General features: G+C 52.4%; 3 protein-coding genes, 2 long non-coding RNA genes, 1 other non-coding gene and 1 pseudogene across 7 annotated transcripts; 5 read left to right on the forward strand and 2 right to left on the reverse strand.

Annotated features, from left to right (window-relative positions):
• Positions 1-4,034: 4,034 nt before the first annotated feature.
• On the forward strand, positions 4,035-4,137 carry LOC126002122 (U6 spliceosomal RNA). The gene has a single exon (XR_007492898.1). It is a non-coding gene; the product is annotated as a U6 spliceosomal RNA (small nuclear RNA).
• A 3,443-nt stretch (positions 4,138-7,580) lies between these two features.
• Positions 7,581-48,986, forward strand: MYO1H (myosin IH). Its single transcript, XM_049768194.1, is given in 36 exon segments — positions 7,581-7,605; positions 8,451-8,533; positions 8,806-8,927; positions 8,929-8,969; positions 10,402-10,441; positions 10,443-10,496; positions 12,308-12,506; positions 14,491-14,571; positions 17,295-17,474; positions 17,901-17,999; positions 19,297-19,410; positions 20,656-20,727; positions 21,430-21,549; positions 24,452-24,519; positions 24,977-25,082; positions 25,617-25,697; positions 26,550-26,641; positions 30,223-30,317; positions 31,122-31,168; positions 32,176-32,256; positions 32,855-32,960; positions 34,269-34,285; positions 34,287-34,405; positions 37,784-37,897; positions 38,712-38,761; positions 38,764-38,787; positions 41,065-41,133; positions 42,352-42,436; positions 43,655-43,814; positions 44,689-44,772; positions 45,495-45,588; positions 45,840-45,895; positions 46,656-46,791; positions 47,201-47,271; positions 47,365-47,462; positions 48,788-48,986. Coding segments are annotated over 36 exon segments (3,282 nt in total).
• A 2,942-nt stretch (positions 48,987-51,928) lies between these two features.
• On the reverse strand, positions 51,929-53,344 carry LOC126000764 (uncharacterized). The gene is made up of 2 exons (XR_007492857.1): positions 53,069-53,344; positions 51,929-53,001 (listed from the first exon to the last, which is right to left on the reverse strand). It is a non-coding gene; the product is annotated as an uncharacterized LOC126000764 (long non-coding RNA).
• Positions 53,345-53,355: 11 nt separating this feature from the next.
• On the reverse strand, positions 53,356-68,827 carry KCTD10 (potassium channel tetramerization domain containing 10). 2 transcript variants are annotated; one of them, XM_049767864.1, is made up of 7 exons: positions 68,765-68,827; positions 63,079-63,292; positions 59,261-59,430; positions 56,380-56,466; positions 56,043-56,095; positions 54,972-55,167; positions 53,356-54,398 (listed from the first exon to the last, which is right to left on the reverse strand). In XM_049767864.1, the coding sequence occupies exons 1-7, from the start codon at positions 68,765-68,767 to the stop codon at positions 54,162-54,164; spliced, it is 960 nt and encodes a 319-aa protein (XP_049623821.1). In that variant the 5' UTR covers positions 68,768-68,827; the 3' UTR covers positions 53,356-54,161. The 2 variants fall into 2 exon arrangements, with proteins under 2 accessions (XP_049623821.1, XP_049623820.1); XM_049767863.1 differs by having other exon boundaries at positions 56,380-56,469.
• A 5,935-nt stretch (positions 68,828-74,762) lies between these two features.
• UBE3B (ubiquitin protein ligase E3B) lies at positions 74,763-109,959 on the forward strand. Its single transcript, XM_049767753.1, has 26 exons — positions 74,763-74,943; positions 75,475-75,595; positions 76,257-76,316; positions 76,670-76,774; positions 77,972-78,068; positions 79,707-79,792; positions 81,373-81,455; positions 84,828-84,933; positions 85,416-85,536; positions 87,305-87,482; positions 88,743-88,909; positions 91,401-91,568; positions 94,256-94,427; positions 95,466-95,584; positions 96,620-96,734; positions 97,652-97,751; positions 100,711-100,830; positions 103,336-103,512; positions 103,619-103,729; positions 104,196-104,333; positions 104,472-104,537; positions 105,175-105,233; positions 107,491-107,673; positions 107,881-107,992; positions 108,467-108,559; positions 108,796-109,959. Exons 1-26 carry the CDS (start codon positions 74,783-74,785, stop codon positions 108,985-108,987), a joined length of 3,210 nt encoding a protein of 1,069 aa, XP_049623710.1. The 5' UTR covers positions 74,763-74,782; the 3' UTR covers positions 108,988-109,959.
• Positions 106,238-106,880, forward strand: LOC126000765 (uncharacterized). The gene is made up of 2 exons (XR_007492858.1): positions 106,238-106,667; positions 106,720-106,880. It is a non-coding gene; the product is annotated as an uncharacterized LOC126000765 (long non-coding RNA).
• Positions 109,960-116,504: 6,545 nt separating the features above from the next.
• On the forward strand, positions 116,505-120,627 carry LOC126001025 (DNA-directed RNA polymerase II subunit RPB7-like; annotated as a pseudogene).
• Positions 120,628-139,826: the final 19,199 nt, after the last annotated feature.

The following is a 139,826-nucleotide window of genomic DNA, read 5'->3' on the forward strand; positions in this document are numbered from 1 at the left end:
GAGAGGAGACAGGAGACTATTTCTTAGAACTGAACAAGAGGGTCCCGGATCTAGGGGAGGGTGGTGTTAGACAGACACGCTGGCACCTTCTCTTGCCTGAATTTTCTTTCCTTTCCCCACACCTCCCATGAGCCTGGATGTCATCCCTTTTTTGGGTCGACTGCAGGCTTCCCAGTGGGGTTTGACTGAGGAAAATGCGGTTGGTGGCTGTTGGGGCATCTTTGAGGAATGAGGCTGGTGGGTCTATGGCCCAGCTCTGAGGGGGTTTTAATGGAACTCTCTGAGCTCCCCTTTCAGAATCAACATGGTGCCAGAATCATAGGTCAGCGGGAAGGACACAAGTTGGCCAACCCAGGCTCAATCCCCGGCCTTCCACACGGTCCCCTAAGCACAGCCAGGAGGAGCCCCAGAGCACAGAGCCAGGAGGAACCCCCGAGTATCGCTGGATATAACCCCAAAACTAGCCAACCAACCAAACCAACCTACAACAAAGACCCCCCCCCCCCACTAGAATCTGTGTTTTGTAGACACTGGCCGTAGCAAGACTCTTTTCTCCCTGTGTCAGGGAGCAGGAAAGACAAAGTTGAACAGATTCAGTTTCTCAGTTTTTATAACGGACCGAGCTTTCTTCAGCTTTCAGTCTCACCCCTTTACCTTTGAGGAGCGGAAGGGAGAGGGAGATGTGTTTGCTCCCGGGGAAAAGTCTCTCTCTCTCTCTCTCTCTGGTCCTGGCCCTGGTGTGGGAACTCTAGCTAGAAGCGTTTGCCACCTGGCCTTTCTCCAGGGGAGGACAAACACTGAAGACAGCATCAGATATGGGCTGAGGGAGAGACTCACCCCCTCCTAGGGTTTTAAGCACCAGGCAGGATGGGGGAGAAAGCAGCAGAGAAGCACACTTGTAAAAGGTAGGTCGAGGGCCACAGAGTTGGTCTAGGGGTTAAGGTACGGTCTGGCAGGCGGCCAATCCAGATTTGGTTTCTAACATGCTACATAACCCCAGAGCACAGAGCCTAGGATTAAGTCGTGAGCACTGCCAGAATGACTAGAAAAACAAAAACAAAAACGAAACAGAAACAAAACAAAATAGCAATTGAATAAAGGGATTTCAGAGTGGCGGCTGGATTTCCTTTGCAATGCAGATGGTAAGCCTTTATTTACTTATTTCGTTCGTTGTTTGTTTTGGGACCACACCCAGTGGCTCTCCAGGGGTTCCTCCTGGCTCTGCATTCAGGATCACTCCTGGTGGTGCTCAGAGACCATATGGGATGCTGGGGATCAAATCTATAACAGCTGCTTCTAAGGCAAGTGCTTTCTCTGCTGCACTGTCACTCCAGCTGTTTTATTACATTATCGTGCTGGAAGTCACCCACGTCTCTGACTGCTTTTATTCATGAAGCTATAAATCAATTCCATCATTTCAGAATATGATAGAACATTCTAGTTGATGGAGACGCTGACTCATTTCCACTTTGGATGACTTAAAATGCTTTAAAATGTAAGGTTTATGGGCCGGAGAGATAGCATGGAGGTAAGGCGTTTGCCTTGCATGAAGAAGGATGGTGGTTCGAATCCCAGCATCCCTTATGGTCCTCCAAGCCTGCCAGGAGCGATTTCTGGGCGTAGAGCCAGGAGGAACCCCTGAGCGCTGCCGAGTGTGACCCCCCCCCAAAAAAAAAGTAAGGTTTACTCTATAGCCTAGGCTCTGTTTAATTTTTTTTAATTTTTTTATTTTTTGGGCCACACTCAGTAACGCTCAGGGGATACTCCTGGCTATGCGCTCAGAAATTGCTCCTGGCTTGGGGGACCATATGGGATGCCTGGGATTGAACCACAATCCGTCCTAGGCTAGTGCTTGCAAGGCAGACACCTTACCTCTAGCGCCACTGCTCCAGACCCCTGGTCAATTTTTGTTGTTTTATTTTGTTTTGGGACTACATCTGGTTCTACTTAAGACTTATCCCTGGTGATGCTTAGCTTAGAAAGCACTCCTAGGGCACAGCTCAAGGAACCACATGTGATGCCAAGGATTGAACCCCAGTTGGCCGCTTGTCTTACCCACTGTACTATCTCTCAGGCCCCTGTATCTGTGGATCTTTTTTTGTTTGTTTGTTTGTTTGTTTTGGGGCACACCTGGCAGTGCTCAGGTAATACTCCTGGCTCTGCGTTCAGGAATCACTCTTGGCAGGCTCTTGGGACCATATGGAATGCCAGAGATGGAACCCGGGGTCATCATTTGCAAGGCAAATGTCCTCCCACTGTGCTAACGCTTCAGCCCTCCATCCTTTTTTTTTTTTTTTTTTGGTTTTTGGGTCACACCCGGCGGTGCTCAGGGGTTACTCCTGGCCGTCTGCTCAGAAATAGCTCCTGGCAGGCACGGGGGACCCTATAGGACACCGGGATTCGAACCAACCACCTTTGGTCCTGGATCGGCTGCTTGCAAGGCAAACACCGCTATGCTATCGCTCCGGGCCCCCTTCCATACTTTTTCAACCTCATTAGGACACCAATTGCTCTACTTTTTAGTAAGAGGTTGGTGAACACGTGTTGCTTGGAGGAGAGGTGTCTTGAGAGCTCTGTCCTTACTTATGTTTGCCCTTTGCATCTCTTCCAGCTGTAAGCTCCCACATCAGATCCTTTTTATAATAAACCTATAACCTAGTAACAGATGAAAAGAAAAAGAGCTAAATGAAAAGCAACAGTGATATTAGAATGGATAGCACAGACAGAACGGACCAAACAAACTGCCAGTCTGAAACAACTCATGCTATGGAACAAGGTTGAACTCTTTCACTCACCAGCTCCTTTTATTTCTTCTTCTTATTATTTTTTTATTTTACTTTTTGGGTCACATCCGGCAATGCTCAGGGGTTCCTCCTGGCTCTGTGCTCAGAAATTGTTCCTGGCAGGCTCGGGGGGACAATATGGGATGCTGGGATTTGAACCACCATCCTTCCTGGAATCGGCTGCTTGCCCTACAGCTGTGCTATCTCTTGGGCCCGCACCAGCTCTTATTATATCTCTTCTCTGTGGCATTTTTCATGCCAGGCAGGCACGCTGCATTTCATCTTTTCTGCTTTAGAGAAAAAAAGACCAGGAGCCAGAGCGATAGCATAGTGGGTAGGGGCGTTTGCCTTGCACGTGGCTGATCTGGGCTTGATCCATGGCATCCCATAGAGTCCCCTGAGCCTATCAGGAGTAACACCTAAGTGCTCCCCCCCAAAAAAAAAACTAAAAAAAAAAAAGGAAAAGGAAACAGTTCAGACTGTACTCCTGTCGGTGTGTGGGTTCAGCTCCAGACATTATTTCAGGACTCCCTCGAGAGTTCCTAACCGGTGGGGATTTTTAATTAAGCTAAATTAAATTAAAATTTTGCTTTGTGGCGTTCAGATTTCTAAGGATCGTTCCGTTGATGCCAAGGAGGACCGACGCCCCGGCACTGACCTTGCGCTTGGCTCTGTTCCAAGCGCTTCCCCAGGGCTCTGTTCAAACCAGCTGCCCTGGGAAGCGGGGATGGGGACTAGTCCGTGTTCCAGACGAGCTCACACAGGGCTGGGGAGAGATTAGGAGCGTCCCCAGGGGTGGGTGCAGCCAGGCAGACCTGAATCTGGACCGTGCACCCCGTGTTTGCTCAATGCAGCTCGGCCTCTTGGCGCAACGGAAAACCGTCTTGCGTGGTGCTTAGGGCACGGCTTTCCAACCCAACTGGTCCGGTTGGCATGGCTAGGGGAGGGGGACACCTGGTGGTTGGAAGCTTTTTAGCTTTTTATTATTTATTACTGGTATATTATATATTTTATATAATAATGCATTTATATAATATATTCGTATAAATTGGGGGCCACGGAGACAGCACAGTGGAAAGGGTGTTTGCCTTGTAAACAGCTGGCCTGGGTTTGATCCCCAGCATCTCATAAGGTCTTCTTGAGCCTGCCAGGAGTGATTCCTGAGCACAGAGCCAGGAGTAGCCCCTGAGACACGCTGGGTCTAGCCCCCAAACCAAAATGTAAAAACCAAAACCAAAAACAGAAACAAGTGCTTGCTTCGGCAGCACTTGGAACTTTTGGAACGATACAGAGAAGATTAGCATGGCCCCTGCGCAAGGATGACACGCAAATTCGTGAAACGTTCCATATTAAAACAAAACAAAACAAAACAAAAAAACAGAAAACCCCCACATAAAACATAAAACAAAAGTTGCTACCAGTTGATGGTCTCTATCTCTCCCCTGACAGTTTGCTGATCTCTTGTTGTTTTTTGTTTTGGGCTCTCACATGGTGGTAATCAGGAGTTGCTCCTGGCTCAGTGCTCAGGGACCTGGGTGGTGTCAAGAAAACGAACCCAGGACTCCTGCTCGCAAAGTCCTTTGACCTTAGTCCCTTAAACCATCTCCCTGACTCTCTTGCTAAAGGGAACATTTGCCTATAGAGGAATAAATAAAAAAAATCTTAGCGGTGTATCTAGGCAATAGAACCATGTCTGAGACGCACAGCCCTGGAGCATTACTCTAGAAATGCCCTTCACATGAAATACCCCAATACCCCACTACCCCACTACTCTCTCTCCCTCTCTTTCCCTCCCTCCCTCTCTCTCTCCCGCCCTCCCCCCACCCACACACACCACAGATAACCAAGCACTGATTGTTCCTATTCTTCATTTTGCTTGTCCTAGAATTTCATAGACGTGGACTCATATGGCCTGCGCTCTTTTGTGCTAAGCTCCGTCCCTCTGCCCCTTGTCTGCGGGCATCATCATGTCCTTGAACATAAAATCACCCCACACGCTGTATCTCCAACTCCAGGTGAACGAGTCTGAATCAGGGGGTCATGCCCAGTGGTGCTTGGGGCTACTCCCAGCTCTGTGCTCAGAGGTTGCTCCTTGGTGGTGTTCACAGAACCACAGACGATGCTGGGGATTGAACCCAGACTTTGCTCATTCAAAACACATATTCCAGCCCTGTGAGATAGATCTCTGCCTAGTTTTTCTTGTGTCCTAAGAAAACTATGCTTTCCTCTGGATATAAATATGTACTTTTCTTTTCTTTTTGTTTTTTCGGGCCACACCCGTTTGATGCTCAGGGGTTACTCCTGGCTAAGCGCTCAGAAATTGCCCGTGGCTTGGGGGGACCATATGGGACGCCAGGGGATCGAACCTCGGTCCTTCCTTGGCTAGCGCTTGCAAGGCCGACACCTTGCCTCTAGCACCACCTCGCCGGCCCCATAAATATATATTTTTATTGGATTTTTATAGTATTTGCATTCATATTAGATCTAAAATCTATCTTAAGTTTACTTAGATACATATACTTTACATATCACATAATATTTTAATATTTACTTAACATATTACTTTTGTTTATTTGTTTTGGGGCCACACCCAGTGCCACTCAGGGGTTACTACTGGCTCTGCTCCCAGAAATCGCTCCTGACAGGCTTGGGGGACCCTATGGGATGCTGGGGATTGAACCTGGGCCCTTCCCAAGTTGGCTACATTCAAGGCAAATGCTCTACCGCTGTGATATCTCTCCAGCCCCAATATATTACATATTTTAACACTTATTACAATAGCTGAATATAACAATATTAAATCCATTTCATGTATTTGAATATAAAATTGAATGTGTGTTTATATTATATGGCTATGTATGTATAGAATATATATGTGGAATAAGATAAGTGTTGGAAATTTTTTTTTCTATAGATATCTAAATTTTCCTTCACCATCAATGAAAATATTTGCCTCTTCTGCACTCAATTCTTTTATTTTTTTTTCCTTTGGTTTCACTCCCTGAAAGTGCTCAGAGGCCAGAGAAATAGCATGGGGAGGGCATTTGCCTTGCATGCAGAAGGGTGGTGGTTTGAATCTCGGCATCCCATATGGTCCCCCGAGCCTGCCAGGAGCAATTTCTGAGTGTAGAGCCAGGAGTAATCCCTGAGCGCTGCTGGGTGTGACCCAAAAACCAAAAAAAAAAAAAAAAAAAAAAGTGCTCAGAACTTACTCCTGGTGGGCTCAGGGGATCCCATGGGATGCTGGGGATCAAACCTGGTTTGGCCACTTTCAAGTGAATGCCCATCCTGCTGTACTATCTCTTGAGCCCTCTGCACTCTGCACTATTTTGGTACCTTTGTCAGAAATCTTGAGTACATAAAATTGTGCCATCTTGTATCTTAGCTTTTTTTCTCAAGGTGGTTTCAGCCAGTCTTGGGCTTTTCCTTACCCGTTCACCAAGTCACCAACGTGTCTATCAGAGTCAAATTCACCTACTTACTCTGTCCTTTTGATCTGGGTTTCTTAAACCTTTCTGCAGAAGTGAGTGTGATGCCACTTTGTCGCTTAGAGAGCGCTAAAGGAGCATTTCTGACTCCTTTGGCTCTGTTGGTCTGTTTGTTTGTTTATTTATTTTTTTTTGGGGTCACACCCAGCAGTACCCAGGGGTTACTCCTGGCTCTGAGCTCAGAAATCACCCTTGGTAAGCACGGGGAACCATATGGGATGCCGGGATTCGAACCACTGTCCTCTGTATGCAAGGCGAATGCCCTACCTCCATGCTATCTCTCCGGCCCGAGTATGGGACTTTCTCTGTCCCTCCTGACTTGTTATTCATTGGGGAAGCACACAGTGCTTATGAGTATATTTCTGAGTAGACAACATGTCAGGGTCCTAATTGACACCCGAGTCGGCACTGAGAGTCAGAGAGACCACCTTCGATAATGCAAGGCACAAAAGGGAGTTTATTCTGCTAGCTGAGATCCAAGTCTCATCCAACCAGGGAGTCTTGACAAGGGTCCTGAAGCAAATTCTTAGCCAGGTTATGTAGAAATCCCAAGCATTGACAGCACACACATTTTATTGGTTAATACAAACAGTCCAAACTTCACAGCATACATGATTGGCCCATTTCCATTTGTGCCCAAATCACGTCATTTCTCAACATCGATGTTTCCACTTATCTCTGACTCATTGGACTCAACTTTGGTTGTCCAGGGGGCCTTATCTGGTGGAACATTCCGGACCCAGCTAGTTCCTCTATCTCAACAGAATAGGGAGGGTCCTGACATCACTGCATTCCTTTGGAGGGGTTCAGTCTGTGGTTTTCTTTTTGAGTTAGCCTCCCTCTGCCTTCACTCAGATGGAAAAGTACCTAAACTTTTTTTTTGGGGGGGGGTTTACATCCGGCAGCATTCAGAGGTTATTCCTGGCTCTGCACTCAGAAATTGCTCCTGGATGGCATGGGGGACCATATGGGATGCCAGAATTTGAACTACCATCTGTCCTGGATTACCAGTGTGCAAGACAAACGCCCTACCTCCATGCTATCTCTCTGGCCCAAACCATGGTTGTTTTATTGTGTTTGGTTCTGGTCTGGGAGGCATAATGTTCAGGGGTCACTCCTGACAGAGCTTGGGGGACCTCACAGGGTGCTGGAATTGAACGCTATGTGCCAGGCAAGTGCCCTACCCACCTAGCTCTCTCTGGCCCCAAGAGCAGGCAGTGTTAACAGATGCCTTGCTGGGCTAGTCATTGCCAAGTGTACCCCCATCCAACCCTACCCCAAACTGACTAACAAACTCATGGAGGCCCTCATGGAGGTGTCTGTCCTAATTCATGGTAACTAACTTCCCTAGAGTTTTGAGACTTTCCTCCCCAGCTCACTCCAACGGGTAGTGGGGGGCAAGCTTAGTTCAGTTCTAGAGAACAGAGGGGCGACACCAGTTTGTTTTAATTATGGTGATGCTCACTCTGGGAATTCTCCTGGGGAGCCAAGAAGTATCGGGGGCTGTGAAATGGGGTGTTTTGTGCTCTGGCACTGATGTTCCCTCACACTTGATCCTTCATCTCAGGAGCTCCTCTAGCAACACCACAGATTGTTTGCAGAGGTTCTGGGGCCATGCAGTGCAGGAGATTGAAGTTGGCTAAGCAGACCTTTGAGCTCTCCCCCGCCGGCTGGCTTTCTTGGCCATGTTTGACCCACAGTTCTGTATTCACTTTCCTGATTGGGGAATAGACGCGAGTACTGACTTGATAAGAAGCAGAATGAGAAAAACCTAAAGATGTATCATATTTTTTTGCTCTATAAGATGCACCTGACCTATGCACATAGTTTTAGGTGAGGAAAACCAGAAAAACATATTCTAAAGCAAATGGTGCAACACAGGACGCCATCAGGAACACCAGCCTGCCAGGCCAAAGTATATTTACAATACGCCGGTCCACAGCTGTGTAAACACATTTACTGAGGTTTTGTCGTTTGCATCAGAAAATAGAAAAACGTCTTTAAATACTTTTTTGTCAAACATAAAAAAAAGAAACGTCACAGCAGCGATCAAGTAGTCTTAACGAACACTCTAAGTGAAGGTGGAACGAACATTAACCTGATTGCTCATACTATGTGGCAAGTCTGCAGTAAAAGGGGCGCCACAGTGGTTAGTCTCTGCTCTCTCCCCTACACTCAGGTTTCCGGGCCAGCGTGGCATCACTTCATAAGACGCACAAGACATTTACCTCCATCTTTTTTGCAGGGAAAGTGCGTTTTATGGTACGAAAACAATTGGTAGTTCCGCCAAAGCCTCAGAGTATGGCAGGCAGGAAGCTACTCTGGTTCCTGTGGACCTTGAGGCCACACTGAGTATTTTTCTGATGGACATTAATTTATATTCCGTCATCCGACGGCAGACATCCTAAGCCGGGGTCTTGAAGCTTCGTATCTTCACTCTCCCAGAACCCTAGAGTCTGGCTGCTTTCAATCTAGACTGGGAAAGAAATGGTGGGATAGAGGACTCGCTGAGCACTGTTTCTGTCTTCCCGTAGAAAGAAGAAGTGAGGAGGAAGCACATTCGCCCTCCACATGGAAGAGGGCGCTGACAGCCCCGGGACAGGGTCGGGGTGCAGGATTTTGTGCTCCTGGACGCATACACCAGTGAAGCTGCTTTTGGACAATCTGCGCAAGCGTTTCAGTGGAAAACCTCATTTATGTAATGTAACCCCTTGTTCAAGCTAGGTTTAGGTTCGTTTTTCTTTTCTTTTTCTTAAACGGGTCCCTGCTTGTCCCTCTGCTTGATGACAGTGAGCAATATTACTACACGCTTTAGCTCATACATACATTCAACTACATTAAATCATTCAGGGGTAGGAACAGGGAGGCTGTCAGATGCACCATTGGCCCTATTTATTAAGGTCTTTATTGTGGCCCAGAGACAGAGACCACAGAGGATCCTCTAGATTCTTTCAATTTGAATAACAGAAGGGTCCCACATTAACAGAGGCCCTTAAAGCAATCTTTAAGGGTGACATCTTAAAGCCTCTTTCCCACGCCTCTGCTTTGGGTATCAGTTTCCTACTGGGGCAGCCTGGCCTCCTGGCACCAAGTTGGAGGCCATGAGTTGCTGCCTCGAGATAGAGAACAGGCCTACCCTGATGTCAGTGGGCTCTGGCTGGCTCAACTTAGGTCGTGTGCCTTTCCTGCACCAATCCACCGCAGCCATGGAATAGCAGGGTGTTCTGATTGGTAAATTGAGCCCCAAGGTGTGTCCACCCACCCAGGGTTTAAAAAGATCCTGTCATTCTTCAGGGGTCAGGGTCATTCTTCACTGAGCTATTGCCCAATGGCCGAAGGGAGATCTTTGGGGGAACATCATCAGATCATGGTGCTCTCCTCTTGAAGCCCAATCTTTCACATAGCGGTCAGGAGCAGGTATGACAACGTCTAAGTTTCGGCCTTGGGAATAGTGTCCACCAACGGATACCATTTGTCCAGATCTTCCCAGCCCCATTTCTTGTGCAGATCCACTCCCTCTGACGTCAGCACATACCATTCCCCATCACTTTCTTTCCTCACTGGCTTCCAAGATGTCAACCTGCTTCACCTGTTCCCGAATACTAAAACACTCCTTCTTGCTGAATTTTTTTTTCATGTCTTATTTCTCATTCCTAAAGTCTGAGCACAGCTGTCTTCTGAAGGGCAAGAATTCCTAGGCCCTCCTGGCTTGGGGTGGCAATCTTTAGTCCTCTGCCCTTCTGTTATCACAGCCCCCTTCATGAAAGCAGTCTTTCCTTTGGCACTCAGATGTTCCTGGCTCCGCACTCAGGAGTTAAGCCTGGCAGTGCTTAGGAGAACCATATGGGATGCTGGGAATTGAATGGGTTGGTGCATGCAAGGCAAACATCCAACACACTGTATTATCTTCTCCAGCCCTACCACTGAAGCAGTCTTAATCCTTTGGCTGATAGTCCAGCCCCCTCCCTCCACATAAATTTCCTGGCAGCAGAGACCCCACCTGTATTGTCTACCACATTTTGTCTCCCACACTGAAAGGACTTATTTGGTGGGGCCAGTAGACGGTTGTTGGCGTAGCCATTTCTCACATTTAGAATCTCACTACATGTACCCGGTCCATTCCTCTGTAGACAATATTATTGGGACTCTCCTTGTATCTGTGAATCCATACCCAGACTCGAATCTATTCTGTGAGCCAGATGGACTTTACCCAAGGGGTCAATTTTTGAACTGCCACCAACAAGTGTAAGTAACCATTCAGGTCATGGATCCCGGTATGTTTCTTGTTTTCCCTCATTCTCCCTCATTTCGGGCTAATCCCCTACCACCTATCCATTTATCCCATCCATCCAATCAATCGAGCTGTCCATCCATCTACTCATCCTACGCCATCCAATCATCCATCGGTCCATCCTCTAGCCATTAAATGACCCTGCTATTCGTCCTTCCTCTCCACTATTCTACCCAAAGTCTGAATACATGGACAAGTAGATTCTATATTTCATTTAAATTTTCCTGCTCCCAGGGCCGGGCGGTGGCGCTAGAGGTAAGGTACCTGCCTTACCTGCACTAGCCTTGGACGGACCGCGGTTCGATCCCCCGGCATCCCATATGGTCCCCCAAGCCAGGAGCGACTTCTGAGCTCATAGCCAGGAGTAACCCCTGAGCTTCACCTGGTGTGGCCCAAAAACCAAAAAAAAAAAAAATTTTCCTGCTCCCTATAATCTTGGGAGTTAACCCAAGACCTCACACATACGAGGTCTGAGACCTACCGCTGAACTATACCTATGACCCTTCCCCCTCACTTAAATTTCTGCCTTCTTTGCGGTTTCTATTACCTTCCTTGGTGACTCAGCCATTCCACCTCACAATATATCTACATTTTTTTTTTTTGCATTATTACCACCAGTGGGTTCTGAGTATCTGGTTTTCAAACAAGATCATATTGCTAAGGTTATACTCTTGGGAGACCTGCATGCTTACCCATATCTGATCTGGGATGTGAAATTCTCTTATAATTAAATTTTACCTCTTATACTGACGATGTTACTAAAAATTTTAAATCTTTCCTATCCTGTAGACCAGGGGTCCTCAAACTTTTTAAACAGGGGGCCAGTTCACTGTCCCTCAGATCATTGGAAGGTCTGACTCTAGTAAAAACAAAACTTAGGAATGAATTCTTATGCACACTGCATATATCTTATTTTGCAATGAAGAAACAAAACAGATACAAATACAATATGTGGCCCACAGGCCATAGTTTGAGGACCACTGCTAGACATTATTGTTAAATTTGGGGTCGCAACCAATGATGCACAGGGCAACGCCTGGCTCTGTACTCAGCAATTCCTATTAGTGCTGCTGGGGGACTGTATGGGATGCCTGGGACCAAATCTGGATTGGCTACATGCAAGATGGATGTCTTACTCCCTTATATACACTTTTATTATTCTAGGTTTTGAAGGAAACCTAAATTTTATTCTATCAAACCCTTTAACATTTAGACATGATGCCATTTCTATCTACAGTTCCTACAGTATCTTTGGGGTGTAATTTAGAATTTGACTTATTGAGAAATGCTAATAGTTTAAAAAATTAACCTGGTAAGGGGGTCAAAGTGATAGTGTAGTGGGCAGGGTACTTGCTTTGCACGAGGTCAACCCAGGTATGATCTCCAGTACCTGGTGGTCCCCTGAGCCCACCAGAAGTGACTTGAGTGCAGAGCCAGGAGTCATGCCTGAGCACTGCAGGGTATGACACCCCCCCCCAAGACCTCTCAAGATTCATTTGATAGATCCAAACAACTCTCACGATTTCGCAAACTCTTGCTCTGCTTTGGAGTTTTGCTGCCTAATACAATGTATGTGTGACCATGCGTAGGTGGGTCCTCATTCTCTGCTGAGTGTTCTTGTGCCACTGGGTGGACCTGGCGTCCAGGAGGCAGTGTCCTCCCACCCTGGTGGACATCACAGCAGCCCTGGGAAGCACCAGTGAAGCCACTCCCCCTCTCTCCGCTCATGTCTGGTCCTCCTCCAGCTACGCCATCGCCGACAACGCTTACCGTATGATGTGCTCAGAACTCAATAACCACTTTATCCTCATTTCCGGAGAGAGCGGGGCTGGGAAAACGGAAGCCTCCAAGAAGATCCTCCAGTATTTTGCAGTGACCTGCCCCATGACTGAGTCTCTGCAAGTTGCCCGTGACAGACTGTTGCTCTCCAATCCGGTGCTGGAGGTGGGCATTCTTTGGGGTTCCATGGGGGTGAGGGTATGTGTGTGTGTGTGTGTGTGTGTGTGAGTGCCATGGAGGATCCTAGGAAAGCAGGCGTGTTAGTGGGAGGTAAGGAGAGGGGTGTCATGGGAATTCTGGGGTGACAGACGTGACCTGGAGGCCTAGCAGATGTGGGTGCTAATATGGCAGCCAAACAGCAAGTCCTTCTAAGTCTTTCTAGATTCAGGTTCCTGATCTGGATCTGTGGACTGGCTCTATTCCAAGTGCCTACCTCTTAGCAAGTTTCTGAATGTTAAACATGCTATGAAAAGCACACACCAAGAACAGTAAGCAATAACATAATATTTGATTGGTTCTTTTTTTGGCGAGGGGAGGGCCCACACCCAGCAGTGCTCTGGACTTTCTCCTGACTCTGCACTCAGGAATCATTCCCAGTGGGCCACAATGGACCTTATGGAATATTAGGGATGGAACCTAGCTGCTGCATGCAAGACAAGTGCCCTCCCTGCTGTTCTAGCTGGCCTCTCTCTATTGGTTCTTCTTTTTTATTTTAATAAAAGTAATTTTGAGGGGCCAGGCGGTGGCGCTACAGGTAAGGGGCCTGCCTTGCTTGCACTAGCTTAGGATGGACCGCAGTTCAATCCCCCGGCATCCCATATGGTCCCCCAAGCCAGGAGCGATTTCTGAGCGCATAGCCAGGAGTAACCCCTGAGCGTCACCGGGTGTGGCCCAAAAACCAAAAAAAAAAAAAAATTTTTGAGGCATATTTCTTCTGTGGTTTGTGATTCTTTGGTATATTGCTTTCGAACAAGTAATTTTCACCTGTTTTGGCTTGTTTGCAGTAGATGTTTGTGGTTGAAGGCATTTCTCCATTTTGCCCTTTGACTTAAACAGTCAAGTCTGGTATAAGGAGAAACTGGTGTCAGGGGCATAGTATCTTCTTTTTTTTTTTTTTTTTTTTTTTTTTTGGGGGTTTTGGGTCACACCTGGCAGTGCTCAGGGGTTACTCCTGGCTCCATGCTCAGAAATTGCTCCTGGCAGGCACGGGGGACCATATGGGACGCTGGGATTCGAACCAATGACCTCTTGCATGAAAGGCAAACGCCTTACCTCCATGCTATCTCTCCAGCCCCGGCATAGTATCTTCTTTTGTTGTTGTTTATTTTGTTTTATGTTGGGGCCACACTTGGGTCTGCACTCAGGAATTACTCCTGGTGGTGCTCTAGGCACCCTATGAGGGGGTTTGTGTGCCAGGGGTCAAATCCAAGTCAGTTGTGTACAAGGCAAACATCTTCCCACTGCACTACCACTCCAGCCCAATGCAGTCCCTTCTAGAATGGTCAGGGCCTGAGCCTTCATCCCTCTACTTATCCTTTCCCATCTCCTCCTCCATGGGCTTCTGGGGAGGTGATCATTTTCCCCTCTTTATTTTAGCTTCACTTCTCCATGGAGTCTACTGCAGTGATTGGCATCAAACCCACTGTAGTTTTGAGGGCTTTTTTTGGGGAGTCATACCCAGTGGTGCTCCGAGCTCAGGTACTATTCATGTCAATGCTTGACAGCAGAATCATATTGGGTGCAGGAGATTGAACCCAGGTTGGTCACATATAAGACAAACACCCTCCCTGTACTTTCTTTCAGGCCCCAAATTCACTGTATTTAGTAATTTCCTTAGAAGACAGAGTAAGGACCAAGTACCCTCTTCTTCCATTGAAGGAGAGAAGTTAAAGAGCTTGGTGAGCCTAAATGACATGACTGACAGTGGGCTTCAGTTACCCTTTGCCTACTCCCACAACTGGCTTTTGTTTGTTTGGGGGAGAAAGGGGTTGGACTCCAACTAGCTCTGTGTTTGGGGGAGTGCTTCTGGCCAATACTTGAGCATCATATAGTACCGGAGATGGAATGTGGATCGGCCACAAGCAAGGCTTTGTGTCAACGCCTTAACTCCTGTTCTGTTTCTGACTCTTCCCCGACTCTCTGTTCTAAGGCTTTTGGAAATGCCAGGACGCTCCGAAATGACAACTCAAGCAGATTTGGAAAATACATGGACATCCAGTTTGACTTCAAGGTAGACTAAAGTCTCTATGATATCTGTGGAGCCCATGGAGCTTGCCAGTAGTGAGTGCCCATTCCCAATCACCAGAGGGAAGGAGATACATTGCTTTTTATTTTTACTAATAATTTATTTATTTAAACACCCATAGTTACAAAAATGTTTGCAGTTGGGTTTCAGTCATCCAATGTACGTCCCCCCTTCCCTACTACCAATATCCCCCATTTCCCTCCTCCCCACCCCGTGCCTATCTTCAGGACAGACATTCTATTTCTCTCTCACAATCATTGTTATGGTAGTTGTCGGTGCAGTTATTTCTCTAAATGCACTCACCACTCTTTATGGTAAACTTCATATCATGAGCTGGTCTTTCCAGCCCTCATCTCTATTTTCTCTGGGTATTATTACCATACTGTCTTTTTGTTTCTTTCTTTTCTTTTCTTCTTTTTTTTTTTGGCTACACCCGAAGATGCTCAGGGGTTACTCCTGACTATGTGCTCAGAAATCACTCCTGGCTAGGGGGACCATATGGGACACTGGGGATCAAGCCAAGTCTATCCTGGATTGACTGCATGTAAAGCAAAAAAGCCTATGCTGTGTTATCAATCCAGCCTTCTTTCTTTCTTTCTTTCTTTCTTTCTTTCTTTCTTTCTTTCTTTTCTTTCTTTCTTTCTTTCTTTTCTTTCTTTCTTTCTTTCTTTCTTTCTTTCTTTTCTTTCTTTCTTTCTTTCTTTCTTTCTTTCTTTTTTTCTTTCTTTCTTTCTTCTTTCTTTCTTTCTTTCTTTCTTTCTTTCTTTCTTTCTTTCTTTCTTTCTTTCTTCTTTCTTCTTTCTTTCTTTCTTTCGTCTTTTTTTTTAAATCCCACAGATGAGTGAGACTATTTTCTGTCTATCTCTCTTCCTTTTTTTCTTTAGTCTTTTTTTTTAAATCCCACAGATGAGTGAGACTATTTTCTGTCTATCTCTCTTCCTCTGACTCATTTCATTCAGCATAATAATCTCCATGCCCATCCTTTTTTAGGCAAATTTCATGACTTCATTTTTTTTTATTCCTAACAGCTGCATACTCCATTGTGTAAATGTACCAAAGTTTCTTTAGCCACTCATTTGTTGAGGAAGACATATTTCTTTCCTTTTTGTTTTGTTTTTGGGCCACACCCAGAAAGGCTCAGGGGGCCACATGGAATGCTAGGGATCAAACCCAGGTCTGTTCTGGGTTGGCTGCATGCAAAGCAAATGCCCTACCACTATGCTATCACTCCGGTCTATTGTATTTGTTTTTGAGTCAGACCCTGTGATGCTCAGGACTTACCTAGGGTGTCAGGGATCAGATCTGGGCTAGCCACATGCAAGGCAAATCCCTTACCCACTGGAATATCTTGCAGGTCCCTAGAAGGGGATTTCTTGGGTGGGCGGGGAAATATCAGTGCTGCCTCTCACAGGTGCCATTCTTACCTTACTGGGAATGCCAGGCATTGGCAGACATATTCAGCCCAGGGACATTTCCTCATTGTAGTCGTGGTGCAAGGGTCAGGGGAGAGCAGCCTGTTCTTGGGCACTTGGGCTGCTTCCAAATTCTGGCTATTGTGAATAGTGCTGCGATGAACAGGAATGCAGACGGCTTTTCTGCATTGCTTTTTGGGCCCCTAAATATTCTAGAAACTGCATTCCTGGGTAAAACAGAAGCCCAGATTCTAGTCTTTTGAGAATGGTCCATATTATTTTCCAAAAAGGCTGGACCAGTCGACATTCCCCCTAGCAAGTGAACGAGAGTCCCTTTCTCCTCACATCTGTGCCAGCACTGGTTGTTCTTGTTCTCTGGAATATGCACCAGTCTCTGTAGTGTGAGGTGATTCTCACTGTTGTTTTGATTTGCGTCTCTCTGGTGATTAATTTTGATTCAATTATAAAATATAAGATCCACATGTTGGTTGAGGCCTCCTCGGCATGGCACGGTGCCTCTAGGCCCTTCGGCCAGCAGGTCTGAAGACAAAGGATCACGGCAGAGAAATAATTCACAAGCGGTCAACGTTTTATTGGAATCAGCTTGCTTTTATTCCAAGGCCCTGTCCGCCATATGCTTTTTCTCACATGACTTCTGTGCTAAGCTTTTCCCAAGCAGCTTCTTGCTGCTTCTCCTCTGGCTCTCTGCCTTTTTCTCCTTCTCCCTTCCCCTTATCCAGAGTCTCTTATTCTTTATTTAAAATACACCCCCCCCCCCCATCCCAGGTGTGGACCAAGCTGACATGCAGAGGGGATTAACATCTCAACAGAAATCTTAGGGTGTTGGGGGAAGGGATATCTTTTTTTTTTTTTTTTGGTTTTTGGGCCACACCCGGTGATGCTCAGGGGTTACTCCTGGCTATGTGCTCAGAAGTCGCTCCTGGCTTGGGGGACCATATGGGACACCGGGGGATGGAACCGCGGTCCGTCCAAGGCTAGCGCAGGCAAGGCAGGCACCTTACCTCTAGCGCCACCGCCCGGCCCCGGGAAGGGATATCTTATAATGAATGATATAGAGAAATTTTCCATGTACCTATTGGCCACTTGTATTTCTTCTTTGAGGAAATTTTTGTTCATCTCTTCTCATTCTTGGATGGGGTTGAGTGTTGTTTCTTGTTAAATTTTACCGTTGCTTTGTATATATCTTGAATACGAACCCCATAATAACACCCCCCGTGTCCTCCATGTCCAGCGGGTCGTTGTAGCCAATGCGGCTGTTTCTGCTCTGTTCTGAAGGGCGTCCCTGTTGGCGGCCACATCATCAGCTACCTGATAGAAAAGTCCCGGGTCGTCCACCAGAACCAGGGCGAGCGAAATTTCCACATCTTCTACCAGCTGCTGGAGGGCGGGGACCAGGGCCTTCTTGCTCACCTGGGACTGGAGCGAGACCCGCAGCTGTACAAGTACCTCTCCCAGGTGGGGAGGACCGGCAGATGATGCCTGGCCCTATGGGGGGGAGCTGTGGCCCTGGGGCTGCTGTTAAGTCCTGGGTCCCAGTCCCAGGCTGCACTACTGGTTTCCCATCTCTTATTAGAAGCTGGAGAAGCACCTCCTTTTAAACCCAACAAAGAGAGGTGAGCGTGGAAATGGGGTGCCAGTCCCGGCTGAATGGGAATCATCAGAGCAGCTTTGGAGGGGTGTTGAGGCCACATCCGGGGATGATCAGGGGTTACTCCAGGTTCTTGGCTCAGGAATCGCTCCTGGTGGGGCTCAGGGGCCTATCTGGGACGATGCTGGGGATCGAACCTGGGTTGGCTGCATGCAAAGCAAACACCCTCCCTACTGTGCTACGGCTCTGGCCCCAACCAGCTGTCAGTGCGTGACCTGGTTCTATGTCCACAGGGCCATTCTGCCAAACAGTCTTCCATCAATGATAAGGACGCCTGGAAAACAGTGTCCAATGCTTTCTCTGTCATCAATTTTACTGATGCTGACCTGGAGGTAACATTACCAGGAGGGGCATCTGTCGCTGGGATCGTCAGGTTCAGCAAATAAAAAATGTTGGGGACGGGGCTAATGTGATAATGGAATGTGTAGGGCACTTGCGTGCCGCAGATATCCCTGGTATTCCATAGGGTCCCCTGAGCTCCACCAGGAGCGACCCCTGAGCATTGCCAGGTATGTTTCAGATAGCAAACAGAAGTCTTGGGTGCCAGGAATAGGTATTTTGCTTAATTTGGGGGGAGGGTTGGGTCACACCCGGTGATGCTCAGGGGTTATTCTTGGCTATGTGCTCAGAAATTGCTCTTGGCTTGGGGGACCATATGGGATGTCAGGGAATCGAACTATGATCCATCCTAGGCTAGCTCGAGCAAAGCAGATGCCTTACGGCTTGCGCCACCACTCCAGTCCTAATGCTTAATTTTTAAGTTTAGGTAAATGTTTGGACATGCATGGAATAGGCTAAAAGATTAGTCGTTGTGTATTTAAAATGCAAATATTAATTATGTTTTGTATTTTATCTGGACACCCCCAATTTTCTCACTGTTAAATGAAAGGCGCTAATGTTTCTAAAACTCAGTTTTGTTTTTGTTTTTGTTTTTGTTTTTTGGGTGGTTGAGTTACACCTGGAGGCTCAGGAGTTACTCCTGGCTCTGCACTCAGAAGTTACTCCCAGCAGGCTCAGAGGACCACATAGGATGCCGGGGATCGAACCCGGGTCCGCCCGGGTTAGCTACATGTCAGGCAAACGCCCTACCTCTGTTTTATTGCTCCGGCCCTGGCTCGAAGTAATTTCTGAATGCACAGCCAGGAGTAACCTCGCGATGCTAAGTGTGGCCCCAAAACTAACAACAGCAACAACAACAAATAAAAGTGTCCAGGCCAGAGAGTTAGTAGTGTTACAGCATTTGCCTTGCAAGCAGTCAACTTGGAAGAAGGATGAAAAAAACAACAAACTTCTTCAGAGATCCTAAAGTTCCATCTGTGACATTAACTGTGGTTTCCTGAATGCTGAGCCAGGACCTACCCCTGAGGACCTCTAGGTGTGGTCAAGAGTACATTTGAGCCCCCCAAAAACATGTTCTCTGCTGGTGACTGAGGCAGCAGCTTCCCTGCCCTCCTCGGCGGTTCCTCTTTTGCACCCCTTGACATCTGAGGTGCAGGCGAGGCAGGTCCCTGGGCGGGGAGTAAACCCAGGTCTCTGGCTGGGCTGGAGTCTGGAGGAGCCAGGCCCTGCTTCGTGTCCCTGCCAGCTGCCCCACACCCGTCCTCTCTCCTGCCCTTTCTCCGCACCTAGAATCTCTTTGGGATCATCGCCAGCGTCCTGCACTTGGGGAACATCTGCTTTGGGGAGAGTCGTCAGGGCCATGCCACCATTCCCCACACCCACGAGATCAAGTGGATCGCCAAGGTGAGGAGCTGGGTCCAGGGGAGCCAGCAGACCTGGGTGAGGGGTGCAGTGGTCTCTGCGGGTGGGCATCCAGGCTCGGCCTCTCAGCCACTCTGGAGCACGGGGGCAGCCAGGGGGCTTGTGGGTGGAAAATCCTGCTGTGGTCCTTGGTGCATGAAGGCAGCAAGCAGCTAGCACTGCAGGGAGGTCCCCAGACCCCAACAGGAGTAAGTCCTGAGCACACCATGTGTAACCCCTAAATAAATAAATAAATAAATACATACATACATATACATACATAAATACATAAATAAATAAAACACAGGGGCTGGAGTGATAAAACAGAACAGCGGGGAGGGTGTTTATTTTGCATGTGGTCAACCCTGGTTTGATCTCCAGCATGGTCCCCTGTGCCTGCCAGGAGTGATTTCTGAGCACAGAGCCAGGAGTAACCCCTGAGCACCAGTAGGTGTAACCAAAATCAAAACAGGGAGCATTTGCCTTCCACTCAGCCGACCTGGGTATATGGTCCCCTGAGACCACCAGCAATCATTCCTCAACAATTGGGTGTGATTCCTGAGTACAGAGCGAGGAGTAATTCTGTGTGCCACCAGGTTTGGCCCAAAAATTAAAAAAAAAGAAAAGAAAAAGAGGGCTGGAGCAGTGGTGCAAGCTGTACGGTGTTTGCCTTGAACGAACTGACCTAGACAAACTGCAATTTGATCCCCCGGAATCCCATATGGTCCCCCAAGCCAGGAGCCATTTCTGAGCGCAGAGTCAGGATTAACCCCTGAGCGTCACTGGGTATGGCCCAAAAACCAAAAAAAGAAAAGAAAAAAAAAAAGAAAGAAAGAAACTGGGGCCAGAGAGAGCACAGTGGTAGGGCTTTTGCCTTGCACAAAATGGAACCCACGACACACCTGGGTTTGATTCCCAGATCATGTATGGTCCCCTGAGACAACCAGGAGTGATTTCTTAGTGCAGAGCCAATAGTAACCCCTGACTATCTCAGGTGTGACCCAAAAACCAAAAATAAGGGCCGAAGAGATAGCATGGAGGTAAGGTCTTGCATGCAGAAGGATGATGGTTAAAATACCGGCATCCCATATGGTCCCCCGAGCCTGCCAGGAGCGATATCTTAGCATAGAGCCAGGAGTAACTCCTGAGCACAGCCGGGTGTGACCCAAAAAAGCAAAAACAAACACAAAAACAACACACACACCCCAAAAATAAAAGAGGACACTTTGGTCTCCTCCACTCCTGCAGCTCCTCGGGGTGCAGCCATCGATGCTTCTGGAAGCTCTCACCCATAGGAAGATCGAAGCCAAAACAGAGGAGGTGAGACCAGATGGAGGTGATGAAGGGTGACCTGTCCCCTGCGGCTGCAGGTCCGGTGTAATCCAGGCCCTGCCTGATGCTTCTGCCTCAACCTCCCCACCATGCTCACGAATTGCTGTGGCCCCCTCAGCCAGGCTCCCCCCCCCACATGCGGGTTTTCAGACACTCTTCCCTTCACTCCTTCATCTCTCTTGCTTAGCCCCACCCTGCTGAAAACATCTTGGACGGATGATGTCATAGACATTAAATTAAACACCAGTCATGTGTGTTCAGAAACCTTTGGCTGTCACCAGCTATCTGGAGCCTCCATATTCAGAAGGGTTTCTCCGGCTCGAGTGAGAAGCCAGGCCCCGGTTCACTTCACCTTCTTTAATTTCTAGGACCAGAAATGATACCCCTCATCCCACCCTGCCATGGAGCAGATCTGTGGGTCCCTAGGGGATTTTTCACAGTTTAAGGCTCTCTCTTCCCCCCATATTCTCCCCACATCATTGCTTGTCTTGCCAAGCCTGGATCTCCTGGGCCCTGCACATTCTAAAATGTTCTAGAATGTTCTGGAATGTTCTGGACATGCATCTCTGTCCCTGGACACCCTGGACACAGCTTCCTTCTCCAAACCCTCCTTGAGTCTCTTGAGAACTCAGGGCTTCGTGTCCTTGGTTCTATTTGAATTGTCTGTGTTGTTTTCTCTGTCTACCCCAGGTCATCTGCCCACTGACTCTGGAACTCTCTATCTACGCACGCGACGCTCTAGCAAAGGCAGTATATGAACGAACCTTCACATGGCTGGTCAGCAGAATCAACTCCTCCCTCGTTAACAAGGTCTGTCCCCACGAGGTCCCTATGAGCCCCCTGAGGGGAAAGACCCAGGCAGCTCCCCAAGCCAGGAGCCAGCAAGGATGCAAACCCAAGTCTTTTGGCATGTCCCCCTCAAATGTGGGGGACTCTGCATTTGGAGTATGTCAGGCAGCACTTGGGGGTACCCAGGAATTCTTTTTTTTTTTCTTTTTTGTTTTTTCTTTTTTGGGCCACACCCGGCTGTGCTCAGGAGTCACTCCTGGCTATCTGCTCAGAAATAGCTCCTGGCAGGCACGGGGGACCATATGGGACACAGGGATTCAAACCAACCACTTTAGGTCTTGGATCAGCTGCTTGCAAGGCAAACACTTCTGTGCTATCTCTCCAGCCCCTAGGAATTCTTTTTTTTTTTTTTGGGGGGGTGGGTTTTTGGGCCTCACTCGGCGTTGCTCAGGGTTAACTCCTGGCTGTCTGCTCAGAAACAGCTCCTGGCAGGCACGGGGGACCATATGGGACACCGGGATTTGAACCAACCACCTTTGGTCCTGGATCGGCTGCTTGCAAGGCAAACACCGCTGTGCTATCTCTCCGCCCCCCCCCCGGAATTCTTTTTTTTTTTTTTTTTTTTTTGTGGTTTTTGGGTCACACCCGGCAGTGCTCAGACGTTATTCCTGGCTCCAGGCTCAGAAATTGCTCCTGGCAGGCACGGGGGACCATATGGGGCGCCGGGATTCAAACCGATGACCTTCTGCATGAAAGGCAAACGCCTTACCTCCATGCTATCTCTCCAGCCCCCAGGAATTCTTAATAGCAGAGTACTAATAGTTATAGGGAGGAAATACAGCTGCTTTCTTCAAAGATTCCCTCAGGTTACATTTCTTTGACAAATGGGTTTTTTCTCCTGCAGGAAAAAGAGGGGTTAAGGGCCAGAGAGGTAGGACAGGGGTGCAGGCACCTGCCTTGCATGTAACCAACCTGGGTTTGATGGCCAGTATTGCATATAGTTCCCCCAGCCCTGCCAGGAGTAACCCCTGAGCACCCCAGGGATGGCCTCCACCCAAAAGAAATGAAAAGACGGGGCTGGAGAGAGCTTTACCGGCTTGAGAACATTCTCTGCATGCTGGACCCTTGGGTTTGATCCCCAGAACTACGTGTGCCTACAAGCAGAACCAAGATTGTGCCCTGAGCACAGTCCCAGGAGTATTCCTTGAAACATCACTGGGTACTACAGCCCAACCATCATCTCCATCAATAATAATGATAATAATAATAATAATAATAATAATAATAGGGGGCGGAGAGATAGCACGGCAGTAGGGCATTTGCCTCGCACGCAGCTGATCCAGGACGGACAGTGGTTCGAATCCTGGCGTTCCGTAGGTCCCTGGAGCTGTCAGGATTGATTTCTTTCTTTTTTTTTTTTTTTGGTTTTGGGACCACACCGGCGGTGCTCAGGGGTTACTCCTGGCTGTCTGCTCAGAAATAGCTCCTGGCAGGCACGGGGGACCATATGGGACACCGGGATTCAAACCAACCACCTTTGGTCCTGGATCAGCTGCTTGCAAGGCAAACACCACTGTGCTATCTCTCCGGGCCCCAGGATCGATTTCTGAGTGCAGAGCCAGGAGTAACTCCTGAGAGCCACCGGGTGTGACCCAAACACCAAAATAATAAAATAATAACTTTGTGGGAGTAAAGACAGGTTTCATTTTTGGAGTGTCTAAGAAAGGGAGTGGCAAAGTAATAGCACAGCAGGGAGGGTGTTTGAATTGCACGTGGTCAACCTTGAAATGATCCTCAGCATCCAACACCCTCCCCCAAACCTTCAAGGAGTGTTTTCAGAGCCAGAGTGAACGCTGACAGCCGCCAGTTGTGGCCCAAAAACAAAAAGGGGGCTGGAGCCATAGCTCAACAAGCAGGGCATTTGCCTTGCTCTCAGCCGGCCTGGGTTTGATCCCTGGCATCCCATATGGTCCCCTGAGACCATCAGCAATCAGGAGTGATTCCTGAGTGCAGAGCCGGAAATAATGCTGAGTGCCGGTGCATGCAGCCCAAAAATGAGTGAAAGAGAGTGGGGAGAGAGAGAAGACAGAGGGGGGAAGAGAGAGACTTCTTTAAAGGTGAAGGGAGCCCTGGTCCACAGCCCAGCATAAAAATATGGGAGTTCACATTCAGGAGGGGAGGAGGCACATCACATGCCATGCAGGGATCAGGTATGTTCAAACATTCAGGGAGTATCTGTGTGTAGTCATAATTCTTCAGAAGGGAATTTACAGCTGTTAGAAGTGAGCAAATGTGGTGGGAGGAACCCAGGAGAGGCGAGTGTGGAGGAGCCCAGGACGGGCAGTTGTAGGGGACGAGTCTGCGGCCTCAGTCCACTCCACACTGTCTGTAGAATGTTGAAGGAGCCTTGGTGGGAAAAAGCTGACTCTCCACCCACTAGCTTGTCCGAGAGCCTAGATCATACACTTGTGTTTTGTGGGTGGTAGTGGGGCTCACCTAGTGACGCTCACTCAAAGCTCACTCCTGGCTCTGCTCAGGAATCACTCCTGGTCTTGCACGGGGATCATACGGGATGTCGGGGATCAAATCTGGCTTGACCATATGCCAGGCAAGGGCCATCCCCACTGTGATGTCGCTCCAGCCCTCTGGATCCTCCGCCTGGAAGGGATTGCGGATGTCCTGATCTCTCCTGAAGCACGTCTCTGGGCTTGTTTATTGGCTTTGTTCTCTTTTAGGGGGGCTGTGGGCTGGGGTGACCAGGGAGGTGAGCACAAACGTGGACTCTGGAAGGAACTCTGGCTTCTTTAGAAACGCTGCCCACCCCAGAAGTGTAGCTCTGTGGGAGGGACAGGAGCCTGGAGCTCTGGCTCTGTGGCCCAGCTGTGCAGCCAGCCGCTGCTAAGAGCCGGTGTCACCCGTCTAGGATTTCACACAGAAGACGGTGATCGGGCTGGTGGACATCTATGGGTTCGAGGTCTTTGACAAGAACGGGTGAGTCTGGCCTGGCCCAGTGCGACTTCGTTCCCAGCGGGAGTTGCGGCCTCTCCCAATCACTTGGATCCACGTTTCCGTCCCCAGAAATGTTCAGACTGTTACCACCCCTGGTTTCTAGACATTTCTAGAAGTGGAACAGCCACAAAGCAGGTGATTTTTTTTTTTCATTGAACTCTTGTCGCCTCTGGAGTAAGCTCACTGGACTCATCAAAGCCATTGTTTTTAGTCCATACAATGGATAAAAATTGATCTTGTTGGTGGAGGATGGAAACAGGTTAAGACGTTGGCTTTGAAGGCAGCCGACTCAGTTTCAATCCCCGGCACTTCCTATGGTCTCCCTGAGCGGTGCCAGGAGGGATCCAGGGCACAACCGGCTGTGATCCCAAACCCAACCCAAGCCAACCTGAAACTTCAGGTCCCTGGGAGCTCTTGGGTCAGTCTTGCGCATCCGTAGGTTCGAGCAGTTCTGCATCAATTACTGCAACGAGAAGCTGCAGCAGCTGCTGATCGAGAGGACGCTGAAGGCCGAGCAGACAGAGTATGAGCTGGAAGGGATCCAGGTGAGTGACAGGGATCTGGTGATCAGTTAGGGATCCAGTGAGCAGACATGGGTTCGGTGAACAAAAAGGGATCTGGTGAACAAGCAGGATCCAGTGAGCAGACAGTGATCCAGCAAACAAACAGGGATCTAATGAGCAGACAGGGATTCGGTGAACAGACAGAGATCCACTCAGCATACAGAGATCTGGTGAGCAAACAAGATCCAGGTGATCCCTGTCTCTGCTTGATTTCATCAGTTCATGAAAAACACTTATGGCGACCCGTCAGGGCAGTAGAGATATTTTCCCAGATCTGCCTGAGTCAGAGCTAATCATGTCTCCTCTGCTTATTTCCTAGTGGATCATATTTCTATCATGTTGGTCATAAAATTCCTTGGATCTTGTTTCTGCAATTTGGTTATAGAGTTCATATTCCCCCCTCTAAAGTTTATATTTTGCTTGGAAAGCTGTTTGTTTTCTCTAAAAACACATTTAGGAAATCCATTCCCTGCTCCGCTAAAGCCTTCTTGAAGAGTTTTCTGTTTGCCATTGTAGTGGGAACCCATTCAGTACTTCAACAACAAAATCATCTGTGACTTGGTGGAAGAGAGACACAAAGGAATCATTTCTATCCTGGTAAGAAAATGAACTTATAGGCTGTTGACAACAAGCAGAACTTTGGTCTAGGCTGGTGATCGAGAGGGAATCCACTGGGTTAAGATGTTCTTCTTAGGGGCTGAAGTGAAAGCACAGTGGGGAGGGCTTTTTGCCTTGCATGCAGCCAACCTGGACTCACTCCTTGGTATTCTATGTGGTCCCTTGAGCTGCCGTGAGTGATTTCTGATTGTGGAGCCAGGAGAAACCTCTGAACACCACTGGGTATGGCCCAAAAACAAAACAAAAAATATTTTCTTTTTTTTTTTTTTTTTGTGGTTTTTGGGTCACACCCAGCAATGCTCAGGGGTTATTCCTGGCTCCAGGCTCAGAAATTGCTCCTGGTAGGCACGGGGGATCATATGGGACACCTGGATTTGAACGGATGACATTCTGCATGAAAGGCAAACGCCTTACCTCCATGCTATCTCTTCGGCCCCAAAATATTTTCTTCTTATTTGGCGAGGGGGGACGGGACCAAGTAGTTCTCCCAAACAACACTCAAGGGTTTTGGAGCCACTTGTGGTGAGTGCACACTGCCAGAAACACAATCACAAAGTGTGTTAGGAAACCTTTGGAGCGATAGCACAATGAAGATATTTGCCTCCAATATGGTAGACCCAGGTTTGATCTCTGACATCCCAAATGGTCCCCTAGGCCACAAGCAGGGTTTCCTGAGCAAAGAGCAATCCCCGAGCACTGCTGGGTGTCACACATGATTAACATTAACACACACACACACACACCATGGAACGATTGCAGCTTGGATGCATTGCTGCTCTGTCCCGGTGCTCTGAGGGGCTCAGGGCCGGGGTCTCTGCTCTTCTTTCGCAGGACGAAGAATGCATTCGTCCTGGCCCTGCCACGGATTTGAGTTTTCTGGAGAAACTGGAAGAAAAAGTGGGCAGACATGCACACTTCCAGACGTATGTGCTTGCTGGGTGCCCCTTTCAGGAAAGTGGGTTCTTGTAGATGTTATTTCTTAGGGTTGTTCACCCCAAGAACCAGCTCCTTCTATGACAGAGGAAGGGAACTACTCTACTCACATTCATGGAACTCAAACTCATCTTCCCAACTCCAAGTTTTCAAATGCTTTTGGGGGCCTGAGAGATAGCACAGCAGTAGGGCTTTTGCCTTGCACACAGCCAACCTGGGATGGACCCGGGTTAAATTCCCAGCATCCCATATGGTCCCCCTGAGCCTGCCAGGAGTGATTTCTTTTTTTTTTTCAGGCCATACCCATTTGATGCTCAGGGGTTACTCCTGGCTAAGCGCTCAGAAATTGTCCCTGGCTTGGGGGACCATATGGGATGCCAGGGGATTGAACCACGGTCGCGATCTTTCCTTGGCTAGCGCTTGCAAGGCAGACACCTTACCTCTAGCGCCACCTCACCGGCCCCCAGGAGTGATTTCTAAGTGCAGAGCCAGGACTAATTCCTGAGTGCTGACAGGTGTGGCCTCAAAAACAAACAAACAAAAAAACCCACAAAAACAAAACAAAAAATTGGGCCAGAGAGATAGCATGGGGGTAAGGCGTTTGCCTTTCATGCAGAAGGTCATTGGTTCAAATCCCAGCATCCCATATGGTCCCCCAAGCCTGCCAGGAGGGATTTCTTTTTTTTTTTTTATTGTAAGAATTTATTCAAGAGACAAAATTGATTAACATATTGAGGTAAACTGTCATAACATAATATAGTAACATAACATAACATATAATTAATATAATAATACATGTAAGTTAAAGAACATATCTAAATAAACACAATTTTTTATCATAATGACTTACATATCTTTCACAGTAGTATTTTAGGTACATATTAATATTGAATCAGGGGAATATCCATCATCCCCAGTGTTGTCCTCCCTTCATCCCTGTTCCCAAGCATATATCCTTTTCTTCCTCCTTTATCCCCCAGAATGCTAGTTTAACTAAAAGCATATATGTTAACACTAATGTAAACCATTTTTTTTTTGCAGTTCCAGATATTTTTACTAGTGGTTTCTTAAAGGTTTAGAGTCAAAGGAGCACTGTATAAACAATGTTAGAGTGGCAATTATTGTTTGCATGAGTCCACCAAAGTATGGGGGTCATGGAAAGGAAAAACTTTTGGCCTAAGTACAAGGAGACCTTACCCCTGAAGTTTCCTGACATAAGACCATTTCTAGGTTCCAGGCAAACTAGTTTGTCCAATCCTGGTCATTGTCTGTAGGGCCCATACAGTTATATTTTTCACAGTCTCTGTTGTTGGTATCCTGTTTCTATATTGAAGGTCCTGGAATCTGTATATCCTACATTGAAGTCAGGATGGTGCAGAGTGGCGTCTAATTTCAACTCAGAATTCAAGGGCAATGCAGAAAGCCCTGTCCAGTATGCAGGTCGTTGTTGTTATTTAAATCTTCTCAGTGTTAAGGGAAGACTCTTTTGAGTAAATCAAGGTCAGAGCAGCAATAGGGTGTTCCCTGAGGATTGCTTCCAGGTGATGTTATAGACAACTTTGGATGTTTTGTAGATGGCTTCCCTGGTTCAGGGGTGACTGGAAAATGCCCAAACCTCTGAGGCCTGTGCTAGGTCATCATGTCAATGTTCAGGGTGTAAGGTTCCATTGCACCACTAGATTTGTGTGTTCCTATCTCTATTAGATAAGAACTTATTTGTATGTATAGTATTTTCCATTTTAATGTGCCCATGCAAACAAGGAATAATGCCACCTGGCGTTATCAGCGCATAAGGGGCCACAGGAACAAGTCCAACAAACCCCGTGACCTGGTTAAAACATAAGCATTAAACTGAGGGACTCTTTCACCAACATTCCTTATTGAACAGTTTGAAAAGAGGAAAAAAAATTAAAAAAATGGGGAAAATAAGCAATCTAACTTAAGACTAGTGGACACAATTGTCACTGTTTAAGAAAATTTGTGTGTTCCCATCTCTATAAGAACGTATTTGTATATAATTTCCCATTTTAATGTGCCTATGCAAAGGAAGAACAGTATCACATGGCAAGATTGGTGCCTATGGGGATGCTAGAACAAGTCCAACAATCCAATTGACTTGGTTCTTATATAAACATTAAATGGAGGGACACTTCTACAAACTTCCTTATTTAACAAATAACAAAGGGAAGGAAAGATGGAGAGGGACTCTTTCACCAAAATACCGTATTGAACAGTTCACAAAGAGGAGAAAAGATAAAGAGTGGGGAAAATAAACAATCTAGCTTAAGACAGTGGACTCAATTGTCACCGTTTATAGAAACTAATCAGAAACCTAGTATGGTAGCAACCACAGTTACACAATGAAAGAAGGAAGAGGCCAAGAGGCCGTTGAGAGTAAACAAGTAGGTATAGAGTACTGGCCTCTTTCCAGCCTGAGAGTCCATTCTCTCATAGTTATTTTGAAAATATATGGTACCCCCACCCGAAATGGTCTTTCCCCAAACTAAAAGTCCATCCTCCCATTTTATTTTAAATATATATGGTACGCCCCCGCATGGTTTTTGAAATGGAGACCAATGAGAAAAAAAAATACCAGTGAATGTCACCACGTAATGTCCCGACATACACCAGTGCTGCATCGGCCCACCATCCACCCCATGTGTCCTCCACTTAGTGTCGGGAAAGAAAGGGGGAAAGCCTGAGGACCACGATTGAGTCCATCTGGGCTGGCAACCAGGGAAGGCCTGGAGTAGGGGAGGAAATAGGGGAATGGCTGGAGGCCTGCCAAGCCTCCCAGCACCCCCTAAGCTAGGAAAAATGCCTACGGTCTGGGGTGTCCCCTAACCACATACCTGGGAAGAGCCGGCCTCCAGGATCAAAGCACCGAAAGCCAGCTGTCTGCCCGGCCCCTGCCTGGAGGGATTTCTGAGCGTAGAGCCAGGAGTGACTCCTGAGTGCTGCCGGGTATGACCCAAAAGTCAAAACAAAACAAAACAAAACAAAACAAAAAATAAATAAATAAATGCTTTTGGATGTGGCATTTTGGACATGCCTGAACAATTTATTATTACTGCTATTATTATTATATTATTGGTTTTGGGTCACACACATTGCTAGATTCAAGAATGTAATAGAAATGTCATTTTCTTCATTTCTCAAGGCCCCTTGTCTCTGGCTTCTCATGAGAAGAAAAAAAATTAAATTATGGGGAGTAGTTTTGTTTTTGGGTCACACCGACAGTGCTCAGGGGTTCCTCCTGGCTCTGTGTTCAGAATCATTCCGGGTGGGTTCGGTGAACCCTGTGGGATGCCGGAGATCAAACCCAGGTCAGCCATGTGCAAGGCGAACGCCCTCCCCGCTGTGCTGTCGTTCCAGCCCCAAGGGGAGTCATTCTTGAGCCACAAACATGGGTCAAAGAGAGCCAGGTTTCCCCACGGGGCCTTCGGTGGTGGCTGAGCTCCCAGAGCCCTTGCTGTATCCTTGGGGGTGCAGTGTGGGCTAGTGCCCACAACAGTTCAGGTCCATCTGTCTCTGTCTCTCTGTCTCTGTCTCCGTCTCTGTCTCACTGTAGCCGGAAGCTGGCAGGTCCCAAGGGCCGGAAGCGGATTGGCTGGCTGGAGTTCCAGCTCCTCCACTATGCAGGCGAGGTCACGTACTGCACTAAAGGTGAGGGGGTCACAGGTCATGGGTCATCAGCCACCAGCAAACAGTGGCCAGTGGGCCTCTCCTCTCCCTGCTGATGGGGAGGTGCCTCCCCCACAAAGACACTTTGCCGAAGAGCTTCTATCTCTCGCCCCTATTGAGATCAAGACTGCTCTGAGTTTGTCTCATTTAAGTCCATGGAAGAGTTTTCTCACCTCCTTAGCCCCCCAAAACAAACCCCTTCATGCAGGGCTGGAGAGATGATGATACAGGGTTTAAGGCATTTGCCTTGCATACAGCTAACCCTGGTTGAATCCTAGCACCACGTATGTTCCCAAGAACACTGCCCCCAAGCACTGATCTGAGAGTCATCCCCAAATATCCCGAGTGGGACCCTCCACACGAGGGAGCCCAATCTCCGGCATCCCATATAGTCCTCCAAGCCTGCCAGGAGCGATTTCTGAGTGCAGAGCCAGATGACCTCTGAGCACCACCAACCCCCTCCCCAAAAAAAAAACCCAACACAACTGATTTGTTAAATGTGATTTCTCATTCCCAGTTACCCTAGTTTCCCATATTCCAAGTTCATCTCTGTCTGTCTCGGGACATTTGCTTCTCGCAGTGGGGAGCAGCCAGGGTCACCCCAATCCTCCTGCATCCAGGAGACGCCCCCTCTGCCTAGCACTGCCCAGTCCTGAACCTCAGCTATGCCAAGCTGTGAGGCCACCAGGTCCAGGAAAGGACCTGGAGAGATCTGTGGGGTCCCCTCACACTCCATGGAAAGGGTCCAGCCACTGGTCCCCAACTGCTCTTGTTCCTGTTCCACAGGCTTCCTGGAAAAGAATAACGACTTGCTTTACCGGCACTTGAAAGAGGCAAGTGGGCCCCCCCACTCTGGGCTGGGAGAGGGCCATGAGAATGCACCCCTCAGCCTCAGCACCCCAACTTGGCAGCCTCCCACTGCGTTGCATGGCGCCCACGTGACATTGGGTGTCTCTCCAGTTTAGGGGTTCACAGGCTGCATCCTGTGGTAGTGACTAAGCCAAAAGCTGAGCACGGAGTTGGTCTTGGAAAGCTGACAGAAGACTCGGGAATGGGGGAGGCTTGAGGTCACGTCCATGGGGGAGACCATGATGGTCCCCCTTCTCCCATGCCCGCTTTGCCCCTTCCTGTAGCTTTCCCTGGGGCTGAGGTTTGCCATTTGTACCAAGTGGGGTTCATGCTTCCCACTTGCTCCTCCATCCAGTGCTCATCTTTGGGGACTGGAGAGTGAGGCCTCTGGGCCTGGGTTCGAGTCTCAGCCCAACACCTTCCTGGGGGGGGCACGTCGACATGAAGAGCCCAGAGCCAGAGAGAGGTGTGTGTGTTCATGAAAGCCATGAGAGCATGTGTGTAAATATGTAACTGTGTGGGAGAACATGTAATGTGTAAATACGTGCTCTGTGAGAATGTGTAAGCACGTAGTTGTCTGAGGGTATGCGTTTGATTAACGTGGCGAGAGTGTTTCGTGGAGGACGTTTGATTGTGTCAATGGTTGCTTGCGTGAGAACATGAATTTATGTGTTCCGTAGTAAGTATGTGCGAGGGTGGTACGTGTGTGTGTGACTGAATGTATGTGTCTGAGTCGTGTGTGACTGTGACTGCGTGTGTGTGTGTGTGTGTGTGTGTGTGTGTGTGTGTGTGAGTGTTGGGACCATCCCAGGAAAACAGCCCCCCGGGGCCAGGCAGTGGAGGTGCCATGTGGACTCTCCCTCCCACCTTGTTCAGTTCCTATGTTTCCCACTTCCTCCTCTTCGAGTGTTTCTGCCGCCAAGGACCCTGGAATACTGCGCACCCCTGAGCTTTCCACGCAGTCCAAGACAGCCCACCTGTCTCTCCCCAGGTGCTGTGCAGGTCCCAGAACCACATCCTCCAGCAGTGCTTCCTGGTGGCCGAGTTAGAGAACCGCCGGCGGCCTCCCACGGTGAAGGTCACCCCCACGGCCCCTGTCTGGTCCCCTTCTTCCCCGCCCATGTCATCCCTCAAACCCGCTGTGCTCAGTGGCTCGGGGCCTGGATGAATGGCCATTGCATGTAGGTGGGCCAGGGGCCAGGCTGAAAGGGAGGACTCAGGGCCGGAGCGAGAGCACAGTGGGGAGGGTGTTTGCCTTGCACACGGCCGACCCGGGTTCGATCCCCGGCATCCTGTAGGGTCTGCCAAGCCTGCCAGGAGTGATTCCTGAGCACAGGGCCAGGAGGAACCATTGAGCACCGCTGGGTGTAGCCCCAAAACAGAACAAAACAAAACAGAAAACGTTAAAGGAAGAACTTGCAAAACTCAGCACCATAATCTGAGTGTCCCATGAAGGTGGCCTGGTTTGGCCATGGGGGACAACAGGCACCCAGGTTTGTCCCGACTCTTGTCACCTGAGCAGATACAGCCTGGGCTTCCCATTCGGTGGCTCTGAAGTTTTGTTTCAACACTGAAGAGAGTTCATACCACACAGGACTTTTGGGGCCTAGAGTCGGGACCCTGGGCCTGATGCCCTCACCCTTTCTCTCCCCCCACCTCTTGCTCTGCAGGTTGGAACCCAGTTTAAGAACAGTCTGAGCAGCCTCCTGGAAATCCTCATCTCCAAGGAGCCTTCGTACATCCGCTGCATCAAGCCCAACGAGAGGAAGGAACCTAGTGAGTGGGGAAACAAGGTCCTGGAGAGGAAATGAGGGACCCCCATGACTGGGGTGCCAAGATCTGGGAGACCAGCTTGGGGAGATGCTCACAAGATCAGAGCAGGCGCGAGGCCCCGAGTCCGATCCCAGCATAATTGGCTGCCACTCTGGGCCCATCTGCCTAAAGACCACCACAGGCTTGCTCACCAGCAAGTTGATTACAATCTTTTTTTTTTTTTTTTTTTTTTTGGTTTTTGGTTTTTGGGCCACACCCGGCGGTGCTCAGGGGTTACTCCTGGCTGTCTGCTCAGAAATAGCTCCTGGCAGGCACGGGGGACCCTATGGGACACCGGGATTCGAACCAACCACCTTAGGTCCTGGATCGGCTGCTTGCAAAGCAAACACCGCTGTGCTAGCTCTCCGGGCCCTACAATCTTATTTTTATTCATTTTATTTGGGGGGGCTGTTTGAGGCCCCACTCTCTGTGACCTGTTCTCAGAGCTTCCTGTTCTGCACTCACAGGAGTCTCAGGGGTTTGGGGGGTGCTGAGGATCGAACCCCAGGCCGGCTGCTTGTGAGATAAAAACCCTCCCTACTGTACCGCCTCTGCAGCCCTATATCGGGGCCCGTTTCCACGAAACCGGTTAAGTGAACAGAATTCGAGGGGTGGTCCTGGGGGAGTTCTTTTTTGGTAGTGCTGGGGAGCCACGCTCAGCCCCGGTGGGGCCGAGCCTTGGGGCAGACACACTGTCACCTCCTGTGGCAGGAATTCACTCCCAGCATGCTCTGAGGTGGGGTTCGGGGAGCCCCGCGCCCCCAATCTGTAGCCAAAGTCCAGACTGGACGAGCACTCACCCACCTCTTCTGAATGGGTGCACCCTCGCTAGTCGGGTGCTGACACTGGGGTCCTGCGCCAGAGCTATCAGAGTGGGAGGTATTTCAAGAGAACCCAGAAATCTGAATTTTCCAGAGAAATTATCCCATGTCCCCACAAATGTATATTCTCTCTTTGTCTCTCAAACCCCTTTCCCTTCCTCCTCTCTCTCACACCCTTATCTCTTTCTCCTCTTTTTCCTCTTATTTATTTTTTGTTTTGTTTTTAGTTTTTGGTGCTCAGGGATTACTCCTGGTTCTGCGCTCAGAAATCGCTCCTGGCAGGCTTGGGGGGATCTCTCTCTTTTTCCACTCTATCTCTCTCTTCCCTCCCCCCAAAGTCTGTGAACTGCCCCAAAGCCCAAACAGACACCCAGTCACAGCCTCCATGTGTCCTTGGCTGGACGCCTGGCCCACCGCCCTGCCTTGAGCCTCGCCCCTTCTCCCTGCACAGGCAAGTTCGACGATTCCCCTCATCCAACATCAAGTCCAGTACCTGGGGCTCATGGAGCACCTTGCGGGTGAGACGGGCCGGGCTTCGCCCTACCGGCGGAAGTATGAGCATATTTCCTGCAAAGGTACTTTGAGAAGGTTCTGAGAACCCTTCCCCCCACCCCAACCCCTGCGGGCCCTTCATCCTCTCCCTTATCCCACTGACCCAGTCCTGGAGCTTCTGGGGGAGGATCAGCGAGGCCTAGGACACAGCCTGCCATTGGGCGAGCAGGCCTGCCCCTGCAGTGCTGGGTCAGTCTGGAAACTTCTGGGCCTTGGGGGTCGGTAGTGGGAAAAGGTGGAATGCCAATGAGTGGTGGGAGTTGGGGTACGGCTCCTGCTCTTGTCGAACACAGGCATTGGACCGTGGGCTCCTGGAGTGTGTGAATCGGCTTCCAGTGCTCCCCACCTGCCCCCCCACATACTCCCACATGCTCCAGGTTTTCACTCTAGTGAACCCATCCTGGCTGCAGTGGCTCCATGCTGAAATTGCTCTGGTGCTCTGGCCCCAGGTGTTCTGGGCCCAAGAGGTAAAGGGCGAAGTTTTGGAAGTTAAAACAGTGAATAAACCGTCGATTCCCAGATGGCTTTTCTGTGAGGGCTTCTTTTGAAATCACAGGCCTGAGGTTATTTATTGTATATTTTCTTAAACATTTGTTTGTTTGTTTGTTTGTTTGTTTTGGGTTTTGGGGACACACCTGGAGGTGCTCAGGGATTACTCCTGGCACTATGCTCAGAAATCTCTCCCTGGCAGGCCTCAGGGGGACATGTGGGATGCTGGAATTGAACTCGGGGTCTGTCCTGGGTCAAACCACATGCTATCCTTGACTTCTCTGTGCCTGAGGACACGCCTGGCTTATCCCCCTGGTACCTTGGTCCCCGGGTGACATCTCTCTCCCCTGTTAACGCCCATCTTGTCACTCACAATTGATCGACTTCCTGTTCCTGGGCCACTGATAAACAGAAACCAAGTGAAACTCTTAAATAAAACAGGCCTGAGAGATTGGACTGGGCAACAAAGTGCACCCCTGGCCCTTGTTGGCCCCCCGGTTTGATTCATGATACCTCATGGTCCCTGAGCAATGCTGAGTGTAGCCCACCCCAGAGCCCCCCCCCCCAAAAAAAAAACCCTGAGAGGAGAGGTAATTTTAACTATGTTCTACTGAGGTTCCAGTAGGCCACTGTCTTCAGTGATGAGGAGAACCACAATGTTACCCCCAAACACTGACCTCATGGGGGGAGGAGAAGACAGGACTCTTGTCTTGGGAAGGCAGCTGGGCATGCCTTGTCCTGAACTGCAGGCCCAATGGACCTGAAGCTTTTGGGGGGGGGTTCAAGCAAGTTCTTATCTTCAACCCTACTTTCCTCTCTCCTTTACATTTTCTTCCTTCCTTCTGTAACCATTTTGGAATCACACTGCCACACATTTCTGTTTGGTTTTTGGGCCACACCTAGAGGTGCTCAGGAATTACTCCTGGCAACTTCAGGGGGACATATTGGATGCTGGGGATCAAACCTAGGCTATTCTCAGGCAATTCTCAGGCTATTCTCCTCTCTCCCCCTTTCTCTCTCCCTCCCTCTCCCTCCTTTATACTAAAGACTAGAAAAGGATTGGCTTTGCACACGGCTGACCTGAGTTCAATCTCTGGCTTCCCAACATGGCCCCGAGCATCTTTGAGCACAGAGCCAGGAGTAAGCCAAGAGCATCATCAGGTTGGCCCCAAAATAAGATGAGGAACAAAAGGGACACCTTTATTTTTTTCTAGAACACGGTCCTCAAACTACACCTGTGGACCACATGCAGTTCACGGAGGACATTTATCCGGCCCACTGGGTGATTTTGCCGCCACTGCCTGTCCTGCTTAGCGGCTGACTTGTCCCTAGCTGCAGTGCATATGTGGGATGTGCCCCACACTCTCCAACTCCCCTTAGCCTCTTTGTCTCTCAACTCCTCTCATCTCGGGCAGGGTTTCTCAAACTCTGGACTGCCAAAAGCAAGCCCTTAGTTTCCAGTGAAATATTGGTACATTTTTGTATTCAAGTTTGCTTGATCTCATTTCAAATACTATATTTGTTCTCATATGTTTTTGTTTTTGTTTTTGGGCCACAGGGGTTACTCCTGGCTATCTGTTCAGAAATAGCTCCTGGCAGGCACGGGGAATATATAGGACGCTGAGATTCAAACCAACCACGTTAGGTCCTGGGGTCGGCTGCTTTCAAGGCAAACACCGCTGTGCTATCTCTCCGGCCCCAGTACTCATATTTTTTAATTAAAAGTAAGATATGTGCAGTGTACATAGGAATTTGTTCATAGTATTTTTTTTTTTTTTTTTTTTGGTTTTTGGGCCACACCCGTTTGACGCTCAGGGGTTACTCCTGGCTATGTGCTCAGAAATCGCCCCTGGCTTGGGTGGACCATATGGGACGCCGGGGGATCGAACCGAGGTCCTTCCTTGGCTAGCGCTTGCAAGGCAGACACCTTACCTCCAGCGCCACCTACCCGGCCCCGTTCATAGTATTTTTTAAACTATAGTCCAGTCCTCCAGAGGTTTGAGGGACAGTGAACTGGCCCATTTAAAAAGCTTAAGGAGGGCTGGAGAGATTGCACAGCAGGAGGGCCTTTGCCTTGCAAGTGGCCAACCAAGACGGACCCAGGTTCAATCCCTGGCATCCCATATGGCACCCAGAGCCAGGAGCGACTTCTGAGTGCAGAGCCAGGAGTATCCCCTAGGTGTGGCTCCCAAACAAAAAGGGAAACAATTAAAAAAAATTAAAAGCTGAGGAAGTCTGTTCTAGAAATACCAAAAGCACCCACCTCCCTCGGTGCTGTCCTAGGTACCGAAACAGCTCTTCAAGGGACAGGTCTGTCCCAACACAGGATAGGGGCTGCTGGTCAGAGGTGAGGAGCCTGTGAGAGCCACCGGCAGGATCTGAACCCCTGAAGGGGACGGAAGGGGTGGGTTGATGCCTCCTTTATGAGCACTGGCTCAGGAGGGCCCTTCCTGAAAAAGGAATTTTGGTTTGGGGAGCCCCACCCTGTGGCACTCATGGGTTCCTCCGGGCTACACACTCAGGAATCACTCCTGGCAGGCTCAGGGGGCCATGTGGGGTGCTGAGGACCCGAACTAGGTTGGCAGAAGAGAAGGCAAACACCCCTCCCTGCTGTGCTATTATTTGGGGCCCAAGAGCTTAAGGGGTATTTTTTTTTAACACAGACACACAGAGACACATAGAGACAGACACAGAAGCAAAGACACACAGAGACATACAAAGACACACGCAGAGATACACACAGGACACCCCGCACCCCACTGAGAAGGCAGGTCTTTTCCCTCACACTGAGCCCGTAAACTGAATCAAAGGAGCCGCTGGGCTGAGCCAGTGTTGCCCTGAGTGGCTGGTTTGCCACAGAGGCACGAAGCCCACACTCTGGGGCTTCATTCCCTCTCCAGCGTCCCTGCCTCTGCCTCCGCCTAGGTACAAGTGCTTGTGTCCTGACACCTGGCCACACTGGCACGGGCCTCCGTCAGAGGGTGTTGAGCGGCTCATCAAGTATATCGGCTACAGGCCCCAGGAGTACAAACTGGGGAGGTGAGTGGGGGTTCCCAGGGTGTGACTTATTGACAAGCAGATAGTTCCTCCCCCACTGGGCACTGGCTGCACCGACGGTGCCTCCCTCAGGCTCTGCAGTGATGTGGAGCACCCCACCAGCCTTTCTGCCCCATCCTTTCCTGTAACCTGTCTGTCTGTCTGTCTGTCTGTGCAGAGGGAGCCTATGCATGTTACTCCCCCAAGGGGCTCCTTCACAGGACCCTAAAAAGGCCACTTTGATTGGCCACAGGACTAGGCTAGGAAGAGTCTGAGAAGGGCCAGGGTCTCTCTCTCTCTCCTCTCTCCGACCATCACACTAGATGGACCCCAGACTGCGCCCCTTAAGAGGTTGTTCCACGGAGGCGTCATTCAATCATGCCCCCCACATCTGGTGCCACCTCCCCCCTCTGCTCCCTGGGAATAGGAGAGTCCCAACCCCTAAGTCTCAGGATGGAGCCCCCTGGCACCCATCCAGCTCTCTCCTTGGGTCACCCCAAATGTGACCCCCAAATGTCCCCCTTGCTAACAGATGTAGGGAAAAGATGGGTTCTGAACCACAAAAGACATCACATGGCCTCCAGCTGCCCACCTCCCTTCTCCACTCTCCCCCCCCCCCATTGGCTCGGCACCCCCCCAAGGCAGGCCAAACTCATCCCCCACCCCTGGCTTCCATCTGCAGGGGCCTCACTCTGGAATGTGATGGAAGCATTTCATAGTTCTGCATGAACATGAGGGGGACAGTGAGTGTCTGGGGGTCCCCGACCTGCCACAGGGAACAGACCTGCTCACAATGCTTTATTCCTTCCACTCCTAGAACCAAAATATTCATTCGCTTCCCCCGAACTCTGTTTGCCACGGAGGATGCCTTGAGTTTAGTAAACACCAATTAGGTATGGCGATTTTTTAAATATTTTTTTCCTGTCCTAATTTTCATGGCATGGAAGTTGAAGGCAGTTATTTAGCTACAGGTGTCTATACAGAGGAGTGCCCTATGGAGACCTGATTGCATCGGTTGTGGGGAGCTGAGATGTGAGGCTGTGATCCATCATAGTCAGCATTTGGGGTGCACGTTAGAGGCGCATGTGGACCTTCTGGGTTGAGGGTGTGCCCAGGTTCCAAATCCGCCCCGTGGGGCCAATCCCCACTTCAAAGAGGTTGTTGTTGGCAAATATAGTTTCAAAGCCAGGAGGATTCCCCAGGCCTGCCCAGAATGATTCCTGAGCACAGAGCCAGAAGTAACCCCCAAGCGCTGCTGGGTGTGTTCCAAAAACCAAACCAAAACAAAGTCAGTAAACAGAAAGGGCTGCAGGGAGGGGCTGCAAAGGGAGAACAATGGGGAACCAGTTCTAAGGCCTCAGAGACCCTTTCAGTAAAATTACCCCATGTGCTGTATCTCCAAGCCAAGGTGAATGTCTCTGAATCAGGGCCACCCATGAAATAATTCAAACCAGGATGAGTGTGAAACACATGTAGTCTGGCCATCTTCTACCTCATATTTCCCCCAAGCTGCCTGCCAGAACTGCCCTTTTCAGTGAGTACAAGGACCACCTCCAGGTGGGGCAGTAAGGGCAGAGTAAGGGTGGTAAGCTCAGGCTATCCTGAGCCAGTCCCACCCAGGTTTACAAGGAAGACACTCTGTTTTGGGGTAAATCCTATAAAGCAGGGGTCTCACACTCAATTGACCTGGGGGGCCGCAGGAGGCAAAGTCGGGGTGATCCTTGAGTGCAAAGTCAGCAGTAAGCCTTGAACATTGGGGGGTGTGACCCAAACAACTCAAACAAAACAAAACAAAAAAAGATTCCTCTAGGGCAGGGCCACAAAATGTTGTACGGAAGGCTGCAAATGGCCCATGGGCCGCGAGTTTGAGACCCCTGCTATAAAGGTTCGAATTGACACCCAAGTTGGCTCTGAGAGTCAGAGACCACCTCCGATTATGCAGGATGCAAAAGGGAGTTTATTCGGCTAGCCGAGGTCCGAGTCTCATACAACCAAGGGAGTCTTGACAAAACCAAATCTCAACCAGTTTATAGAGGGCTTTAAAAGCTCCAACAACTCAAAGTTTTCATTGGTTAATACAAGCAGTTCATCCATCACCACTTACATGATTGGTCCATTTCCATTTGAACACAAATCACATCATGTCTTAGCATTGATGTCCCGACTCAATTTTGTGTCAAGGGGTCCTTATATGGTGGAATATTTGGACCACCTGGTTCCTCTATTTCAGCAGAATGGGGGGGGTCTTGCCCTTTAGAGGGGACATTTTGCGGTTTTTATCTTTGGGCTAACACCCTTTGCCTATGGGGAAGCTGTAGAGTAGAAAAATTCTATGCGTCTGTACTTTGGGTGCTTGGGACCACCTTGTCCTGGGTTCAGGGAGCTCTGTTTTCACAATCCAAATTGTAAGCAAACATACAAAAGAACCAGGGATGATCTTTGTTTTAGGTAAAGGTCAGGCCAACCCAGGGCCAGTGAGTGCTATGTTAGACAAACACACACACACCCAAGAGCAATGACATGCAGAAAAATCCAGGCACCTGGTTAAAAAAAAAAAAAAAAAAGGGCAGGGTGGGCACATCAGAGCCCCTCAGGGACCCAGAGAAGGGGAGTTCCTGGCTTTGGGGTCATCCTGGGCTTGAGCCACCTCCCAGCCAGCCACCGGGGCCCCAAGCCAGAGCACAGGTTTCTAGAACACGTGGATGCCACTGGTAGAGCTGGGAGTGAGTCAGCAGGTAGGGTATGAAGTCTCGGGTGCACCAGGGGATGGGGTGAGGTGGTGGGCGGGAGTGAGCTCTGATGGCCTGGGGCCTCCTTCCTGCCCAGACACCACTTTGCACCCCACAACCACAGAGAGAAGCAGGTGGTAGTCAGGTCACCCATGTGTGGGTCTCTGATTGCAGTTTCACACAGGAAGTCAGACAGTCATGGAAAAAGGTACATTTTGACCTGGGGTTGTTGAGCAGCTCCTTGAGCCAGCCAAACTTCTCTCTTTTCTGCTGCTTCCCCGACACTTTGGCCAGAGTTTAACATAAATCACCTGAAGGTCAGGGTTGGCGTAATTAAGGGTACTTGTGCTTAATTAACTCAGAAAAGGTGAAAGGAAAAAGTAATTTTTCATGTGCACGAGAACACCAAAGCTCTTTTTTTTTTTTCTTGCTGTCTCTCAGTCGCAAGGATCCAAGCCACGTACCGAGGCTGCTTGGAGAGGAGGGAGTACCTGCGGAAGAGGCAAGCAGGTAAAGCCCGGCCTGAAGTCTCCTGTGGGCTACTTGTGGGTCCGTGGGGAGGGGCCCCTGGATCTTTCTCCTTTTTATTCTGTGTGGCAGAGGTGAGAACCCACCAGAGCGTGTTTAAGCCCTGGACATGTTTTACTGGTTTGTACTGGTACCACTTAAATGTTGCTTCCGTGGACAGCAGGGAGGGCATCTGCCTTGTAGGAATTCAACTTGGGTTTGATCCTCGGCATCCCATAGCATTCCTCCAGCACCGCCAGGAGTGATTCCTGAGCACAGAGCTAGGAGTAAGCCCTGAGCACTGCCAGATGTGGCCCAAAGAACAAACAAGCAAAAAATGAAATAATATTTCTGTGTCTGCAGCGCTGGCGACAAAAGGCCTTACTTGTGCCAGGCAAGTGTGGCACCCCTAAGCCACATCTCCAGAGACTCTGAAGGGGTCAGAACATGTGGGTCCTGGCCACCCTCGCCAGCACTCCCTGCCTACCTCCCAGCACCTCTTTCTCCCTTCTTTCACATTGATGGTATGGGTCACTTGCATCCCTCCTGGCCGAGGATGGGCGACTCACCTAGGGCGCAGCGGAAGCTACAGCTCCCACAGCAGGTCTCGGCACTGGAACCCCTCACAGCTGACCACCTAGTGGCCACAAAATTGTCCAAGGATGGCCTTCCAGGAATGTCTCCTGAGAAGGGAGACATCTGGCTGTGCAGACATCATGCTGTGTAGCCGTCATGCTGTGTGTGAAATTGTATGGTGAAAACCGGCTAATACCAAGACTTGTACATGTTATGCTGTATGAATGGCATGCTGTGTAGACATCAAGCTATGTAGACCTTATGCTGTATAGACATCATGCTGATAGACCTCACAGGCTTGTACTCTGTTGGTTAGGCGATGTTGGTTTTTTAGGGTACTTTTTTGCATTTTGTTTAGAGCCCACCCATGGGTGTGTGCAGTAGCATCCTTGAACATAAGCGACAGTTTGACCTCCACCTGGGCGTGGGTGTGCAGGCTTGTTTTCAGAACAGAAGTAACCTGCCATGAAGACAGAAACACAAGCATGTCCAAGTTAGGAGCCAAGGGGCTGAAGCACCAGCATGGAGGGGAGGATGTCAGCCAGCATGCTGGCCCTGCCAAGACGAGCCTTCGTGTGTCAGTAGGACACAGACACTTTGCCTGGTGCCTGGACGCCTCTGCTAATGCCCCGTGGACTCTTTCAGCCATCAGGCTCGAGGCCCACTGGCGCGGGGTCCTGGCCCGGAAGGAAGCAGACAGAAGGAAGTGGGCTGTGTGGATCATCCAGAAGTAAGTTCCCGCTTGGGGGGGGGGGGTGTGATAGCACAGCAGGGAGGGCATTTGCCTTGCACGCTGCCAACCCGGGATGAACCCGGGTTCTATCCCTGCAATCCCATATGATCCCCCGAGCCTTCCAGGGGTGATTTCTGAACGCAGAGCCAGGAGGAACCCCTGAGTGCTACCGGGTGTGGCTCTCAAAACAAAAACAAGCAAACAAAGTAAGTACGTTCTCACTGGGGCTTTGCTGAGTGTTTTTGAATTTGGGCGCTGCCTTCACCCATCATCATGCTGCCCCCTTCTGAGCTTGAATGTGGCCCAGGTCTCCAGCTCAGTCACAGCACAAGGTCAAATGTCTCTGGAGTTCCACAGATCTGGCCGTAGGGGTTGGGAGGAGATAGTCAGGCAGGGTGAGGACTGTGGCAGATGGAAAAGGCTCAGCGTACCACTGTCCACTGATGGCCCCGTGTCGTTAGCTGGTGGACCCGTTGGAGAAATGTGGGGATTCACCTGCCAAGTCTTTGCCTTTTCCAGGGAATGGCAGGAATCGGGCCTGCACGCAGCAGCCTCTCTTAGGGGCCGTGAATCCAAGTTACTCGAGACCCAACTGAGCCTAGAGGGTGGGTGTCACAGAATGTAATTTTGGGGGACTGACTTAGCCTGTGGACTCTCGGTGATGATCGTCTCTAGTGGTAATCCAGGAGGTAGAGCACTTGCCTTGCATGCGGTCAACTTAGCTTCAATTTCCAGCATCCCGAGCACTGTCAGGAGTGATTCCTGAGCATCGAGCCAGGAGGAAGCCCTGAGCATTACCAGATATAGCCCAAAAGCCAAAATTAAAAAAAAATAAATAAGGGGGGGGGGGGTTTGAAGCAATAGCACAGCATGGAAGGCACTTGCCTTGCACAGAAGCTGGGTTCGATCCCTGGCATCCCATATGCCAAAGCCAGGAGTAACCTGAGCGCTGCCAGGTGTGGTTTAAAAACAAACAAAAAAGCCAACTAAAAGAAACCCAAATGGGGCCCAGAGAGATAGCACAGCGGCGTTTGCCTTGCAAGCAGCCGATCCAGGACCAAAGGTGGTTGGTTCCAATCCCGGTGTCCCATATGGTCCCCCTTGCCTGCCAGGAGCTATTTCTGAGCAGACAGCCAGGAGTAACCCCTGAGCACCGCCGGGTGTGGCCCCCCCCCAAAAAAAGAAACCCAAATAAAGAGAACCCCTTTGTGTCAGGTTCATCAAGGGCTTCATGCACCGTGACAAGCCGCTGTGTCCCGAGGATGAGGAGTTCATGGTGCTCGTGCGCAGGAACTACATCCTGAACCTCCGATACCACGTCCCGAAGAGTGTCCTGGACAAGAGCTGGCTGAGGCCGCCCGGCAACCTGGAGCACGTAAGGCCCTGATGGGACTTTTCAGGCAGAGCTGAGAATGCCACTGCCCCCAGTGAAGACCCCCTGGAGGTGTGTGAGAGCTTGTCAGAGCTCAACTCCCCCCACGTTTTTTTTTTTTTTTTGGGTTTCTGGGTCACACCTGGCAGCACTCAGGGGTCACTCCTAGCTCTACACTCAGAAATTGCCCCGGCAGGCTTGGGGGACCCTATGGGATGCCAGGATTCGAACCACCGTCCTTCTGCATGCAAGGCAAACACCTTACCTCCATGCTATCTCTCTGGCCCTGACTCCCCCTTTTTTGATTATTTGGGTCACACAATTAAAAAATGCCAGGAGTGATTCCTGAATATAGAGCCTGAGCATCACCGAGTGAGGCCCAACAACCAAAAAAAAAAAAAAAAAAAAAAGTGTTAGTTTGGGTTGGGAAGCCAGAGCACCCTAGAGGCCCAGGATTGAATCCTTAGCATGGCTGGAAACACTTTTAGAGCTTGGTTGAGCACGGCCCAAATGCAAACCAAGCCTTGATTCCAGGGCCACACGACCCAATGTCTGTAGGATGAAGCCACCTCAGTTTTGTTTGTTTTGTTTGTTTTTATTTGAGCCACACCTGGTGGCACTCAGGGGTTCCTCCTGGCTCTTCGCTCAGAAATCACTCCTGGCAGGCTCAGAGGACCCTATGGGATGCTGGGAATCAAACCCGGGTCCGTCCTGGGTCGGCTGTGTGCAAGGCAAACGCCCCGCTGCTGTGCTATTGCTCTGGCCCGAAGCCACTCTTGCCCTAGACACAAGGCAGCTGAGACTGCTGCCAGAGCCAGGTGGGAGCATGGGAGCATAGGGGGGGTACCTGGCTAAGGGGGTGTCCTCCTCTAAGCAGGTGTCAGGGCTGCTCCGGACCATGTGCACAAGGAACCTGGTGCGGAAGTACTGCCGGGGGATCACGGCCGAGCAGAGGGTGCTGGTAGGTGCCATGGGTGTGTGGGAGGCCCCGCCCGGGCGGGCATCTGTGTCTGCCTCACCCTGGGGGTATGAGGTGCGGGGTAGGTGGCTCAGCAGGGGCGTGGCTCAGAGTCTGCCGGAATGTAAGGGCATGCAAGGGCCGGGTTGCTTTGCTGGAGATCAGGCGATGCTAGAAGCTTATTATTAATGATAATTAGATATTGGTTTTTGGTCCACACCCAGTGGCACTCATGGGTTAGTTCCTCCTGGCTTTGCGCTCAGAAATCACTTCTGGCTGGCTCAGGGGACCCTATAGGATGCTGGTTTTGAGCCTGGGTCTGACCTGGGTCAGCCACATGCAAGGCAAACGCCATCCCCGCTGTGTTAGCAATCCAGCCTCTTTTGTTGTGGGGGCCACACCCAAGAGTGTTCAGAAGTTACTCCTGGCTCTGCGCTTAGAAATCTCTCCTGGCAGGCTCAGGAGACCCTATGGGATGCCAGGGATTGAACCGGCATTGGCCACATGCCAGGCAAACACCCTCCTTGCTGTGCTGTCGCCCCAGCCCCACCGAGGGCTTATTGTAGAGGGCGATGGGCAAGGGCAGGCTTTGCGAAGCAGGCCTTGCTTGGGTATGACCCACGCACACAGTTGTGGGACAGAGGTCCCAGCTTAGCCAAGAGCCTCAGCCCGAGTGTGGGGGTGCCCGGTCACCGTGTCTGTGCCCAGAATCAATGTGGTTCCAGATGCAGCAAAAGGTGGTGGCGAGCGACGTGTTCAGGGGCAAGAAAGAAGGTTACGCGGAGAGTCTGAACCAACCCTTTGCCCAGAGTAGGATTGGTGAGTTGGCTCTGCAGCCCCAAGGGGGTCAGAGGTGGCCCGAGAGATCAGGCTTGTGCATGCCTTGAATCCAATTGGCTGGGCATCACTGGGAGTGGCTCCCAGATCCACTGCCCCCCCAACCTGTCCCCCCACTTCCTGAGGTCCTCCTGGTCACGAAGGGGCCAGAACTGCAGCTTGTGATGCTGTAAGGGGGGTGACCTGGGTTTTCCTGAGCATTTCGGGGCAGTTAAGTTCCGGTTCCTTCCTAGATAAAGGCGACATTAACCCTAAGGTGCTCCAGCTCCTGGGCAGTGAGCAGATCCAGGTGAGAAGGGGGATTCCTGCTCAAAGGGGCTGGGCTGGTGGGGGCAGGGGAACAGCATCTGTGGGGCCCATCAGAGCAGGGGGACGGTGAGCGCTGTGGGGTAGTCAGCCTAGGAAGCAAGTGTTAGGGAGGAGTTGAGTGTGGGATCTGTAGTGGGCTTCTCAGGTTAGTGATTGGGAGCTGGACAGATATCACGGCAGGGAGGATGTTTGCCTTGCACATAGCCAACCCGGGTTTGATCCCCGGCATCCCAAAGAGTCCCTCGAGCCCGGCCACTAGTAATTTTTTTTTTGTTCGTTTTGTTTTTGGGTCATACCCGGTGATGCTCAGGGGTTACTCCTGGCTCTGTGCTCAGAAATCCTGGCTTGGGGACCATATGGGACGCTGGGGGAATGGAACCTTGGTCAGTCCTAGGGCGAACGCCCTACTGCCTGTACCACCACTCTGGCTTCCAGGAGTGATTTCTGAGTGCAGCCAGGAAGAGCCCCGAGCGCTACCACTGGGTGTGGCCCCCAAACAAGAAACAGATTAGTGACAGGAGAAAGGAGGAGATGGACGGTCCACTCCAGTGGCTGCTCTGAGCCCTCTGGAACTAGGGAGATAGGAGCCTAGGGGAAACGGCTGGGGTACCCAAGTGGGGGCAAACATCTCTGCTGCTCCCTGCCTCCTCAGGCTTAGGGAATCCCCAATGAAAGCCTGTGGGGCTCCCCGGGGTACTTCCTGGGGCTGAGTGACAGGCCCGGTGGGTGCCCTCTTGCAGTACGGGGTCCCAGTGCTCAAGTACGACAGGACTGGCTCCAAGGTGCGGCCGAGGCAGCTGCTCCTCACCCAGGGGGCCGCGTACATGGTGGAGGAGGCCAAAATCAAGCAGAAGATAGAGTACGCGGCGCTTCGGGGTGAGCAGTGGTTGCAGAGGTGTGTGTGTGTGTGTGTGTGAACGCGCACGCGCTTGTGGGACCATATAGGATGCCGGGGATTGAACGGGGTCCATCCTGGGTTGGCCACGTGCAAGGCAAATGCCCTGCCGCTGTGCCATCACTCTGGCTCCAGCATCCTGATTTCTGGGCTGAGTCTCTTCCTGTGCCCAGCTAGGAGACGGGCCTGAGATTTTTTTTTGGAGGGGGGTCATCAATGTCTGTCTTTCTATTTTGGTTTTGGGGGCGACATCGGCATTGTGCTAGGCGGAGCCTGTAGTAGAAACTAAACGTAGTTTCTGTGTGCAAAGCGCAAGCCCAGGCCCCCCTTTACCCTGCCTCGTGTCAAGCTGCACCATTTCCAGGCCCCTGATTTTGAATCTGTCCTAAGGAATCTCGACGAGCAGCCTGAGGGACGGGTTCTTGGTCATCCACGTTTCTCCCGGGAACAGCAAGCAGAAGGTAAGTGGCGGCCAGTCCGTCCCCAGGCTGCTGTGGACTTTACCTGGTGGTGGGCACTCTGGCCCGCACCCCTGAGCTCGCCTCCCCGCCCAGGGTGATGCCATCCTGCAGTGCGAGCACATCTTCGAGGCTGTCGCCAAACTGGTCATGCTGGTTCAGAGAGACAACCTGGTCCATGTGGTGCAGGGCAGGTAGGGGATCTGCTCCTGCTCTGGAAGTTGGTTTGTGGGGGTCGCTTGGCAGGACACTGAGTGGTGGAAGGGGGTGGGGATGGGGAGCGTTCAAAGTACCCCCCCCCGAAAGATGCCCAACGTTCGTGGGGCTGGAGGGAGCACAGCAGGGAAGGCATCTGCCTTACTCGTGGCCGGCCCCTGCCTGATTCCCAGCATCCCACAGGGTCCCCTGAGCCCATCGGAGTGAGACCTGAGCACAGCCCAAAGTGAAGCCCCAATTCCCGGCTTCCTTCCTGCTTTTTTTCTTTCAAATAAGCACAGTGGGGGAGGGGGAGGGAAATTTGGTGGGGCTGGGAGGCCCTTTGCCCCATGTTAGCACAGGAGCCATGTGACTCAGCTTACAGTGCTCTTACCAGCCTACCTGCCCAGGCGTCAGACCTATTTGCTGTGGGTGCCTGTTTGGGACGGAGGTTTGAGCCTGCCGAGAAAGTACTGACAAACCTGTAGGGTGTCCCAAGAAAGCCTGTGGCCCAGGCCTGCCAGCACTCCCACACACACATCCTGAGTGTGAGTCGAGGGTCGAGACTCAGGTGTTTCCATCCTGTGGCCCTGGGCAGGTCACATGGGTCAGTTTTAAGTCCAAGTTCTTCAGATACCCAACGGAAGGCCGGCGGAATGGGACAGTGGGTAAAGTGCTGGTCTTGCACAGAAGGGCTTGTACTGTCCCCAGCACCTCGGCAGGCGTGGCCCCTGAGCACTGCCAGGCATGGCCCCAAAAGCCAGGTCCCCAACCTAGCTACCCAATGAGGGTCAAACGAGGCCAGAAACCTCTCGGACGTTACTGGCACTATCAAAAAAGCAAATAAAGGAGCCTGATTTACATTTGGATCTTAGTACCGCTTTATTTTTTTGGTCACACTCAGCAATGATCAGGGAGTATTCCTGGCTCTGCTCAGAAATCGCTCCTGGCAGGTTTGGGGACCATACGGGATGCCAGGATTCGAACCACTGTCCATCCTGGACTGGCTGCATGCAAAGCAAATGCCCTACTGCTGTGCTATCTCTCTGGCCCCGTTATTTTTATTTTATTTTTATTTTTCTTCGGTTTATGGCCACATCCAGTGACGCTCAGAAGTTACTCTTGGTTTTGCACTCAGAAATCCGTCCTGGTAGGCTTGGGGGGCCATATGGGATGCTGGGGATCGAACCTGGGTCGGCCTTGTGCAAGGCAAATGCCCTGCTGCTGTGGTATTTATTGTTTCTGCCCCAGTACTGCTTTAAGCAGGCTCTTGGGCACACGGAAGGTGGAGAAAAATGTAACATAAGGCTTTGTGCATTTTCAGTTTACAATTTTATATTAGTCCCGGGAGAGAAGGCACCATTGTTTTTGACACTGGACCAGAAGAGCAAATCTATAAAGATAAAAAAGGACAATTAACAGTGGTGAGTGGCTGTGTTGGGGAGAGGGAGTTTGGGGAGAATGCAGGTGAAAACTTCACCCAGGGGACAGGGGAGAGCTTCCTGCCCTTGCCTGCAGAGTAGCTGACAACTGGTCCGTCTCCAGCACCACATGTGGGCCCTTGGTCAATGCTGGAAGTCACTCCTGAGCACAGAGCCAGGAAGGTCCCGAGCACTGTTGGGTGTGGCGCCACAACCTCAAAGAAAATGTTGCTAATGCTGCTGCTCCAAACCCAGAGTGGGGGGGAGAGGCAGAGTTTGCCTGCTGTCTGGACCTGGGACCTGGCTGATCCCCACCTTCAATGAGGAGCCCAACTTTTCATGGGGCCTGAGAGTTGGAAGCCTATGGGCCAGGCAGAGTCCTGCACCCTCATTCACAGGGACTCAGCAGGTTCTAATCCAGACGTGGTGGAAAACCACCTATTAAAAACAAAGTGATTGGGGGCCGGGTAGGTGGCGCTGGAGGTAAGGTGACTGCCTTGCAAGCGCTAGCCAAGGAAGGACCGCGGTTCGATCCCCCGGCGTCCCATATGGTCCCCCCAAGCCAGGGGCGATTTCTGAGCGCATAGCCAGGAGTAACCCCTGAGCGTCAAACGGGTGTGGCCCAAAAACCAAAAAAAAAAAAAAAAAAAAAAAAAAAAACAAAACAAAGTGATTGGGGGCCCGGAGAGATAGCACAGCGGCGTTTGCCTTGCAAGCAGCCGATCCAGGACCCAAGGTGGTTGGTTCGAATCCCGGTGTCCCATAGGGTCCCCCGTGCCTGCCAGGAGCTACTTCTGAGCAGACAGCCAGGAGTAACCCCTGAGCACCGCCGGGTGTGGCCCAAAAACCAAAAACTTAAAAAAAAAAAAAAAAAGTGATTGGGGCCGGAGTGAGAGCACAGTGGGGAGGGTATTTGCCTTGCATCCAGCAGACCTGGGCTTGATCCCCAGGATTCCATAGGGTCCTCGGAGCCTGCCAGGAGTGATCCTGAGCGCAGAGCCAGGAAGAGCCTCTGAGAGCCCCGAAACCAAACCCATCGAAACCAAACATAAACAACAAAAACAAGATAGAATCTTTTCCCTTTTTTTTTTTTTTTTTTTTTTTTTGGTTTTTTGGGTCACACCCGGCGGTGCTCAGGGGTTACTCCTGGCTGTCTGCTCAGAAATAGCTCCTGGCAGGCTCAGGGGACCATATGGGACACCGGGATTCGAACCAAGCACCTTTGGTCCTGGATCGGCTGCTTGCAAGGCAAACACCGCTGTGCTATCTCTCCGGGCCCTTTTCCCTTTTTTTTCTTTTAATGAAGACTTAGAAATATGTGAGGAGAAAGAGGAACATGTTTAGGGGAGGACAGGATTTTTCTGGAGAGAGAAAAGCAAGATAGCATGGTGTGGAGTAGAGGGAAAGCCCGGTGAAAAGCCAGCCGGGCTGGATCTCAGATGCACTTTCTGGGCGGGAATGAGGCTCTGGGTTTACCTGACACTGAGCAGTGGCCCAAGTGCTGGGCTTGTCGGCACAGGACTGTCTTACACTCTCCCGTGGGGGCTTCATCACGTGAAGTATTAGTGCATCTCTCTCCCTGTGCACGCATCAGTCTCATTTCACTAGGACATTTGGCCTTTTGTTGTTTTTTTGTTGTTCTTGGCCACACTCAGAAGCACTCCGGAGTTACCCCTGGCAGGCTCGGGGGACCCTATGGGATGCTGGGGATCCAACCCAGATCGGCTGATTGCAAGTAAAAGCCCTACCCGCTGTGCTACTGTTCCGGCTCCCCGTTATTTTTCCCTTCCGTTTTTGGGCCACACCAGCAATGCTCAGGGGACCATAGAGGGTGCCAAGAATGAACCTGGGCCGGTTACATACAAGGCAAGCACCAATTTACTGGTCCCTAAGGCATTTTGTACATGTAAATAGAACACAGCGGTCGCCTGTAAAATACACCCGAAATACAACAAGTTCTTCAGGCCATCATTAAAATCTTTAAGCAAAGGGCCTTGCACAGCCAACCCATGTTTGAGCCCCAGAGTGCACATGGTCAGTCCCTGAGTTCCACAGTGACTCTGCCACGAGTGATCCCTGAGTCCACGGGTGATGGACCCAAACCAAAGCCAAACCAGAATGTAAGGTCACTTCTGACCTTGAGTACAAGCCAGTTCTCCTGCTTACATGCTGTCCTAAACCAATTTAGTCTTCGTTCTTTGGAAGGCACATCTGGCTGTGCTTGGGGCAGCCTCCTCGATCAGTGCTCAGGGATCATTCCTGGTGGGGGATTGGGGAACCGTAAGGGATGCTGGGATTGAATCTGGGTCAGCCAGCCACCCACTGTGCTGGCCCTTAAGCCCGAGTCTGACCCTGCTATCACCAGTGTCTTCCTGATTACTCTGGCACCACACGCTATTTCTCGGCGTGGCTTGTTTGGTGGCAGGTGGGACCGGGTCCCCCGGGTTCCCCCAGACCCGCCTGGCTGATGCTGACAGTGGGGGTGAAAACTGCTTCCTTCTGGGGAGGCCCAAGCGGGAGGTTCCTAACTTTGCACGCTGACTCGTAGGTGTCAGTCAACGTGACATCCTGAGAGGCAGCTGCCCCTGATCATGCCCGTCACCACCGCTGCCCCGGCCGACGGGGGGGGGGGGACCCGACAGTGGATTGAACTCCAGCAGCTCTGGAAAAGAAGTGTATCTGGAGCAAGGGCCCTCATGCCAGAGCTCCCCCACCCAAGGCACTGGGTCATCATGTGTATCTGGGACCCAGTCTCGGGTCACCCACAGGACTGGCTGCAAAGGACCCCACTGGGAGCTCCAGGATGAACAAGCTTTCTCCTTCCCAAGCTGCCCACCTGCTGCAAGGACAGAACCAGGCATATGGGCTGAAAGGAAGAACATTTCATGCCTTGCAAAGCTGCCTTGGCTCTGTGTTGGTGCTGCTCCATCAACCCAAGACCTTTGCTACTGAGGGGCGTCTGCCGTTCCAGCTGCAAGTTCTGCCCTCTGCACCCCAACACAGATGTTGGTCAACTGTGTTGACCCTCCTGAAAAGACCCAGACAAGGAGAGAAGCGGAACTTTTATTTCCCATCCACAAATGCTTGTCCGGCACATCACTACAGGAACACAGAGCAAGTTTTCAAGAGACACACGGCTGGGACAGGGGGTGGGGTGGGGAGAAGGGGAACGACCCTGAGGGACAGCCGTGCCCAGAGTCACCTGGGGCAGCGGCCCCGAGACACAATGAGGACTGATTTAAAGGAACTGAACTTCTGACCAGAAGTGGCTTTGTGGCTTTGAAAGGTCCACCTAACCCTGACGCCTCACCAAACCATACAGGGTTTTGCTTGATCCGTAACCATTATGAACAGTTTCCACTTGCTTGTAGGACCAACATCTATAGTGCGGCTTCTGTGTAGGGTCTTATTTGGCGACAGAGCTGGGACTGAACCTTGCTTGGCCACCTCACAGTATCAGGCGGCTCACACAGAAAGCTGGCTAAGTCCTCTAGGGAAGCCGAGATGCACGCCTAGAGAAACTGCAAAGCTCTAAGAAGAGTCCAAGTGGAGAGACTGCCGGGACACGGGGTCACGGGACAGAGAAGCCAAACACAGATCAGATTGTTCCACACGTGAATGAATTCCTTGGGAAACATTTTTTACAAACTAGTTATGATGGCTTTTCCATTGCTACCAAAAAAAAAATCCAAACATTCTTTTTTTACCTTTCTAAAAATAAAACAGTTCAACTCAAGGGTTGCCAAGGGTCGGTTGTGAACGGCAGAAAACATTTACGAGACGTTATCTGGTTAGCCGTCCCCTGGCCTGCTCCACACCAAGATAGCCCTATACAAAAGTTTCCTAAAGGGCAGTGTCAAAAGCTTCTACCCACGGTGTGCTCTGTAGTCACGTGTGATTGTTCTCGTGATTGTAGGCCTGGCTGGCTGGTGGGTACAAAGTAAAGGCAGAGAACTACCACGGGGAGAGTGGTAGAGAAAAGTCTCAACAGTACAAATCAATTCAAAATAGAAACATTTTTGGGAACACCATGTGTGCTGGGTTGCCCCAGGAATGAATCCCTTTGGTATAAAATAGTCACAGCCCCCTGGAGAGGCAGAGGGAAACCGTCCCCTATCTACTCACACTCTCACAGCCCGTCACAATTCCACCCTACTCAGGCTCACAGCCCGTCACTACCCCACTCTACTCACACACTCACAGCCCACCATGATTCCAACCTATTCAGGCTCACAGCCCCTCACTACTCCACCCTACTCACACACTCACAGCTCACGATTCCACTGTACTGAGCCCGTCACTGCTCCACCCATCTCAACATGCTCACAGCCTGTCAATACTTTCTCTACCAAGTCTAGCCTCAATCACCACATGCTGGGCCATCTGGAGCAGGTATGAAGGAGCCCGGGAGGTAGGTAACCAGGCACTGTGCAGAAGGCCCCGCTCCAGTGGTCCTGAGCACAACCCACGCCTCCCTTCGACAGACATGCCACAGCGCCCACCAGCCCCACAAGGGGCTGTACCTCTCACTCTGCTCACTCTCACTCCATCCACCCATCCACACGGTTAAAATCCAAGACATGAGGGAGCCCTCCCCCCACCGAGCGATGGCCAGGTTCACAGCCACCAAGCTACCCCCATGGCAGTGTCCCTGCTGTGGGGACGGAGTCTGGGAGGCTGCGTTTAATTTACAGGTTGGGACCTGGAGGGGGATCCACTTGCAGCAGCAAGGCCAATGGGACAGGGAAGGCCCAGGAGGAAATGGCGCCTGGAACCAGCAGGCGCCCCTGGAGGGCAGTGGGGAGGGGCAGCTCTGCCCAGCCTGGCCCAGCCGCAGCGGCCACAGACGTGGGCACCCTGAAGTCCCCAAGGGTCATCTGGACCCAAGTATGGGGCAGGCCTAGCATGTGGATGGTACGAGCCAGTACCTGGGGCTGGAAAGGGGGTGCAGATACTGCTGTGCCCACTGGGAAGCTATACGACTGAACTCCAAAAGGCTCGCCAGCCTCCCCCAACAGGCACCACCACCCACTGAGGTTGACATAGGCTCACGCCCTGTCCCACCCTCGCGTCCTTGTCCTGGGAGAAAGGCGGGAGCCTAGACCCACTGGAGGGCTGCTCATGCGCCTACAGACAATCCACCTTGTCAGGAAGTAGCAGAAGAACCGTTCGACTTGTTACCAGGGTCTCCGGGGCTCCGGGCGCTGGCGGGGACCAAATGCAGCGAGGCAGGAGGCGGGGAGGGTGTGGTGGGCCGGGCCAGGCAGGGCCAGCTGCTCACTGGTGCAGGTGGGCCCGGTCGTCGGGTCGCTTGATGTGGATCCTCCGGACCCGCTCAATACCCCGCTCGATCCGCTCCCGCTCTCGCTCCTCATCTTCGTCGGGGTGGTGGGAACGCCCGGCTGCTCCGCCCGTGGCTTCCAGCAGTGCGTTGTCGGGCCCTCGGCCATCCTGGGCCTCATAGAGCAAAATATTCAGTGTCTCCTCGTAGATCCGGGCTTCGGGAAACTCAACCTGCGTGAGTCGGGGCCGAGAGCGAGTCAAGTATGTGGGCGCTGCGCCACCACCTTGGCCGGGCCCCTAAGGCCTCATCTGGGGCCACCCTAACCGTGGGGGAGCGTTGCTCGCTGTCTATTCCGACTCTGCTAAGGCCTGGCAGCTGCGGTGCTCATGGACCCAGAGGTGGGCCCAGGGGTGGAAGCCAGAGTCGGTCACTGGTGTGGCTGCATCGGAGGTTAAGCACCTTCCGCCTCAACCACCCCTCCAGCCCCACATCCTTACTACTGATCACTACTAGTTAAACTGGGGGACAGGGGCAGGTTAGGGGAGGGCTGGGGTGTGCTCCTGGCTCTAGGCTCAGGGAGCAGATAGGAGGCAGCTGTGCCCCCCCCCCCCCCGCCAAGCCCAGGGGGAGAATGAAGCCATGGAGACCTGGAACAGAGATGGGGGTAGGGGGCTGGAGTCCCAGGGAAGTGGCCCTGAGTGTCCATGTAAACAGGCCCCGGCTTTCCATTCTGAGCTGAGGGTGCTCCTGGGTGAAGAAGCCCAACCGACAGTCCGACAGGCGCTGGCCGCCCTGGCTCCTACCTTAGTCTGCTTCTTCTCGGTGGCGTAGACGATGGAGGTGCAGCAGACCTCGGCGATCTTACGGCCCTGGCCGTAAAAGGACCAGCAGCAGATCTCGTCCCCAATGACGTCCTTGATGAACAGGACCCGTCCGTTGAAGCGCAGTGACAGCTTGTCAAACAGCTCGATGTTCTTCAACATGTTGTCATCTGAGTTGCTGCAGAAAACATGTTTGGCGAGGGCACCACAGGCTGGTCCTCACAGCCACCCCTTTGGCTGGTGCTCCACCTGACTGCAGGGGTATAGTCTGCCCTCACCAATCGCAACCCCACAAGAACAGCGTGAGCCAGGTACTAGCACAGAGCGAGGCACAAAAAGCAGGGCAAGGAACTGTCCAGGAGCAAACTGGCTGCTCTGGTCTCTAAGCTCCCAAGCGGAGCACCAGAGAAGGTCTGGGACAACCCAGGCCCATGGGCACAGGGCACAGAAGAGGCAGCTGGGGGGGGGGGTAGGCCCCCCAGCCACCAGCAGACTAGAACTCCCCAAGGGAAAGTTATCTCTCCCAGGGCTTCTGGGTTCCCAGGAAACTCAGTAAATCCAGACACACCAGCCTAAAGTCCTGACTCAGAGCAACCCATTCTCAGGCCCTGAAGGTTTTCCAGAATCTACAGCAGCGCTGGTGGGAATGTGAGACGGCCAAGCCACCATGGGAGACAGACAGACAACCTGTTTTGACTAGAATAGAACCAGTGATTCCACAGGACAGCAGGGAGGGCATTTGCCTTGCACACAGGCAACCTGGGTTCGATCTCCGGCATCCCGTAGGGTCCCCGAGCCTGCCAGGAGCGATCTCTGAGTGCAGAGCAAGAAGTGACCCGAGTGCTGCCAGGTGTGGCCCAAAGACAAAACCCACTGCACCTTGTGAGGGAGGTGGTTCACCTGGGAAACAAATGGGGCGGTTCTTCCTGAGCTGGAGGACCTTCTACCTGTCTGCCTTCCTGAGCACCCCTGACACACAGAGACCACCCTTGGGGTCATGGGGCAGGCCCCAGCTGGTGGGAGCAGGCCTTCCTCTCCTGGCCAGAACCTTACCTGGTATACGAGTATTTGTTGTTGCTCCTGTTGTACAGCAGCTTCACGGCCGGCTGTGGGGTGTTTGGGAGAAAAGAAGCGTGAGGGGAAGATGGGGCCAGTGAGCCTCTGGCTTGCCCCACCCAGGCTCTACCACTAGGCTGAAGACGGGGAGCCAGGGCCCACACAAGGGGAACACGGGTGAAGGGTGGGAGCCCACACAAGGCCTACACAGTGGCTCAGGCCACTGACAAGGTTTTCCCCCAAGGTTCCTGGAAGCTTCACCCTTAGCGGAAGAAAAAAAATATCACCATGCCCCCCATTTGAAGTCACCGTATGTCTCTGTTCCCCAAGCTACCTTATTTGAAGTCGCTATAAGTTTCTGCTCTTCTTTGGACGAGGTAATCACAGGGACTTTGCAAAAAGGCTCGTAAGTATCTTTGTTCTGCTGAAAGAAAACAGGACATCAGGGGCCGGAGCGAGAGCACAGCAGCAGGGCATCTGACTTGTACGTGGTAGACCCAGTACGAACCCGGCTCAACCCTAGGCATCCCATATGGTCCTTCAAGCCTGCTAGGAGTAATTTCTGAGTGCGGAGCCAGAAGGAACTCGAGCAACGCCAGGTGTGGCCCAAAAAACAGAAAAAGAAAAAAAACAAAAAACAAAACAGGACGTCAACCGGGGAAGATCGCACAGCATGGACCTCTGCCTCTGCCAGCTGGTGGGGTGCCGGGGTGCTCAGGGCTGGGGCTCTGTGAATACTCGCACCAATGTCATATGCCCAGGGATGTGAGGCCAGAGGTTGGCATTGCTAAGAGCTTAACCTCCCACTGCCAGGAAGTGAAGAGGAAACGGACAAAGGAAACAAAAGGAAACAGAGTGATGCTAAGGAGAGGGAGGAGACCTGAAGCCCCAGGCTGGGAGGAAGCGGAAACTAGGCCGCTGGCGGAACCTCTGCCACAGATCCTCTGCCAAGCAGAGAGGGCCTGTCATCAAGGTGTCGGCCAGGGAAGGCCCGGAAGCCAAAGGCAGGAGACCATCAACCGTCCTGTGGGAGAAAGGCGAGCAGGTATTTGGGAAAATGGGGGACTGAGTGCTTGGCTCTCCCCTCGTCAAAGCCCAGGATAAAGCCGGCAGGAGTCCCGAGGAAGATGGCTGCCTTCTTGCTCCACCCCGAATCCCTCAAGGCCTCTGGCTGGCGGAGGGTCACTCAGCACCTTAGGCTTTGCCAAACCCGACTGCCAAGTTTCCACTGGTGATCACGAGTGTCAGACTATGCATGGAGGGTCTAAGGCAGTGGTCCTCAAACTATGGCCATCTGTTTAAAAAGTTTGAGGACCCCTGGTCTAAGGCGAGGTGGGACCCCCGAACTGAGAGAGAAATGGGGAGGAGCTTGGCAATAAAGGCAGTGGGAAACGAAGGTCAGAATGAGGCCCCAGAGAGACCAGACAGAAGATCCTGCAGGCCAACTGCAAGGACTGTGCAGCGAGTGGTATGAAAAAGCAAAACTGAGAAGAAAGGGTGCGACGGGGTCTGTGGGTGATGCAGCTGTAGGCACCAAGGCGAAGAGGTGCTGGCCTTGAATGCAGGGCCCCTGCCCAGACCACACAGGGTGCCCTGAGACCCACCCAATGCGATTCCCGACCAGAGCCAGGAATAAGCCCCGAGCACCGCCTGGTGTGACCCAAGAAACGAACCAATGTGGAGGGGCTGAGAGAAACTGAACAGGGAAAAATTACTTGGGAAAGGAAAAGTGAAACCAGGAGATCAGTGCTGGGGGGAACCACAGGAAGGGGCCCTCAGGGCAGATTTCCAAGATAAAAATAAACCTGAGAGTTCTGAAAACCCAAGGACCTCATGAGGGAGAGACTCAGAAAACCAGGGAAGCCACACGATGGAGCAAGGTCTTGAGAGCGCCTAAGGTGAAGATCGTGGATCTGCCTGGCGCCTCAAAAAAGTCATAAATCACAAAGAGATAGCACAGCGGCGTTTGCCTTGCAAGCAGCCAATCCAGGACCAAAGGTGGTTGGTTCGAATCCCGGTGTCCCATAGGGTCCCCTGTGCCTGCCAGGAGCTATTTCTGAGCAGACAGCCAGGAGGAACCCCTGAGCACCGCCAGGTGTGGCCCAAAAACAAAAACAAAACAAAAAGTCATAAATCAAAAGGAACCATAAACAGAAAAGCTCAAGAACATGCTGCCTTCTCTGCAGTTTTTCACAGCACAGCACAAAGGTCAAGTCTTGAGGTACAGATTAAAAACATTCCAGAGGGAGGGTAGAGCAAGAGCACAGTGCTAGGTTGGAGTTCTGACATTCCATACGGTCCCCAGGCCTGCCAGGAGGAACCCCTAAGCACTGCCGAGTGTGGCCAAAAAAGAGGGAAAGAAACAAACGAACAAAAATTTCAGAGGGGCCACACCTGGGAGTCTTAGGGGTGAGGGGTACACCCTGGGTCACCCCAGACAGTCAAGACAGCAAGACACTTAGTGGGGAGTGCTCAGGCCTCCTGGGTTGAGGGCGGGGGGGGGGGGGGGACACACGGGACGGGACGATACTGGTTTCTTTCCACTAGGATGAACTATGCTGTGGAAGGAACCATGTCTCCGAGCTTGCTGGTGGTTAGGGAGTGGTAATTTGAGTGCGTTCAACTCCAACTTCTTAGAGCAAAGTCTGAAGGTAACGTGGCGTATAGTGAATATCTGAAAAGAAATGTGTGTGTGTGTGTGTGTGTGTGTGTGTGTGTGTGTGTGTGTAAGAGAGACAGAGAGAGGAAGGGAGAGAGAGGAGAGAGAGATGGCGCCTCTGTCTGACACCGGCCCTGCAGCACTGTGAGCTTTCTTCTGGGGCAGGATTTCTGGGGAGCGGGGTCTCGGCCAGGGAGGCCTCCCAGTTCAGTGAGTTCACACTTCCAGGGGAGAGGCAGCAGAGCAGGCTGGGCAGTTGCCTGGCATGCAGCTGACCTGTGTTTCATACCTGGCGCTATATAATGTTCCCCTAAGCTCTGCCAGGTATGAGCTGAGTTTCAAAGTGTCGTGTGTGTGTGTGTGTGTGTGTGTGTGTGTGTGTGTGTGTACGTCGTTCCCCTAAGCTCTGCCAGGAGTCAGCTGAGCTTCAAAGTGTGTGTGTGTGTGTGTGTGTGCCAGGAGTGAGCTTCAAAGTGTCGTGTGTGTGTGCGTATGTTCCCCCAAGCTCTGCTGTGTGTGTGTGTGTGTGTGTGTGTGCGCGTGCGGTGATGCCTACTTGCAGTGCTGCCTGGCACTCTTCCACCAGGCCCTGCACCAGGTAGTACTTGGCTTCTGCCAGCAGCTCCTCAATCTCTCGGCGGCTCTCAGGCAAGGGCACGGCACCGTCTCGAAGGTAGTTGAGGATGGTCCCAAAGTGCTTCCCACATCGGTCGATGAGGATCCAGCCTGCAGAGGGCGAAGGGGGCGCCTGGTACCCGGCACACGCTTCTCCCCTTCTGGAGCGCAGCAGGACCAGGAGCAAGGATGGGACCCAGCTCACCTGCTCGAGGGCCGCAGAGACAAGAGTGCCTTGGGCCCTGCCTGCCCACCCAGCCCAGCCCCGCTGGCTGGAGGCAACTGTCCCCCAGGCGCTCTGTTTTGGGATGCCAAGACCCCAGAGGCCTAACACACATTCCAAAGGACCCTGGAAAAAACCCTTGGCCAAGCCACTCGGAGAGACAGGACAAGGTTAAGGCACTGGCCTTGCACACACATGACCCCAGTTCGATCCCTGTCACTGAAAGTGGTCCTTGAGCACCCACCACCAAGGTCAGGAATGGCCGGAGCACTACTGAGGGCAGCCCCAAATCTATACAACCCCTGGGTGAGAATGTCCCAGCTACTCCCTGATAACTGCAGAGTAAGACTGCCAGGACCGGGAGACCTTTCTAGGGTGTCTGCTTGTCTCCTACCACATCTCCCCCGAGACCAGCCATTCCTCATGGTCCTCAGGGATCCCCCCCACCCAACAGTGCCTGTACAGGAATTCCTCTCTAGTAACCTCAGGTAAGCACCGACTGGCCCATGACAGCCGGGCCACGGAGGCACACACCAGCCAGACCAGCCCCAGTCTGTCACTTCTGGAGTAGGCTTGACCGCTGAGCAGAGCCAGAAACCAGGAACACGGCTCATTACGTGGGGGCCAGGGAGGTCACCCCGCCCGCTTCCCAGGGTCCTCATCAATCCTGCTGCAGGCTGGCGTGGCTCCCTGAGAAAGCCAGAGGTTCTGTAGGTTCCACCAGAGACAGACACGTTTGGGGGGGCTCTCTGAGAGACTCCTCCTCTAGACCCAGTGAGAGAAGAGGATTCCAAACAGGGACCAAATGTCTCCTTAGGGCTGGTGGTGGGGTTGCCCTCAACCTCTGTTTTGAGAACCAAGGTCCCCTGGACAAAACCAGCACAAACCCTAGTAAAGTAGTTCTTCTTGAGACAGGTTAAAAGCAGGGTGGGTGAAACAGAGGCTGGGGACATTCCCGTGGGGGGTGAGGAAGGCGCAGAGAAGCAGCAGCTCGAGGGAAATAAATGCCTCTCGCCCAAACAGAGGCAGCCGCTTAGTCCCGGAGACACAGAGCAGCTGAGCAGACCCAGCCCCAGCCCTGCCACCTGGATGACTGGGCCTCTGGGAAACGAGAGCGGGATTCCAGCATCAGAGTTTCTGTAAATGAGCAGGAGCCCACGAGGCTGGGCTGGGCGACGGCTCAAGAATGCGCCAGGAAATGCTTCGGATAAATAAGGCTGATGAAGCCAGGCCCCGGCCATGCGGTTTCCATCAGCGCACAGACTTCTGGCAGAGTTTGGCTGTTTTCAAAGCATAAACTGGATTCCCTGCCACAGGCGGCTCCAGGGCCCAGGAGAGAAAAGCAAACACAGGGCGTGCAGCTCCTGGGGGGTGGAGGTGGGGTGGAGTATGAGCCTGTTGCAGGGGGGCCACAAATCTGTAGGCTTAAAGGGCAAAAAGGCAGACAGGCGCATGGAGTAGTAGAGATGCAGGCTGGTGGCAGCAGAGATGTGCCAGGGCACTGTGGAGAGGCGCCAACTTGGGAGAGACCTAGCTCTGCTCACATGCGGGGGTAACTGTTCTGTCCAGCCCCTTTCTGTTCTAGGAACGCCATCTTGCAGGGGGTAGTAGGGTCCAAGGGACGAGGCAGGAAGCCTGGGCACGCGGAGCTGATTCTGGCAGCACCCAGAGGCTTCCGTGCTTGTTGTGTCTCGCAGCAGCAGCAGCTGGTGAGGCCCACAGTCCAGTTTGCGGGAGAACATGTGTGGGCTCCAGGCCATGGGCTGCTCATCTCCTTCCCCCAAGGAGCGTCCACTGGCCTCTGGTCCCCCAAGAGGGAGGACCAGGCAACACGGGGAGCCAACTCAGCCCCTCTCCCTCGCCTACAACACCTGGCAGACGGGCATTTGGGAGCAGCTCTCGAGGCTGGCCACCCAAAACAGCTCCATGGAGCGCCTGGATCCTTCTCTGAGCGTAGGTGCACAGGCAGGGGGCACCACGCACCCTTGGGCCCTCTGCACCCAGAAACACCTTGCTTCTCAAGCCGCTTCCCGAGATTCCGACTCTTGTTCATGGGCCTGTCGTCTGTCTCCGGCTACCGCTGCTTCAAAGGGTAGCACACTGTGACAATCCCTCACCTGGTGGGGCCCACCTTGGCATTTCCGGCCCCCACATAGGTACAAACTTCATGGCTGCTGACGGGCTTTTGTCTCATGTCAAGCAAGGGATGGGGGGACCTGGGCCATATGTTCTAGGGTGTCCCGGAGGTCACATGTCGGGTTCGACACACTGTGCACTTACCAGGTGCCAACAAGGCTGTTCTGACGGCACAGCAGGGACCGGAAGGCCAGACTCCCCACCCCCATGGCATGCCTGGCCTTCAGGGGAGCTCCCAAAGGCTGTGAGACGTAGGCATACAGGCTGGGGTGCTGGGTCCATATCAGAGCACAAAGGGCGGACGGAAAGAGGGGCCAGAGCAATAGAACAGTGGGGAGGGCATTTGCCTTGCATGCGGTTGGCCTGGGTTCAATCCCAGAGGATCCCAGAGCGCTGCCAGGACTAATTCCTGAGCAGAGCCAGGAGGAGCCTGAGTGTTGCTGGGTGTGGCCCAAAGCCCCAAAGCACAAAACAAAGGAAGAAGGGGGCAGAGAGCGGACCTGCATCCTGAGTGCCTTCCCGGCCACGCAAAGGGCAGCAGCGGGCAGCCCAGGCTCTGGGCACAACCTCAGACCACGGAGGAAGGGCATGGGAAGGGAGGGCTCAGTGTGTCCCCTCAGCAGCAGTCACATGGCCACCAGCCAGGGCTGCCCCTTGGCTGCCTTCTATGAGCCCTGCCTGAAGCCAGGTAGGCCGGAAGAGAAGCCGCCCTAGCCTGCTTCCTTGGGGAGGGGGTGCCACTGTCTGCACTTCTCGTTCTCCAGCGAATAGGCTGCAGCGCTGCACACAGGTTTCACCCGCCCAGATTCCCCAGCAGGCCAGAATCCCCATGTGGAGCCTCAAGTTCCTTGGTCTGACCCTCCCCAGGAGCCAGAGGGAAACCCAGATGAGGAATCTGCTCTCCTTCCCTCTGAAACTGCTCTGGGCCCTGAATTCCAGCTGGAATCAAAACTCTCCCAGGGCCAGTGCAACAGCACAACACAGGGTAGAGGCCATTCCTAGCATGCGGCCAACCCAGGTTCAGTCCCCGGCATCCCATATACTTCCCTGAGCCCATCAGGGGAGTCTCAAGGACCCAGAGTGAGTGCCTCTACTTCACTCCAGAGCAACGGGGCACTGGGCCAGGCAACTGTTTGGTTGGCAGGACAGATGACAGCAAAGGTTGTGTGCCAAGGCCCCGGTGGGAGGGATTGAGGAATGGAGGGGGGGAGAGAGAGAGAGAGAGAGAGAGAGAGAGAGAGAGAGAGAGAGAGAGAGAAGAGAGAGAAAGAGAGAGAGGGAGGAGAGAGGGAGAGAGGGAGAGAGAGAGAGAGAGAGAAGAGAAGAGAAAAGAGAAAAGAAAAGAAAAGAAAAGAAAAGAAAAGAGCCTGAAGTGGGCAGGCCATGGACACCCTGCTTACCCTCGCTGTCCGTGAGCACCTCCATGCGGCCGCTGAACATGGCCTTGAGCATGGTGTCCTGCTTGGTGAGCGTCTGCATGGTCGTGTAGTAGAGCGCCCCACCCACGTTCAGCTTCACGTACTTGGAGCTGGGGCTGGCGCCCTTGAAGGAGGTGGTGCGGGTCGCAGCCGCCGGCACCGCTGAGCTCACCACGCTTTCTCCTGACATCTCTTCCTGCGGGCAAAAAACTTGGGAGTCACCTGAGGAGGCCGTGGCCAACTCTGGCCCAACGCCTCAGGTCTCTGGGCAGGCTTGAATGGAACCAACTAGAAGGGCTGGAGCGACAGTACAAGGAGAGGGCACTGGCCTTGTACCCAGCAGAGTGGAGTTCGATGTCTGGTCTCCCACAGGGTTCCCCCGACCTGACAGAAGTGATCCCTAAGCACAGAGCCTAGAGTAACTCCTGAGTATCAGTGGCTGTGGTACAACAAACCTCTTCCCTCCTCGAATAAAGACAATTTCAAGTTTGAGCCAAAGAAATGGCACAGGGGTTAAGGTACCCTCTTGCACACAGCTGACCCCAAAAGTTCCATCTATGGCACCACCGAGGGTCTCCCTACCAGCCCCTCAAGCACCCCGCCCACCAGGTGCAGTCCTAAAACAAAAACAAGAGAGCAACATGGAAAAATTCATGGGAAAAATCTGGACTTTTCTCAAAGTGAGCAGGGGAGAGGTGGGGCCAGGCTCCGCCCCCCCACCAAGCGGCACCAATTCCCCAATCCTGAGAGCCCCCAGACCCCACAGGCCCCTAGAGCCTCTGGGCTGCCAACAGTCCTACAACACACTCGGCACTGCCCACCACCCCGTCCCCTAATGCCACATGCCACTGACCAACTGACCAATCAACCACCTCCCACCAGACCCTCTCAGTGGTCCTCAAACTATGGCCCGCAGGCCACATACTGTATTTGTATCTGTTTTGTTTCTTCATTGCAAAATAAGATCTATGCAGTGTGCATAAGAATTCGTTCATAAGTTTTGTTTTTACTAGAGTCAGACCCTTCAATGGTCTGAGGGACAGTGAACTGGCCCCCTGTTGAAAAAGTTTGAGGACCCCTGCTCCAGATGAAGCAAGCTTCTAGGAGTCTAGGGGCCAGAGTGATAGCACAGCGGTAGGCATTTGCCTTGCACGCGGCCAACCATGGCCGGACCCGGGTTTTATTCCAGACATCCCATATGGTCCCTCGAGCTTGCCAGGAGTGATTTACGAGCGCAGAGCTAGGAGGAACCCGAGTGCCGCCAGGTGTGGTCCAGAAACCAAAATCAAAGAAACAAACAAAAACAACACCAAACATGTATTATAATGACAAAGAAGAAAATCTTTTTTGGGGGGTAAGAGGGCTCTCCCAGGCAGTGCTCAGGAAGTCAGGACCTTCCCCAGGATATGGGGCTAATAGGGCTAGAGATTCAATGCAAGGGTGTGGTACTCCTCAGCCTGAGGTGCTAGGGATGTGAGGACCACCCCAGCACCTCAGGCCATCTCCGGTTGGGCTCAGGGAGAGCCGCCAGGTCTCACCAGGCAGTGTTGGGGGGAGCAAGTGGCATCAGGAATAGAACTGGGGCCGGCCACATGCCAAGGAGTGACTCCATCTGCATCCGTCTCACTGGCTCCCTAACACTTTTATTTTATCAAATGAGGCAAGAGACTAGTAGTGGAAGGCAGAAGCCAGGGACTGCTCCTCCAAAGGGGCCTCGAAAGAACCAGCCAGGGACCCAAAGACGGGCCCCAGCAGAGGGGAACAAGGAACAAGGAGAATGGCTAAGAAGGGTTCTTGAGGAGCTGCTCCTGCTTCTTCAAAGTCAAGGGTTGAAGAGAGGTTTGCAAGGCTCTGGCTTAGTTCACTTGAAGTCTCTGTGACAGGAAGGAAAAAAAGAGCCAAGGAAGATGGGAGGGGGCCAGAGTGAGCGATAGCATAGCGGTAGGACATTTGTCTTGCATGCAGCCAACCCAGGACGGACCCGTTTGGTTCCCGGCATCCCATAGGGTCCCCTAAGCATGTCAAGAGTGATTTCTGAGTGCAGAGCCAGAAGTAATCACCGAGCACAGCCAGGTGTAATCCCCAAACCACCCCCCCCAAATAAGGAAGATGAGAGCCTCCTCCCTCTGACATCAGCACTAGGCCCCATTAGGGCCAAAGACAGCACATGACGTGACCTATGTGGGCTCCAGAACTAGCACCAGAAAGGGTCTCTCTCCATCCCCTTGTTCCAGCCCTGCCAGGGGGAGCAGAGCCAGGAAGAGCCCCCTCCCAGCAGCTCAGGGCGTGGCTCAAGAACAGTCATTTCACAAGGTGGATAAGAAAGATGCCCCTACTTCCCATCAGCCTTTTGTTGTCATCGTTCCCACGCGGTCTGGGGGGAGAGGAGTGGGCGGGATGAGTTCTCCCATCCCCACCGCGATGCCTGGGTCTTGGAAAAGCTTATTATTATGTATTTGTTCCTTTATAATGTTGGGCTACATCTAGTGGTATTCAGTGTTTATTGCTGGCTCCGTGCTCAAGGATCACTCCTGCTTCGACTGGGGATGGCCACTTGGTGCCAGGATATCAAGCGGGGTGGCCATACAGGGAAGTGCCGTGACCCCATACTAGCTCTCTGATAACAGCAGTGCTCTAACACGCCAAATTGATTCTTCCTTGCTCCATGACATCAGTCACTTCCTCAGGCTACCGCAAACCAAGCCAAGCCTCCAGAACAAAAGCCAGTCCCGGACCTTTCAGAGCCGCAGACAGGAAGCAACTGTAAGCACAGAATAAAAACCAGCCCCGAGGGGCTGCAACCAGGCTCATACAATGGGAAAACAGGCACCAACTTCTCCAACAGCCCTCTGCAGAGTTGTCTCCTTGCAGGCACTCACCCAGAAGTTGGGTGCAGAGCCGGAGGCCATCTGCAGGCCCAGGACCACCACTTGCTGTGTGATGTGAGAGCGACTCAAACCAGCAGCTGCTTCCTAACTCGTAAATAGGGGGCGTTTGTGAAGGCCACAAGCTTCACACTGACTCACAGAGACCGAGCAAGTACTTTGTAACCTGGGCCCTTGGTATTGGCTCCTTTCTGTGGTTCCTATCCCCCACCAAGCTGTCCATGAGACTGGAGATCCCATCCTTGCAGGGCCAGATTCAATGGGGAGATGCTTAAAGAATGACAGCTGTCAGGGCTGCACAACTGATCAGACTCGGGGGTGCTGGGCTGGGAAAAGTTGGCTTAAGCAGCTTTGTTATCAAGGTCATTCTGACATGTGTCCAGGGCAGAGGGTCACAAGGCTAGGGCTTTGGCTTCTTTTGGGGAGAGGGCCCACATCCGGCGACATTCAGGGGTTACTCCTGGCTTGGGGGACCATATGGGACACCGGGGATCGAACCCAGGTCCTTCCTGGGTCAGCAGCATGCAAGGCAAATGCCTACCACTGCACTACAGCTAGGGCTTTTTTTAAGAGTCACTGCATTGGGGCCAAAGCCATAGCACAGCAGTTTTGGCTTATACACCACCAACCCAGGTTCAATTTTTGGCATCCCATGGTTCCCCAAGCCTTCCAGGAGTAATTTCTGAGCACAGAGACAGGAGAAACCCGAGTGCTGCTGAGTGTGGTCCAACACTCCCCCAAAAGAGTCACTGCCTTGAGATTCATTACCAAATGCCCCAACCTGAAGGCATTCTTGCAGCTGGAAAAAATCTAGGGGTTTAGGTTTGTTCAACCAACTTAACTGGATTTCTTCAGGGAAAAATACTATTTTTGCAGTCCAAACGTAAGAGGAACTACCTCTGAGAAGCTGTGTAGGCGTGGACCTGCATTCTCTTCCTGGGCTTAGCACTGGGCTGTTTCTCCAAGAGTCTAGTGGAGATGTTATCAATCGTGCTTCGTTTTAGCTTTTTGTTTGTTATTTTTTTTACCACACCCTGCAGCACTCAAGGCTTACTCCGGGCTTTATGCTCAGGGGTCATGCCTAGTGATATTTGGAGAACTACATGGGTTGGAGTAGGTAGAGCTCAACTCCATTTCTCAGGGGAGAAAAGGAAGGCTCTGCATGAGAAGGGTCCTGGATTGACCATTTATTTTTCAGAAATCACATCAAGAATACAGGGTCCAGGGGCCCGGAGAAAATAGCTTGCCTTGCAAGCAGCCGATCCAGGACCAAAGGTGGTTGGTTCGAATCCCGGTGTCCCATATGGTCCCCCGTGCCTGCCAGGAGCTATTTCTGAGCAGACAGCCAGGAGTAACACCTGAGCAGGTTTTTTTCTTTTTTCTTTTTTTTTTTTTTGAGGGGCGGTGTTTGCTACCACACCCGGTGGTGCTCGGGAATTACTCCTGGCTCTGTAGTCAGAAATTGCAAGCAATCCCCTAGCAAGCTCAGGGGACCATATGGAATGCCATGGATAGAACTTAGGTCTGTCCAGGGTTGGCTGCGTCCAAAGCAAATGCCCTACCCTAATGCTGTGCTACCACTCTGGACCCAGAGAAAAGGGCAGTTCTTGAGCATCACTGGTGTGGCACAAACCACCCTTCAAAATAAATCACCCCTCACATCCCTGTTCAGATTGAGTGGCCTCCCACCTCCCACCTGATTTAGTAATAGTCCGGGAACCTATTAAGATTCGGTCCTTTCTAGTTTGTTGGTCTGGTTTGGGGGAGGGTTTGGGCCACACTCTGGGGGGCATTCACTCTTGGCTCTGTGCTCAGGATGTGTGCAAAATCAGGGTTGACGGCAAACACTTTAAACCCTAAATGTACCACCTCTCCTGCCCAGAGCTTGGGGCCATTTCTAAGGAAGTGTCCAAGAACTGTGCCTGTAGGTCTGGGGGCCATTTTGGGAGCAACAGCAGCACAAAGGCACCTTGTTGGGGGCCAGTTTGGGGAGCTGGGTTTCACTCTTTCTGGAACTTCCTGGCTGATTGCTGTCCTGGGAAGGGCTGAGAAAGGGGTGGGGGGCAAGAACAAGGAAGGGCCGGACTGGGTCACCCCAACTCGGGCACCAGGAGCTGCTTCACCAAGCAGACCTTGAAGGCCCCTGACCCCACCCCGAGATCCTGAAGGCTCTGGACCCCCACCCTCCAGTCTCAGACCCTGAAGGGCCCTGTCTCCACCCCAACCCTTGAGTCCTCTGATCCTCCCCAGCCCTGGCCATTGGAGCCCCCTGACCCGTCCCAGGAGCCCCGACGCCCCTCCCAGCCTCAGGAGCCCCCTGACCCGAACCCACAGCCCCAGCCATTAGAACCCCTGACCCCCCAGTCTCCAGGCCCAGCGCCCCCAGACCCCAGCCCCTGGCGGCCCTTTGACACCCCAGTCCCAGCCTTGGGAGGCCCCTGACACCCCAGCCCTATCCTAACCCCAGGCCCTGGCGTCCCCCGCCCCTCCCTGTCTCCAGCCGCCGGCGCCCCCAGACCCCACAGCCCCAGGCCCTGGAGACCCCTGACAGCCTAGTCCCAGCCATAGGGGGCCCTGACACCCCAGCCTTGGTGCCCCAGATGCCTCCCAGCCCCGGCCCCTGGAGCCCCCTGGCACCCCAGTCCCACCCATGGGAGGCCCCTGACACCCCAGCCCCGGGCCTTGGCGCCCCCAGCTGCCTCCCAGCCCCCAGCCCCAGTCGTTGGAGCCCCTGGCGCAACCTGACCCCGGCTCCCGGCTCCCGGCCCCGCGGCCGCCCCTACCATGAAAAGCCGCCGACGCCGGAGCCCCGAGACGGCCCGCGAGGCAGGAAGCGCCGAGTCGGGGGCGGGACTTCCGGCGGCCGGCCACTTCCGCCGCCTCGAGGGCGGGCCGGAAGGGGCGGGACTTCCGGCGCGCGGGGGCTCGGCCGCGTCCTGCCCGGCGGAGACGCGACGCGCGGCGGAACTGTCGCGGCGCGGCACGGAGATGCGGCGGAAGCGCGGCGCGGCGACACCGGGCAAGATGGCGGCCGGGCGGCGGGCGCTGGCCCGGGCGCGGCGGTTCTCGCGGGCGTCGGGCTGAGGCGGCGCCGGCGGCGGCCTCGGGTAAAGGCCCCGGCTGCGGGCGGGCGGGCGGGCGGGCGGCGCGTGTCGGGGTCCGGGCGGGCTCGGGCTCCCCCGGCTCTGCCCCCGAAATCGCGCCCTGGGGGGACCCTGTGGGGTGCCCTGTGGGACTCGAACCGCCGCCCTTTAGCGCCCCTTTTGGCTCCCCCAGTGCTGAGGCCGACCGGGCCGTTGGGGGTTTTATTTGGGGGGGTCACACCTGATGTTGGAGGGTTTATTTCGGGGGGTCACACCTGATGTTGGGGGTTTTATTTGGGGGGTCACACCTGATGGTTTTTATTTGGGGGGGTCACACTTGATGTTGGGGGTTTTATTTGGGGGGATCACACCTGATGTTGGTTTTATTTGGGGAGGGTCACACCTGATGGTCTTTATTGGGGGGGTCACACTTGATGTTGGGGGTTTTATTTGGGGGGTCACACCTGATGGTTTTTATTTTGGGGAGTCACACCTGATGTTGGGGGTTTATTGGGGGGGGGTCACACCTGATGGTACTCGGGGCTTACACTTTCCCTCTGTGCTCAGGGATCACACCTGACAAGTTTGTTTCAGGGTGGGGACTCAGAGGTTGAACCCCCAGGCAACTGCATGCAACCTTTACCTCACCTGCTTGGACTGTCCTCTCACTTCTCGCTGGCCTGTCTCTTTGGCTGAGTCTCTGCAGTGTCTTGTTGTTGTTGTTGTTTGTTTGCTTCTCTTCCACTCCTGGCGGGGCTCAGGTGACCCTAGGGGATGCCAGGATGATCGAACCCAGGTTAGTCCTGAGATAGGGGATAGATGTAACAACCCACCCCCACCCCCTTACACCTCCCAGATGTGCCCTGGCTGGTCAGTTAGTTGCCCTGTCTTGGCACCACCCCCTGGGAGAGAGTGGGAACATGTGCAGGTCAAGGGGAAGCATCTCCTGTCTTGGTTCCTGGCATGACTGCTCTTAGGCATCTCAGGGGCTTGAAGCAACTGGCTCTGTTCGGGGTGCATCTGGGCGCACCCCAGGATAGAAGGGAAACATGGTGTTTGTGAACTGCCAAGTCTGCCAACCACATCTTTTACCCAAAGGAAACTTCCTGAACCCTTGAGCATCTGGGAGCCCACACAAAGGGGTTTGAAAGGGAAAACTTGGAAGGGCCACAAAAACGCCTTGTGGGTCTGGAAGGCCCTGGGAGGCTCTGGATGTGGGTCTCTCCCCTCACTATGACCCCATAGTGTCACAGCCCATAGTACCCTCCCCCCCCCACATGGGCTGTGACCCCTCCCTATGTGTGTTTATTGTGGAAAACACAGAAAACCGCCTGTCGGGCCAGCGGGGTACATGCTGCACACCACTTGCCTGTGTGAGGCCCAGGGGTCCAACCCCTACAGTGCAGAGACCCCGGCTGTGGATGCTGCATTTCTCTCCTTTAAAGAGCATTGCATGGGCCAGAGAGATAGCACAGCAGCTGGGCGTTTGCCTTGCATGCAGCCGATTCGAACAGAAGGTGGTTCGAATCCCAGCATCCCATTGGTCCCCTGAGCCTGCCAGGAGCAATTTCTGAGTGCATAACCAAGAGTAACCCCTGAGCACCACTGGATGTGACCCAGAAACAAACAAAAATAATAATAAAAGCATTGTACGTTGTAGCCCCTGATGGTCCCCAACATCACTGGGGAGCCTCCTGCCACCAAAAATGTCACATTAACTAAGGAGAACAAAAACAAGTGAGCTTTGAAAACCAGAGGTGTCCTCTTGATCTCTGAATGAGAAAGATGCTAGGCACAGACCCAGGACCAGAGCAATGGTACAACAGGGAGAGTTTTTGCTTTGCACGTGACTGATCTGATTTCGATCCCTGGTATCCCCTAGGGTCCCCTGAGCACTGCCAAGAGTGATTTCTGGGTGCTGAGCTAGGGGTACCCCAGAGCATCACCAGGTGTAGCCCAGACACCAGAAAAAAAAAAAAAGATATTTGATGCCTGGCCTCTAAGGCTGAACCTGAAATCAAGATCAGTTTTTTCCTCACGCAAAGACCAGCTGCTGTTGGTGCACAGTGCAGGTCCCTAATGGTCCCTGATGTTTCGGTGATTGGAGCAGGACCTCGGTGAGTGTGAGAGGCCACAGGGCAGGCAGAAAGGACCATTAGAAAGTTCAGTCGCTGGGCCGGGAAGGTGGCGCTAAAGGTAAGGTGTCTGCCTTGCAAGCGCTAGCGTAGGACGGACCGCGGTTCGATCCCCCGGTGTCCCATAGGGTCCCCCCAAGCCAGGGGCACTTTCTGAGCGCATAGCCAGGAGTAATCCCTGAGTGTCAAATGGGTGTGGCCCAAAAACCAAAAAAAAAAAAAGAAAGTTCAGTCGCTGTCTCCATGCTACCTTGGGGATTGGCGGGTCATGCTCATCTGTTGCAGAGGGACTGCTGAGCACCCCGCAGTGGGGAAAGTGAGGCAAAGACAGATGTGAGCCATTGAGGAAAGGGACTATGGTGGTCTCCCAAAAACAGTTGTGTTGTTTTCCTTGATTGTTTTGTTTTTAGGCCACACCTTGTGGCTCACAGGGGTTCCTCCTCACTCTGCACCCTGCACCCTGGTGGTGCTTAGAGGAATGAGGATTGAACCCGGGTCAGCCATGTGCAAGACAAACACCCTCCCCACTGTGCAATTTCTCCAGCCCTTTTTGATTAATTCTTTATACCGGTGTGGGTGTTGGAGAAGAAAGCGGTGAAGAGCTTGTGTTGTCAACGTCTGCATTTCTGAATAATTAATTCATTTCCGTGCTTATGTCAGCAGAGCCAAGAATCAGCTCTGGCTAGAAGGATAGTTATAAGGCAAAGGGCTAGCCCAACCGTTATCTGAGCCCTGAGTTCTAGCCCTGGCACCATATGTCCATTGGCTGTGTGGCCCTGCAGTGCCCTAGCTCAGCCTGGCTTGGCGCCACTGTTAGTGACTCCGACGAAAAATTAGAAAAAGAAGAAAGCATCCTGGTTTGAAATGTTTCCTCTTCCTCTGTGCACCAGTATTATGTGCACCCAAGCTGTCAGCCAAAGCTGTTGCTTAGGAAAAAAGTCGTTTGCAAATTAGAAAAAATATATATAATGTAGAATCTTCATCAGAAAGAGGCCTGTCAAGGAACAGGAGCTATTCACCTGCAAATTTTCTGAATCCTTTGTAGAATGCAAGTAGGAAGGCAAAGACCAAAAGTTATTCATAAGGGCCCGGAGAGATAGCACAGCAGCATTTGCCTTGCAAGCAGCCAATCCAGGACCAAAGGTAGTTGGTTCAAATCCCGGTGTCCCATATGGTCCCCTGTGCCTGCCAGGAGCTATTTCTGAGCAGATAGCCAGGAGTAACCCCTGAGCACCGCCGGGTGTGACCCAAAAACCAAAAAAAAAAAAAAAAAAGTTATTCATAAAAATCAAACTGGTGGGGCTGGAGAGATAGCACAGCAGTAGGGAGTTCTTTGCCTTGCAAGCAGCTGACCCAGGACCAGCATTGGTTTGAATCCTGGCGTCCCATATGGTCCTCCATGCCTGCCAGGAGTGATTTCTGAGCACAGAGCCAGGAATGACCCCTGAGCGCTGCCGGGTGTGACCCAAAAACTAAAATCAAAACTGACGGGAGGGGGCTGGTGCGATATAGCACAATGGGTCGAGGTTTGCCTTGCATGCAGCCCCTCCCCAATAAAAAGCAAACTTACTTCCAATTGATAGATTGTCTTGATTCCATAACCAAGCACGTTTATTTATTTCATTTAAAATAGGTGTGTGTGTGTGTGTGTGGGTGTGTGTGTGTGTGTGTGGTGAGGGGAACGTTTCAGTGCTAAGCACAGCAGCAATTAATATTGAGTGAATGAATAAAATCGTGTTGGTGATAATCCTGTTACTTTTGTTCCCCTCAAGATTTGGCAAAATAAAGATCACTTTTTTGTTTTCCTTCTAGCTATTTTTTCTCTGGTTTGGGGACCATACTAGTCACGCTCATGGCAGACTCAGTTTTCAGGGGTCACTGCTAGTTAGTGCTCAGGAGTTGGTGCTCAAACCAGAGCCAGCCACAGTGCAAGTCCTCTGCGCTGTATTATTCCCCCGGCCCAATGAAAAGATTTTTTCTGTGTGTTTTGTTTTGGGGTCACACCTGGCAGAACTACTTCAAGCTTCGTGCTGGGGGGGGGGTGAGGCTAGAGGAGGGGAAACACCTTACTAGGAAGGGGACAGGGCTCCCCTGTGCACCAGCTCTCTGACCTGTCAAACGAAAGCTGAACTCCACAGACTTCTCTAGGGACTCCAGATGCCTGGTTTGAGTTAGAGGCTTATGAATGGGCTCAGTTTGGGGCTTTTTGTTCTTGTTTGAGTTAGAGGTTTCTATTTTGTTTTTGTTTTGTTTTGTTTTGGTTTAGTTTTTGGGCCACACCTGGTAACACTCAGGTTCCTCCTGACTCTAATCAGAAATCACTCCTGGTGGGCTCAGGGGACCCTATGGGATGCCGGAGATCAAACCCGGATCCATCTGTGTCGGCCGATGGCAAGGCAAACACACCCTCCCCGCTGTGCTATCACTTGCCCATTTAGAAGGTTTTTGGTTTTTATTTTTTCTATTTTTGGTTTTTGCGTCATGCCTGTCAGCACTCGGGGTTTACTCCTGGCTCTGCACTCAGAAGTCGCTCCTGGCAGGCTTGGGGATCATGTGGGATGCCGGGATTTGAACCGGAGTCCATCCTGGTTTGGCTGTGTACAAGGCAAACGCCTCACAGCTCTGCTATTGCCCCTGCTCGAGTTAAAGTTTTGTTTTGTTGTTTTCTTTTTTGTCTGTTTGTTTTTGGGCCACACCCAGTGATGCTCAGGGGTTACTCCTGGCTATTTGCTCAGAAATTTCTTGTTCCTGGCTTGGGGGAACCATATAGGACACCAGGGGATCAAACTGCAGTCCGTCTTAGGTCAGCTGCATGCAAGGCAAACAAATGAACTACCTCTGCGCCACCGCTCTCGCCCCAAGGTTTTTGAATAGGCTCAGTTCAGGTTTTTTTGTTCTTGTTTTTGGCCACCCCCAGTAGTGCTGGGGCCTGTGGGGGTGTTACTCTGGCTCTGCACTCAGAAATTATTCCTGGAAGCTCTGGAAACCCTATGGAGATGCTGGGGATTGGACCTGAACCGGGCATATGCAAGGCAAATGCCTTCCCTCCTTTGCTGTCATTTCAACCCTGTTCAGGTTTTATTCATTCATTAACCCAGGCCTGTTGTCAGGTTTGGTTTCGCCAAAGAAAATGCGAGGCCAGGACTGGTCTTGGAGAGCTGCATGTTGGGAGCCAGTAGGAAGCGGGACCTATGCCTGGAGCACTGTTTTTTTTTGTTTTTTTTTGTTTTTTTTTTTTTTTTTTTGGTTTTTGGGCCACAACTGGTGACGCTCAGGGGTTACTCCTGGCTGTCTGCTCAGAAATAGCTCCTGGCAGGCACGGGGGACCATATGGGACACCGGGATTTGAACCAACCACCTTAGGTCCTGGATTGGCTGCTTGCAAGGCAAACACCGCTGTGCTATCTCTCCGGGCCCATGGAGCACTGTTAGTTAGCATTTGGCTAACTGGGGAGAAGGGTCCTGAGTAAGCTCGCCGCTGCCACCTGCTGACTCTGGAGTCCCCCTCCAGAAGGGGGTGTTCCCACAGTGACCCACCCTCTTCTCTCCATCTCCCTCTCAGGATTTGTGCAAGTTGGCCAAGATGTTCACCGTTTCCCAGACCTCGCGAGCATGGTTCATCGACAGGGCCCGCCAGGCCCGAGAGGAGCGGCTGGTGCAGAAGGAGCGGGAGCGGGCGGCCGTGGAGATCCAGGCCCACGTCCGGAGCTTCCTCTGTCGGAACCGGTTGCGGAGAGAGATCAGGTCGGTGTGCCGAGTTCTGCCAACAACGTCCTTCCTGATCCCGACTGACAGAAGAGCACGGTTTCTCTCCCATACTTGGGGTGCCTTTCTGCTGCTGTGACGTTGTAATTGTGGTTTTGTGTGTATGTGAGAACTGGGGAACATAGATTGCTCAGTGCGCTGCTTTGCCTGCAGGCAGCCAGGGCTCAATCCCCAGGACCTTAGGGTTCCGTGAACACTGCCAGGAATGACCTCGAAACTACTATTCACAGGAAGTAGCATCTTTTTTGGGGGGGGGGGGGACCACACCCGGCGTTGCTCAGGGGTTACTCCTGGCTGTCTGCTCAGAAATAGGTCCTGGCAGGCACAGGGGACCATATGGGACACCGGGATTCGAACCAACCACCTTTGGTCCTGGATCGGCTGCTTGCAAGGCAAACACCGCTGTGCTATCTCTCCGGGCCTAGGACGTAGCATCTTAACATCTAAACATGCCCCCCCCCCCAAACCAAAAATCATCTTTTTTTTTTTTTTTTTTTTTACTTTTCCTAGGAAAGAGATTGATGAATATTTTGAAGCTGATGATTCTGGGTCCAGTAAAAGAAGTGCTCTTGGTACTTTTAAGATCGCCAGGAAACTGCTCTTTGTGTTCAAATTTAAAAAGGACGATGAGGTAAGGTCATAATAGGCAACTTAGTTTGTGCTAACACTCTGCCAGGTCTCCTTTCTAAGTACTTCATACATAGACACTCATTTTTTCAAACAGCAGTGCAGGTGACTTCTGTGACCCATGCTACAGGTCCTTTTTTGTTTTCCTGGCATGTGTGCTTGTGTGTGTGTGTGTGTGTGTGTGTGTGTGTGTGTGTGTGTGTGTGTATGTGTGTCTGTTTTCCTGGCGTGTGTGTGTGTGTGTGTGTGTGTGTGTGTGTGTGTGTGTGTCCACACTCAGCAGCAGCGCTCAGGTTACTCTCGGCTCTGCTCTCAGAAATCGTTTCTGGGGGCCAGATGCTTGCATGCAGAAGGATGGTGGTTCAAATCCCAACATCCCATAGGTTCCCTCCTTGGAGCCTGCCAGGAACGATTTTTGAGTGTAGAGCCAAGAGTAAACCCTGAGCACCGCTTGGTGTGACCCAAAAAGCAAAAGCAAAAAAAGAAAAAAAAATTACTCCTGCCAGGCTCGGGGAACCCTATGGGATGACAGGGATCAAACTCTGATCAGCCGCATGCAAGGCAAATGCCCTCCCCTGTGAGAACTGGGTGCCCGCGTGGCTATATCCCTCTCTTGCCATGTCTCGGCCCTGAGACCTCACGGCTCCTGTTCTGCCTCTTTGCAGAGGTTTGAGAAACTGTGTCGCTGCATCCTGAGTAGCATGGACGCTGAGAATGAGCCCAAGGTAAGTGCCGTGGTAGCCCAGAAGTCCCCGCAAACTCTGTGGCCAGCCTGTTTGGCTCTACAGGTTCCCGTGGGACGTTCGGATGTTGTCCATACACAAATCCCGAAAACTTCTGCCAACTGCAGCAGATGCCTTCAACTCCCATGTATTATCCAAGAAGCAGGCAGAGGTCTGCTCTCCCTGGGGATGGGCCCGTGTCAGGCTGTTTGGGTGTTGGGTTTCCTGTTTCCGACACGCTCCCCACCTGGCTCACAGCAGCCTGCAGCACATCGGTCCCAACCCAGAGGGTGCCGTGTAGTCTGCTGCAGCCCAGGAGCCAATTACTTACTTGCTTTCCTCTTGTCCCATGGCAGATGTGGTATGAGTCCCTGGCTCTTTCCAAGGACCTCACCCTCCTGTGGATCAAGCAGATCAAGGACATTCTGTGGTATTGCTGTCAGTTTCTTCAGCAGCTCAAGGTAAAAACAACTGAACAGGTTAAAAAATAATAACATACATGTGTATATGTTTGTGTGTGTGGTGTGTGTTATACATGTATGTGTGTATGCACTGTTAAGTTGACCCTTCCCATTAGAGCACCCCATGATGCCCTAATGACTGGACCTTTTTTTTTTTTAACTTTATTGATTGGTTTTTGGACCACACCCAGGAGCGCTCAGGGGTTACTCCTGGCTCTGTACTCAGATATTGCCCCTGGCAGGCTAGAGGACCATAAGTAATGCTGGGAACTGAACTGGGTCCCTCCCAGGTTGGCCATGTGCGAGGCAAATGCCCTACCGCTGTGCCCCATGACTAGACCTTTGGAGAAGACTGTTCCAATCTAGCTATGAGCCATGTTCTAGGGCAGTGGTCGGCAAGCTGCGGCTCACGAGCCACATGTGGCTCTTTACACTTATTTTTTTCATTTTTGGTTTTTGGGTCACACCCAGCAGCGCTCAGGGGTTACTTCTGGCTCCAGGCTCAGGATTGCTCCTGGCAGGCTCCGGGGACCATATGGGATGCCGGGATTCAAACTAATGACCTTCTGCATGAAAGGCAAATGCCCTACCTCCATGCTATCTCTCCAGCCCCATCTTTACACTTTTTTTTTTTTTTTTTTGGTTTTTCGGTCACCCTCGGCAGTGCCCAGGGGTTACTCCTGGCTGTCTGCTCAGAAATAGCTCTTGGCAGGCACGGGGGACCATATGGGACACCGGGATTCGAACCAACCACCTTTGGTCCTGGATCGGCTGCCCACAAGGCAAACACCGCTGTGCTATCTCTCCGGGCCCATCTTTACACTTTTTAATGCGGCTCTTCTGTGTGCCGAGTGGCTGCTCCAGGAATCAGGACTCTGCTCCTAGCCTCTGTCAGTGTACGCCCTGTGTGGCTCTCAAAATAAATTTCAATCGTGGTCTTGGCGAGATTTGTCTCGATTGAAAAAAAAAGGTTGCCCACCACTGTTCTAGGGGAAGCACTCTCAGAAATTATGGAGCAAGGGTCCTCTTTCTGGGATGGAAGGCGCCTATCTTTTTTTGTGGGTGGTGATTTGGCCTCTCTTGGCAATGTTCAAGGGCTGCTCCAGGCTCTTCTTTGGGGAAGACACAGAGTACTGGGGAGGGGGAGGAGGAGGAGGATTGCGCGTGTCTTAACTCTCCTCTTTCCATTGTTTGCAGCCTGAAATTTTACATGACTCCAAACTTGTGACACTGTTCCTCACAATGCTCGTTACCTTCACCGACGCTTCCACTTGGAACATTCTCCGGGGCAAGGGTAGGTGCGACTGGCTTCCGAGTCTTTTCTCGGGCTGGGGACATGGCCCAGAGGCCTTGCATATGGAAGCCTCAGGTTCCCCGGCACTGAACGAAGAAAAACTTTCCCTATGAAACATCTCAGTCAAGAGCTTGGAAATCTTTTTTTGTTGCTGTTGTTTTGGTTTTGGTATTTGGAGCACACCTGGTGCCACTTAGAGGTTCCTCCTGGCTCTATGCTCAGGAATCACTCCTGGCAGGTTCAAGGGACCCCAAGTGTGCCAAGGATCGAACCCAGGTCAGCCACGTGCAAGGCAAATGACCTCTCCATTTTGCTCACACTCCAGCCCTAGAGCTTAGAAATCTCGACTGAGGTTAAAGTAGCATTTGTGGTGAGGCCTGGCGATGGGTACAGGGCTCGAGTGTATGAACCCAAGCGGGATGACATCACTGGGCCCAGACCCCAAACCATTGCACCAGCCACCTTTGTTCACTGCTGCTTTTAAAAGGCAGGGGTTGGGCCCGGAGAGAGAGCACAGCGGCGTTTGCCTTGCAAACGGCAGATCCAGGACCAAAGGTGGTTGGTTCGAATCCCGGTGTCCCATAGGGTCCCCCGTGCCTGCCAGGAGCTATTTCTGAGCAGACAGCCAGGAGGAACCCCTGAGCACCACTGGGTGTGGCCCAAAAACCAAAAATAAATAAATAAATAAATAAATAAAAGGCAGGGGTTTTTTGCCCCTAGATGCTTCAGGGATTCCCCAAACCAAAAAGCCATGCTTAAGTATTCCGTCATGCAGTGTTGCACCCTAGAAGTGGTCACTGGCATGCCTTCTGCTCTTACCTGTCTTGGCACGTGGCTCGGGCCACCGTCCCTCAGCTCAGTTTTCGTAATTCCCACATCACCCCTTCACGCTCCGAGCAGTCAGATTTTTCTTCTTTCTTCTTTTTTTGGTTTTGGGCCACACCCAGTAGCGCTCAGAGTTACTCCTAGCTAAGCGCTCAGAAATCTCTCCTGGCAAACTTGGGGGATGCTGGGGATTTCATGCAGGTCAGCTGTGTGCAAGGCACAAACGTCTGCTGTGCTCTCGCTCTGGCCCTGAGTCAGCAATATTTCTCCTGTTGCTGTCTGAGTGGTGTGAGGCAGCCACACTTTGAGGGGCTGTCCTGCCACTGGGATAACCAGGGCAGGGTGTCTTGCAGTGTGGCACGTGTAGGGCAGGAAGAAGAGCTTGAGAGAAGCGGGAGGGTTGTGTGAGGGCAGGAAGGTCTGTCACGGTGTTGGGACTTTCCTGAAGAAATGATGACAGCTCTAGGCCAGAGGGATGCCGTGGTTCCAAGAGAAGTTGAAGGACAAACCTGTGCAGGCGAAGGAAACAGTGATTTCAGAACCTAATTCTGATCTGGGGGGTATCGAGGTACCAGGGGAGGGAGTCTAAACTTGCTGAGTCCTGAGTCCCACCAGGGAGCAGAGTCTTCGGTGGCAGCCCGGGAAGACCCAGGAATGGCTTGTCTGGAGAGGCCCTGAGACAGTCCCCCAATGTGGGGCTGGTGAGCCCGTCATGTGCCCCTTACCTGAGGGAGCAGCAAGACTGGCCGGCAGCCCTGTGCTGGTCTGATTGGGCATCCGGGATTTTCCTCTCACGCATCTTTCCTGATTTAGGTGAGAGTTTCCGGCCAGCCATGAACCACATTTGTGCGAATATTATGGGGCACCTGAACCAGCGAGGCTTCTACTCTGTACTCCAGGTCTGCCCCAGCGCCACCCCTCTGCCTTCCTCCTCGCTCTTGGACACTGTCACTTGTCCCCACCCAGCAACAACCTTCCCCAGGAATTGCCTCCCCAAACCTTCGCCTGCCCTCAGCCTAGCTGGGTCACTCCTCGATCCCTGGGTTCACTACACTCTGTGTAGTGACAGTGACTGACAGTGACTTGACCCGGTCATTGTTGGATTCCTTCTTGGCTGCATTGGCATGACCATGCTGGCTCTGCCCTCACTCTGCCTCTCCCCACGGTGCCTTCACTGCCCCGGCTCACCCAGCTAAGAGATTGTCAGGAGCCTAATTACTGTTCCACGGCTGAGGTCTGGGGACATGCAGGCTCACATGTGGGCTGAGGGTCTGTCCCTGGCCCCACATAATCTGCCAAGCCACCACCAAGAGCCACCCCCGTGCACAGAGCCAGGAGGGGCCCTTCAGTTCTGACCCCCAAACCCAAAAGAGGGGCCAGAACAATAGCACAGTGGGGAGGGCGCCCGGCATCCCATTGGTTCCCCTGAGCACCATTAGGGGGTGCAGAGCCAAGAGTAATCTCTGATCACCACCAGGTGTGGCCTAGAAACAAAAACAAAAAAAGTATATAAAGATGAAAATGGACAACTCCCATTCTTTCTCTCTCCCTCTGTTTTGTTTTTTGTTTGTTTGTTTTGGGTTGTTTGGGACACACCTGGCAGTATTCAGAGGTTATTCCTGGCTCTCTGCTCAGAAATCACCCCCGGTAGGCTAGGGAGATGATATGGGATACCAGGAATGGAACCCAAGTGTGTCCCAGGTTGACTCAGGTCTGTCCCATGTGCAAGGCAAATGACTTACCGTTATGCTATTCTCTGGCCCCACTCTCTGTTTTCTTATAGATTCCATATGCCTGTATATAAATACTCACATACTCACATACATACATACATACATACATACATACATATGTATTCTGTGTGCTTCAGAATGTTTCTTCTGTGCCTCCTTTAACGTAAAATAATAACTCTACTTGGGGCTGGAGCAATAGTACAGTGGGGAGGGCATTTGCCTTGCATGTGGCCGACCCAGGTTCGATCCTTGGCATCTCATAGGGCAAGGGTCCTCAAACTTTTTAATGAGGAGGCCAGTTTACTGTCCCTCAGACTGACGGAGGGCCAGGCTATAGTGTGAAAAAAAAAAAAGTATGAACAATAATGGCCCATGGGTGGTAGTTCGAGGACCCCTGCCCGAGACCCAGTAGAGGAATCCAGAGGCAGAGAGGAGGAGGGGAGTCAGAGAGTGTGGGTGCACGTCCCACACGTATGCACTGCGGACCAGGATGAGTTGAGTCTGTTACTGAAGCAGGACAGACAGTGGAAGGACAAGCACTTGCGGGCCAGATAAATGTCCTGAGTGGGCCGTAGTTTGAGGACGCCTGCCATAGGGTCTCTCAAGCACTGCCGGGAGTAGTTCCTGGACACAGCCAGGAGTAACCCTGAGCACTGCCCAGGGTGGCCCCAAAACAAAAATAATAAAAAAATAATAACCCCATAAACTTGTTCCTCTACCCTGACCAGTCAATGTGTCTCTTTCAGATCTTGTTGACCCGTGGCCTGGCGCGACCCCGCCCTTGCCTGTCCAAAGGCCCGCTGACTGCAGCCTTTTCCCTGGCGCTGCGGTGAGTAGGATGTGCCGAAGGCCCTGCTCGGGAAAGCCGCTGCCACCGCCTCGTCCTCCTCTTTGTCCTCCTCTTCCTCTACTACTTCTTCCTCCTCCTTTTCCTTCTCTTTTTCATCCTCCTCTTCCTCTTCCCTCTCCTCTTCCTCCTTTTCCTCCTCCTCCTCCTCAGTCTCTTCTCAGGTCACTCAGTCAGGGAATGAATCCCCAAAGTAGTCATAGTGAAAGGCCAATATGTGTTAGCTCTTTTTCTTTTCTTTTGTAAAATGTTTGTTTTGGGGGCCACAACCAGCGATGCTCAGGGCTGACTCTTGGCTCTGTGCTCAGGGATCGCTCCTGGTGATGCTGGGGGGACCCTATGAGATGCCAGGGATGGAGCGTTGGTGTGAGGCCACATGTAAGGCCAGTGCCTCCTGCTGTGGCATCCGGCCCTGCCCTTCCTTTATCTCCTTCTTTGCCCTTTGCCGCTGTGGTTACCACATTGGGGTCACATCTGCTCGGGGTGCCTGCAGTGTTTTGGGTGCTTGCTGAGGTGACTCATCTGGATGAATTCACTTGCCTGGGTGCTCACTCTTCCACTGTGGTGCTTGTGCATTCTTCTCGGATTGCTCACCAGAACACGTGCCTCAGCACAGCTGCACTCGGGCCAGCCCACAGTGCTCACCAAATAGTGCCCCTGTTCTCACCTGGGCCCCCCACCCCGACAACAGGAGCCCCAAGGATGACATGTGACAGGTATGGGGACACTGAGCACCAGTCCACAGTCCCAAATAAGACTTGGGCCCGGGAGTAGTTTTGGTGCTGTTTTTATCCTTTTTCTTTTCTTGGTTTGACACCAGACCTGGTAGCACAGGAAGCTGCGTCTATGGGCCATGTGTTGTTTTTAGCTGTCCTTATGCATTAGCTGACACCCCACAACTCTCTCGCCACCCTAGGACTGCACCTTTGAGCCACCTGTCCTTGCCACACAGAGGACCAGGGATTAAACCCAGGCAGGGGGCTGGCGAGATAGCACAGCGGCATTTGCCTTGCAAGCAGCCGATCCAGGACCAAAGGTGGTTGGTTCAAATCCCAGTGTCCCATATGGTCCCCCGTGCCTGCCAGGAGCTATTTCTGAGCAGACAGCCAGGAGTAACCCCTGAGCACCGCCGGGTGCAGCCCAAAAAAAAAAAAAAAAAAAACCCAGGCAGGCTACAACTCCACACTCTTTCCTTCTCATTTTTTATACCTGCTTCATACATTGTTTTTGATTTTGGGCCACAGTCGGAGGCACTCAGGGTTACTCCCTAGCTCTGCACTCAGAAATTACTCCTGGCGGGCTTGGGGGAACCCTATGGGATGCTGGGGATTGAATCCAGGTTGGCTGTGTGCAAGACAAGACTCCATACCCATTGTGTTATTGCTCCAGCCCCATTTTATTTATTTTTGGTTTTTGAGCCACACCAGACAATGGTCAGGAATCAGCGCTTAGGAATCACTCCTAGTTGTGCTTAGGGGACCCCCTGGAATGCTGGAGATTGAACTCAGGTTGGCTGTGTACAAGGTAAACACCTTCCCCACTGTGCTGTCACTCTTGCCCCTTCCCTTACACTAGACACATTTTCATATCCTAAGAAGAATCCACACATCTGGGACCTGTCTCAAACTGCACCTGTCTGGCTAGACCTGGTTCTCTCCCCTCTGCCTGTCCTGGTTTTGCTGTGTCCCCTTCGTTGGCAGACCCATCCACTATCTCAGTCCCTCCCACGTGTGGACGTGACGTACACCCTGTGAAATATGCAGCTGATTTTGTGTTCCTCGAATGGTCACTCAGCAGGGGTCACCAAAGCTAGTCTAGATAGCCTGGACAAAATGGATTTTGTTTTAGTAGTGCTCAAGGCTTTCTCCCAGCTCTGCACTTGGGACCATAGGGGGTGCCAGGGATTGAACTCAGGACACCTGCTTGCAAGGCACCTTACCCACTGTGCCATCACTCTGGCCCTAGAGCAAACTTTTTGGTGATGGTAGGGAAACAGACAAGAGGAAAGTGAGGGATTTCGATCATATGAAGTTCATTCTTCCACTTTGTGACTACCAAGAAATGTGTTGTAATGACCACATATGTAATGAGCACATATGTGCAAGTTTTTGTGTGACAGCAACTTCTGTGTTTTCATTTTTCTTGGCTAGCTTCCTAGGAGTGGAATTTCTGGGTCAAGTAAGATCCCCAAACTTCTAGGGTTTGTTTTTTGTTTATTCCTTTGCTGTGTTGGGGCCACATCCTGTGTGCTCAGGCCTTGTCCTGACTCTGCTCAGGGATCATGCTTGGAGGGACTCATTGGTTATTGAACACAGGCTGTCTCTGTGCTAGGCAAGGGTCTTACCTGCTGTTCTCTCCCTCCCTCCCTCCCTCCCTCCCTCCCTCTCTCTCTCTCTCTCCCCCCCTTCACCCCTCCCTTCCTCTCTCCCTCTCCCCCACCTCCACGATTTTCAAAGAACTGTTTTCCTTTTATCTTTTTTTTCCTTTTCTTTTTTATCTTTTTTTTTAAGAACTTTTCCAAAGTGGCTCTTTTGTCAGTGTACATTCCCCTGGGAGGGCGCCATTCACCACATTTGTTATCCTTTTTATCCTAGCTGCCATACTGGGTAGGAAGCTGTCACTGGTTTCTTGAAATAGATTCCCTGAGTTTCTATGATGCTGCCCATCTTGCCATGGGTTCCCAGCGCTTGCCTTGCACATGCCTGCTCGATTCCCATCCAGCCAGGAGTGATCCTTGTACACAGCCCTGAGTGCCACCAAGTGGAGTGACCCAAAGAGAAATATAAATACAATTTAAAAATAGGGGCGGGGGGGGGGGCGGAAAGATAGCATGGAGGTTGGGTGTTTGCCTTGCATGCGAAAGGACAGTCGTTTGAATCCCAGCATCCCATATGGTCCCCTGAGCCTGTCAGGAGCGATTTCTGAGCCTAGAGCCAGGAGTAACCCCTAAATGCTGCCAGATGTGACCCAAAAACCAAAAAAAAAATTTTTTAATTAAAAAAAAAATAGGGGCCAGAGCTTGCCTTGCATATAGCTGATCCCCGGATTCCCATAAGATTCCCTGAGCACCACCAGGAGTGATCCCTAAGCATCTCTGGTGTGGCCAAAAACAGACAAAAAAATAGTGAATACAGTTCACTGTAATATGCATATTCTCTCACAGTCAAACCTCAGAAGTGTTTTGCTCATCGCTGCATCCCGAGTCTTGTTATCAGTGATTTAGCCAGTGATGTTTGCATTGTCCAGAAAAGTCGTTTTTTAGTTTTTCTATAAGTGATGATGAAGGGTGTGGAGGTCCTTTCCTTCGTGGTCACCCGCAGGCCTGCCTGAACAAGGCGATGTGTTTGTGTCTAGCCCTGTGGTTGCGGCCCAGTTCTCAGACAATCTGCTCCGACCGTTCCTCATCCACATCATGTCTGTGCCTGCCCTTGTGACTCACCTCAGCACAGTGACCCCTGAGGTAAGGAGGCTTGGATTAAAAAACAGAAATTGGGGGCTGGAGCAATAGCACAGCGGTAGGGCGTTTGCCTTGATGCAGCTCATCCGGGACAAATTGGAGCCTTCCCTGGCATCCCATATGTTCCCCTGAGCCTGCCAGGAGCGATTTCTGAGTGCAGAGCCAGGAGTAATCCCTTAGCGCCGCTCCAGTGTGGCCCAAAAACAAAAAAAAAAGAAAAGAAAGAAAACAATATTCCATGTGTTTCTAGGAATTAGAGAAGCAAATGTTTTCTGTGTTCGTTTCTGTTTCCTGCTGCTTTCCTCCTGATTTCAGGCGCACAGCAGAGTCACCCATGTTAGCACCAGCCACCCTGAGAACCAGCTTGGTGTCTCTCCATCTGGGCTTGGAGTAGCCCCTTTGGTTCCCAGGGGGGTGATAATGTTTCTGCTTGTTGCAAAGTCTCCCTGTCCTCTCCTGCCCCAACTGTCTGCCCTTGCTTGCAGCGTCTCGCGGTCTTAGAATCTCATGACATGCTTCGTAAATTCATTGGATATTTGAGAGATGAAAATCGATGCCAGGATGTGTGTGAAAGTTTAGAAGGATGCCACACCCTCTGTCTCATGGGTGAGTGTCTTCTGGAATCGGATCACATTTTCAAGTCAGGGAAAAAAACAAACCTAAGGGTTTCTTTTTTTTTTTTTTTTTTTTTTTTTTTACTGTTCTGGAAATCACAAGTTGTTTTTAAGGAAACAGAACAGGAGAACTTGGAAGTGCTTTTGATGAAAGAAAGATGTGTATTCAAATGGACACTTCAAGTAGACACAAAATAAGAATTTTCTGTAATGGGGCCAAGCGATAGCACAGTGGTAGGACGTTTGCCTTGGCTTGTAGCCGACCCTGGACGGACCCAGGTTTGATCCCCAGCATCCTATAGGGTCCACTGAGTCTGCCAGGAGCAACTTCTGAGCGCAGAGCCAGGAGAAACTCCTGAGCACCAGTGGGGGTGGCCCAAATAGAAAAAAAAAGTCAACTGTCAAATATGCCAACCTGGCAAACAAGTTGAGTGAGTATAAATTAGAATTCAGTACCAACCCTTAGCCTGGCAGCCAAGGTAAAGTCAAAGTCCTCATGAGTTGCCTAGAAATTCTGGTCTCCAGAGAGAAGTGGGAGGGGGTTGGTGTCGGGGCTGAGGTCAAACCAAGTTTTACTTCATAGGTTTTATAATGTTTTTGTTTTTATTTATTTATTTTTTTGGTTTTTGGGCCACACCTGGTAATGCTCAGGGGTTACTCCTGGCTATGCGCTCAGAAGTCGCTCTTGGCTTGGGGCACCCATATGGGACGCCGGGGGATCGAACCGTGGCCCGTCCTAAGCTAGTGCTGGCAAGGCAGACACCTTACCTCTAGCACCACCACGCCGGCCCCATAATGTTGTTTTTAGAGGTGAAGAAAAGGTTGGGAACAGTGGCCATAATTCATAATTCTCATTGCCTAATAAGAGACTTGTTCAATTTTTAAAATGAATAACATTCTTGGGGATAAACATTAAAGGTAGTTTCAAATAAGAGTTTTCTTGCAAATATATAGCTTGTAAATACTAAATACTGATTTCTCTGGATAATCAAATATTCCTCAAAAGGTCATTTCTGGGCCAGGAATATAATGTAGTTCAGTGTTTGAGCAATCGTCCTGTATTGCCAGAACCTTAAATTAAATTATGGGCATGCGCGCGCCAAATTTGCGGTTGCCCTGCAGGTCCTAAAGCAGGAATCTCAAACTCACAGCCCTTCGTACAACATTTTGTGGCCTGCGGCCAGCCTTCAAATATCGCAGTATTCACGATTATTTGCTTACCGAATAATCACAATAAAAATCGCATCAGTAAGAAAAAAATCACATTAAACATTTGTATACTCCAAGCAGTTTTGTTCAGGATATGCAAATGTTTAATGCGATTTTTTTTCTTACTAATGCGATTTTTTTATTGCGAATATTTGGTAAGCGAAATCCCTTATGCGGCCCTGCCTCACCCCAACTTTGCTTCCTGCGGCCCCCAGGTAAATTGAGTTTGAGACCCCTGTCCTAGAGCAGACCTGACCACCTCAGGAGTAACGGAGGGAGGTCTGTACTATTTGCTTGGAAAAGAGAGATTTCCAGAACAGCACCTTGCATTTTCTTTTCTTCCTGGAAGGGAGGGGCCAAAGGGTCCCCAACAGCGAGAGCCTAAGGAGGGAGCCACCCCAAGCTTGCCAGTGCTTGAGCTGGAGTGTGAGCCCCAGAGGACTTGCCCCTGCCCCCAACACATCCCAGGAGCGACAAGACTGAGCCCAGGCTGAGAGCGGACTGGGGTTGTGGGGGGGGGCTGTCCACTCATTCTGTCTTTTCTCACCTAGGCAACCTGCTACACTTGGGGTCACTCAGTCCCCGGGTGCTGGAGGAGGAGACGGACGGGTTTGTGCGCCTGCTCACGCAGATGTTGTGCTACTGCCAGAAGTATGTGTCCCAGAAGAAGTCCAACCTCACCCACTGGCACCCTGTGCTTGGCTGGTTCTCCCAGTCTGTGGACTATGGGTGAGTAGTGCTCTTCACCTCCCTGCTGCTCTGCCAGTCTCTCTCCGCCCATCTGCTCACCCTCTCTTCTACTGTGGTATCTGTTTCTTCTAAAAGCAGCACGTAGGCTCAGCGGTAGGGCGTTTGCCTTGCACGCTGCCAACCTGGGATGGAACTGGGTTTGATCCCCAGTATCCCATATGGTCCCCTAAGCCTGCCAGGAGCGATTTCTGAGTGCATAGCTAGAAGTTCAAGAGTGACCGACCCCTGAATGCTGCTGTGTGTGGCCCCAAAACAAAACCAACAAACCAACAAAAAGAAACAATGGGGGGGGAGATTTGGCAACCTCACAGACCTGAAAACAGGCCGGCTAGGGGAGGAAGAGTCCCAGGAGCAGAAGCAGCGGTGACCCAGCTCTTCTCTTCCGCTGAGGCCTGCTCCCTGCAGGAGCTCCTCAGGCAGAGAGGGAGGCCCTGGAGACAGTAACCTGCAGTGGACAGGGGTGCCTTGGGGAGTTAGGGACCTTCTGGGACGGAAGGAGAAGTGGCAGCTGGGCCTCTACTCCCTTCTGAGGCAGCAGCTGCAGCCTCCCACCTTCCTTTCTTTGTGGGGAGCTCAGAGGTGGTGGTGATAGCACAGTTCCTTCAGGGGCTCGTCTCCACTGACAGAGTAAAGAAAGGCCAGGGGACCTTGGGAGGTGTGTGCTGAGCCTGACCCGGGAGGTGATGGAGGAGTTCAGGGGATTGGGTGTGTGAAGGGGGTTACTGGGGAGTAAGATTCAGGAGAGGGGCGAGTTGGAGGTGGGAGGGCTCGGGAGTGCAGCAGGGCTGGGTGCTAAACAGGATGGAAGTGGGAGGAAGCAGAGATGCATCCGGAAGAGGGAGGCCTGGTATTTGGGGTTGGGTGCCCACGGAGGAAGGGCAGTGAGGCTGCTGGCAGCCCCAGGTGCCTCTGAGCTGGAGAAAGGTCAGTGATGTAACCTCAGGCTGTTGGTGGGTGGTTTGGTTTATTTGTTTTGGGGCCACACCCCAAAACAGGCTCATGGGTTCCTCCTGGCTCTGCCATCAGGAATCACTCCTGATCCCAGTGGGATGCCGGGAGCGAACGCCCTCCGGCCTCTGGTGGGTGGTTTTATTCCCATCAATGAGTGGTCATGATCTTATCTCCCATGTTGAGTGACAGGAGCTCGATGTCCCTCCCCAGGGGACGGACTCCCTGGGGGCTAAGGCACCTTCACTGGTGAGTGAGTTGGCACCAACGTTCTCAACCTCCTCTTCACAGCCTGAACGAGTCGATGCCCCTGGTGACCAAACAGCTGCAGTTCCTCTGGGGGGTGCCCCTGATCCGCATCTTCTTCTGTGACATTCTCAGCAAGAAGCTGCTGGAGAACCAGGAGCCGGCGGCACAGGCGCTGCCGACTTCGCCCCAGAACGTGCTCCCTGTGAAGAGTGAGTGCCCGCTGCTCACTCCTTCTCGCAGGCCCGCAGACATGGGTTGCTCCCTGCAGCTTCCACCACGGTGTGGGGGCTGTTGGGTCCCGTTTACACCTTGATTGGTTATCAATGGATCCTCAAAGAGCTCCCAGAATGAGAAACTGATTGCCGTCCCCTTATCCCCTTGGGGGGGAGGAGATCTTGGTAATGTTTATTCGCAGGAATAATCCACACAGACAGGAGGGTAAAGGGGTAGGAAGGTCGGGTGCAGAGTCCTTTGTAAGCCTACCAGCAGCTCCAAAAAACACCTGGAGCCAGCTAGTAAACTCTCCCCAAAAACCCCGAGCACCTCGCTCCCAGACTATTTATTAGCCTCTCAACAGTGCCTCCACCTGGAGGGTCTTTGGGAGCCACTTTCACGACTAGCCAGATCAGGGAACTGCAAATCGAGGGACCAGCACACCTGAGGTTGAGACGAGGGCAAGGGGCCTCCCATAGGTGTCCCTGAGGCCACTGTGACCATCTCTGGGTCCCACTAGCCTCTGAGTGGTCTAGCTGCTGGTATGCAAAAGGCTTATGGGAAGGTTTTTTTTGTTTTTGCGTGTTTTTGGGCCACATCCACTGGCACTCGGGTTCCTCCTGGCTCTGCGTTCAGAAATCTCTCCTGGCAGGCTTGGGGGACCATATGGGATGCCAAGATTCAAACCACCATCCATTCCAGGTCAGCCACATGCAAAGCAAACACCCTACCACTGTGTTATCTCTCTGGCCCAGCTTATGGGAGTTCTTGTTTTTGTGTTTGTTTTTTGTTTTGGGGTCTTACCTGGGAATGCTCAGGACATTGTTCCTGTCTCTGCTCTCAGGGATTAGTCCTGGGAATGCTTGGGTGTAAAATAATCCCAGGTTGTGAAATCACCCCACACGCTGTATTTCCAACTCCAGATGAATGGATGTGAAGCAGGGGAGCTCCGAAGAATTAATAAACCAAGCCAGGCAGGAAAGAAAACATGGAGTCGGTTTGCTTCTTGCCCCTTGGTCTCTGCCTGATGAGCCAAAACTGACCTTTCTTTATTCTCCCAGTACTAATTCAGAGGGAATGAGATCCAAGCGGACTTTTACAGATCAAAGGGCTAGGTGAAAAGGAAAGAGGAAATTGGGGGAAACACCTTTGTTTTGAGTCCTAGCAGGGTGTCTTCTAACACTCAAGGGGTCCTGTTTGGTGCTGGAGATTGAACCCAGAAGGCAAGGCAAGCGCCTTCCCCACTGTGCTATCGCTCTGGCCCCAGTGGGAGCCTTTTCCTCACAGGAAGAGGTTAGTGAGGTTCGCACTTCCTTAGAGGAAATGGGTCCTCTCTGTCTTCTTCATGCTGATGCTCTCAGGGGAGTCTTCAAAAGGGCGCCCCAGTCACTGAAATTTTCTCCAGCCTTCTGATGGGTCACAGACTCCACCTTGGGGCTCTCACCTGGGATGGGCTTGGGTTCGAACGGCAGCACCGCCTAAAAGTGGGAAGGTCTGGATCAGAAGCAGGGCCAGGGAGGTCGGAGAGCAGGGAAGGCTCTTGGCTCTGTATGCCGCTCCCTTGGGTCTGAGCCCCAGAAACACATACTCTGAGCACTGCCAGGAGCGCCGCTGGGTGTGACCAAAAGAAACACACATTCAAAAATAAATATATTATTTTTGCCCCACCCCCCTATTTTTATTTTGAATAGAAGAGGAACACACCCCCAAGCAAGATGAATACGTGGGATTAGTGCCCCAACTTCTATGTCAAAATACAAAAAATTGGAGCTCAACCAAGTCCCTCTCACCTTTGGCCCTTTCTCTTAATAAAGTCATGAGATTATTTTAGGGAGGGAGAGAAGAGGAGGTGGGGGGGGTTTCATTTTATTTTACTTTGTCATCAGATTTTTTTGCCTTTGTGGGTTCAGAGTCTGCTGGGACAGGAAAAAGAATCCCAGGTAAGAACAAGTCATGCCTGGGTTGTTCTAGAGGTGTTTCCCATAGCCCAAGCAGATCTTTGGGGCATAGGCTTAAAAAACAAAAACACGGGGCTGGGAAGGTGGCGCTAGAGGTAAGGTGTCTGCCTTGCAAGCGCTAGCGTAGGACGGACCGTGGTTCGATCCCCTGGCGTCCCATATGGTCCCCCCAAGCCAGGGGTGATTTCTGAGCTCATAGCCAGGAGCAATCCCTGAGCGTCAAACGGGTGTGGCCCAAAAACCAAAAAAAAAAAAAAAAAAACACCTTTGCTGGGGATGGAGCGACAGTACAGTGGGGAGAACAATTGCCTTTTATGCAACCGATCTGGGTCCAGTCCCCAGCATCCCATAGGGTTCCCTGAGCTCTACCAGGAATGATCCCCTGAGCACTGCCAGTGTGGTCCTGAAACAAAAAGCCCCTCTTTGTTGGTCCTTCTCAGAACCGAGATCGCTGCCCCTCTGGGCCTGGAACAGGTCACTACAGCGGGGCCCCTGGGCTCCCACACTCATGGCTCTTCTCCCCTCTCAGGCCTCCTGAAACGCGCCTTCCAGCGCTCCACCTCGGTCCGCCACATCCTCAGGCCGGTGGGGGGCCGGCGAGTGGACTCGGCTGAGGTGCAGAAGGTGTGCAGTACCTGCGTCCTCTACCAGACCTTGCTCACCACGCTGACTCAGATCCGCCTGCAGATCCTCACAGGTCAGCCCTGCGCCCCACGGCCTCTGCCCCCTCTCCCAGGATCCCTGCCTCAGGGAGCTATTCTGAGGAGCCCAGACTTGGAGCCAGTCGCTCCAGCTCGGCCCCGTCTGACCCCACACTCTTTTCATTCCCAAGTGTAAAGCACTTGCACGATGAGGCGATGCCACTTGCTTTTCCAGAGTTATTTTGGGTAGGGGTTGGAACTTAAGTGGTTGAGCACATTGTGATGCCCTGGGCTCTATTCCCTGGCATGCTCCCAAATAATTTAGTTTTACATAAAATGATTTTTTCTTTTTAATTTATGGGGCTGGAGCAATAGCACAGTGGGGAGTTTGCCTTGCAAGCTGCTGATCTGGGTTCTATCTCATACATCCCATATGGTGTCCCAAGCCTGCCAGGAGTGATTTCTGAACAAAGAGCCAGGAGTAACCCCTGAGCACCATCAGATGTGGCCCAAAAACCAAAAACGAAAAGAAAAAGGTTTTCTGCATAGAAAATTAGAAATAAGAAATTGGAAAAAGAACAACTTGGGGTTGGGAGATAGTGCAGTGGGCCTGGCACTTACCTAGCATGCAACTGATCCAGATTCAGCTTGAGGTCCCCCAAACCCCATCACTAGGAATGATCACTAAGCACAGACCCAGGAGTAAGTCCTAAGCACTGTCAAGTGTGCTTCCCTCCAAAAAAAAAAAAAAAACAAAGGAAAAAATGACAAACTAGCAACACTCCCAACTCAGTGGGAAGATAACCCCTGGTACCCCCCACCCTGTGCCGAGGGATGTGATGGATGCCCCTGTTCCCTGGAGAAACACCGTTGGGTTCTCCCTTCCCATCAGCTCTTCAAGAGACAAATGCCTGGGACAGTCGTTTTAAGTCAGTGCTTCATTGCAAGGAAAAGAAACCATTTACTTTTTCACCATTTACTTTTTCAAGCTTGGAAGAGCGTCCCCATCATTTAGTGCAGAACTGAGGTCAGGAGCAATTGAGAACAAGACTGTTTAGTAGGGCCCAAAGAGATAGCACAGCGGCGTTTGCCTTGTAAGCAGCAGATCCAGGACCAAAGGTGGTTGGTTCGAATCCCGGTGTCCCATATGGTCCCCCGTGTGTGCCAGGAGCTATTTCTGAGCAGTCAGCCAGGAGTAATCTCTGAGCATCACCGGGTGTGGCCCAAAAACAAAAACAAAAAACAAAAAAGACTGTTTAGTATTAGCTCATATCAAGAGCAAAGAGAAGAGAATTTTTTTTTTTTGGTTTTTGGGTCACACCCGGCAGCGCTCAGGGGTTACTCCTGGCTCTATGTTCAGAAATCACTCCTGGCAAGCATGGGGAACCAAATGGGATGCCTGGATTCAAACTATCGTCCTTCTGCATGCTATTTCTCTAGCCCTCAGCTTAGTCTTGCACATGAAATCAGACACAGAAAAAGGTGCATTTCGGCCAGGGGTTGTTGAGCAACTTCTTTGATCTTACTGAGAAAAAGCTTTATTTTTTTCTGCTGCCTCCCTGACACTTTTTTTTTTTTTTTTTTTTGGGTTTTGGGCCACACCTGGCAGTGCTCAGGGGTTACTCCTGGCTGTCTGCTCAGAAATAGCTCCTGGCAGGCACGGGGGACCATATGGGGCACCGGGATTCGAACCAACCACCTTAGGTCCTGGATCGGCTGCTTGCAAGGCAAACACCGTTGTGCTATCTCTCCGGGCCTCTCCCTGACACTTTTATCAGCCAGAATTTAATATAAATCATCTAGGGGTCAGGGTTGATGTAATTAAAGGGACTTACGGTAATTCACTCAGAGAAAGTGAAAGGAAAAAGGAAAGCGATTTTACAAGTGTATGACCAAACACACACACACACACACACACACACACACACACACACTCTCTCTCTCTCTCTCTCTCTCTTTCCCTCTAACACACACATACTCTCTCTCTCTCTCTCTCTCCCTCTCTCTCTCTCTCTCTCTCTCTCCTCCCTCTCTGCTCTCTCTTTCTCTCCTTCCTCCCCTTCTCTCCTCTCAATAATTACAAACAGGCCAGAGTGACAGCACTGTGAGGAGGGCTCTGGCCTTGCATGCAACCAACCTGGGTTCGATCCGGGGGCTCCCGAGCCTGCCAGGAGTGACTCCTGAGGGCAGACCCAAGAGTGACCCCTGAGCACTGCTGACTATGCTCTCACACACACTAAAAAGAAAGAAAAGAGAGAAAGTTGGAAAATCCAACTTTGGCTGGAACACAGCTGCACCCGTTTTGGGTAACAGCTGCTTTGACGCCTGAGTAGTTGTGACCCACAAGTTGCCCCACAAGACCTGTGGTCCTTCCCAGAACAAAACCTGAAAGCACCGACACAGCCTGTCCGGCCTGCATCTGTTTCTGGCTTTGATGACAGCAGTAGGGTTGGGGGCTACTTGCTTGCCCCCTCGGTGGTTCCTCGTCCTCCCCAAGGGAGTGGTCACGCTGGGCTTGGGCAGAGGTGAAGCCATCGGGTCACTCCAGCCTCTGGTACGAGGCAGCCCTCACTGGACCTGCGCACCTCTGGTCGTGGTCCTTCTTTCCCTAGCACCAGTTGTTGACAGACAGCTTTAATAAGTGTCTTGTTTTTCTGCTGGATTGGGGGTGGGGTGGGCGAGGGGAGACCGGAAACCTGGACCCACCAGGGCACCACTGAGCCGGGGTCTCGGTCCTTGCCAGGCCTCACGTACCTTGATGACCTACTGCCCAAGCTCTGGGCCTTCATCTGTGAGCTGGGGCCCCACGGCGGGCTGAAGCTCTTTCTAGAATGCCTGAGCACCGACACGGAGGAGTCCAAGCAGCTCTTGGCCATGCTGATGCTCTTCTGCGACTGCTCTCGCCACCTCATCACGTAGGTCAGCCCGGGCAAGCAGAGCCTGATTCCTCCCCGGCTACTGGGAGGCCGGATCCCGCCAGCTAGCCCTGGGGCCCGCATGGGAGACTAGAAGAATGAGCAGAGCGAGGGCTGCAGAGACGAGACCGAGCAAGTAGTGGGTTCTCCCTTTGGGGGGAACTGGCTCGGTACCACTGACTGGGGGGACTTTTAGGTGCCTCTGGAACTGGATTCTCTGTGCCGGGTAGTTTAGCCCAGTCCAGAGTCGGAGCCACGGTGCAGCACCAGTCTGAGCCACTTCCAGGTTCTCCAGGGGCTGCTGTTTGTTCAGCTGTGGCCGGGACTCACACTCGGCCCTGGAAGGAGGAGCCGTGGCACGTCGGAGTCGTAGCTAAGTTTCCCCTTAGTCTGACCCTTAGTGCCAGCCTCCTTTCCAAGCCCCTTGTCAGTCGGGGATGGCGTGAATGAGAGCAAGATGTCAGGCAGCGTTGCTGTGGCTGGGAACTATACAAAAGTGATTCGCACAACTGCAGGCTACTTAGGTGTCTGCATATGTGTGTGACATGCACTGGGTACCACACGCCCCACCCCACCCCCAGAGGGATGATTAAGATTCAGAGAATGGGCCTCATGGAGAAACACACAGGCTGGGAGACTCAAAAATGAGTTGAAAGTGGAGAAAAGAGTGATGCCCAGGGCCGGGAAGGTGGCGCTAAGGTAAGGTGTCTGCCTTGCAAGCGCTAGCATAGGACGGACCACGGTTTGATCCCCCCGCGTCCCATATGGTCCCTCTAAGCCAGGGGCAATTTCTGAGCACATAGCCAGGAGTAACCCCTGAATGTCAAACGGGTGTGGCCCGAAAACCAAACGAAAAAAAAGAGTGATGCCTGTGAAGTTGCCCCATCTCTGCCCCAAACCCCCGGGGTCTTAGAAATACCATTTTATCGGTACATGGAACCGCAAAGCTGGAGCTTTGTGGCCGTCTCCGGTAGGTGGCACAGGTCTTGTTTCTCATGCTCTGGGTGGGAAATCGTGAACAACTTCTGCCCGGTTCAGGATCCTTGATGACATTGAAGTCTATGAAGAGCAGATTTCATTCAAACTGGAGGAGCTGGTCACCATCTCGTCCTTTCTGAATTCCTTCGTCTTTAAGATGATCTGGGATGGCATCGTAGGTGAGACTTTGCATGCATCAGTCCGAGTCTTAGTTGGGTTGTTTGTTCTTTTCGGTTGTTTTTGTTTTGGGGCCACACCTAGTGGCATTTACAAGTTACTCCTGACTCAGTGCTCATCTATCATTCCTAGCAGTCTCGGAACTATATGGGATGCCAGGGACCCAGTTCGGCTGCTTACAAGGCAAACACCCTCCCCGCTGTGCTGTCATTCCTCCAGCCCAGTGGGTCGTTGGTTTTTTGTTTTTTGTTTTTGGTTTTTGGTTTTTGGTTTTTGGGTCACACCCGGCAGCACTCAGGTTCCTTCTGGCCCTATGCTCAGAAATCGCCCCTGGCAGGCACGGGGGACCATATGGGATGCCGAGATTTGAATCACTGTCCTGCGTGCAAGGCAAATGCCCTACCTCCACACTATCTCTCCAGTCCCCCTTTTGGCTTTTTTTTTTTTTTTTTTTTTTTTTTGGTTTTTGGGCCACACCCGGCGGTGCTCAGGGGTTACTCCTGGCTGTCTGCTCAGAAATAGCTCCTGGCAGGCACGGGGACCATATGGGACACCGGGATTCGAACCAACCACCTTAGGTCCTGGATCGGCTGCTTGCAAGGCAAACACCGCTGTGCTATCTCTCCGGGCCCCTTTTGGCTTTTTTGAGCTTTTCTTCCTGAAGATGAAGCCTGGGCCATGCAGGGCCAGGGCTAACATACACCTCATCTTCAGCCTTAACTCCAGAAATAGGCCTCACACCTCACTTCGATTGGGCCTCCCAACTGCCATGTTTCCCACATTTGTGCAGTACAAAGCCCCTTCTTCCACCTGCAAGTCCATTGGCTGCCCCTTCCCAGGTGCGGTGGGCACAGGCATGTCTGGGCACAGCCACCTGGGCTGGCAGAGCTTGGCAGAGCTCTAAGCCCTGAGGGGTGTGGGGCCAGATCCTCCGGCTGAGTTGGAGCAGGAGGAGGAGACGGGGCAGGGGAGTGCTGCCTCCTGGCTGCTCCTGTCTGACCCGATACCCTTCCCTCCTCCCACCGTCCACCCTGCAGAGACTGCCAAGGGTGAGACCCTGCAGCTGTTCCAGTCGGTGCACGGATGGCTGATGGTGCTGTATGAGCGGGACTGCCGAAGGCGCTTCGCCCCTGAGGACCACTGGCTGCGCAAGTGAGCGGGGTGTGGCAGAGGCCCCTGGGATGCCAGGTTGCACTCAGCTCCCATGCCCAAGGCAGCGAGGAACTCCCTCCCCATCCCATCGTCCTGGCCTGGCTCCAAGGAGAATGTCTGTCCTGGCGGGTCCCCAAGCTCAAGAGGGGCCTTGAGCAGGGCCCATTTAGCAACAACCTCCCTCAGAGATGGAAAGGAAAATGCCTTCTTTCACCTTGTTTGGTTTGGGGGGCTCCTACCTTGGCAGTGCCCAAGGCTTTCTTCCGAGCTCTGTTTATCTCTGTGCTCAGAGATCACTCCAGGGCTAGAATCCAGGTGAGAACCTGAGCAGGCAAGTGCTCTAGCTCTGTCCAGAAAGAAAAGCCTTTTGGGTTGGTTGGTTTTGATTTGGGGGCCACACCCAGCATTGCTCTGTGCTCAGGAATCATTCCTAAAGGCTCCCGGGACCCTGTGGGATGTCAGGGATCAAACCTGGGTCTGCTTCGTGCCAGGCTAGCACCCTCCCCGCTGTGCTGTCTCTCCAGTTGAGCCTTCTTTTGGCCCAACTATAATTGCACTTTATCTGCCAGGGGAAAAAGTAGGGGGTGTTGGAGAAATCCTTTGACAATCACTAAACCTAAGATCATGACCTGTGACCTATGACATGTGATCTGCCTCTGGTGAGGCTGTAAGCAGAGGCACAGACCAGGCCTGGCAGGCTTTTCTGGCCAGTGCCAGATGGCGTAGTTCAGGCTGTGCCGGCCAGTGAGTGTCATCTGTGCTACTGGCAGCAGGAAGGCAGCCATAGAGCCACTGTGTGCACGTAAGAGTGGCCCTGGCCCATCCGGGTCTTCCCTTCCGAAGCTGGCAGCAGGCTGGCTGAGAGGCAGGTTCCCTATTGGAATGGCCGCAGCCCTCGCCCTGCCCTTGTGTTTCAGGGATCTCAAGCCCAGCGTGCTCTTCCAAGAACTTGACAAGGACCGCAAAAGGGCGCAGCTCATCCTGCAGTACATCCCTCACGTCATCCCTCACAAAAACGTAAGACAGCTTTGGCGCACCGAGCCAGGCATGTTCCTTTTGCACTTGGGTTACTCCTGGCTCTATGCTCAAGGATCACTCCCGAGAGTGCTCTAAGAACCAAATGGGGGCTGCCAGGGATCGAACCCGGGTCAGTGGCATGCAAGGCAGTTGCCTTCCCTGCTGTGCTATGGCTCTGGCCCCATGTATGAGTCTGACCCCCACACACACAGCACCTGACTTTCCCTTGGAGAAGAGGACGTGAGCGTGTCCACGTCTCATACGTACACAGTGACTGGATCCTTGTTTGTGCTGGGGAACGGAGGTGATGGGAGATCATGGACTGGCAGTGTAGGTGGAGGGAGGGGGTGGACACTCCGACAAGGGGTCCAGACCTGGGAGTATGAGGGAAGGGCAGGGAAAGGGCTAGGATGGGGGCTGGGGCTGGCTGCTTAGGCGGAGGCAGACAGTGCGGTGGCCTGGGGAAGAGCCAAGTAGAATCCAACTGGCCTTTGATGCCCAGGACAGGAGCAAAGGTTTTGGGGGGTTTTGGACACCCTAGAAGTCATTGCCTGTGATGTGGAGGCTTGGCCAGAGGCAGTGGGCTAAGCTGAAGGTCTTCTGGGCTAGGCTGGTGGGAAGACAGTGCAGCGAAGGTTTTTTTGGAGGCCTTGGAGGATGGTGCCACCAGATGGGGGGAGGCGGGAGCCCCTGAAACTCAAGGACCCCTGACGATGTGCTGGGGATCTGGTCCGCAGGTGCTGAGGCAGGCCTGGGAGCATTGCTGAGGGTAACTTGGAGTGGGGGCATGGGGGCTCTCTTGTCCCCTATAGCTAGCAGCCTCGGGTCAGGAGAGAGGAAGAGACAGGCAGCACCCTAGGTCCTCGCCGCAGTCTAGGTTGTGGGCAAGGAGCTGGGAACCAGGACCCAGGCAGGGTGGGAAGTGCAGACCCCCTGCTGGGCCAGGCCCTGAGGGAGGCGCCAGAGCCAAGGTCAGAGCTTCCAGGGATTCCCCAAGGGTCAGCAGCTTTGGACAAGGCCCCCAGACTCTAGCCGGGTTCCTTCTTCCTGCTCCCATGTCTATTTCGTTTTAGGTTTATTTTGACAAAATAGTTTTTCTCATTTTTTTATGTTTTGGTTTGGGGGCCACACCGAGAGATGCTCAGGGTTATTCCTGGTTCTATGCTCAGAAATCACTCCTGGCAGGCTGAGGGGACCCTATGGGATGCCAAGAATCAAACCCAGGTCGGCCATGTGCAAAGCACATAACTTCCCCCACTGTGCGATGGCTCCGGCCCAAAAATAGACATATTGAAAGATAAGCATAAATGAGGTTTCTAAATGAAATCTCTTTTTAGAGACACTCTTCACTGCTCTCTGATAGAAGTTTTGACCTTGACCTCAGCATCTAATGTTTTGTGTCTTATGCCCTCCCCCACAGAGGGAGGGAGGGCCCTTGGATAGGTGACAGACAGCTCCAGCCCTGGGGAACCTTTGTGATGCTCCAATCCTCCCTTCCCCATCCTGCTCTCCGTGGAAAAAAACAAATAAGACAAAAGCACAAAAGCAGCTCGAATTTTCTGAGATCCGCTGACAACTCTCATTTGTCTTCATCACATTCTGTTTTCTAGAAAACACCCTCCCATGACTTGCAGGCTCCAAACCCCATCCCTCACTCCCCTGGACTGGCAGCGCCCCCACCCCCCACCCGAGGCAGCTGGATCCTGGGGCCCTCAGAGCCTGGCCCTTCCTGTCCCACTGCTGGGTCTCTGCTCCTCCCTCCGCAACTCGCTGCCTTCGATGGCATGGTGCCCCTGGGCTGTTTGATCTTGATTATGTTTCATATGATGTGGCCACCCGAAGTGGTAATCTCTGTTTTATCTTAAATGCCAAACCAGGCTCAATCTCCGCACCCCACAGGTTCCCGGAGCACTACCAGGAGCGATTTTTGAGTAGAGAGAGAGCTAGGAGGAATCCCTGAGCACCGCCAGGCGTGGTGCTCCAGAGACAAAGAAAAGTTCTTCTCGATGTTCTTCTCTGAGTTTCTGATCTGGTCAGAGCTACCCCCTCCCCACATTCACACCTGGGCCCCCACAGGCTACACGAAAGCACAGCTCCAGCGCTTTCCCAACCCTCGGTCTGGCCTGCCTCCTCACCTGCAAGGAGGGACTCAGGGTCCAGCTCTGGAGGTCCAGCAAGGTGGCCCTGGGGGAATGGGTGTCCTCAGGGTGTCGCCAGCGTCCTGCAAACACACATACAGGAGCCTGTCAGGGTTCGAGGCCTGAGATGTTACTCAGGGAAAGGTGGCACAGGGGAGACAGGCGGAAAGGTCAGGGCTTCTTTGAAGCATGGATTCGTCTGCACGTTTCTGACAGAAAAACAAAAAAAAACTATCTTCCGAAGATTTCTATATTCTAAATATCCAGTATTGATTTTCTTTACAGCAAAAAAAAAAAAAGCTCTACACCATAGCCTGTGTAGCTTATCTTGGCTACCAGGGTTTGATGGGGAATTCTTCCCAACATTGTTTTTGGCAAGATTCTTTTTTGGGGGTCCATACCCGGCAGCACCTAGGGGTTACTCCTGGCTCTGCCCTCAGAAGTCTCTCCTGGCAGGTTCTGGGGACTAGATGGGATGGCAGGGATCAGACCCGGGTCAGTCACGTGCAAGGCAAACGCCCTACCCGCTGTGCTTTCGCTCCAGCCCCCTCTGCAAGATTCTAACTGCAGCCACGCTGCTCCTTCTGGAACTTTCTGTCTTCGTTGGCCTTCTCAGCATTCAGTTGAATCCCTCACATGGTGGGGCACTGGGAACTGGCTGTCCCCTGAGTCACTACGTCCTAACTGCGGCCCCAGTCAGGACACCCCTTCTAGCCACGTCTATGACAGGAATTTCACCACTTTTTCTGTGTCTCAAGGGCACCGTGGAGGCTGCCCTGTGGTTGACCCTGCTCTGGTCTCTCTTGCCTTGGCTCTTTCAGAGAGTGCTCCTGTTCCGAAACATGGTTATCAAGGAGAAGGAGAAGCTGGGGCTGGTGGAGACGAGCTCCGCCTCCCCCCACGTCACGCACATCACCATCCGCCGCTCCCGGATGCTGGAGGTGAGTCCCGGGAGCACCTTTATCGGGGGTGGTGTCCAGGGCCCGAGTTGGTGGGCGACGTGATGTGGCTTTCGCTCAGGCCAGAGAAGACTCGGCCTCTCTCTGTCCTGAAGTTCCCAGAATCGACCGAGATGTGGTCCGAACAGGGCCCTGATCCCCACGTGCTGGAATCTTCCCGTTGACCAATGTCCACACTGGGCCAGGAGCATCCCTCAAGTATTAGCACTTGCCTTGCCTTCGAGGGGCCCTGAATTCAGCTCCCCTCACTGCTCGCCTCTCCCTCCTCCCTGTGCACTACCAGCTACAGCCCCAATGGCCCCCGAAACACCAGCAGAATGACCCCAGTGACCCTCAGGGCTAAAGTGACAGGCCTAAGGAGAGGCTCCACCTGCAGCCCGGCACCAATGAATGTGACTTTATTTTTATTTATTTATTTATTTTGGGTTTTGGACCATACCTGGTGATGCTCAGGGATTACTCCTGGTAGACTCAGGGGACCATAGGGGACGCTGGGGATTGAACCAAGGTTCGTCCTGGATCAGCCTCGTGCAAACCAAATGCCCTACTGCTGCACTATCGCTTTGGCCCCCTTATTTTTCTTTATAAAAATGGGGTGATTGGGGCCAGAGTATAGGCACTAGCAGTTAAGGCCCCTGCCTTGTGTGCACTGGCCTAGATAGACTGCGGTTTGATCCCCCAGCATCCCATATGGTACCCCCCAAGCCAGGCGCTATTTCTGAGCGCATAGCCAGGAGTAACCCCTGAGCGTCACCAGGTGTGGCCCAAAAAAAACAAAAAAAAAATTGGTGTGATAGGAGGTAGAGTGATAGCACAGCGGTAAGGCATTTGCCTTGTATGCAGCAGACCCAGATTCAATCCCCAGCATCCCATATGGTCCCCCGAGCCTACCAGGAGTGATTTCTGAGCACAGAGCCAGGAATAACTCTTTTTTTTTTTTTTTTTTTTTTTTTTTTTTTTTTTTTTTTTTTTTTTGGTTTTTGGGCCACACCCTGTGACGCTCAGGGGTTACTCCTGGCTATGCACTCAGAAGTTGCTCCTGGCTTCTTGGGGGACCATATGGGATTCCGGGGGATCGAACCGAGGTCCGTCCTAGGCTAGCGCAGGCAAGGCAGGCACCTTACCTCCAGCGCCACCGCCCGGCCCCTTTTTTTTTTTTTTTTTTTTTTTTTGTTTTGTTTTTGGGCCACACCCAGTAACGCTCAGGGGTTACTCCTGGCTATGTGCTCAGAAGTTGCTCCTGGCTTGGGGGACCATATGGGACACCGGGGGATCGAACCGCAGTCCGTCCAAGGCTAGCGCAGGCAAGGCAGACACCTTACCTTTAGCGCCACCGCCAGGCCCCAGGAATAACTCTTGAGTGCCACTGGGTATGGCCCAAAATAACAAACAAACAAAATAATGGGGGTGATTGAAAGGGAGTACAGTGGTGAGGGCACCAGTCTTGCATGTGGGTTTGGATGGAAGGTGATGCTGCTGTTGTTGGGGTGTTGGGGCCAGGACTGCAGCCCTTCAGACCTGGGATCCAACTCTTTGGCAAGCATAGCTGAAGCCTTTGTCAGGGGCACTCAGAGGCAGTGGCAGAGCTGTGCTGTGTCCCCTCTCCTTATGTCAGTGCCCCTGACCTCCTTGGAGCACAGGCATAGCACCCCCCCATGATGTCAGCAACCCCAGGGCAGTGGGGCACAGTGCTGAGCAGGCCTGTCATGTTCCGAGAGGCAGCTGATGGGACAGCAAGCTGACTGACAGCAACGAGGACTGTGCCTGCCAATGTTCCAGCTGTGCGCTGAGCACGTGCATGGGTGGCCCTTATCAGACTCGTGCAGCCTGGCAATGCCCAGTACCACCAGGGCATTCAGGAAGTACCTTTGTATTGTGTATTTCTTCTATTTTGGGTCACACCCAGCAGTGCTCAGGGGTTCTTCCTGGCTCTTGCTCAGAAATCACTCCAGGCAGGAACCGTATGGGATGTAGGAGATCGAACCCAGGTTGGCTGCATACAAGGCAAATGTCCTCCCCACTGTTCGATCACTCCGGCCCCTGACTGACTTCGATTTTAATCATAAACTTAAAGGTAGTCTTAGCACTAAAGTAGAGGGGATGAGATCCTACCTCTTCTTCAGGGGGCCTGTACCAGTAGTGCTGTGGGGCTCTGCGGTGCCAGAGAGTACCCCTTGGGGGCCCCGCATGAACAAGGCCTGGGCTCCAGCCCTTCAAACTGTCTTCCCGGGCCTTGTCCCTCCTTTGGTTTCTGCTGCCCTAAACCCAGGGTTCTGCACAATACAAGGCAAGTGCTCTGCATGGAGCCACACCCACAGCCGAGATCTGACCCGGAGAGCCAAGTTCTCTCTTAGGGGCATGCAAGAAGGGTTCTTTCTCCTGCACCCAGACACCGGTCAGGCTGGGGCGGGCTAAGGGGGACGCTCTGGAGGGAGCCGGAGAGCCCACGACGGCGGCTGGGCCCCTGATGCTGCGCCCTGCCCGCAGGATGGCTACGAGCAGCTGCGGCAGCTCTCCCAGCACACCATGAAGGGTGTGATCCGCGTGAAATTCGTCAACGACCTTGGCGTGGACGAGGCCGGCATCGACCAGGACGGCGTCTTCAAGGAGTTCCTGGAAGAGATCATCAAGCGTGTGTTCGACCCGGCACTCAACCTCTTCAAGGTCTGGGGTGAAGGGTCTCGCCCCACCTCGAGCTGGGAGACGGGAGCGCGGGGACTTGCTCTGTGGAGCAAGGCCTTTAGCCCCAACCTGGCCTCTTGCCTTGCAGACCACCAGTGGTGATGAGCGACTCTACCCTTCACCCACCTCCTACATCCACGAGAATTACTTGCAGCTTTTCGAGTTTGTGGGCAAGATGCTGGGCAAAGCCGTGTACGAGGTAGGCCTGCCCTCATGGGGTGTAGGAGTCCTTGTTCGATGCACAGCAGACTCTGTGTTCACGGATGTGCTCGGGACCAGCTGTGTTTGCCTGCCATGGTGACAGGTCACATCCAGGAAAGGAAGGCAGGCATCGAGCCCCAGTGGGCATGAGCTCTGGCACCCTGCGTGGGTTCTCTCTCTCTCTGCCCTGCCATTCCTGCCCCTTCCTCCTACGCCAGAGTCTGGCCTGCTCCTTCGAGTGGCTGGGCTGGACCCTCTCTCACAGGCTGAGCTTCTCCAAAGTTGGGTGAAGCCCTAGAAGCATGGAGTCAGAGTGTTGCTGTCCAGAGTCCGTTTAGGACCTGGGTTTCTGGGGGAAGGAAGAGGCAGGGAGGCCTCTGCAGCCGAGGTGGCCTCAGTGGGGCCAGAGCCAGTCCCAGGTCCCAGAAGGCAGCTCCCCACACTGCCCTGTCTCCCCCATACAGGGCATCGTGGTGGATGTGCCCTTCGCCTCTTTCTTTCTGAGCCAGCTGCTCGGCCACCACCACAGCGTCTTCTACAGTTCTGTGGACGAGCTTCCCTCTCTGGACTCGGAGTTCTACAAGAACCTCACTTCCATCAAGGTTGGCGTACTTGGGGCTGCGGAGGGGGGCTTCACAAGGCCTCTGGGGTCCCTGCAGCCCCTCGCCAGCGTACCAGAGCCAGGTCCCCAGGGGCAGAGCACAGCCTGCCTAACACCAAGCCCTTCTCTGTCACCTCAGCGCTACGACGGGGACATCGCTGACCTGGGGTTGACGCTGTCCTACGATGAGGATGTCATGGGCCAGGTGGGTCCGGCTGTGCCCCTCACCCACACCACCCAGACCCTTCCGTTCCTCACTGCTGCCCCACGGGGCCAGTTCCCGGGAAGCTGTGCCCTGTTTTGAGCGCTCTCACAGCAAGGGCAAACTGCTTCAACGGAGGAAGGCCCCTCACGAGGACGGTGACTGACCGTGCCTGATCTCGTCCTCAAGAGCAGAGCGTGAAACACAGACGGGGCCCTGCAGCGTTGGCTTTTCCCCGACCCAGACTGTCTCAGCATTGCTCTGGGCTGCTCCGGGCCCTTAGGTGCCCCACCCACGCCAGGCCTTAGTCGGGGTCGGCAGAGGGGCCGCTGGAGGAGCCAGATGTGGGCCCACCTGCTGGGCCGGTGCCAGGACCTCCTCACAGACGCCTCCCTGCACCTCTGTCAGCCCTTGACACTGTTGCACACCGTGTCACTAGATGCTCTGAGAGGCACCATGGGAGCCTGCCTCGCCCCAGAGCACCCAGGCACCCCTGTGTGAGGGCTGAGTGCACTGACCTCAGCATCGCTTCCCCCACTTGGGTGATCTGGAGCTCTGTGAGGAGTTTAGGTCTGGGAACCCTTCGTGGTGGTGATCACAGATTTCCCTGGGCTAACCTGCCCCCCTTCTTCTCCCCTAGCTTGTGTGCCACGAACTGGTCCCCGGAGGGAAGACCATTCCTGTCACGAATGAAAACAAGTGAGTAGAGCGGTGTGCTTTAAGGCTGCCCCAAGAAGCCTCGCCTCTGGCTCTCCCGGCTTCCTTTGAGGACTTACTGAGGCAGATGGAAGCCGGAAGAGACCGGGAGCCTCCAATGGAATCCACCTGCTTCAGTTCTTAGGCAGAGATTTGCAGAATAGAGAGGACAGTTTCTTCTCTGCTGTCAGCTCTTCTAAGGTCAGGACAGCAGACAGATGGTGTCAGAATTGTCCAGACACGCAGCCCTGAACCCAGAGGACCCAGCGGGTCATTCCAGGCTGAGAGCGTGTGGCTGTCATAGGGAGCACCATTCTCCAAGCAGCACTAGGAGCCGTTCACAGAGGGGAGCCTCTGAGAGCTTCAGGAAGAGAGTACCACCTTCCCCTGGCCCCATTCCCACCACTAGGCGGGGAGGCTGTTAGTCCCTTCTTTCACCCTTGGGTCTTCTGCCCGCCAGCGGGGCATCACTCAAGTGAAAGCAAGTGAAAGCCCCTGTGTCCCATTGCTCCAGGTAGTTGGTCGTTAGGCTCAGGTGCACCTCGGGGCCCTTGCCATGGCCTGTGGACATGTGAGAATCCTCAGCACGGATCCTCCTCTCTTCACCTTGGCTGAAAGGGACCAACTTCGCCTCTTGACTCAGGGGACTCGTTTGACAGCTGCGATGGTGATGCCAGGGCTTTGGGCTGGATGGTTGCTGCCAGAGGAAGGCAATGGGCGCAGCCTGTACAGGAGGGAGAGACTTGGCCTGCCTTGAAGCCTTCCCTGGGCAAAGCCATCAAACAGACTTGGTTGTCAGCCACAGCCCACGGGCTGCTCCTGGCCCTTCCCTCCGGGGGACAGCACATCCTGGCATTCGAGGGCAGTGAGATGCTCCCTGGGTCCCTGGGGTTTTCTTTGGTTGGTTGGTTTGATTTGGGGGCCATACCTGCCAGTGCTCAGGGGTTACTCCTGGGTCTGTGCTCAGGTATTACTTCTGGCAGTGCTGGGGGCACCCTATGGGATGCCAGGGATCGAACCCAGACCGGCCACATGCAAGGCAAATGTCCTCCCCGCTGTGCTCTTGCTCTGGTCCCAGAAATAGTGGTATTTTGATGATATAAGTAACTGAGCTTCCTGGGGTAAACAGATTTGTTTGGGATTTGGGAAGCTGTTCCTGGGATAGACTCGAGACTCTTGTGTCTCTACGTCCATGGCTCCTCCAGAACCCTGTTGGAATGTGTTTTCATTGGTTCAAAAGCTTTTTACTGTGACGCCATCGTAGATGAGGGCCTGGCCCAGCCTGGATGACCCTCTGCTTGGTGCACTGTTGGTGCTGCTGATGTTCCCAGTGGCCCTTAATGAAATGCAGCTGAACTGGCTTCAGACACAATGCAGGGTGACTCCTCCTGGGCCATTGATTTATCTGGTCCAAGCTGGCAAGAGTTTGGTCCGAGTGTTACCAGGAGGCTAGTTTTTGTTGTATTAATTTAAAATACCAAGTCCGAAGCTAGAGAGATAGCATGGAGGTAAAGCATTTGCTTTGCGTGCAGAAGGTCGTTGGTTCAAATCCTGGCATCCCGTGTGGTCCCCCGTGCCTGCCAGGAGCAATTTCTGAGCGTAGAGCCAGGAGAAACCCCTGAGCACTTCTGGGTATGACCCAAAAACCAAGTCCTAGTATTGGGGGTGAGGCCTTCCTCTGAGCGCTACAGTTTCTGTACCCCACTAGGCCAGCCCGTCAGAAGGCGAAGGATAACGGTGTAGAAGTTCACAAGCTCAGATGAAGTTTCAGGAGAGCCAGTTTGATTACAGGGCCCTCACCGCCATGTGCATTTCTCCACTTGACTTCTAAGCTAAGCTTTGTCTTGCAGCCTCTTTCCTGCTGCCCTCCATGATCCTTTGTCTTGCTCCTTTGTCTGCCTCCTCTTCCCCCAGGCAATACTTTTGTTCCAAACCTCAGACCCCTCTCGAGTGTGGGTGGGATAAACAGGAAGTTGGGGACAGGGATACCCAGTTTCCTGAGCTTTGAAACTGGTTGGAGAAGTGGATCATGTCCTGTTGGTTTATCTCCCACACTGCGGCTTTAAAGTCGGAAAATGGCCTTTGCGCTAAGAGTGGCCCATCTTTACCATGTCTCCACTGACCCTTGCCACGGGGACGTGCTGGCTGGAGAGGAGAGCCCACGGTCCCCGCCCCCCCCCTCACACTCGACGCTTTTGGCCAGCCTTCTGCCACAGCCTGCCCTCACGCTCGAGCCTGCCTCTCCCTCTCTTGGCCACAGGATTAGCTACATCCACCTGATGGCCCACTTTCGGATGCACACGCAGATCAAGAGCCAGACGGCTGCGCTCATCGGCGGCTTCCGCTCCCTCATCAGGCCCGAGTGGACCCGCATGTTCTCCACACCTGAGCTCCAGCGGCTCATCTCAGGCGACAACGCAGAAATCGACCTGGAGGATCTGAAGTAAGGCCCGAGTTGGGGTGTTTGGGGGCAGCTGAGTCTTCGAGTTGCCCTCTCGACCACTCAGCCTGGCCCGGAGAGGCCATTCTACAGGCAGGAGCTAGCTGGAGGCGACCTATGGTGCCAGCTGTGCCCCAGGTCCCCCAGTCTGCCTGCTTGTGCAGGTAAGAGCAGCGGACGGGGCTAAGGCACCGTCTGGCCTCTTGGCAGGAAGCACACGGTGTACTATGGCGGCTTCCACGGAAGCCACAGGGTCATCATCTGGCTCTGGGACATCCTGGCCTCCGACTTCACACCCGAAGAGAGAGCCATGTTCCTGAAGGTACGGGACACCACCGCCACCACCCCCAACTTCGGTCTCAGGCATGCACGGAATCCCGAAGGCCAGCCCGGGTCTTAATTAAGGAGGATCTTCCTTGGGCCAGAGGGATAGTGCAGTGGTAGGGCGTTTGCCTTGCACGTAGCCAATCCAGGACAGATGGTGGTTCGAATCCCGGCATCCCGGCAGGTCCCCCATGCCTGCCAGGAGCGATTACTGAGTACAGAGACAGGAGGGACCCCTGAGTGCCTCCGAGTTTGACACAAACTAAAAAAAGAAGTAAAGAGGATCATCCTTCATTGGTGCCTCTTCCCTGGGGCTCCTGGCATGGCCTGTTTGTCATTCAGCTGAGACAGACCTTGGAGGGTGGGGGCAGCTTGTCAGCCTCACCCTAGTTTCTGCTTTTCAACACTTCTGACCCTGCTGTGTGGTGCTGGACCTGTGGGTGCCTGGCCACCCTAACCTCCTTTTTTGCAGTTCGTCACCAGCTGCTCCAGGCCCCCACTCCTGGGCTTCGCCTACCTCAAGCCTCCTTTCTCCATCCGCTGCGTGGAAGTGTCCGACGACCAGGTACCTCTACCGGGGATCCTGGGCCACTGTGCTTCCCCCTGCACTCAGTGGCAGCCCACTGTGCCCTCTGGAAAGGGAGCCGCACCCAGCCAGGCTCAGCTGCTGGGGCCATGACAGCACATCCCAAACAGGGATTAAATCAGGGCTCCCGTCATCCAGGACGCTCACTGTCCCCAGCACAGCAGTGCCCACAGAAGGCCCTGCACCCTGACAGGTTCCCATATGTGTGTTTGCAGGACACTGGCGACACCCTGGGCAGTGTCCTCCGCGGCTTCTTCACTATCCGCAAGCGGGAGCCCGGAGGCCGGCTGCCCACCTCGTCCACCTGCTTCAACCTGCTCAAGCTGCCCAACTATAGCAAGAAGAGCGTCCTGCGGGAGAAGCTGCGCTACGCCATCAGCATGAACACCGGCTTCGAGCTCTCCTAGCCGCCCAGTCTGGCCTGGCACAGCACGACACAGCCTGGCATACTCCCGGCCCCCGGCTTCCCGAGCGTACGGCCGATGGGCCTGGTGCCTAGCCCAGCCCCTCTATAGCCATAGCCTCCCCTGTGGCCTCACAAGCCCTGGGCACCCCACCCCGGCCACTCTCCGCAGGCAGCACACACACATGCACACATGTGGTAGGACACGAGGGAAATAAACCTCCAGGCTTGCCAGCACCAGGCCCATGGGATAGCCAGGGACTTGCTCTTCCCAACGGGTCGGTCCCCAGACTATCTCCTGCCTTGTGGAACGAAGGGTGTGTGTGTGTGTGAGTGTGTCTGTGTGTTCGAACACTTTTCTCAGGTAAGGCCTCGCCAAGCCTCTATGCACCCAACATGGTGTCAGCCTTCGTCTGCGGCCAGGTGCCGCAGGGAGGCCACGGAGCACAGGCACCCTCTGGGGGCCCTCCGTCCCCACCCTGGCCGTGGTCCCCTTCCTGCCTGCCTCAGTGGCTGCCCCAGGGAGGCCCAATTACGGCCTCTTTGCCCTCATAAGCTTGTCCTGAGTAGGGGCTGGCCCCTCCGGTCTTCAGAGCAGCTCCATCGGCTCAGTCTGTGGATTCTCGAGGGACGGGGACACCCATCTTCCTGCTCGCCTGCCCGCCTTCTCTTGTAGGGAACAAAGGCGGACCATGGGTGGGTCCGGGCCCAGCCAGGCAGTGACTCCCCTCCCTTCCCCCACAGTGTCCAGTTCCCAGAACCCCAGTGCCCGTGCAGTCTCCGAGGCTGAGGATGCCTATTGGCGGGTGCTCCCAAGTTTGCAATTGTGGGGCCCCTAGGCTGCCCCTCTGTCAGGAGAACTTGAGAAGAGGCTTTGGTCTGACACTGCCTCTCAGCCCTGCACATCTCCACCGAGGGCGAAACCAGTGGCCACCTGCTCTGTGGGGCTCCCTGCCACGCTGCACACCTCCGAGAAGACCCACCCTCCCCATTGGCGTCAGTGCCTGCCGGGTCCTGCCAGTCCCTGTCAGACTGCATTTGCCCAGAGCTGAGCATGTCTGTCTCTTGATGGCAAGATCACCTGGATCTGAAGGCAGGAATCGAAGGTCCCGAGCTCAGCCTCACTGGTAGAATTGAATCTGTGGGTGCTGGGGCTCTCCTGAACCTCAAAGATCTCTGAAGACATCTAGGCTCTGAGCGGGATCTACAGAGACCTGGGCCTGGGCAGCTGTCCCAGCGGGAGATAGTGTGAGCGCGGGTTTTTCCTGGCAAGAACGGCTGCTCTGTCCCATCTCTGAAAACGCTCGCTGACAGCTGGAAATATTGCACTATCAGAAACACTGAATCTCTACTTTTATAGGTGGTGTTTGTGGACACCCTGATAGCTCTTGAAGGCTCTAGAAAAGTGGGTCCTCTGGTTTCTCTTAGGTAACTTATGGCTAGAACCATGACCAGAGGCTTTATTAAATTTGTACTTCAGCACTGGGCACCGAGTTCTCTTTACTCCGGCGAGGACACCTCATTTCGAGCCAGCACACAGGTCCTTTTCAGGAAGGAGCACTTAGCAGAGAGCACTGGAGCTCTCGTGCATGCTCGTCTCCACAGCTGCAGCTCCAAGGCCCGCCTTGGAGTACCGGCCTTCCCTCCCACATACCCCTGCCAGCTGTCACCCCGCATACACTCTGTCCTGGGTAAGATCAGCACGACCTTTGTCCTGCACCCTGCCAGGAACCCAAGCCACCATGGGCCATGTCTCTTCTGTGTGACAGGACGACCCCTCCGACGTTGCTTGCCCCGAGACACACCTGGTGCTCTGTGGCAGGAGCACAATAGAGACCGGAACCCCCATGTTTTCCTCGGGTTAGCACCTCAGCGAAATGCATCCACCTCTGAGCAGGCCCTTAGCAGGACTTAGACCTCGGCAGAGCAGAATTGGCCTGTGGCTTCTAGAACCACATCCTTGCCCTTACCTGGGAAACCTCCCAGGAGCTGGGGGGGGGGGGGGGGTGGGCGGTGAGGCAGCAGAGCCTGATGGAGTGGGGGGGCGGTCTTGTTGCCTTTTCCCACCAACTTTGATGGGAACTTGGCATGCTCAGGGCCACCTCTCCGGCAGGTGGGTGTCAGCTTGCGGGCTTGCTCCAGCCCCTTGATGTTTACTATCTTCTATGTTGGGGACCATTTCCAGTGGTGCCTGGGGGGTCTTGTGGCAGGGGCAAGCACTCACTAGGGCCTTTGAGTCTCCTTAGCCCCTTTCACACACAATCACTAAATACCAGTTGCTCAGCATTTCTTTTATAATAACCGGCAGTGCTCGGGTTATTGCTGGCTCTTCAGGAATCACACCTGGCATGTTTGGGGGACCCTATGGGATGTTGGGGATCGAACCCTGGTTGACTACACACAAGGCAAACACCCCACTGTGCTACTGCTCCAGCCCTATTATTTGTTGTTTTTTTTGGGGGGGGGGCACACCATGCAGTGCTCAGAAATCACTCTGCACTCAAATTGCTCCTGCCAGGCTCAGGGGACCATATGGGATGCCAGGGATTGAGCCCGGGTCGTCCCTGGTTGGCGGCTGCAGTAATTAATAAGATTTCTGGGCCCGGAAAGATAGCACAACAGCGTTTGCCTTACAAGCAGCCGATCCAGGACCAAAGGTGGTTGGTTCAAATCCCAGTGTTCCATATGGTCCCCCGTGCCTGCCAGGAGCTATTTCTGAGCAGACAGCCAGGAGTCACCCCTGAGCACCGCCGGGTGTGGCCCAAAAACAAAACAAAAAAAAAGATTCCTTGATGGTGGTGGATGATGGTGGGTGGATGGTGAGGCCTTTCAAAGCCAGCCCAGGCAGCTGTATTTCCTTCCAGTCTGGTGTGCGGGTTCAGGGTAGTGGAGAGGAAATGATCCACAAGCAGAAGTCAGGAGACATAAAGCTTTATTATTAATGCCCTAGCCACCATGAGTGTATCTTATATGGCTTCTAAATTCACCTTTTAAGCAATCATCAGCTGCTCCGCATATAATCCTGTCTCTCCTCTCCCCCTCCTGCGACCTCCTCAGGCTCTCTTGCTGGATTCATTCTCAATCCCTTGCTGAATCTCCTGCTTTCCCTCAAGCAACCCCTTTGTTACCTTCCATAGATCCCTCCCAGAAGTGGACTGGTCTGCCTCTGCAGGTGAGCTAGGCAGGAAGTTGGGGGAAGGTCACACTGTATAAAGTTCTCCTTGGGGTAAGTTTAAGTTTAGTGAAAATAACGGTAAGAACAAAACGTCTGTGGGTGGCATGCCTCTTTCGCTATACTTTAATAATTGGGTTTTTTAGTTCTGTGAGCGCTTTCAACTATGGCTTGTCCTTGTGGATTATATGGGATGCCAGTGGTATGTTTGCTCTGCCATTCCTTACAAAATGATTGAAAAGTTTTACTGGGTAGGCTGGGCCACTGTCTGTCTTTATGTTTTGGGGAACACCCAGAACAGAAAAGCACTGAAGTATAAAGGTGCAAAGTGTTTTGGCTTGTTATGAAGTCATTGGAACGCCCCATATAGAATAAAAATAAGTATCTACCACCATATGAAGATAGGGTTTTTTAGGGGAAAAAGTCAACATGTGTAATATCCATTTGCCTCAATCCATTAGTCTAAGTTTCAGGGGTTGGCCCCAGCTACATGTGTTCTTTTATTCAAAGGTGCACAAATACTACATGGATCAACTACTTATCTGGCTTGCTTCCATGGAATGATAGTTGACATGCAAACGACAGGCATTTGTATGAAGGGCTGCATGTTCTTCTGCAGGTGACTTAAATATTGACACAGCCCAACAATCAGCAGCTTCATTCCCTAAAGCCATGGGCCCTGGGAGTCTAGAGTGAGCTCTTATGTGAATACTGAATTTGGCTCAGAATGTTTTTGTAGAAGAGCTTGTAACTGCTGCAGTGAATCTTGAACAATTTGGTCATGACCATTTCGAGAGGCAGCTGTTATGCCTGGGAACAATCTACTTTGTAAGCTGAATTGCTTACTACATTGCATGGCTGGGCTCAACAGTCCACCAGCCCCTGGCCCAGCACGGATGCCTTCTCTTCCCCAGCAGAAAGGACAGAGCCTAACCTGAGTGACCAGAGGTTCCCCGACCAGCAGAGGGCCCCCCCTCAGTCGTACAGTCTGTGGCCACTAGTGGCCAGCTGCCGACCCACAAGGCCCAGCTCAGGCTTCCTGGTGAGGAGCCCAGCTTTCCTGCAGTCTGAGGGGTCTCCAATACTCCCACCATCTCCAACCATCCTCCTAGCTAAGCCCCTCTGGGGTCAAACAGTATCTTCTCTCCCCTGACTCTGTCCTTCCAAATGGCCTCCAAGCATGGTCGACCTAGGCCTGGGTAGAAGGGCACAAAGGGAGAAGGTGCTGGCAGATGAAGCAGAGCAGAGCTGGAGGCCAGAGAGACCTGCTGGTGGACTGAGAGGCCAGTATTCGAGGGAGGAGAGTGTCCAGGCGCCATGGCCCCTCTCCTTTCTCTCCTTTCCAGAACCTTCCCAGGACCTCCCCTCTTGTCTACTCCCTCATGTCTTCCTGCTCCTGTCCCAGCAGTTCCCTTTGTGTGTGTCCCCTTCTCATTCTCTGCTTCCTCCCACTGCTGGCAGCAAGTCTACTAGACCTTAGAGCCCCCTGCCCTGCCACCTCTATCTGCCTTTCCTGAGCCCTCCACGATAGCTCTTCATGTCTCCAAGAAGTCCCAGCCTCGAGATCCTGTCCCCATTCCCCTGTGACTTGGACCATCCTCGTGCTTAGCTGGACACCCAAGCAGGGTGTTGGGGAAGCTCGCGCCTTCTCTCAGTGTATCTGGTTAGTTCTCGATACCCCTTGGTATCCTGTGGCCTGATGACAAGGAACCCAAATAGGCCACATCGCCCTCTTCCAGTGTGGACCCACCCACACATGCATGGGGAGTGAGCCCAGCCCCATTCATCCCCGTCCTCCCAGCCCTGTGCACAGCCTCTGCTATGCAGCTGCCTCCGGGGTCACTGACCCTCTTCTGGTTGCAGGCACTTGGCTGAGAATCGAAGGCATTTTGGACGATGGCAAACAAGTGTGCCTGCTGGTTTGGGTTGTTTGGGGTGCTCAGTGGGAATTGAAGGCCTCATTCATGGGGCCCAGTGCTGGGGTTAGGGTAGGTCCTATATATATATATATATAGATGAGGACCTGCATATATATAAATCTAAATACATATTTATGCACATAATATAAATATATTTATATTATAATAAATAATATGTAATATAAATAATTTATATATAAATATATAGATTGATAGATATAGATATGCAGGTCCTCATCTAGACACAAGAGGGTCGGCAACAGACAGCCAGGACAGCGGGCAGGTATGGATTGTCCTGGTGGGCCCTGCAGAGGGGCCACAAAAGAGCAGGGGGAAGGAGAGACTGTGGAAGTGCCTGACTGGGAGGAAAAGTTCAGGGCTGCTATTGCCCGACTCTCCCTCCTGTGACACTCGGCAGTTGGTGAGACTGTTAACCAATAGTGGGGACTTTTCTGGGCCCCGCTGTCCGGCCTCATCTGGGGGTGAGACGATATCTTGGACATGGAGAGGCCTCTGGGACAAATTCCCCACAATCCAGAAGCAGGGTTTTGTGCTGGCAAAAGAGCTTTGTGCCCAGTTCAGTGACACACATGCACGGAGCCTGGTGCAGATCCATTTATTCGAACAAGGGAGGAAATAGGACAGAGAATGCCAGAGAAGATCTTCCCTTCCTCTCTCCTCTGCCTCCAATGATCGGGACGCTCCAGTCATCGCAGAGTGTTGGAACTCAGTCGCAGAGCCAGCTGTAGCAGTGCTGCTGCCACCATGGTGTCTCCCAGGAACACGCAATGTGTGCTGCGGCAGTTCTGATTTTGTTTGGCTTTGGGCGCTCCCATAGTTAAGGGTCGAGTGTGGCCAGGTTTTGGAGGTGCCAAGAGTTCGGCATGTTTGCCTGCAAAGTGTCTGACCCTCTCCACAAGGGTTTCCTTGAAGAACTGAGTTCCTTCGTGCACCCCTCGGGAGAGTTTCACCTAGCCTCAGGGCCTAGAGAGAGGTCTGCTAGATTTGTCATTTGGCGTGCTTTTCAGTGACTCCATGTGGTGCCAGAGAAAGGACCGGACCTCATGTAGGCAGGCCTGCATTTGTTGATGGCGCCTCTTCCCTGGACCAGAATTCTGGACACATCTGAAGTAAAAACTGAGAGGGAATGCCTGACCCACCTCCAGCACAGCCCACACCCTGCTACTCCCTGGGCATTTCCCATCATCCTAACATGGAGCAGCCAATGGAAATGTGAGTCTAAAATGCTAAAATAGGGGGACATTTTTGTCATCCCCGATCCAGATGCCGCATTGGGGGACATTACTATCCCCTAAATAATATGCTCAGTTGGGGAGATATTTCTGCCCCCTGTGTCAGTGCCCAGTTTGGGGGACACTTTCTTTCCCCCATTTAAGGTGCTGCTTTTGGGGGACACTCTTGCCCCCCAAATCGAGGCCAGCACTGGGGGACATTATTGTCCCCTAGTTAATATGCTCAGTTGAGATATTTCTCTCCATGTCAGGACCAGTTTGGGGGACACTTTCTGACCCCCAATTTAAGGTGCTGCCTTTGAGGGACACTGTTGTCCCTCAATTTAGATGTCACCAGTGGGGGACATACTGTCCTCCAGATAAATACTCCCTTGGAAAGAGTTTTCAGCCACATGGTTTAGTGTGTGGTCTGGGGGACACTTTTTGTCCCCCAATCTAAGGTGTTGCTTTGGGGAAACAGTTGTCCCCTGATTAGGAAGCCAGCATTGGGGGACAATACTGTCCCCCAGATAAAGCTTCGTTTGGGAGATATTGCTGCCCCTGGTTTAGTGTGCACTTTGGGGGACATTTGCTGTCCCCCGATATAAGCTATAATTTATGGGGCACTGTTCTCCCGCAACTCAATGGCCACCAATGGGGAACATTACTGTCCCCCAGATAAAGTTTAGTTAAGGTACTTCTCCTGGTTTCCTGTTTGCTTTGGGGAACACTTTCTGTCCCCTGATATAATGTGCCACTTGGGGGGACACTGTTGTCCCCTGATTAGGAAGCCACCATAGGGGGACATTACTGTCCCCCAGATAAAGTTCACCTTAGAAATATTTGTGCCTCTGGTTTGGCATGCCCTTTGGGGGACACTTTCTGTCCCCCAATATAATGCAGCACGTGGGGACACTGCTGTCCCGATTAGGAAGCCACCATAGGGGGACATTACTGTCCCCCAGATAAATTTCTGTCTCTGTTTTGGCATGCACTTTGGGGGACTTTTTCAGTCCCTGAATAGCTTGTGGGGGACACTTGTCCCCCGGTTTAAATGCTTAGGTTCTCTATAAGTCTTGGGCAATTTTTTTTTTTAAAAAACTCACATCCACGTGATTTCTATCCCGCCTATAAAGACAGGTTCTGAGACAGACCCCTGCTGCACCCATGCTACTTCGGCCCCAACCTGCCCAACGCCATGAAGCAGAAGCTTTTCACCGAAGTGAAGGGCACCTGCACGGGCAAGTCTGGCTTTGTGGTCGCCGTCACTCGCTTCGACGACATTGGTGTTGGTGTGATCCAGCCAGGCCGAGGCTTTGTCCTGGAAAAATAGACGCTCAGCCTGAGAAGAAACTAATACTCTGTTCCTATGTATCTACTCTCAGCGGCCTCCTGTCCTCCACCTTCCTTCACTGTGTACCTGAGCTTGCACCATACTCGGTGCTGAGAAGTCCCCACTCAAAGACATGTCCTGAGATGGGACTGCTGGGAGTTGCTTTGCGGACTCTAGAAGGCCAAATCACAGACCAAAGTGGTGTCCCAGATTCAACACCCTTCCCCCCTGATTATTTCTAAAGACATAAAAGAGACGTGTGTATCTCCTTTGAATATCTTAAATGTATTCCCTTCACAGCTATGACTCTTATCGAATATCCTCTTATACAGTGACAATTTGGCCCACTGCATTTCTTTTCTTTGTGATCTGTTCAGTAAGGAATTCTGATAGAAGAGTCTCTCTGTTCAGCATTCCTGTTAGAACCAAGTTGGACTTGTTCCCTTGGCCCCCAAGGGATACCTTGTGGCATCGTCCTCTTTTGCATAGGCACATTAAAATGGAAAAGTATTGCATATGCAAACAAGTTCTTATCTGATAGAGATGGGAACACACATTTTGTAATGCAGTTGGGCCTTTTAGAACAATGGCATAATGACTTGGCTCAGGCCTCAGAAGAATGGGCATTGCCCATACACCCCTGAACCGTGGGTACCATCAGGGAAACAACCAAATTGCCTATAACATCACCAGGACGCAAACCTCTACCAGGGAAGACCCAACTGCTGCCCTAGCATTGACTACTCTCAACACCCAGACGACTCAGCCACAACCTGCTTGCAGGGCATGTCTCTCTGCATCTAATGGTGACTTCGATGAAGGAAACGCACAGAATCCAGAATCTTTTTCTGTGTTGTTTTGTTTTTGGGTCGTACCCAGCAGCACTCAGGGGTTCCTCCTGACTCTAGGCTCAGAAATCGCCTCTGGAAGGCTCGGAGGACCCTATGGGATGCTAGGAATCGAACCCAGGTCAGTCACATGTAAAGCAAGGACCCTGCCCACTGTCCTATCTCTCTGGGCCGTAGCCCTGCGATTTTGGTTGAGGCCCACAAGTTAGGGTTGCAGGGGCTCACACACACATGCAAGAGGAGGCAACTTCTGAGGACAGACAGACAGACACACTCACTCCCGCCTCCCCCCCCCACCCCCCCGCTGGTTGTATTACACACACCTGCTGTCTTATTACTCAGTACCAGGACTTAGTCGCCAGGTGGAAGGACCCCGTTTCGTGCCTGTGGTGACCCCAGGTTCAAACCCGTTTGATCGAAAGGCAGGAGCTCAGAACAGCTCTGGGCCTCGGATTCATGCCCAGGTGGGGGGCCTTTCTGTAGCCTCAGGCCCTGATGTGGCACCTCTGGTCCTCTGCCCCAGAGCAAGGTCCATCCCGCTCTGCCTGGTGCAGGAAGCCCACCAGAATTCCTCCTCTCACGCTCTCCCCGTGGGGTGGCCAGAGCACCCCCTCTTGCCGGAACAGGGCTCCCAGGTCGCTTGGCGTGGCCCCCCGCTCTGTCCCAGGCTGCGCTGGGTCTCTGCCTCCCGGTTCGGGGTGTTCCAGCGTCTCCCCACTGCTCAGGCTTGAGGGCCTCAAAATAGTGGCTGCTTCTGAGACAGGAATAGACACCTGGGGGTGGCCGCCTCACCTTCCCTCGGGGGCTGGGGGCAACTTTGCCCCACAGCTGTCAGTCACCCACAGCGAGTGTCACCGCAGCTGGGGCTGGGCTGGTCAGGCCGACCGACCCAACACTGGCTGAGGCCTGATTCTGGCACCTTCTCACGGGCGCCCAAGATCCTGTCGTGGAAGCTGGGGAAATTGAGGCCCAAAGAGCAGAGCAGGAGCTTGAGAACACGGAGAGTCAGGAAGGGCAGTTTTGGGGGCTGTGAGTGGCGGGATTGGGGAGTGGGTTGACGGGTAGAGCATGAGACTGGGAGGTGACTCGCACCCGTGGCCTTGGACTTTGCACCTGGGTGACTCGGGTTGTAGTTTTGTTACCTGTAAGATGGGCACCACAGGCTGAGAGAGAAATAGAACAGCAGTGGGACACTTTGCCTCCCTTGCCGCTGACTCGGGTTTGATTCTGACATCGTCTTATCATCCTCTGAGCCCTGCCAGGAGGGATCTCCGAGCACAGAGCCAGGAGTAAGCCCTGAGCACTGTCGGCGTGGCCCTTCACAACACCCAAAAAAGGTACATAGGGGCCAGAGTGATTTCACAGTGGGGAAGGCGCTTGTCTTACCCACAGAGCTGACCCAGGTTCTATCCTCAGCATCCCAGAGGGTCCCATGAGCCTGCCGGGAGTAATTTCTGAGCAGAGCCAGGAGTAACGCCTGAGTGCTGCTGGATTGGGCCCAGAGAGCAAAATAAAGAGAAAAAGAAGAGGCCGGAGCAATAGTACAGCGGTCGGACATCTGTCTTACACAAGACTAACCCAGGATGGACATGGGTTTGATCCCCAGCATCCCATATGGTCCCTCCAAGTCTGCCAGCTGCGATTTCTGAGCGCAAAGTGAGGAATAAGCCCTGAGCGCTGCTGGGTTGACCCCTCAAAAAAAAAAAAACAAACAAACAAATACCTTTCCATTTAGAAAAAAGAGAGAAAAAGAAAAGATAAGAGAGCCATCTTTGGGTGGGTTATAGTTTATTTTCTGTGTGCCCTTGAGGCCTTTTTCCACATTTCAGCTGAAACATTGGAGGGGTGAAACCACTTACTCAAAACCTCCCCAGATTAGAGCCTGGTTCCGACTCAGGCCTATGGTAGGAGTCAGAGCCCTTTGCGACTCCCTAAGAACCCCGCTGGGGTTCTCGGTGCCAGGTCTGAGACCCGACCTTCCCCTCCTTCCAGCCCTGTATCAATGTCACCACCCAGAAAACCTTCCTCTTTCTTGGCGCGTGGGGGGACATGCAGGGCACCTCTCATTCCTCGTCCCCCGATATAATGGAGCATGTGGGGACACTGTTGTCCCCTGATTAGGAAGCCACCATGGGGGGACATTGCTGTCCCCCAGATAAAGTTCTTTTTAGAAATATTTGTGCCTCTGGCTCAGCAAGCCCTTTGGGGGACACTTTCTGTCCCCCGATTAATGTGCAGCAGATGGGGACTCTGTTGTCCCCTGATTAGGGAGCCACCATGGGGGGACATTGCAAGCCCTTTGGGGGACACTTTCTGTCCCCCGATTAATGTGCAGCAGATGGGGACTCTGTTGTCCCCTGATTAGGGAGCCACCATAGGGGGACATTACTGTCCCCCAGATAAATTTTTGCCCCTGTTTTGGCATGCACTTTGGGGGACATTTTTAGTCCCCCGAATAAGCTATAGCTTGTGGGGGACACCTGTCCCCTGGTTTAAATGCCTAGGTTCTCTATAAGTCTTGGGCAATTTTTTTTTTTTTTTTAGAAATTCACGTCCACGTGATTTCTATCCCGCCTATCCAGACAGGTTCTGAGACAGACCCAGGGGCCTTGCTGGGACCTTCTCGAAGACGTTCTAGCATATCTCCTAGGAACGCAAGATCCTGCTGCACCCGCTACTTCGGCCCCAACCTGCCCAACGCCGTGAAGCAGAAGCTTTTCACCGAAGTGGAGGGCACCTGCACCTGCACAGGCAAGTCCGGCTTTGTGGTCGCCGTCACTCCCTTCAACGACATTGGTGCGGGTGTGATCCAGCCCGGCCGAGGCTTTGTCCTGTCTCCAGGCAAGTGCAAGGCCTTGTTTACTGGCCCTTGAAAGGGGCGGTTGTGGAGGCCATCGTCACCCAGGTTAACAAGGTGGAGTCTTCACTGAAATTGGCCCCATGTCCAGCTTCATCTCACGACATTCCTTCCCGTCAGAGATGGAGTATGATCCTAATTCCTATCCAAGACTCTGGATGAGCACATCGTGATTCAGCAGGAAGATGACATTCGGCTGAAGATCGTGGGCACCCGCGTGGACAGGAATGACATTTTTGCCATCCGCTCTCTGATGGACAATTACTTGGGGCTTGTGAGCTGAGTGCCAGGGCCCCACTTGGTCCTTATCTTCAAGGTGTGGCTGTCACGCTTCTCCTGTTTTTCAGAGATTTTGTTTCGTGCCTGTGGGAGAGCCAGGAAGGTTTCTATTGGCCCCAGAAAAGCACCTGGTCCTCCTTGTATCTTCACACACCCAGATGTTTTCTTTTTTCTTTCTTTTCTTTTTTTAAAAAACTGTGTCTTCCACTAAAAAGATTTTGGTTTCTCATTAAATTTTATCTTCTTTGTTTAATAAATATTATCTTTATTTAAAAAAATATGCATGTTCTCTCCATGTGGTTTCTATTCAGCCTAGAAACAGGTTAAGACCATTCCAGTGGCCGGAGCTGTGGGAGCCGACGTCCCCTGGGTGTTCGGGGAAATGGCGCCTCGCATTTGCGGACCTTCCCGGGCCAGCATCCGCCGCCTGCGACCCAGGGAGTGAGCCGCCTCGTTGTTGCTAGGGACGACAGTACGTCCACAGAGTGCAGAGAGTCTTCCGCAGAGCCATCCTTGGCCTCTGAATGTCAGGTGCCTCTGTGAGGGGCTGGTGGTCGGCCCCGGGGTCAGGAGCTCCCAAAAAGTCTCGGCTCCCAAAAAGCTGCCTGCATTTGTAGAAGGAAGCGGCCAGCGGTCAGAGTGGCTCCAGCGGCAGCAGCCGGCCCACTTCAGGACAGCCAGGCTTCCTGGCTGAGATGACACTTTCCTCAGCTGGGTTTTCTTTGAGTTTTCTTTCCCCAGGTACCCTAGTGGGGCATGAGCTGGGTTTTCTGTGGCCACAAGGGCCCGAGCTGCCAGCAAAGCCTCTCCCAGCTGAGTTTGAGGACCTCGTCCTTCTATCCTGGCAGGACGTGGAGGGCTCCGGACATTGGGAAATTTCCCCTTCAGTTACGCCGGGCGTGGATGACAACGCCGTCCGGGACCCTCGCTGGGTGGTCCACAAAGTATTGGGGCATTTCTTAATGAAATGTCCGTGTGGCCTCCCGGTGTTGAGGGGGCACTTGGTGGCCGGCAATCAAGCAGCCAGTGAGGCCCGGCGATGTTGTGTGGGTCTCATTCTGTGCTCCTCCAAGGAGCTATGGTGATTTTTCTTTGACCAAAGGGAGATGGAGGGGAGGAAGGAGGAGAACAAGAGGAAGGTGGGGGTGGGAGAGGGTGGGGAGCAGGAGGGCAGGAAGGACAGGGTGGGGTTAGATGAGGGACACCTGAATGGGGGAGGATCTATTCAGGCGGCAGAGCTTGGTGAATGCAGCCCAGCCCTGTCCCATGCCCCGTTTCGGGGCCAGCGGCATGTCTCGGGCTTCGGTGTGGCCCGCCATCCCAGGGTGGGTGGCTCCCAGAGGCATGCCGACCTCGGAGGCTGGGTGGTAGGTGCAGGGTTCTCCCTCTGGCTCTGCCTCGACGCCAGGTGTTGTTGGCATCTGTGTGCAAGAGGTAGGGTGTGGTGTGCTTGTGGGGTGCCTCAGGGAAGCCATCCCTCCCCTCCTGGTCCCTCCAGGCTGCCAGGCTTACCGAGGGCTCCTCACGCACTAGTCGGACGGGCAGAGTCCAGGCGGGCTGTTTCTCCTGCAGGCACACTGTCTTCCCCTCCTCCTCCTCTTCTTCCTCCTCCTCTTCCTCCTCTTCCTCTTTCTTCTCCTCCTCCTCCTCCATTCCTACCACTTCTCTCGCTGTGGGGAGCACCAGGTTCTCAGACACCCATGGAAGTGGCGGGGCCTGGGGCAGGGGCTTAGGCACCGCCTCTCTGGGGAGCCCCGTCTCCTGACTCTCCAAGGCGGCTGCTCACCCCTGGGCCCCTCCACTCACACTCCTCTGAGGTCGCCGGCACCTTGGCCAGCTGGGCCCGCAGCGCCTCCTCCTCCACGGCCAGCGCTTGGACAGTATTTTCCAGTTCTTTTTCCTCTCCAGCCAAGTGCTGGTAGGCCGCCCGGTGTTGCCTGAAGGCCTCCACATACTTCAGAATAAGGCCACAGCAGTGTTGCCACTGCTGACGCAGGGATGCATCATGGGCCTGTGGGAATGATGCTGGGGGTGAGGCCAGGTAGCAGGAGAGGCCAGACCAGTCGAGAGATGAGGGGCACAAAGTAGGAGCAAGTAGGGAGAGTGTAAGAGTGTCCTCCCCCTGGGGCCGGAGAGATAGCGTGGCAGTAAGGCGTTTGCCTTGCACGCAGAAGGTCGGTGGCTCGAATCCCGGCATCCCATAGGGTCACCTGAGCCTGCCAGGAGCGATTTCTGAGCCTAGAGTCAGGAAGGACCCCTGTGCGCTGCCGGGTATGACCAAAAAAAAAAAAAAAAAAAGAGTGCCCATCCTTCCTCTTTCCTGACTCTTTCCTGGCAGCCTCCAACTTCCCAGGAACCTCGCTAGGTTCTGCAGAGAGTCTGTGCTGCCTAGCCAAGGGTGGCTTTGGGCTGCCCCAGGGGCCTTCCTTGAGCCTCTGAGCCCCCTTGACAGACAGGAAGACCAGGCTAGAGGAGCAAAGACTCTGACCCCAAGCTAGGTCCAGGGAGCCTTGGCATCGATAGCCAGGAGGACCATAGACTGGTTGCACAGTTCTGTCCTGGAGCTGTTTGTTCCTGGGACTCCTACTGTGCGTTCCGGGTGCAGAGCACAGGATGAAATCAGTGGCGTGGTGTCCACAGGGCAGCTCGCACCTAGGCACGCTGGGCGAGGCGGCATCTCAGCCTCAGAGCCCACAGCAGGAGGCGCTGCCCCAGCTCCAGGTTGAAGTGGCTCAAGTTCCCTTCCTCCGGATCTGAACGGGGCTGGGGCAAGACTCACCGGTGTCTGCAGGAAGGTCTCAGCCTCTGCCTGCAGTTGTTGTTCCAGAGCCCGCAGCCAAGGTGGTGTTACTGAGAGAGGGAGCAGACAGTCGAGGCCCCGGGAGTCTCCCACACACCCATACTCCTTCTGGAGTCCCAACTCTGATTCCAGCCCACCTCTCTTGGGGAAGCCATGACTTCTCACACCCCCTGATGCTCTAGGCCTCATACCAAGCTGCTGCTTCCTTGGGGTGGGCTAATCTCAGGCCCTCCTGACAGTGCTGGGAGGGGACCCAGGCGACAGGGAAAAACAAAAACAAAAAACCAAAAAAAAAACGCAGGTTTCCCTCTCCCAGGGCTCAGTTCTCTGCATTGTTGTGCTGCGAAAATTCTGGGGACTGGACATTGGCCCCCAAACCCCACCTGCAGCCCAGCAGAGGATGACACTGAGGTGCAGAGAGAAGGCAAGACTCGCCCGTCTGCTGCTCCAACCTTTCTCCCTGGGTCGCAAGGCCCCATCCCCGTGCCCCTCCCATGGCATTCGACAGGCCCCATGCCTGGCCCTTCCCTTGCCACAGGTTGAAAGCCCTGAGCCCACACAGTGCCAGCCCCGAAACTCACTCGAGAACCGAGCATGTGCTGCCTGCCATGCCTGGATGGTCTTCATGGCTTCCTCACGCTCTCGTGTTAACCTGGCGCACTGCCAGAAACAGGGCAGGGTGGTGGGATTGGGTGGCAGAATGATAGCACAGGGAAGAGGGAAGGGGTCCGAGAAAAGCACAGCCCTGGCTTCAATCCCCAGCATCACACTAGGATCTAAAGAGCACCTCTAGTGTCCATCCTGAGCACTCTTGGCTGTGGCACAACTGAAACCATGAGCCAGGGAAGGGGCACATGTGGAAGGCATGGCCGGGGGCTCTCTCTTCGCACCCCAAGTTTGCTCGGGCATGGCATGGCATGGCACAGTATGTTGGTAGAGCGGGGTCCATTGACACCAAGCTCACAGCCTACCTCCTGGACGGTCTGGCTGAGTAGTTGTTCTGAGATCTCTCGTCTCTGGGCCTGCCATTTCCAGCTGTCTCTTTCGAGTTGCGCCAGGGCCAGCTGCCTTTTGAGCTGCAAGAATGGTCTCACCTCAGCCCTCCCATTCTGGACCTCCGGGGCGCGGGGGGGGGGGGGCCTTCAGTCACCACCCCTCAACACATCTCCCACGTCTCACATGTTCAACTTGCTGGTCCTCACTCACCACCTCGATCGTCTGCGTGCCTCTGGAAGTGCTGTCCATGGTGACAGGGACCTGAAGGGCAGGAGAAGAGCTGAGACAAGCCCAGGGGGATTCCTAGGAAGCGCCCCAATCAGGTCAGGGCGTGTTGTGATAGGGAGCCTGGGCAGGGACCGCTCCATTTCGGCCTGAGGGACCAGTGGGATGCCCAGGCTGAAAGCCAGGTCAGTCCATTGCAAGCCAGCCCCTTCCCTGCCATACCAGCATGCCGGTTCCTGCCAAAGGGATGGCTCGATACTGGCTGTAAGCCCTGGGTGCAATCAGCCTGGGGCAGCAACCCATCAAGAGGAGGGAGGGAAGGTTCAGGGGTGTCTGCGCTATCTCTGTGTTGAGAGGTTTGGCCTCCCTCAACCAGGGATCCGGGTTCCCTTAAAAGTGCTTTCCCAAGTGGGGCCCCAGCCTTGGCTGTGGAGGAGTTGGAGATGGGGTTCTGCAGGTTCGTGGGTCGTGTGTAGGAATCGGGAGCGCTTGTCAGGAGCACTTACAGTCACGTGTGGCAGAGAATTACGATCTGGGCTGGGCTGGAATGAAAGGGGGCAGAGTTGGCCCCGCGTGCTGACCCCATTGGCCCATTGGCCTGGGCTCCCTCGCTTGGTCCCCCCCACTGGAAAACTCCTCTGGTCAACTCCTTGGGCTTCTCCTCCCTCCTCCCCGGTCTCCCTCTCACGTTTGTCTCCTTGGGTCAGGAAACTAGGGTCTAGGCTTAAGAACTTTTCACATGTGTTCCATTCCCCATTGACCCAGAGAGAGGGAATGGCTCACTAAACACACCTGTCTCTGGACTCGGCCTCTGCCCTGCCCCCATGGGGTTCTGTCTTAGCCTCTCTGCAGCCCTCTCTCTCCACCCTTCCACAGAGGCCTGGTGTCTTTGGTCCCATAGACTTGAGCCCATTCACTTTGGGCGTCATTTTACAAATACTCACCGTGGAGGCTCTTTCCCCAGCAAGGTGTTCTCTCTGGGGTGTCATTGCAGGCATGGTCGGGGCGCCAAGCGTCTAAATAGAGATGTACAAAGTTAGTCAAGTGCCAGGAGGCCAGCAGGTTGGCAGGTGGTTCCCAACGCCTCCCAGGTCCCTAAATCTCAAGGAACATTTCTGGTCTTGGTCTTCCCCCCACCCCAGCTGTCCTCCCCTGTCCCGGCCTCCTTTCCCAACAAAAGCCCAACAAAAGTGGGAATTCACAGCCCCAGGCATCTCCCCACCCCTGGACAGCCCAGCTACAATGCCTGCTGTGTGGGGCTCTGAGCTCTGCACCCCTGCTGGCTCCTGTCCCTGGAAAGGTTCCCCCCTTCACCTGGGAATCTGGGATGCTTCAAGGCAGCCCATCCCCTCAAGGGTCTCTGGCCTTATCTCAGGCCCTGACTATGGACACAACTATGGAGGTCTGAGTGTCCGACTGGCTTGTGAAATGAGAGCAGAGTGTGTCCCGGCAGTCCTCTGTGCCGCATGACCCTCCATCCTGCCCCATTCGCTCTGAAACACTCCTCCAGACTGTCTCCTTCAGACTTCCAAACCCTTCCCAACGCAAATTCTCTTCTTAACTCGAAGAAACGAAGCACTATGGTTTTATTCGTTTGGTACTTTGTTCCGGTGCCACACCCAGCGATGCCCAGGGCTTACTCTTGGCTCTGCACACAGGATCTCTCCTGGAGGTGCGGGGAACAGAGCAGTGCCTGGGATTGAATCCCAGTCACCCCAAGCAAGGCAAGTGCCTTCCCTGTTAGACCTACGCTCAGGCTCTCGGCTTAGCAACCTTTGCAAAGTCCACTGGCCAGGGATCTGGGCCACACATGACTCAGAGGGCCCTGGCTGAGACCATGAAATGAAAGTGAGATGAGAAACCAAGCGAAACTGGAAAGGCTCTAGAGACCAAGCTGGGTAAGAACGCAACAAAATTGTCTTCTGGGGTCAAAGAGGATTATTTGGACTAGAAGTCTGGGCTGATCCCACTTTGATCCTGGGCATAGCATAGGGTTCCTGGAATCCCAAAGAAGTGCCCCCCTCAAAGGAAAACATTTGCCCAGGGATGGAGTTAAAGCATGGGGCACTACCAAGTCCATGAATGGGCCTGAACCCCAGAAAAGGTGGGACCCCAGTCCCTAGTCACCTTCAAACTGGACCCGGTGCCACCAAGGGACACAGAAAAGGGGCTGAGACTCTAGGAGATTGCGGGTTTCGACCTTGGGTGGAAGGACCAGCTCAAGGCTCTAGGCTCTGGGCAACCAGGACCGACGCAGGGGAGAGTCCTCAGTCCTCGCACTCCCGAGGCCAAAGTGGCTGCCCCACAGCTGGGGAGGGGACACGAGGGCCAACCCTTCGGTCTTGGGAACCTGTATCTGAAGGTCCACTTCCATGGGCCAGGAGGCGACCTGGGGGTCACCAGCACAGAGTCCCGGGAAGTCCCTGGAGAGGGCTGAAAATGCCTGACGACTCAGGCAGGGGCAGGCGTGGGCTGAGGGGCTCATCCACTGACCTCAGGGCCTCGCACACTGGCCACTGGCCGCGCATGGCCGGGCCGGGCTGGCAAGCCGTCCGAGCGCCTTCGAAGGGCGACTTTGTTTCTTCGGGGTTTCCGAGATCCATAGCCCTCAAGGGGTAAAATGGGGAAAGGGAGTTGGGGCCACATCTCGCTCTTTCCAGAAGTAAATAACTGGGTCGCTGCGAGAGGGTGCCGTCGAGGCGGGGCCGCGGCCTTTATAGGGGGGCTCGTGGGCGTGGCCCAGTGTCTGCAAGCCCATTGGCCAGAGAGTTGACAGCACAATGAAGGCTGTGCCGTAGGTGGCCTTGAGTCACAGTGCCCAGGGGGCCCTGAGGGGCTACCCCAGCCCCACCTTGGACCCTCCTGCACCCCAACCCCCAGGATGGGGTCAGAACCAAGCGCATTGTTCCATGCACGGAACCTTTCTGGCTGTGCCTGGATGGGTCACGACTTTCCTGTTCCAAGAGTTCTCGTCCTGAGACCCCAGCCTTGACTCTCAGACCTGAAGCCCCCAGCACCGGCATCTGTAGCCCCGAGTGTCCTCCCCTCTCCAGTCCCTAGCGAACTAGCTGCATCCCTCACTGCTGCCCTCCACACCCCTACCGTGCCCACAAACCCTGCCCTCTGGACTGACCTTCCCTGTTTGGTCTCCCCATGCACGCAGGCCTTTCCAGAAGTGGCTATGGGGTCTTCCTGGTCAACCCTTTGCCCTCAGCACTCCTGTGTGTAGCTGCTGATCCCAGACCCTCAGCAGGTCCATCCCCACAGGGACAGCCCCTTCCAAGACCCTTCAACACCCTTCCCTGCCACCTTATTTTGCAAGGTGTGGGGAGCATCTGAATCCTATGGGATCTGGGGCTCTGCTGGGAAACTGTCCTTGGGCTGCTTCACCCTTAGAACTGGGGACAGACATGTGCTTGCCCCGCTCTCATGGGCGTCCCCTCATGTGCTGCCCAAGCATGACAGTCTCATGATTTCTTGAGCCATTCCTGACAGTACCAGGGAGAGTGGACTAAGAGGGAAGGAGGGGCTGCAATGTGGGTGCAGGTCAGTATGGCAGGGAGACCCCACCCCTCTTCTGAGGCAGAAGGGCCCAGCAGTTACCACTGAGCTCTTGGACGAGGAAGGTGCATTCAGTTCTCACCACTGCAATTGATTAGCTGTGGGACCTCAGACCGGTGCAAGATCCCTTCTATCTCTTCTAAACTGTTCTGATTTCTTGTGGGGTCCATTTTAGGGGCCAATCTCTTAAAGAAATTAAAGATGCTTCCGTGCCAGTCAAACATTCCTTCAAGCTTCCTGCCCTGATTTTCAAGTTAATATTGGACTCTCCTCTTTAAGCTTAGCAGTAAAAGCTATAATCTCGGGGCCTGCGAAGTGGCGCTAGAGGTAAGGTGTCTTCCTTGCAAGCGCTATCAAAACAAGGACCACGGTTTCATCCCCTGGCGTCCCATATGGTCCCCCCCAAGCCATGGCCAATTTCTGAGCACTTAGCCAGGAGTAACCCCTGAGCATCAAAAGGGTGTGGCCAGAAAAAAAATAGCTATAGTTGCATTAAGCAGAAGCCTCAGGGTTAGTACTTCCAAAGTCCTTCCTTCCATGATGCATTCTGATTTTGCAGACATTAACTTAGGAAGCAATAAAATGGGAGCTATATTTTCTTTTTTTTTTTTTTTTTTTTGGTTTTTGGGCCACACCCGGTAATGCTCAGGGGTTACTCCTGGCTATGTGCTCAGAAGTTGCTCCTGGCTTGGGGGACCATATGGGACACCGGGGATCGAACCGAGGTCCATCCAAGCGCAGGCAAGGCAGGCACCTTACCTTTAGCGCCACCGCCCGGCCCCAGGGAGCTATATTTTCACCTTTCTTAAAATTCCATACTATGAAACAAGAATTATTATTTCCCCTATGTGGTCGGCTGATAATATTCATTGGCATGATCAAAGGCTAAGGTCTTCAGCAGGAGCTTTTGAATTTCTGTATCTCTAACCTGCCTTTTAATCACCTCTGACCATTTCCCCACAAATTTTGCACGTGGCTCCATAGTTCCCGGAAAAATCTTTGTATACCTACCCTTGTACTCAGTATCTGAGCCGATTTTTCCCACGCCCTCAAAGCAAGTTCCCTGAGAAGTCTCAAAGCAACATGGGGTAATCTTGCCTGCTTCTTTACTTCTGTTTCTCCCCTCCTCCTAGCAGCATCTCATTAGATGTGGCTCCTGCAACTTTCTTTCAGAGTGATCCAGGCTATTAATTTTAGTCTTAAGAGTTTTTAGAAATCCACATCTTCCACTGTAGCAAACAGGTCTTTGTTACAACGCCGAAGTCCTGGTGCATCCAACACCCTGTCCCACACCAGAATCCAAGGAATTCAACACAAAATGGAGAAAGAGGACCCCACTCTGAGCAAGCTTTCTTAAATATTCAGTGGTATGCCATATTGAAACCCTCTTAGATGGAAGTCTGACTGCTTCCTGAAGGGGAGAGTTTGTTTCTGACTCTGTTAGTACAAATTTCCCTAAGAACCAGCCCTGGTGGACGATGTGGGTTCGTTCCACACTCTGAAACGCTGAGGTGGAGGGTGGGTGGGTGAGAATCTTCCAGATCCACCTTCTGTTTGGGCCATTTCAATGCCATGTGATTGGCCAATATCGAGGGAAACTAGAGGCTCTCCTGGCCTAGAGCCAGTAGGGGTGGCAGAGCACCAGCCTCAGAGCTTTGGGCTGGACCACATGTGATCCCTGGAAATGCCTTTCGAATGTTTGGCTTTTAGGCCTTTCAGAAATATTAGCAAGCACTTCAGAAACTTTCAGTGCAAGTTTACAAAATTCAGCCCATGGGGCCAGAGAGATAGCATGGAGGTAAGGCGTTTGCCCTGCATAGGGAAGGATGGTGGTTCGAATCCCAGCATCCTCCCATATGGTCCTCTGAGCCTGCCAGGAGCAATTTCTGAGTGTAGAGCCAGAAGTAACTCCTGAGCGCTGCCGGGTGTGACCCAAAAAAAGAAAAGAAAATTCAGCCCATATCTTTTGATTCTCACAATATATACAATATGAAAAATTAAGGAAAACCATCACTAATGCAATTTGCATGAGGAAAATCCAGGTCCAACCAAAGCCCAAGCCAATGATAACACTTTAAGCCAAATAGTCATAAGCTTTACAAAAAAAAAAAAAAACCGAATGGTGAAATCTAGTTAAGAATCAAGAAAATTAAAGTTGAGCCGGAGAGGTAGCATGGAGGTAAGGCATTTGCCTTTCATGCAGAAGGACAGTGGTTCGAATCCCGGCATCCCATACGGTCCCCTGAGCCTGCCAGGAGCGATTTCTGAGTGTGAAGCCAGGAGTAACCCCTGAGCATTGCCGGGTGGGACCCAAAAAAAAAAAATTAAAGTCACCATAATCTTCGGCAAAGTCCCTGTTTCAGGTCCCTGTTCAGGAGTCATCTATAAGCGAAGCCCCAGGCTCCCAAACTAGGACCTGGAGAGACTCGGGTCTGGGTGCAAATGTTGATGCAGAAAATAATCCACACGGGGAAAGGGTGCAAGAACGGGTTCAGGAATTCCAGCACTCAAGCCAGGAATCCGCCACACAAGCCTTCTGCTCCTTAGAAGGAAAGCAGCGTAGTGGAGGAAGACCAAAGAACGAGCGCTTTATTTCCTGAAACCCAAGCTTTATTAGCAAGAACCAGGCCACCCCTAGGGTGGAAAAGAAATTCCAAGTAGACAGGGATCCAATAATTCCATTACCAGATCACACACTAGGGTGCAGTATAAAACTGATGAGGGGTGGAGCAGTAAACCTACACTCCGGGACACTCATCTTTGCAGAGGGATAATGTTGAAGCTGGAAGAAAAAAAGAGAAAAAGAGGGTGTAAGAGGAGACCCCATTTACGACCAGAATAGGGCGCTGGTTCCCTCCCCAAGAGACATTCAAGAGCTCATGATCCCTCCACCCTACCCAAACATGAGTTTCTACATACAGGCATTCAATTCGGGGCACCCTGTCGCTCACTGGGGAGGGGGGCATCCAATTTCTAGCTGTGGCAGTGTGTTGCAAGTCAGCCCCTGAAGAGGTTGACTGATGGAGGGATGGAGGATGAGGTCTTACCCCTCCAGCTCGGAGCACGCGTCTGCCACCCTGTCCAGCCGGCGGTTCTGAGGTGAAGCAGCAGGTAAACAGCTCGAAGACAGACAGGCTTGTGGAAATATTAGCTTTATTCGGTGGACAAGACTGAAGTCCAAAGTCTCAGCCTCAGTTCCAGACAAAAAGCCACTTGCCTTCCACAGACCCTTGTTTTTGTCCCCCAGAATCAGGTACCACCCAATGGTGGAAGCAGAATCAGGTACCACCCTAGGGTGGGGGCAGAATGCCAGGTCACACCCTAGGGTTAGGGCACAATCACGGATCAGGGTAGGGTCAGTAACATAATCCCATTAAATGTTTATATACACAATAGCAGGGAAACTGGGTAAAGGCACCTTCCCGAAGCAGCCCCCGTCCTGCCCGGCGCTTGGGGACGAGTCTCAGCTGGTACTGTTGGCTGCTGCAAACCCTGTCACATTTGAGGGCCTCTGCAAGAACCTGCTTCTTCGGGTCAGCTGCCCCCAGCTAAGAGTGAACACTGGTTTTTGCTCAGGTCCAGATCTTGTAGGCCGCTAGGGCCGTATCCTTTAGTGAGTGAGTTTGGGTTGGGGGCCACACCAGGTGATGCTCAGGGCTATTCCTGACTCTGTACTCAGGCACCACTTCAGATGGCCTCAGGGACCCCAACAGGATGCTGGAGATGGAAGCCATGTCTACTATGTGCAAGGCAAGCACTACCGTATTTTCGGGCATATGACAACTTTTTAACCCATGAAAATCTTCTTAAACGTCAGGGGTTGTCTTATACATATACAGCATGCTGGAACTTACCCCAGCTTCAGGAACAGTGCTCCACCCCCTCTTACCACCACATCCCATCCAGCTGCCAGGCGTCATCACTCAGTCCTCTGCTTGTCCTGATTCATCTTTCAGGGCCCACAGAGGAGCTGAGTGACCAAGCGCCGCATCCCATCCAGCTACCTGGTGTCATCGCTGGTATATGGCTTTCCGGCACTCAGTCCTCTGTTCAGCTTTTCTGGGACACAGAGGAGGTGCGCTCTCTCTCTCTAGCTGTCCTATTCATCACTGCATCCCAGCCAGCTGCTCTTGGAGGAGCCCCCGTCCCTGCTCTCAATGTAGATCACAATTAAAAAATCAGTCACTCACTACAAATGACAAGTGTAAAATGATTGTTGGCACTCCAAAGTCTAGCGTTATTAAACGTATATTGTTAACCTTTGAGGGTTCACTTTGCCTCTTACGTTTTTTTTTTTTAAATAGATTTTTTTTTTTTTTTTTTTTGGTTTTTGGGTCACACCCGGCGTTGCTCAGGGGTTTTACTCCTGGCGTCTGCTCAGAAATAGCTCCTGGCAGGCATGGGGGACCATATAGGACACCGGGATTCGAACCAACCACCTTTGGTCCTGGATCGGCTGCTTGCAAGGCAAACACTGCTGTGCTATCTCTCCGGGCCCGCCTCTTATGTTTTTTAATTTCTTTTTTTTGTTTGTTTTTGGTTTTGGTTTTTTTGGGGGGTCACACCCGTTTGATGCTCAGGGGTTACTCCTGGCTAAGTGCTCAGAAATCACCCTTGTCTTGAGGGGACTATATGGGACGCCGGGGGATCGAACCGTGTTCCTTCCTTGGTTAGTGCTTGCAAGACAGACACCTTACCTCTAGCGCCACCTCACTGGCCCCTAATTTCCATTTGTTGTGCGTTAAAAGAGAGGTAGTCTGGGCCGGAGAGATAGCATGGGAGGTAAGGCGTTTGCCTTTCATGCAGGAGGTCATCGGTTCGAATCCCGGCGTCCCATATGGTCCCCCGTGCCTGCCAGGAACAATTTCTGAGCCTGGAGCCAGGAATAATCCCTGAGCACTGCCGGGTGTGACCCAAAAACCACAAAAAAAAAAAAAAAAAAAAAGAGAGGTAGTCTTATATGGCGAATATAGTCCAAACCCTATATATATATATTTTTTTTTTAGATATTTTTTTTTATTTTTAATTATGAGAACAAAGGTACAAAGAAAGAGGACAAGGTAAAGTTACAGTGGAAGGACAATCACCCATAACATAATTCTCAGAAGTCCCCTTGCTGATATCTTAACTTTGAAATTTCAGCCAAAGAACATTAAGATAAATAAGACAAAATCCATGTACAATTACTTTGTCCCTCAAGTCCCCAGATTGTAACACATTATAATATTTCTTAACAGTACACAAAGCAATCTAAAGCCATAAAACTTACGTAACTCCTTAAACATTACAGGCATAGTATTTTCTTACATTTCCATATACATGCATATTAGCTTACGTTAACCTCAAATTTTAAGTGAGTTCTTTTTAAAGATTAGAGTCAAAGGAGCACAGTAAAAAATGGCACTAGAGTGGCAATTGTTGTTTGCATAGGCCCACCAAAATATGAGGGACATGGAAAGAAATAACCCTGGCCTAAGTACAAAGAGACCCGACCCCTAAAGTTTCCTGGCATAAGACCAAGTCTAGGCCTCAGGCAAGCTAGATCATCCAATCCAATACATTGTCTGTAGTGCCAACACACTTTTATTTTTCACACAGTCTCTGTTGTTGGTATCATGTTTCTGTATTAAAGATCCTGGGATCTGCATATCTCACATTGAAGTCAGGATGTGGAGCATCCTCTCCTTTCACCTCACAATCAAAGGGCAATGCAGGGAGCCCTGTCCTGTAAGCAGGTCGTTGTCGTTGTTAAGTCTTCTCAGTGTCAAGGGAAGTCTCTTTTGAGCAGGTCAAAGTCTGAGCAGTGTAGATCTTCCGTGGTAGAGGATTGCTTCCAGGTGATGTTATAAACCAGCCTGGATGTTTCGTGGATGGCTTCCCTGGTTCAGGGGAGAATGGATTATGCCCTTTCTTCTGAGGTCTGTGCCAGGTCATTATGTCAATGTTCAGGGTGTAAGGTCCCTCTGCACTACAAGATTTGTGTGTTCCAATCTCTATTAAATAGGATCTTATTTGTATGTATAGTATTTTCCCATTTTAATGTGCCTATGCAAATAAGAAGCAATGCCACGTGGTGTTATTGGCGCATATGGGGGCCATAAGAACAATTACAATGATTCCCATGACATGGTTCAATCATAAGCATTAAACTGGGGGACTCTTCCACCAAAATTCCTTGTTAAACAGCTCAAAAAGAGAAGATAAAAAGAGGTTAGAATCATCACTGTATAAGAAAAAATTTTGTAAGAATTATAGCTGTCCAAAAAAAACCACAAAATATTCTAAAGAAATACGTGTCCATTTTATGTATCTTGAAACAATTTGGGGTTGTCACACACAATGCACATCTTTGGACTGTGATTAGGATTGTACACTACTGAAGTTAAAAAGAGTAATGTAGGTTAGTGATATTTGAGAGGGGGTTAGAGAGTTAAGGAGTAAAAAAGAGCTTTGTATGGGTGTGGGAAAGGGCAGAATACAATATAAACATTCTGTATATGCAAAACATAACATAAGAATAAGGAATATTCTGAATACATGAAGTACATGAAGTACGCGCGGGGGCTCACGCCCCCGCGCGGTTCTGTAGTTTTTGGATGCCTAGGGAGGAATTTCTCACCCCCTCCCCCCAGGGCCCGATTAACCAGGCGTGGCCTTAAAGACCCACCAGGTTTGGGGGGACCTTGGTCCCCTGGACTAGGTGGTCAGCCCAGGGGGCCTGTGGCTAGCTGTCCTGCCCAGAGCCCCCAACATACCAGGCAAAGACCCAGAAATCCTGGCATGCGGAGTGCTCTGAGCCCAGCTGTGCCTCTGTAGTTTTTGGATGCCTAGGGAGGAATGTCTCCCCCCCTCCCCCCAGGGCCCGATTAACCAGGCGTGGCCTTAAAGACCCACCAGGTTTGGGGGGACCTTGGTCCCCTGGACTAGGTGGTCAGCCCAGGGGGCCTGTGGCTAGCTGTCCTGCCCAGAGCCCCCAACATACCAGGCAAAGACCCAGAAATCCTGGCATGCGGAGTGCTCTGAGCCCAGCTGTGCCTCTGTAATTTTTGGATGCCTAGGGAGGAATTTCTCCCCCCCCTCCCCCCAGGGCCCGATTAACCAGGCGTGGCCTTGAAGACCCACCAGGTTTGGGGGGACCTTGGTCCCCTGGACTAGGTGGTCAGCCCAGGGGGCCTGTGGCTAGCTGTCATGCCCAGAGCCCCCAACATACCAGGCAAAGACCCAGAAATCCTGGCATGCGGAGTGCTCTGAGCCCAGCTGTGCCTCTGTAATTTTTGGATGCCTAGGGAGGAATTTCTCCCCCCCCCTCCCCCCAGGGCCCAATTAACCAGGCGTGGCCTTGAAGACCCACCAGGTTTGGGGGGACCTTGGACCCCTGGACTAGGTGGTCAGCCCAGGGGGCCTGTGGCTAGCTGTCCTGCCCAGAGCCCCCAACATACCAGGCAAAGACACCCAGAAATCCTGGCATGCGGAGTGCTCTCCAAACCCTATATTTTAACAGGAAAAGTAGGGGGTCATCTTATACGCCCAGTTGTCTTATACACCGGAAAATACGGTATATCTGCTGTGCTATCCCTCTGGCCCTCAACGATGCTTATTTGTGTTTATTTGAATCACAATAATAAAGTTGGGGAGGGGACAGTCACTCTTGGGGTGCCCAGTGGAGCTCAAGAACTAAAGTCTTCACCCTTGAACTACCTACATGGTCCAAGACCTAGTGGCGCTCAGGGGTCACTCCTGGCTCTGTGCTCAGAAATTGCGCTGGCAGGCTCGGGGAACCCTGCGGGATGCTGGGGATCGAACCCGGGTCTTCGCGGGTTGGCTGGGCGCAGGAGCCAGGCCCCGGGAGTGCAGGGCTGTGAGGGTCGGGCTGGGGCTGGGCTGGGGCCTCCGCAGGGCCCCCCGGCAGCACCCGGACTCACAGACACACACACACACACACACACACACACACACACACACACACACACACATGAAGGGAATGTCCAGACACCCACCTACAACCCAAACTCTGCTGCTACCACTCTGGGTAAGTGTGGGAGATAGAAGACCACCCCAGTAGACTCCAAATCTAATTTTATTTTATTTTTTGGTTTTTGAGCCACACCCACCAGTACTCAGAGACCCAAGGAGATAATAAACCAAACAATCCCTAGCCTGGCTCTGCGAAGAGCACAACTTCAAGGGTGCTGTCTTCTAAGAACTCCTACTAGCAAAGCTAAAGAGAAGGGGGAAGCTGTGACTACACAATGAAATATGCAATAGAGAATAGACAGGTTAAAGAGATATGCTTAAAAGCTGTACAGAGAAGGGACCAGAGAAATAGCACGGAGGTGGGCGTTTGCCTTGCATGCAGAAGGATTGTGGTTCGAATCCCAGCATCCCATAGGGTCCCCCGAGCCTCCCAGTAGCAATTTCTAAGTGTGGAGCCAGGAGTGACTCCTGAGGACTGCCGGGTCTGACCCAACCCCCCCAAAAAAAGAAAAAAAATTGTTAAGACATCATAATGAGCACTGTATTAGGAGAGCAACAGAAAATATCACTGTGATGTTAAACTGGGACATCCAAACTATATCTCAACGGATCATTAACAAAAGGATTAAGATTACTAGTATAAACATAATAGAATAGAGGGGCCGGGAAGGTGGCGCTAGAGATAAGGTGTCTGCCTTGTAAGTGCTAGCCAAGGAACGGACCGCGGTTCGATCCCCCGGCGTCCCATATGGTCCCCCCAAGCCAGGGGCAATTTCTGAGCACTTAGCCAGGAGTAACCCCTGAGCATCAAACGGGTGTGGCCCAAAAACAAAAAAAAAAAAAAAAAAAAAAAAAAAAAAAACATAATAGAATAGAAATTAAAACATAGGGCCCGGAGAGATAGCACAGCGGCGTTTGCCTTGCAAGCAGCCGATCCAGGACCAAAGGTGGTTGGTTCGAATCCCGGTGTCCCATAGGGTCCCCCGTGCCTGCCAGGAGCTGTTTCTGAGCAGACAGCCAGGAGTAACCCCTGAGCAATGCCGGGTGTGGCCCAAAAAAAAAAAAAAAGAAAGAAAGAAATTAAAACATAAATTAACATTCCAATCATGAACACTATAGTGGGAGTCTGCATGTGAAGCTGTCTTTTTCTTTTTTTCTTTTTGGGCCACACTTGGCAGCACTCAGAATATACTTCTGGCTCTATGGTCAGAAATCTCTCCTGGCAGGCTCGGGGACCAGATGGGATGCTGGGAATCGAACACAGGTCTGTCTTAGGTTGGCCACGCCCTACTGCTTTGCTATCTCTCCAGCCCCACTGCAGATGTTTTTCTGTTAAAAAAAAGTTAGAACATTATTATTGCCATCTCTAAAGAGCATTCAATTAGACACCCACGAATTTAATCAGCTGTATTTGTTGCAGCAAGTTGCTTTGAAGTATAAAAAAGAAAATAAACTGCTCAAGATTTTACAGACAAGTTAGCTATTTCTGCAATTTCTTGACCATCAATTTAAAACGACTTTTTTTGGTCATATTTTTACAATAAGCTGTACAATGACCCTTTTCCATTTCACCATACTGTTCAAGAAAGAGAATAAATTGTATTCTTCATGGTTGTTCTTCAAGTCCATAATGTATTATGACCAGTCAAGGTTTTCTAAAGAATTCAGGTCTGTAGTTTTTTCATCTTCTTGCCATTGTAGAAGAAGCATTTCAAATGTATTAAGAGCAGAGGTGGTAGTGTCCATATTTCTGTCTTTTTTAAGGAATCCTGATCTGTCACAGTGGCTGCAATAAACCCTATTAATGTCTTTTAGTTCTTCCTCTTTAAAAAACACTTTAAGGGGGGCTGGAGAGAAAGCATGGAGGTAAGGCATTTGCCTTTCATGCAGAAGGACGGTGGTTCGAATCCCAGCATCCCATATGGTCCCCTGTGCCTGCCAGGGGCGATTTCTGAGCATAGAGCCAGGAGTAACCTCTGAGCACTGCCGGGTGTGACCCCCCCCAAAAAAAAAACACTTTAAGGGAATCTTGTAACATACTTTTACCTATAGATGTCAAAGGCAAGGATAAATGAGTAAAGATTTCTGATGTCTAAGATTCTCGGAGGCAGATGAGGCATTGCATTGTAGATTTAAGCTGACCTTGGAAAAGTGTAGCATTTAAGTACCTGTGTCCCGGCCAAGCTTGTTTTACAGCTGTTGAGGCAACAAGATGATCTTTATTTTCCTCTATTTGTCTATTGGGCATCTCAGCTTTGTTCAAGTCCTAATGAAGACTCCCCATCAAGAAGAGTCATTCATGGGCCCGGAGAGATAGCACAGCGGCGTTTGCCTTGCAAGCAGCCGATCCAGGACTAAAGGTGGTTGGTTCGAATCCCGGTGTCCCATATGGTCCCCCATGCCTGCCAGGAGCTATTTCTGAGCAGACAGCCAGGAGTAACCCCTGAGCATCGCCGGGTGTGCCCCCCCCAAAAAATAGTCGTTCATGTGAAACCTGTTGACTGTCTCCTGTAAACTGTTTATCTTTCCATCAGTCATTTTAAATTGTTTTGGGTTGATATACCTGTGTTGTCCTGACCACAAGCTTTTATTATCTTACCAAACTCTTCTGCCACTTATGTTCCAACAGATTTGACCTGATATCCTTCTTATAATGGTTCTGGTAAAAGGAATCCATCCAACTGGGAATATTATCCAAGCATGTAGCACTGAATTCCTGTAACAAGTGTTTCCTAAGTTATGAAGTCCGGTGAGAGCAGGGCCAGTTCCATGATTTAGAGCATCAAGATTCTGGAACTGGTCCTTTCCACTACTAACAGTCTCTGCATCATTATGTGGTATCAGCTTATTATTTAGGTTACCTGATGAGGTCACAGTTTGTTTCCTACCCACATTTTGGGGAATAATCCATGGTGTTTCTGAGGGAAGGTTTACACTCTTTCTTTTTTGTTTGTTTGTTTGTTTTTTGTTTTTGGGTCACACCCAGCAGCACTCAGGGGTTTCTCTTGGCTCTATGCTCAGAAATTGCTCCTGGCATGCTCAGGGGACCATATGGGATGCTGGGATTTGAACCACCAACCTTCTGCATGCAAGGCAAATGCTTTACCTCATTCTATCTCTCCGGTCCTAAGGTTTATATTCTTTTTTTTTTTTTTTTTTTTGGTTTTTGGGCCACACCCAGTGACGCTCAGGGGTTACTCCTGGCTATGCGCTCAGAAGTCGCTCCTGGCTTGGGGGACCATATGGGACGCCGGGGGATCAAACCGCGGTCCGTCCTAGGCTAGCGCAGGCAAGGCAGGCACCTTACCTCTAGCGCCACCGCCCGGCCCCCTAAGGTTTATATTCTTATTATGCATTTGTGTCTGAGATTTTTCATTTGTGTGAATACTGCTTCTGACAAGGCAGAGTGGGACCCAAAGTTCCTTGGCAGCGTTGCCATTTGTAGCAACACAGCATATCCCTTCCTTCAAATTAGATTACCAGCAATCCATTCCTTATCCATTTGTACCCAAAAAGGTGAATCAATTATTTTTTGCACTGAACATCTTTAAAGTGTTTTTCTCCAGCTGTATTGAAGTAACCATTAAATGAACAAGAGTCCTAAGTGGTGCTGGGTGATGGTGGATCTGTTCTCGGCCAGGCTGGCT

The sequence above is a fragment of the Suncus etruscus genome, chromosome 2, assembly GCF_024139225.1.
Source record: "Suncus etruscus isolate mSunEtr1 chromosome 2, mSunEtr1.pri.cur, whole genome shotgun sequence".
Lineage (NCBI taxonomy): Eukaryota > Metazoa > Chordata > Mammalia > Eulipotyphla > Soricidae > Suncus > Suncus etruscus.

Bases quoted from the DNA above. Each gene is read 5' to 3' on its own strand.
- UBE3B (XM_049767753.1), top strand. From the start codon at position 74,783: ATGTTCACCGTTTCCCAGACCTCGCGAGCATGGTTCATCGACAGGGCC. The intron at 74,944-75,474 runs GTCGGTGTGCCG...TACTTTTCCTAG, and splicing joins CGGTTGCGGAGAGAGATCAG to GAAAGAGATTGATGAATATT. The intron at 103,730-104,195 runs GTAGGCCTGCCC...TCCCCCATACAG, and splicing joins TGGGCAAAGCCGTGTACGAG to GGCATCGTGGTGGATGTGCC.
- KCTD10 (XM_049767863.1), bottom strand. The intron at 56,096-56,379 runs GTAGCTTGGGGA...AACACCCCACAG, and splicing joins TTATAGCGACTTCAAATAAG to CCGGCCGTGAAGCTGCTGTA. The intron at 54,399-54,971 runs GTAGGAGCCAGG...CGACTCACGCAG, and splicing joins CCGAGAAGAAGCAGACTAAG to GTTGAGTTTCCCGAAGCCCG.